General features: G+C 47.5%; 8 protein-coding genes across 15 annotated transcripts; 2 read left to right on the top strand and 6 right to left on the bottom strand.

Moving 5' to 3' along the window:
* Positions 1–8294: 8294 nt before the first annotated feature.
* On the bottom strand, positions 8295–11951 carry LOC136750562 (rho GTPase-activating protein 11A). Its single transcript, XM_066705704.1, has 9 exons — positions 11379–11951; positions 10815–10900; positions 10490–10586; positions 10055–10323; positions 9767–9930; positions 9485–9622; positions 9240–9320; positions 8970–9077; positions 8295–8419 (listed from the first exon to the last, which is right to left on the bottom strand). Exons 1-9 carry the CDS (start codon positions 11490–11492, stop codon positions 8295–8297), a joined length of 1182 nt encoding a protein of 393 aa, XP_066561801.1. The 5' UTR covers positions 11493–11951.
* Positions 11952–16476: 4525 nt separating this feature from the next.
* On the top strand, positions 16477–29024 carry rasgrp4 (RAS guanyl releasing protein 4). 2 transcript variants are annotated; one of them, XM_066703766.1, is made up of 17 exons: positions 16477–17072; positions 22066–22253; positions 22750–22852; positions 23168–23230; positions 23341–23472; positions 23850–24003; positions 24397–24570; positions 24704–24820; positions 24925–25200; positions 25426–25506; positions 25617–25721; positions 25945–26054; positions 26135–26279; positions 26572–26608; positions 26944–27102; positions 27288–27576; positions 27704–29024. In XM_066703766.1, exons 1-17 carry the CDS (start codon positions 17050–17052, stop codon positions 27813–27815), a joined length of 2268 nt encoding a protein of 755 aa, XP_066559863.1. In that variant the 5' UTR covers positions 16477–17049; the 3' UTR covers positions 27816–29024. The 2 variants fall into 2 exon arrangements, with proteins under 2 accessions (XP_066559863.1, XP_066559864.1); XM_066703767.1 differs by having other exon boundaries at positions 16635–17072; positions 27368–27576.
* Positions 29025–29139: 115 nt separating this feature from the next.
* LOC136749459 (protein FAM98C) lies at positions 29140–33726 on the bottom strand. 2 transcript variants are annotated; one of them, XM_066703770.1, is made up of 9 exons: positions 33582–33726; positions 33159–33286; positions 32822–32941; positions 32198–32541; positions 30748–30828; positions 30477–30599; positions 30139–30294; positions 29812–30043; positions 29140–29343 (listed from the first exon to the last, which is right to left on the bottom strand). In XM_066703770.1, the coding sequence occupies exons 1-8, from the start codon at positions 33623–33625 to the stop codon at positions 29891–29893; spliced, it is 1149 nt and encodes a 382-aa protein (XP_066559867.1). In that variant the 5' UTR covers positions 33626–33726; the 3' UTR covers positions 29140–29343; positions 29812–29890. The 2 variants fall into 2 exon arrangements, with proteins under 2 accessions (XP_066559867.1, XP_066559865.1); XM_066703768.1 differs by having other exon boundaries at positions 29895–30043.
* A 1111-nt stretch (positions 33727–34837) lies between these two features.
* On the bottom strand, positions 34838–49590 carry hnrnpul1 (heterogeneous nuclear ribonucleoprotein U-like 1). The gene is made up of 16 exons (XM_066703765.1): positions 49521–49590; positions 48737–49034; positions 47665–47907; positions 45410–45605; positions 45060–45133; positions 44364–44503; positions 44103–44202; positions 43810–43922; positions 43283–43549; positions 43008–43130; positions 42752–42880; positions 39877–40045; positions 37776–38054; positions 37453–37631; positions 36735–36935; positions 34838–36642 (listed from the first exon to the last, which is right to left on the bottom strand). The coding sequence occupies exons 2-16, from the start codon at positions 48957–48959 to the stop codon at positions 36526–36528; spliced, it is 2553 nt and encodes an 850-aa protein (XP_066559862.1). The 5' UTR covers positions 48960–49034; positions 49521–49590; the 3' UTR covers positions 34838–36525.
* Positions 49591–54946: 5356 nt separating this feature from the next.
* Positions 54947–57986, bottom strand: opa3 (outer mitochondrial membrane lipid metabolism regulator OPA3). Its single transcript, XM_066703764.1, has 2 exons — positions 57806–57986; positions 54947–56139 (listed from the first exon to the last, which is right to left on the bottom strand). Exons 1-2 carry the CDS (start codon positions 57945–57947, stop codon positions 55808–55810), a joined length of 474 nt encoding a protein of 157 aa, XP_066559861.1. The 5' UTR covers positions 57948–57986; the 3' UTR covers positions 54947–55807.
* A 16-nt stretch (positions 57987–58002) lies between these two features.
* On the top strand, positions 58003–74398 carry ppp1r13l (protein phosphatase 1, regulatory subunit 13 like). 2 transcript variants are annotated; one of them, XM_066703763.1, is made up of 13 exons: positions 58003–58081; positions 67535–67629; positions 67776–67888; positions 68006–68804; positions 69062–69154; positions 69263–69345; positions 69612–69957; positions 71008–71465; positions 71581–71721; positions 72368–72501; positions 72636–72802; positions 73017–73210; positions 73340–74398. In XM_066703763.1, the coding sequence occupies exons 2-13, from the start codon at positions 67593–67595 to the stop codon at positions 73373–73375; spliced, it is 2601 nt and encodes an 866-aa protein (XP_066559860.1). In that variant the 5' UTR covers positions 58003–58081; positions 67535–67592; the 3' UTR covers positions 73376–74398. The 2 variants fall into 2 exon arrangements, with proteins under 2 accessions (XP_066559860.1, XP_066559859.1); XM_066703762.1 differs by lacking the exon at positions 58003–58081 and adding an exon at positions 58640–58855.
* Positions 74399–80311: 5913 nt separating this feature from the next.
* Positions 80312–90892, bottom strand: ehd2b (EH-domain containing 2b). 3 transcript variants are annotated; one of them, XM_066703761.1, is made up of 9 exons: positions 90792–90888; positions 90534–90681; positions 89214–89777; positions 88874–89050; positions 85396–85493; positions 84544–84767; positions 84162–84350; positions 83142–83306; positions 80312–83036 (listed from the first exon to the last, which is right to left on the bottom strand). In XM_066703761.1, the coding sequence occupies exons 3-9, from the start codon at positions 89438–89440 to the stop codon at positions 82455–82457; spliced, it is 1662 nt and encodes a 553-aa protein (XP_066559858.1). In that variant the 5' UTR covers positions 89441–89777; positions 90534–90681; positions 90792–90888; the 3' UTR covers positions 80312–82454. The 3 variants fall into 3 exon arrangements, with proteins under 3 accessions (XP_066559858.1, XP_066559857.1, XP_066559856.1); XM_066703760.1 differs by having other exon boundaries at positions 89214–89780; positions 90534–90892; XM_066703759.1 differs by having other exon boundaries at positions 90534–90891.
* A 1853-nt stretch (positions 90893–92745) lies between these two features.
* On the bottom strand, positions 92746–109319 carry bicra (BRD4 interacting chromatin remodeling complex associated protein). Of its 3 annotated transcripts, XM_066703755.1 has the most exons (15): positions 109267–109319; positions 106702–106747; positions 106425–106470; positions 105823–105888; positions 103184–105508; positions 102711–102893; positions 100555–101265; positions 100157–100349; positions 99917–100014; positions 99671–99799; positions 97871–97920; positions 97576–97724; positions 97370–97464; positions 97151–97253; positions 92746–96936 (listed from the first exon to the last, which is right to left on the bottom strand). In XM_066703755.1, the coding sequence occupies exons 2-15, from the start codon at positions 106740–106742 to the stop codon at positions 94922–94924; spliced, it is 6204 nt and encodes a 2067-aa protein (XP_066559852.1). In that variant the 5' UTR covers positions 106743–106747; positions 109267–109319; the 3' UTR covers positions 92746–94921. The 3 variants fall into 3 exon arrangements, with proteins under 3 accessions (XP_066559852.1, XP_066559855.1, XP_066559854.1); XM_066703758.1 differs by lacking the exon at positions 102711–102893; XM_066703757.1 differs by lacking the exon at positions 105823–105888.
* Positions 109320–112670: the final 3351 nt, after the last annotated feature.

The following is a 112670-nucleotide window of genomic DNA, read 5'->3' as shown; positions in this document are numbered from 1 at the left end:
TCCAGTGCAGGCTGAAGCTCCAGCAGGGGTGTCCTCTCTGAGCATGCCCGGGAAAGCACTGGAGGAGGAAATGTCAAGGGGAGGGGCAGTGTTGCAAAGTATGATGGGGGTTGTAGTTCGGTAACTAACAAAATAAAACACCAAACCAGGTCTCTCTCTCTCTCTCTCAGCCCATCTTTTACCACAATCGCCCATCTCTTAACATCTCCCTTCATTTTTTCTTTTGCTTCTCTCTTCCTTTCCCTCTATTCCCTATTCTTTCCCTCTTTTTATCGTCCTTCCCCCCCGCTGTGTACCTCAGCTGTAGAGGTGTGCACAGTAACCTGAAGAAAAAGATTAATTCAGGTTGATAAATACTGTTAATTAAATTGGACCTATCTGCTGTATCTTTACAACAGTGAAAAATAATTATAATTCTGTTTAAGGGTGAAGTGATGTCACCCTAAATCCTCCTGCAGTGACTGAACCATCCCAGGAGAATTAAATATAGTTCCCCTTCCTCTCCACACAGGGGAGACAAAAGATATCATAAAGCCCAGTAAGCACTGAAAAGTAATTGGACACTGATGGATTCCAATCAATGTATTTTGCAACTTGTGGTGATATTTAGGACTGTTATTAGGAGTGTTATTGGTAAGGGGTCAATACTTATCCATTATAGATTTTTAGGGGGTTATCTTTAATACATTTCTTCAGCTCCAAACTTCAAACACATAGAGCAGGGGTGTCAGACTTGTCCTAGAGGCCTGCAGTGTCTGATGGGTTTGGTTCCAGCCCAGCTCTAGCAGACTGATATCTAGCTTATATTTAGCAGTTGTGCCCAATCATAAATTGACAGTATCTCTCCCAAACTGGTGTTTTGAAACTGATAAAATTAGATTAAATAACTAATCCTTACTAACACATGTAACAATATTGATAATGAGAGTAAGCTTCCTCTTATATAAGATATTGTCACTGTTATAATCATTTTCTATAGTAACGTGTATTCCTTTATTACACGATATATCTAACTGCCAATGTACTCCATTCTTATAATAATTCAGCATATTCTTTGTTTTATAATAAAGAGTGATGTCATTTGAACTTGTGTTTGTGTCTGATCTATTCGATAGAATCGAGCTGTACCGGTCAAAAGTCTTACAAGAGTTATTTAACTATAACAAAATACTCTTATTATCTACATCTGCACTACACTAAGTGGAAGGGGTAAAATACTTACTTCCCTCATTAACATGCAAATCAATTTATAACTTTTTTGAAATGCGTTTTTCTGGATTTTTATGTTGTTATTCTGTCTCTCATTGTTAAAATACACCTACCATTAAAATTATAGACTGATCATTTCTTTGTCAGTGGGCAAACGTACAAAATCAGCAGGGGATCAAATACTTTTTTCCCTCACTGTATGTGCTAAATAACTGTAAAATGGTGATTGGGCTTATTTAGGCCAATGCTAAATGTTAATACCTAAGCTATGATTTTTATATATCAAAAAGATCAGTTTCATATTAATATTACAAAATGATGACAAAGAAAATCTGTTATTTATTAATAATCTGGCACTATATTTCCATGTATAGTACTGTGCAAACGTTTTAGGGAGGTGTGAAAAAATGCTGTAAAGTAAGAATGCTTTCAATAATAGACATGTTAATAGATTATATTTATCAATTAACTAAATGCAAAGTGAGTGAACAGAAGAAAAATCTAAATCAAATCCATATTTGGTGTGACCACCCTTTGCCTTTAAAAAAGCATCAATTCTTCTAGGTATTTTGTAGGCATATAGTCAGGTGTATGATTAAACAATTATACCAAACAGGTGCTAATGATCATCAATTCAATATGTAGTTTGAAACACAATCATTAACTGAAACAGAAACAGCTGTGTAGGAGGAATAAAACTGGGTGAGGAACAGCCAAACTCAGCTAACAAGGTGAGGTTGCTGAAGACAGTTTACTGTCAAAAGTCATACAACATGGCAAGACTGAGCACAGCAACAAGACACAAGGTAGTTATACTGCATCAGCAAGGTCTCTCCCAGGCAGACATTTCAAGGCAGATGGGGGTTTCCAGATGTGCTGTCCAAACTCTTTTGAAGAAGCACAAACAAATGGAAAATGCTGAGGACCATAGACGCAGTGGTTGACCAAGGAAACTTACTGCAGCAGATGAAAGACACATCATGCTTACTTCCCTTCACAATCAGAAGATGTCCAGCAGTGCCATCAGCTCAGAATTGGCAGAAAACAGTGGGACCCTGGTACACCCATCTACTGTCCGGAGAAGTCTGGTCAGAAGTGGCCTTCATGGAAGACTTGCAGTCAAAAAGCCATACCTCTGACATGGCAACAAGGCCAAGCGACTCAACTATGCATGAAAACACAAGAACTGCGGTGCAGAATAATGGCAGCAGGTGCTCTGGACTGATGAGTCAAAATTTGAAATATTTGGCTGTAGCAGAAGGCAGTTTGTTTGCCGAAGGGCTGGAGAGCGGTACACGAATGAGTGTCTGCAGACAACAGTGAAGCATGGTGGAGGTTCATTGCAAGTTTGGGGCTGCATTTCTGCAAATGGAGTTGGGGATTTGGTCAGAATTAATGGTCTCCTCAATGCTGAGAAGTACAGGCAGATACTTATTCATCATGCAATACCATCAGGGAGGCATCTGATTGGCCCCAAATGTATTCTACAGCATGACAACGACCCCAAACATACAGCACAAGACATTAAGAACTATCTTCAGCGTAAAGAAGAACAAGGAGTCCTGGAAGTGATGGTGTGGCCCCCACAGAGCCCTGATCTCAACATCATTGAGTCTGTCTGGGATTACATGAAGAGAGAGAAGCAACTGAGGCTGCCTAAATCCACAGAAGAACTGTGGTTAGTTCTCCAAGATGTTTGGGCCAACCTACCTGCTGAGTTCTTTCAAAAACTGTGTGCAAGTGTACCTAGAAGAACTGAGGCTGTTTTGAGGCAGAGGGTGGTCACAGCAAATATTGATTTGATGTATGTTTTTCTTCTGTTCACTCACTTTGCATTTAGTTAATTGATAAATATAATCTTATGTATTTTTGAAAGCATTCTTACAGCATTTTTTCACACCTACCTAAAACTTTTGCACAGTACTGTACCTGTCCCTTTGAAAACCAGCTCCACCCCTTTTGCATGTTATACTTTTGTATTACAATTCACTTATTTTGGACATGATGCATTATTTGACGGCATTCGTTCTTCCTGCTCCATTCACACAGACCCGTTGCCGGAAATTTGCTGGATTAGACTAGGTCCGAGGTGGAAAATTGCTGGTGTCAAAATGCAGGCATAAACACCTTAATACAGATATTGCCGGCAACAAAATGCCACCAAAAAGACAGCATTTGTTTCAATGTGAATGGGGCATTAGACGGACTCAAGCCACTCAATCACACAGCCACTGCAGGCCTATGAAGCCTAGCTGTGGCCAAATCTAGAACAGCTGTTTTTGTATTAAAGAACTGTGTTTTGTCATCATCCTGTGTCTTCATTGCATTCATTCTGTTCTCTGAATTCCCCCTACTAGTACAGACCAACTGCTGCATCCAGTACACACAAACTCCAGCTGCTTGCTCCCATCCTACATCATTCCAGACTCTCACTGATGCATTACAAAGTACAGTAAATCCATACATCAGACACAATAGAGCAAATAAGACCTTATCTATCTGTCCATGGTCAATGAGTCCACCCAGATAACAGCAGGTGAAGCACAACCAAAAGGACATCCATACTGAATAGGTACAACAGAGATAAAATAACAACTCTCTGTAATTGGAGCTGCAGGAGTAAATCTTGTTAATTAAAAAATAAAGCCAAGTTGTTTTCTGCTCTGCAGTTTAAGCAGTAACATTAAGCACTTCTACATTCTGAACCGTGATAATGCAAAAAATGGCCAAAGACTAGACACTCAACACCGTTGACATACCATCCCCATGCATGGCTTCCAAAAATGGGTGGAAACAACACAAGCCGAGACCACATTTGAAGAACTACACCCCTGCAATTCCACTGAAATTCTTCTGCTTGGCTCTTCCTGGAATGAAGTCACTGTATCCCACACCAAAAAGATTGAGAAGCTCTGCTCTAGACAGACTCAGTGAGGATGTTAAACACACTCTCGGCAGCCAAAAGTCTCAATACCCGAAATGGTTGGTACTGACTTTCACCTACACTGTATTATTGCAATTTGTATTGCTCTTATATTTTGTAAGTTGCCCTGTACAAGGGAGTCTGCTAATAAATAAATAATACACTCCCTGCTATCTGGAGGGGGCTGACATGAACCAATCCCCACAAAAGGATGAGGGAATGAGGATGGTAACTCAATGGTTTCAACTGGAAGAGGTTGGTGTACCATTTGGCTTATTATAAAAGCATGGGTTTTTATTTCTTTGTCATTAGTTGTATTGCTTTCCTCCTGCCACTATCATATCACTCTGATCCACTAGATGGCATGAGTTCAGGTGAGAGACAAAACCCCTCAAAACCTTTCCGTTTCATCTCCCTACATCAATTTCGAAAGACTGGAGATTGACAAATAGTAATAGACGTTGGCTCCCAACTACTGAATTTGTGGAACACTTTTGGAACCCGAAAGACATGAGAAACTTGGTTCCTTGGTTCCCTCTCACCTGTCTCCCTGCCTCCCACCAGTCTCTGTCCCAATCTTCTGCCAATATCCCATCCTTCTCTCCAGATCTCCCTTCGTCCCCTCTCCTTCCTCCACCCTCCATCTCTGAGAGCAGCACTGCAGAGGATACTGCACAATAACAGCTCCCGTCTCCCATAGAAAACCTGTTGCTAAACCCAGGGAAAATGTACTGCAGCTCAGACACACAGCAGGTAAAACGGTACCAAATGTTTTATTCTGAAAAATCTCAACAACATTGTTTTTTAAAAATATATGATCATCATAATTATTACAATACTTATTGCACATATATATGTAGTGAATGAACAGCGGTACACAACAGAACATAGACATCACAGCACATCCACATGATCAAAAATAAATCATCATAATCATAACAAGGAAGAGAAGACAGTTCTGAAATAATACAGACCAAGAATTGGCCATTAGCACTTCAGAGCACACCTCAATTCCTCAGCATGGGAAAGTCAACAGTAAATCTACAAAGCTGTGCTCCGTATGGTCTCTGCACTTCTGACTTCGCTTCCCTTTCTCTCAGTCTTCCTCCATCTCGGTCAGCAGTCCACGTTTTTGTGTTGTTGTGTGGGTTGTGTGGTCGTGTGTGTTGGGGAAGTCTGTCCAAGGTCCATGGAGCCGTCGTGACTTAGAGAGCGTCCGAAACGTCGCCGCCCCCCCCCTTTCACCACCGCCCTGCCCCCGCCGAACTGCTGGGCCACCCGCAGCACTGAGTTCCTCTGGAGGAGCAGGAGGGCTGGGGTGGGGAGGCGGGGGAGGCGGGGGAGGCCAGAGGGTGGCAGCAGGGTGGGGTCCCAGGCCCGGGCAGAGAGGGTGTTAAAATTGCGAACACGGTCAGCCACTGACACTCCCTTGCCTAAGCCTGGCTCCAGCACTGACCTCCTCCGCTCTCTCTCCTCCTTCACCCTCTTTCCACACCTCCACAGCACTGACCCTCTCCTCCCTTTCTCTTTGTCCTCCTCCCTCTCTCCACTGCTCTGGGGCACTGACCCTCTCTCTTTCTTCATCTCTTCTCCCCTGCTCTCTTCCTCCTCCTCCCTCTCTCCCTGGCTACTGAATGACACCAACAGTCCCACAAGGGACCCCCTCCTCCTTCTAACTTTCCCCAGCTTCCTCCCACTCTCTCTAATTTCTTCTCCTTCCAACTTTTGGCCACTCTCCTCCTCTCCCCTCATCTCTCCATCCTCCTCCTCCTTCTCCTCTACATTCTTCTCTTGCTCTGCCCCAGCCTCCTCCCTCTCTCCATCTCTTTCTCCAACCCTCTCTCCAACCAGTTCCTCCTCCTCCTCTCTTTCATGCCTTCCTTGCTCGCTCTGGTTGAACCCTGATGCTACAGAACCAGTCAACTCTCCTTCCCTCCGATTCTCTCTTCCCTCTTTCCTCTGTTCCCCCTCACTTTCCCTCTTCTCCTCCCACTCCCTCATGACCGCTCTTCCCTCCGTCTCCTCTATTTCCTTCTCTCTTGCCTCCTCCGTCTCCCTCCCATTCTTATCCCTCTTCTCCCACTCTTCCTCTCTCCCCTCCTTCCTCTCCTCTTCCTCCTCTCTTTCCTTCTCTTTCTCTTCCTCTCTCTCCTCTTCACTCTCTGCCTGGATTGAGAGGCCCTCAGGCAGACTGTATGAGCGTCGGGGAGGTCTCATCCTCTCACCATCTCTCCGGAAAACATCAATGTACAGCCACTCCTCCCCCAGCTCGGTCTCCCCCTTTGTCTCTCTCTCTTCTTCAATCACCTGGGTTGCTCTCCCCTTCTCTACCCCTGCAGCCTCCTCCTCCTCCTCCTCTTCCCCCTTTTCTGGCTCTCTCAATGACGGCTTCTCTCCATCCCCCTCGCTCTGCTCCTCCCCTTCCCCATCATTCTCTCCTTCAGTCTCGGTGAGGCTCCCTACTTCTCCTTCGCTCTCTTCCCTCTCCTCCTCTCCCACGTGCTGTCTTTCTCTCACCTCCTCTCCCAGGCGCTCTCCCTCCCTCTCCTCCTCTCCCACATGCTGTCCTTCTCTTTCCTCCTCTCTTTGGCACTCTCCCTCCCTCTCCTCCTCTCCCTGGCACTCTCCTTCTCTCTCCTCCTCTCCCTCACACTGTCCTACTCTCTCCTCCTCTCCCTCACGCTGTCCTACTCTCTCCTCCTCTCCCTCTCGCTCTCCGTCTCTCTCCTCCTCTCCCTCTCGCTCTCCGTCTCTCTCCTCCTCTCCCTCACGCTCTCCGTCTCTCTCCTCCTCTCCCTCACGCTCTCCGTCTCTCTCCTCCTCTCCATCTCTCTCCTCCCCTACCTCGCTCTCTACCTGTCCCTTGCTCTCTATTTTCTCCTCCTCACCCTGTTCCTCTACCTCTGCCTGGTATGGACTCTCCACTTCACTCGCTCTCCACTCCTCAGTCTCCCTCTCTTCTGCTGCCTCACTTTGCCCTCCTCTCTCCTCCTCCCTTTCACCTTCCCCTCCTCTCTTCTCCTCCCTCCCCCTGTCCCAATCTCTCTGTCCAGTCTCTCCTCCTCTCTGCATCTCCCCCTCTCTCTCCATCTCTAATCCTCCCTCCCTCTCTAGAACTACCTCCACTTCCCTTACCTCTCTCTCAGTCTGTCCCTCCCTCTCTACCTCCTCCTCATGCTCAGTCTCTGCTCCTCCCTCACTCTCTCCATCTCTCTCCTCTTCCCTCTCCCTCTGATCCCCCTCTCCCTCAGCTGTGACCATCAGTGGGGATAGAGTGGGAGTGGGTGGGGGGGCATCAGGGGGGTAGCTGTCCAGGAAACTGCAGGTCAAAAGGTCAGGGTCATCGTCTGCCTCGCAAACTATCAAAACTGGACAGAAAGAGAGAGGGGATTAACACAGTACATACATACACATATACTGTATATATAACACTTCAGTGCAGGGGAGTGAGAGAGAAAAAGAAAGTTTATCTTCTTCCACTGCCCACCCACCTCTCTCCGGCCCACCGATGGTGATGATGGGAATGTCAGCTGGCACTGCCCCCGCATCGCAGACTGGCCCACCCTGGTTGTCCGTCACTTTCTTCCTGCCCAGTGTCCAATTGGCAGGCTCAAAAATGAAGGGCGTGGCAAAGCTCTGGAGAGCAAAGAATTTCAAAACATAGACGAGAAGGAGGGGTAGAGAGAGAAAGAGGCAGGAAGACGACACAGAAAGGGAAGGATGTGAAGAAAGAAAGAGAGAGAGAGAGTTCTAAGACTGGGGAATAATGTTTGGACATACAGACAGCCAGAAAGACACAGAATATAAAATGATAAAATATTAAAATCAAATGACAGAAACAGGGAACCAAAGAGAGACTGGTATGACATGTACAGAGGGACACCGAGAGAGACACACACACACACGCACGGACACACACACAAGGTCAGTACCGGGGACTGGAGGGGGGTGGTTTGCCGTGTCCCCCGCCCCCCTCCCGTGAACAGGCGCAGGGACTTCCTCAGGCGCTCCCCCCTCTCCTGCTGCAGAGACAGGGGCCTGGGGCAAAACACACAGCAGGGTAGTTACACACTGGGGCAAACCCACACAGCGGGGTAGGACTATAGTAACGACCGTGATGGTAATGCACCCACTCCTGTCCCCAGTGCTGGCGAGTCCCCACTCACCTCTGCCCTCGTCTCTCTGCCATGGTCTTGTTCCTCCTGTTCTTGGAGACACTGTGTGGGAGAAGCGGGTGTGCGGGGGGGGATGTGAGGCTGGGCGTGGGGCTCTTCTGACTGTCCGAGTCTGAGAGAGAGCGTATTGAAATGATTAAATCCAGTTTAGTGAACAATATTTAAGAAACTAAATCAGTATTTCAAAGGAAGAAATACCTAGATGTATATTTACTGCATTTTCTGTTCACTATTGCCCTGTTCCTGAGCCCTGTCAATACTTTGGCAACACTGATATAACAGAACTGCCAATTTTATTTTTTATTTTAAGTGGAGAGAGCGGGGGAGAGAGGGAGACTCACCACTGGGGGGCGAAAGGGAGATGTTAGGATTTTCCTCCCTTAGGTCCTGTAATGAACGCCTGTACAACATGAGAGAGAGGGATTCAGTCTCTCTTCTCCCTCAGGTCCTATACACATCACCTGTACACAGTCAGTGAAGGGGGGAGGCATTTCCACACTGAGCCACAGGGGGGCAATAAGAGAACAGGCAGCGAGAGACCATGAGAGAGAGAGAGAGAGAGAGAGAGTCCTGTCAGACAGAGAGAAGCACTGAAAGACAGCCAGTCATTCCATCAGTCAGTTCAAAGAGACAGAGACGCAGGCAGGCAGAGTCAGACAGACAGAGACACCTCTTTTTGGCCGAGCCTTCGGTTGGGGGGGCAGTGTCTTCAGTGGCTTTGCGTTTGGAGGTGAAGGGGGAGCGTGGTGCAGGGCTCGCCCCCTGCTGGCCTGTAAGGAAACGGCAGGACAACTTAAGGAAACCCAACAGTGTCTCTCACTGTCTGTCAATCCCTCTGTCCCCCTCACTGTCTTTCTGTCCATCTCTGTATCCCTTACTCTGTATGAGAGCCTCTCAGCGTCAGTGTGTGGGGGGGGGGCGGCCAGACTCACCCAGTCTCCTGTAAGCAGGAAGGGGGGCACTGGTTGGGGTTCGAGTCGTCAGCAGCTTGTTGAATGCGTCGGCAAACATCTCTAACAGAACAAGAGAGAGAGAGAGAGGGGAGATCATACGGCGAGAGTAGGTAAGACACACAGTTACATAGACAGGCAGAGACTGAGAGACACACAAGAGAAGGACAGAGAGACAGAGAGGGGAAAACAAACCACAGACAGACAGAGAGACCCACACATCTCACCCCCGACACTGCGTCTCCGGTGTCGCCTCCGATACCTAGCCCCGCTCGGCTCCGCCCCCAAACCCGAGCCATTGGCACTGTCAGACTCCACCCCTGGCGTCAAGGACAGCGTCTCCATGATGTCCGGCGGTACCACACCTTGTGGGGATGAGATGGAAAAAGGTAGAGAGAAAGAGGGAGAGATGGCATTGTATTGATTTACTTATTTCCCTATCCTCCCTGCTTCAATCTCCCAGGTCCCTACCTTCTCCCTCCCTGCCCCTCTCCCTGTCCCTCTCTCACCGATGCAGTCCGCGTGGGTGATGAGGGTGGTCAGCGCTCTGGCCTGTCTGTCCAGCAGGACGGCGGTGTCAGTGTCCAGGCGGGCGCCCTGCCCCGGGCAGCACAGCAGGTTAGGACACATGACCAGAGCCAGGCTAGACACTGTCATCCGGCTTTCACTGCTCCTGAGAGGGGGAGAGAGGCAGAGGGAACAAGAGACAAACAGTTTATGATCTTCTATATAATATAATCTTTATGTCCTGTCTCTCCCTTCTCTCCCAGCCTCAGCTGTGGTAGCACTTCCCTCACCTCTGTGCAGCACGGTCAAGGAAGGCGCACAGGTAGCGCAGGGCTCGGGCGTGGGGGGGTTGCAGTAGGGCGGTGAGCAGCAGGGTGGCCCCCTCCCGGCAAGCCTCCCCCAGCGTCTGGGCCCGGCACAGCGCCCCCTGCAGGCCGCGGGGGATTAGGGGGCAGGGCAGCTCCCGTAGGAACTGCTTGAGCAGGGAGGCGGCGTCACAGGGCTGCAGGGAGGAGGACAGCGGGGGCAGGAACACCCGGTCCCCCCGCTCCAGACAACACTGGGGAGGGAGGGACAGAGAGAGGTTAGATTTTACAGTATTGATTGACTTGATAGAGTAGAGAGGTATCAATACTGTCTAACCTCCATCTGCCACCTCCACCTTCACTCACTCATTCCTCCCTCTCACACCCATCCCTCCCATGCCCCCTCACCCTCCCTCTCACTCTGAGGTGGCGAATGCGTGTCAGGGAGCCGGACTTTCTGAACAGCCCCTCTGTGTGCAGGTGGAGAGACAGGAAATCACACACCTCCACCAGGAACCTGGAGAGAGCGAGAGCGAGAGCGAGAGAGTGAGAGCGAGCGAGGGGGAGTATACTGTATCACAGGCAGATAAGTCAGTAACACAGAGACACACAGACAAATAAAGAGAGTCACACACACTATTATTAGACTCAGGCAGAAAACACACACTTAATTCCAGTCACACTGTCTCACTCTTACACAGAAAGACCAACAGACAAGTCAGCGGCACTGCCCCCGTGTACTCACTGCGGCACAGTGCCCCCTATCTCTGGCACCTCACACTGTGGCACGGAAACCAGGTCCCGACCAAATGCAAACGCACAACATCCTTTCTTCTCCTAACACAAAAAGAAAGCAGGGACACAGAGGGGAGAAATTGCACGAGAGCAGGATAGGGGGGTGGGGGGGGAGACAGAGAAAGGGGGTAATGAAAGGGAAAAGAGAGGAAAAGGAAGATGAAGATATATTTCCCCTATTTCTACCACCTCTCATCTCTTTCATTTCAATTAAACTCATCTCCCTGTCCACCTGTCAGTCCTAACTCAGTCAACTGGAATCTGTCCATCTCTCTCTGAGCAACACTGCTCAACAGAAGTTACTCATAAAGAAGTAGTAATATAGTGAAAAACATTAACAATATTAAATAATATTTAATTGCAGAATAGCATAGATCCAACTGAGGGTTGCAAATACATTTCACAGCTCTCTCTGGCTCTCTGTGCGCAGATCTTCATTGTCTACCTCTCCCTGTAGCTCAGTCTGCCTGTCGGCCAGGTGAGTGTGTGTGCAGGGGGTCGGGGGTTGGTGTACCTGGGCCTCCGGGTCTTCGCTCACAAACTCCTTCCAGTTTTTAACTCGAACCCCGGCGGCTTTCAGCGCCGTCACCACGGCCACTACTCGGACCCGGTCTTCGGACGGGGTCATGGCGGGGCCACAGGCCGGAGAGACGAGCACAACAGAGCAGTACGGTACAGAGCCCAACCGAGCCAAGGCCCGGCAGAGAGCAAGTGAGGACGTGCACAGACGGGCGGCAAGACACACAATGGAATAATAACGAAAATAAAATCACTTAAACGATAATAATAATAATAATAATAATAATAATAATAATAATAATAATAATAATAACAGAATAAACAATGTAACGTTTCTACACCTAATTACATAATTGTTTGCTTAATTAAATCAATGAATCACAATAAATAAACATTGCACTTGTGGAGTTCATGACACCGGAAAAACGAGCGACTATCGCGCTGAACAAACGCGCTACACACGTATAGAGCTGTACCGACCGCCCAGGCGCTCCGGGACTGCACACCAACACAACTTTACAAAGGGTGTCCGCGTACGCACCCACAACACACACACCGTGCGGCATGACGTCAGCTCCCCTCCACCATATCCGGTTCCGTTCTGGCCCGTGAGCCTGCCTCTGACGTCATGTCACGGCCTCTGTATTATGTATGTATGTATGTATGTATTTATTTATTATCAGACGCCCTTTACATTATATTGCATATGACAAGTAAGTTAATTAATTAAAAAGCACAGCATATGTCCTATTTAAACTTAACTTAAATCAGTACAAAATACTTTTATTATTATTATTATTATTATTATTATTATTATTATTATTATTATTATTATTATTATTAAACTCTATAAGCAGATGGCTTTTACCAAGGTGACATAACCGTGGTATTTCCAATATTAAACACATAACGTACTACAAATACACAACATTACAGGGGTAACAACAACCCAACCCACAATCACAGTGACACACACTAAAGAGAGCAGAGATTAGCATCCTCTACAGGTGTTGAAGTGGTGAGACACTGTACATTATTATTATTATTATTATTATTATTATTATTATTATTATTATTATTATTATTATTTCTAATTCACTCTTCTCCCTCTCCCCTCCCTTCCTATCCCTTCATCTCCCTCTCTCCATCAATCTTCTTCTTTTTCTTGATCACACACACATCCCTCTTTCCTCTCTGTCCCCCTCTTACCTTCCCCTCTCCCTCTCTCTTTCTCTTTCCCTCCCTCCCTCTCTATCTGTTTTTAACAAGGGTGTCTTTCAGTCAGGGTGCAGCTGCACTGAGAGGGGCCAGACCCCACAGACACTGACGCTACTGTGTGAGGATAAGGGGAGCAAGAGAGAGAGGGAGAGGGGTAGAGAGGGAGATGGTGGATGAGGGGGGCTAAAGATAGTGAGAGAGAGGGGGACATTGGGAGAGAGGAAGGTAGAGGGGGAGAGAGAGAGTGGGAAAAGGGGAGAGAAGGGGAAACCAGCAAGAGTGTAGGGGAAAAGAGAAGGGGAGACAGAGGGGGAAAGGGAGGATAGAAGCAGGGTGGGAGATACAGAGTGGGTCATACTGGAGCCAGCGCTGTGTGGACTATAGTATAGTACAGAGCCCAGACTGGAGCCAGCGCTGTGTGGACTATAGTATAGTATAGAGCCCAGACTGGAGCCAGCGCTGTGGGGACTATAGTATAGTATAGAGCCCAGACTGGAGCCAGGGCTGTGGGGACTATAGTATAGTATAGAGCCCAGACTAGTGCCAGCGCTGTGGGGACTATAGTATAGTATAGAGCCCAGACTGGAGCCAGCGCTGTGTGGACTATAGTATAGTATAGAGCCCAGACTGGAGCCAGCGCTGTGGGGACAATAGTATAGTATAGAGCCCAGACTGGAGCCAGCGCTGTGTGGACTATAGTATAGAGTCCAGACTGGAGCCAGCGCTGTGGGGACTATAGTATAGAGTCCAGACTGGAGCCAGCGCTGTGGGGACTATAGTATAGTATAGAGCCCAGACTGGAGCCAGCGCTGTGGGGACTATAGTATAGTATAGTATAGAGCCCAGACTGGAGCCAGCGCTGTGTGGACTATAGTATAGTATAGAGCCCAGACTGGAGCCAGCGCTGTGGGGATTATAGTATAGTATAGAGTCCAGACTGGAGCCAGTGCTGTGGGGACTATAGTATAGTATAGAGCCCAGACTGGAGCCAGCGCTGTGGGGACTATAGTATAGTATAGAGTCCAGACTGGAGCCAGCGCTGTGTGAACTATAGTATAGTATAGAGCCCAGACTGGAGCCAGCGCTGTGTGAACTATAGTATAGAGTCCAGACTGGAGCCAGCGCTGTGGGGACTATAGTATAGTATAGAGCCCAGACTGGAGCCAGCGCTGTGTGAACTATAGTATAGTATAGAGCCCAGACTGGAGCCAGCGCTGTGTGAACTATAGTATAGAGCCCAGACTGGAGCCAGCGCTGTGGGGACTATAGTATAGTATAGAGCCCAGACTGGAGCCAGGGCTGTGGGGACTATAGTATAGTATAGAGCCCAGACTGGAGCCAGCGCTGTGGGGACTATAGTATAGTATAGAGCCCAGACTGGAGCCAGCGCTGTGGGGACTATAGTATAGTATAGAGCCCAGACTGGAGCCAGCGCTGTGGGGACTATAGTATAGTATAGAGCCCAGACTAGTGCCAGCGCTGTGGGGACTATAGTATAGTATAGAGCCCAGACTGGAGCCAGCGCTGTGTGGACTATAGTATAGTATAGAGTCCAGACTGGAGCCAGCGCTGTGTGGACTATAGTATAGTATAGAGCCCAGACTGGAGCCAGCGCTGTGTGGACTATAGTACAGTATAGAGCCCAGACTGGAGCCAGCGCTGTGTGGACTATAGTATAGTATAGAGCCCAGACTGGAGCCAGCGCTGTGGGGACTATAGTATAGTATAGAGCCCAGACTGGAGCCAGGGCTGTGGGGACTATAGTATAGTATAGAGCCCAGACTGGAGCCAGCGCTGTGGGGACTATAGTATAGTATAGAGCCCAGACTGGAGCCAGCGCTGTGGGGACTATAGTATAGTATAGAGCCCAGACTGGAGCCAGCGCTGTGGGGACTATAGTATAGTATAGAGCCCAGACTAGTGCCAGCGCTGTGGGGACTATAGTATAGTATAGAGCCCAGACTGGAGCCAGCGCTGTGTGGACTATAGTATAGTATAGAGTCCAGACTGGAGCCAGCGCTGTGTGGACTATAGTATAGTATAGAGCCCAGACTGGAGCCAGCGCTGTGTGGACTATAGTATAGTATAGAGCCCAGACTGGTGCCAGCGCTGTGGGGACTATAGTATAGAGTCCAGACTGGAGCCAGCGCTGTGTGGACTATAGTATAGTATAGAGCCCAGACTGGAGCCAGCGCTGTGTGGACTATAGTATAGTATAGAGCCCAGACTGGAGCCAGCGCTGTGGGGACTATAGTATAGAGTACAGACTGGAGCCAGCGCTGTGGGGACTATAGTATAGTATAGTGCCCAGACTGGAGCCAGCGCTGCGGGGACTATAGTATAGTATAGAGTCCAGACTGGAGCCAGCGCTGTGTGGACTATAGTATAGTATAGAGCCCAGACTGGAGCCAGCGCTGCGGGGACTATAGTATAGTATAGAGCCCAGACTGGAGCCAGCGCTGTGGGGACTATAGTATAGTATAGAGCCCAGACTGGAGCCAGCGCTGTGGGGACTATAGTATAGTATAGTATAGAGCCCAGACTGGAGCCAGCGCTGTGTGGACTATAGTATAGTATAGAGCCCAGACTGGAGCCAGCGCTGTGGGGATTATAGTATAGTATAGAGTCCAGACTGGAGCCAGTGCTGTGGGGACTATAGTATAGTATAGAGCCCAGACTGGAGCCAGCGCTGTGGGGACTATAGTATAGTATAGAGTCCAGACTGGAGCCAGCGCTGTGTGAACTATAGTATAGTATAGAGCCCAGACTGGAGCCAGCGCTGTGTGAACTATAGTATAGAGTCCAGACTGGAGCCAGCGCTGTGGGGACTATAGTATAGTATAGAGCCCAGACTGGAGCCAGCGCTGTGTGAACTATAGTATAGTATAGAGCCCAGACTGGAGCCAGCGCTGCGGGGACTATAGTATAGTATAGAGCCCAGACTGGAGCCAGCGCTGCGGGGACTATAGTATAGAGCCCAGACTGGAGCCAGCGCTGTGGGGACTATAGTATAGTATAGAGCCCAGACTGGAGCCAGCGCTGTGTGAACTATAGTATAGTATAGAGCCCAGACTGGAGCCAGCGCTGTGTGAACTATAGTATAGAGCCCAGACTGGAGCCAGCGCTGTGGGGACTATAGTATAGTATAGAGCCCAGACTGGAGCCAGCGCTGTGTGGACTATAGGTTCCAAATTACAACCTTACACCTCCTCTTTCACTCTCCATCCATCTGTACCCCTCTCCCTCTCTCTCGTGCTCTTTCCCCTATTGCTAGCACTTCTCTTTTCTCTCTTCTCTCCCTCCTTCTCTCTTCTCTCATTTCAATTAAACTCACAATGTTTTATTGACATGCCAGTACAAGTATTGCCAATGCAAGTTGACTATAGCATATTTACTGTAACAAGATACATTTCTCTCTCTCTCTGTGTGTTGACAGTTGCCCTATTTCTCTCTCTCCCTATCTATGCTCTCATTCTCTATCTTTTTCTTTCTTTTCTTTCCTTCTAATACACTCTCTTTCTTAGTGTGTGATGACACTTCCCCTATCTCTGTTTCTCTCTCTCTCCCAGTGTCATGGCAGTTCCCCTATCTCCCTGCGTCTCTCTCAGTGTGATGAGTTCCCCTATCTCTGCCTCTCTTGCTCGCTCGCTCGCTCGCTCTGGCTCCAGTTCCTCTATTTTGAGTAGCACTGTTGTGAAGTTGTTTGGCTGGCTAGTTCAGTTTTTTTTCTTGTTGTTGTTAAGTTTCTTATTTGTTTTTACTTTTTTTATTTTCTCCAAGCCCCTTGTTCTGTTATTATTACAGTTATCATTATTATTATTTTCATTGTCTCTTGTTTCTTGTTTCTGTTTTGTTTTTTTCTTGTGTGTTTAAATATAATTTCAGTTATTTCAGTTATTATTATTATTGTTATTATTTTCCATAACAAATGTTTCCAACACTGTGGATTGCTATATATATTTTTGGTTTGTTGTTGGTTGCTGTTAATTTTGAAAGAGAGAGAGAGAAGGGGTGTCAGAGAAAGAGAGGGTCAGAAAGAGAGAGAGAGAGAGAGAGAGAGAGAGAGAGAGAGAGAGAGAGAGAGAGAGAAAAGAGCGACAGCAAGAGAGAGCGAGAGAGAGAGAGAGAAAGGTCTTGCATGCTAACAGGTTGTACTTTAGCAAATATTCTGCAGCAGCAGCTCAGGCACAGACACAGTCAGCCACTCCGGAACAGTTTTTCAAAGCAGTTTCACTTCAACACTGAACACAGTCCGGCCCCACGCCTGCCTGAGCGCACAGACACAAGACGAGAGAGGACAGGGACACCAAAACGTCGGGGAAGAGGACAGGACTATGTCAGTATGGAGCTGTGAGGGGGCTCTGGGTACCCACTGATGTCCCCCGGGACGAGAGGGGGAGAGGAGAGGAGGAGAGGAGAGGAGAGGAGAGAAAGGTGAAACTCAGAAAATGAACCGAAAAGACAGCAAGAGGTATGTTTGTGTATGTCTCAGAGTGTTTGTGTTTGTGTGTGAAAGTGTGTATGTGTCTGTTAGTCTGTGTGTGTCATTGTGTATCAGTGTGTGTCTCTGTGTAATAGTGCTAGTGTTGTGTCACTGTGTTAAGGTTCATAATCTGTGTCTCAGTATCTATCAGTGTGTGTGGCAGTGTTTTCAGTGTATCAGTCTCTATCAGTGTGTGTCTCAGTGTGTCATGGTGTGTCAAGTCTGCCAATGTGTGTCATTGTGTGTCAGTGTGACAGCCTGTGTTCGAGTATCAGTGTGTATAAGTATGTGTCCATGAATATCAATGTGTTTCAGTGTGTATCAGAATGTGTCACTCTTTATCAGTGTGTAGTAGTGTGTGAGTGTGTGAAAGTGTGTGTCAGTGTAAGTCTAATATAATGTGTGTCAGTGTCAGTGTGTATCAGTGAGAGAGTGCAGTCCAGTTTTATAGTGCAGTGAGTTCTCTTCTTCTCTCACTCGCTCTCTCGTTCTCTCTCTCTCTCTGCGGTTAGTAAACGGTGGTTTTCTGACTAGTTTCATCTTGAGAAAAAGCTTTTTTTTGTGTGTGCTTTCCGTTGTTAAGAGAACAGAGGGGAAGGAGGGGGGGCTCCTGCAACATGCAGTGACACACACACACTCACACACACACACTCACACTGACACAAATACACTCAAATCACATACACACTCTCTCTAATACACACACACACACACACACTGTGTTGTGTAGGGTGTGTCTCAGTGTGTATATATCTCACATGCAGGGTCTGACACAGACGCTGGCAGATAGAGAAAAGCTGCCCACTGTAATTTCCACACTGCAGGGGACTCAAAGTCAAATTTAAAAATGACATAACAATTTTTCCACTCAGCAAAGCTTTAGGGTGATGAGACACAAGACAAATAAATACACACAACAATAAATCAATTAATAAGTTGTAAATTAATTAATTAATTAATTAATTAATTAATAAGGTCCATAGGGAAAGTCAATCAGTGAGATAGTCAGACATTGAGAGTTAGTTCATCAGTCAGTCAGTCAGTGTATCAATCAGGTCAGTCAGTCAAAATTGTGTGTGCGTATGTGTGTGAGTGAGTTTGTGTATATGAGAGACTGAGTATGTGTGTATATGTGAGTGACAAAATGTGTATATATGTGTGAGAGTTAGTGTGTATATGTATGTGTGTGTGTAAGTGTGTATATTTGTGTCAGTGTGTATATATGTGAGTTACTGAGTGTATGTGTTTGTATATGTGTGTGAGTCAGTGTGTGTATGTGAGTTAGTGTGTGTATGTGAGTTAGTGTGTGTATATATGTGTGTGTATATGTGTGTCAGTCAGTGTGTGTAAATGTGTATGAGTGTGTGTGTGTATGTGAGTCAGTGTGTGTATATGTGTGTGTGTGTGTGTGTGTGTGTATATGTGTGTGAGTCAGTGTGTCTAAATGTGTGTGAGTTTATATATTCTGTGACAGACCAGCCCAGAAAGTGATTCAGCATCAATTAAACAATTATTAAAGAGAATGAAAAGAAAGACAGGCATTTGCATTGGCGCTAAACAAAACAGGGCTATCTTTAGCCAGAGAAAGAGAGGGAGAGATGGAGAAAGAGGGAGAGAGAGAGAGGGAGGGAGGGAGGGAGGGGCATGGACAGGAGGGGGGAAGGGGGGATTTCCAATGCAAATGACAAAAAGGAGAAGTTCTTTACTGAATTAAATCAAAAGAATAAGAGAGAGAAAACAGGCAGAGGTGAAGGGGGAGAGGAATATATATAGAGAACGTCTACAGCTTCTCCACACTATCCCTGTCCTGACTGTCCTGCACTGCACACACTGTGTCCCTGTGTCAGTATCTGTCTGTCTGTTGGCTGTCTGTGTGTGTGTCCATGGTGATGGTTGTTGCGCTATGAGCAGTGCAGAATATCGCTGTAGATAATATCTCAGCTGCTCAGCACAGAGAGCAGAGTCTCCATCACACAGCAGCTATAGGCAACACACTCCACCGCACTGTGTTATAGAACCCTCCTTATTAGTGCTCCATCCTTTGCCAAGAATAATTCAATCAAAAGTTGACTGATGTGCTGTTATCGAGGTCCAGGGCTTTAATTAATGCATTAAAAGGTTACATGGTGAGTCAGTCAGTCAGTCAGTCAGTCGTTGAGAGGGAGAGTCCGTGCTGTGGGATGCAAATCAGTCAGGATAGTATCACTGTGCTGCAGGACTATTGTGTTGCAATTTGCATGCGAGAGAGACTGACACAGACCTGCACTGTACTGTCAAACACACACACGACCTGCACTGTAGTGACAGACACACACACACACACCGACCTGGACTGTATTGACACACACACACACACACACACACACACCCCGGCCTGGACTGTAGTGACACACATACACATACACACACACTTAGGGCAATTGTATCCACTTTGCACCTGCTCAGGGCAGTGTTTGTGTGTTTGTGTGATGATGTGCTGGGCTGGGTGGTGTTTTGGGTACAACAGTCCGTGTGCAGGGCGTGCAGAGCCAGCGCACACACGCTCACTCTGTTGTCAACTGCAACACAGCCCAACTCTGACAGCTGACTGGAGACACAGCTGCTGCTGCTGCTACTGCTGGTGTTACAGCTATAACTGCTACTGCTACTAATGTTACACATACTGCTGCTACTGTTACACATACTACTGCTAGTGTTACACATACTACTGCTACACATACTACTTCTACTACTGTAACACATACTACTGCTACTGTTACACATACTATTACTACTGCTAGTGTTACACATACTACTGCTACTGTTATACATTATTCTACTAGTGTTACACATACTACTGCTACACATACTACTGCTACTGTTACACATACTATTACTATTGCTAGTGTTACACATACTACTGCTACTGTTATACATTATTCTACTAGTGTTACACATACTACTGCTAGTGTTACACATACTACTGCTACACATACTACTTCTACTACTGTAACACATACTACTGCTACTGTTACACATACTATTACTACTGCTAGTGTTACACATACTACTGCTACTGTTATACATTATTCTACTAGTGTTACACATACTACTGCTAGTGTTACACATACTATTACTACTGCTACTGTTACACATACTACTGCTACTAGTGCCTCTAATGCTATTGCTACTGTTATTCTTACAGCTGCTACTATCCCTGCTACTACTAATGCTGACCATACTATTTTTACTATCACTACACTCCTACTACAATTATTACTACTGCAGCTCCACCTCCACTATCTACACTGAATAAATTACTGAATCTATATTAGGGCTCTATATTAGTGGTTAGAGAGAGAAGGGAAGAGGAGGGCAGGGGGGGCAGAGAGATGGATGGGGGAAGGGAGATAGAAGGCTAGAGAGAGGGGGGACAGCGATGGGGAAAGAATGGAGAATAGAGCCTGAGAGCTGGAGAGGGAGTGAGAGAGAGAGCAAGGGAGGGAGGGGAGATGTGCTGTAAAATTCACGGCCCATTAGCTCCATTGATCAAAATAATGAGTCTTTGATGTCGCAGAGAGAGATGGGCTTACACAACACACACACACACACACACAAACATACACACTGTATATATGAATGTGTGTGAATTGGTGTGTGTGTGTGCGTGTGTGTGTCTGTCTGTGTCTGAGAGTGTGTGTTTACGGATGTGAAAGTTCAATGTGAGCAAAAACTTAAAGGAACTGAAAATACAACACTGGACTGACAGAGACAGACAAGACAGACAGACACAGAGAAAGTGAGACACAGGCAGACTGAGACAGACAGACAAACAGACAGAGACACAATGTCAGAGAGACACAGAGTGTTTGTGTGTCATTGTGATTCCGTTTGGCTGCATGTGTTTGTCAGTGTGTGTTTGTGTGTGTGAGAGTGTGTCATTTTTCTTCAGTGTCAGTGTGTGTGTATGTTGTGTCAGAGTGTCAGTTTGTCAGTGTCAGCATGTGTCAGTTTGTCAGTGTGGTCACACTATTCTAAGAACTGGCCCCACCCATTTCTCTGAACTGGTGTCTGGGACTTCCTGTCTCTGTCCTCAACTTGTTAATAGCCTCATTAGCAAGAAGCCACACAATCACCCCTGGTCCTAATAATAACCCCTCTGCTCCCTGCATTCCGAGAGCACTGTGTCTCCTCTCCTGTGTGTCCCTCTCTCCCTGACACTTTCTGGCACATAAATATCAGCATAAATAGAATAGAATATGTATATATTTACACTGTCAGAGCCAGCTCACTGGTGCCATTCAAAGATATACACCAGTTGCAGTGCCGTGTAAATGAGCATAATCTGCCAGCTGACTAAGAAAGAGGCTATCTGTGAGATCAGCTGACAGAGCAAACACAAGCAGAGTGATACACTGTATCACTTAATCAGCTTACTGACATACACACACGCTTACAAACACGCACTCCAGATACACACATACATACTGACACACACACAAACACAGACATTGACACAGATACATATACATTGACACAGATACACACACTCCACCCCCACTCTGCCTCTCTACTTGATGACAATCACAGTATAGCTATGACTCAGCACTGTCCCCTCCCCCAACACTCCCTCTCTCAATCTCTTCCTCCCTCCATCACTCCTTCTATCAATCTCTCCCTCCCTCCATCCCTCTCAATTTCTCCTTCCCTCCATCACTCCCTCCATCACTCCCTCTCAATCTCTTATTCCCACCAGTACTCTCTCAATCGCTCCCTCCCTCCATCACTCCCACTCATTCTCGCCCTCCATCACACCCTCTCAATTGTTTTTCTATTTTGTCAAATTAATTTGGAATCATTCATTTTTAGTTTTTCAGAGACTGTATCTTGTATGACCTACCAATTAAAAACATGTTCTCAAAAAAAACATGTCCCTCCCCCACCCTTCCATCTCGCCCCCTTCTCTCTTCCTTCTCCTCCTCCTCCCCTCCCATCTCTGCAGGAAGAGTCGTCAGGAGCTGAGTGGGGTGGCCCTGACGGGGGGTGGCGGGGGCGGGGGCATCCGGGGGGCAGGGGGCCGGGCGGTGCGAAGGAGAATGACCTGCCCCAGCCCCCAGGAGATCAGACATGCACTGAGCCCACATGGAGTGAGCCTGGACGAGCTCATCGAACGCTGTCTCAACTGCTTTGGTGAGAGAGAGAGAGAGAGAGAGAGAGAGAGAGAGAGAGAAGGGGTGGCAGAGGAGGGGAGTTGGGCAGGGGGAAAGTGGAGGGAATGTGTGGCAGGGGGAAAGAGGGAGAGAGAGAGGGGAGGGGAAGTAGGGGGAGAGAGGCCCAGAATTCACACAAATGTGTGTGTGAAAGAGAGAGAGAGAGGGAGAGAGGAGAAGGGGGAGAAGGAGAGAGTGGGTCAGGGGAAAGAGGGGGGATGAGAGAGATGGGACAGGGAGAAGGGGGTTATGTAAGAGTCTGGGAGCGAGGGATTGTGGATGTGCAGGATGGAGGGGAGAGAAACAAGCATGCTTTGTTGTGGTCAACAGACTCACTGGAGTGGACAGCAACACACTGATACAGCAGCACACTGACACACACTCTGCTCTAATGTACTGTGTTACTGGCTGATTGACTAACTGACTGCTGTGATGGGGTCAACTGTCGAATGTGTTAACTGTCCATTTGGTTTCAGACGGGGAGGGGCGGCTGCGCAGCAGTCAGCTGGTCAGCATGACTCTGATGATGCACTGCTGGGTGATGCCCTCGCACAATTTCGCACAGCACCTGCTCACGCTATATCCTACCTGGCAATGACAGCAAGGCAACAATGCCAACAATCACAAACACAGTCAAGTCTGTAGAGTGTGGTTGTGTGCTGGGAACATTGTTTTATACTATGTGGTGCCTTGCTGTGTTATATGTATATTTGTGTGTATATGAACTGTTCTACAAACAGTATTATATAAAGTTCCGCGGTCCTGTGCTAAACAGTGCTGTAATGTAGTGTGGTCATCTGCGTGTGTGTGTGATCCCATGGTCCCATGTGCAGCTGTAGCAGTGTGGTTGCGTAGGTGTGCAGTTGTACAGTTGTGCATCCTTGACTATGTCACCTATCGGGACTGTCCTGTGGACAAGAGGAACTACATAAGACCAAGAATCTGCTACTTTATCAGGTTAGTCTGCATCACTTGTCTGTCTGTCTCTGTATCTGTCATTCTATCCTTCTCTGTACGATGTAAAATAGTGTTCGGTGGGTTATACTGTCTTTCTTTCTCTCCCCCAGGCAGTGGATCAGGCAGTACCCTGCAGTGTTTAACGGGGATGCCCATTTGGAAGAGGTGATGGAGGAGCTGGGGGAGCTGGTGAAGAGAGAGGGGGACAAGGGCCACTACAGCCTCATAGACACCACCAACATGTGAGAGAGAGGGAGGGGGAGAAACAATCACAGACAGGCAAAGACAGAAGGAGGGAGGGAAAGAGAGAGAAAGCAGAAGAGAGAGGGAGGGAGGGAGGGGCACTGGCATCTGAAAGACATCTCCAGCGTGTCTCTGTGCTGCCTTTCCTTCCCTCCCTCTCTCTCTCACCTACTTTTCCTCACCCCCTTCCCTACCTATATTCCTCCCCCTAATCCTCTCTCGCCCGCTCTCTATCCTTCTCCCTTTTCCCTCTCACCCTCCCTCCACGGTCTCTCATTCCTCCTTCCCTCCCTACCTCCCTCTCATTCCCCTTCCCCAATGTCTCCCACCCCTCCCTCCCTGCCTCACCCTTTCTCTCACTCTCCCCATCCCGCAGAGAGCCCCAGTCTTGCTGCAGGCGGCTGACCCTGGGGGAGGGCAGCGGGGGATTGAAGAAGCGGAAGGTGTCCCTGCTGTTTGACCACATGGAGCCGTGCGAGCTGGCCGAGCACCTCAGCTACCTGGAGTTCAAGAACTTCTGCCGTGTCTCCGTGAGGCCAATTTACCAATTAAGCCGTCACTCAATTAACCAATTAGTGTTTGAGCAATTGATGAACTGGATTTAAGGCAATAGATACTAATATTAGATAAAAGCAAGTTTAAAGTTATTTTGCATGTTTTTCCTCTGAAGGCAATTGAGCAAGATGCCTATTAAGCAATTTGTTAATAGAAGCAATTAACTAATTATATATGATAAAAACTCAATTAACAGTTTAGGTAGTAAAATATATACTTCATTTTAGATATATTATGTAATGTATTTATAAATTCTCTCCCCTCTCTGTCCCTCCTCTTTTTACTCTGCCCCTCTTCCTCTTCTCCTCTCCAATCCCTCTCTCCCTTCTCTTCTTGCATCCCTTTGTTTCCATCCCCCTCCCCCTCAGTACCGGGATTACCAGAGCTATGTGCTGCGGGGCTCTGTGCGGGAGAACCCTGCGCTGGAGCGCTCAGTCACGCTGTGCAACGGTGTCTCTCAGTGGGTGCAGCTCATGATCCTGAGCCGACACACGCCCCAGCAGCGCGCACAGGTCTTCACCAAGTTCATACACGTGGCTCAGGTACAGACACACAGACACAGACTGAACACTCACTGACACACAGAAACAGGTACAGAGACACAGACACCCACTGACACACACATATCATACTCTCAACATCTTTCTCTCTCTCTCTCTCTCTCTCTCTCTCTAGAGGTTGCGCGCTCTGCAGAACTTCAGTACTCTGATGGCGGTGATCGGGGGCCTGTGTCACAGTGCCATCTCCCGACTCAAGGACACCGCCAACCTGCTGCCCCCAGAGGTCACCAAGGTCAGCTGGCCTCAGAAAGAAACACTCACACACACACCCACACAAATTTGCTTACACACACTCACTCTCCTCTCTCTCCCCCATCCCTCTGTCTCTCCTGGCAGACTCTGAGTGAGCTGACGGAGCTGCTCTCCTCCTGCAGCAACTACAGCACGTACCGGCGGGTGTACAACGAGTGCCCCGGGTTCAAGGTGCCCATCCTGGGGGTGCACCTGAAGGACCTGGTGTCCCTGAATGAGGCGCTGCCCGACTACCTGGCGGACGGCAACATCAACCTGGCCAAGCTGCAGAGCCTGTACAGCAGCGTCACCGAGCTGCTGGGGGTCCAGAACCAGACCCCGCCCTTCGAGGCCAACAAGGACCTGCTGCACCTCCTCACTGTGAGAGACGGGGGGAGGGGATGGAGGGAGAGAGAGGGAGAGACAAGAGAGAGAGAGAGAGAGAGAGAGAGAGAGAGAGAGGGAGAGGGGAGGAGGATGGGGTCGTTAGAAGGCCAAGACAGGGAGGGAGAGGTTGAGGGATGGGGGAGTGAGAGGGAGAGAGGGAGAGGGAGAAGGGGTGGGACACCTGACCTCTCATGACCCTGCCACCCTTGTGTGCCCCAGCTGTCTCTGGACCTGTTCTACACAGAGGATGAGATCTATGAGCTGTCCTATGCCAAGGAGCCCAGGAACCCCAAGATACAGGTGAGAGGAAACTGTGAACAGCAGAGCACAGCACAGCTCATATTCATAGCACAGTAAAGTAACACTGTTCCTGTATCCCTCTCCCTGTCCTCCTGTCCCTCTGTGTGTAGCCAGTGGCCCCAGTGAAAGCACCGGTGCTGGCAGACTGGGCGTCAGGTGTGCCCCCCCGCCTCGACCCCGCCACCATCTCCAGACACGTGCACCAGATGGTTGATGTAAGTCACTGACACCTCCCTCTCTATCACCCTCCCTCTGTTTCCATCTCCCTCTTAAATCTAAATTCAAATTCAGAACAAGCTTTATTGGCAGAACAAGTCTCTCTCTCCCCCCCTCTGTCTGTCTGTGTCACTGTGTGTGTGTGTGTGTGTGTCTCTCTCTCTCTCTCTCTTTTGTGTCTCTGGCCTATTCAACTCATGGTATCTTTGTCGCCTCCTGCAGTCCATTATGAAGAACTACGACCACAACCAGGACGGCTATATCTCCCAGGAGGACTTTAAGAAAATCGCAGACAGTTTCCCCTTCTACTACTGCACACAGCACAGCGACAGGTACAAAATGACACACAATGAATACTGATGGAAACTGACATTTCCCTGCCCCTATTACTCCCGGCTTTCTCTCTGTGCAGGGAGGGGGAGATGAGTCGAGAGGAGGTGCAGTCCTACTTCATGCGGGGGATGTCAGTGTGGGCCAAGCTGGGCTTCGACTTCCGCCACAGCTTCCACGAGACCACCTACAAGAAGCCCACCTTCTGTGACACCTGCGGCGGCTTTGTAAGTCCCTCCTTCCCTCCATCCCGTCCTGTGTCTGTCCATCTCTCTCTGTTTCTCCCCATCAATCACTCTCTCCTTCCATTGATCACTGCCTCCATCTTTCTCTCCATGCCAGTCACTCTCTCTCTCCATCTCTCACTCTGTTTAGTTCTGTCCTTCAGTTTCTGTCTGTCTCCCTTTCTCTCGTTCTGTAACTGTGTTGTTTATGTATGTGTAACTGTTGTGATGTATGTGTGTGTGTAACTGTTGTTTTGTTTATGTGTGTGTGTAACTGTGTTGTGTTGTGTTTCAGATGTGGGGTGTGATCAAACAGGGATACCGCTGCAGAGGTAAGACACACCTGCCATCTGTACTGACCACTGAACACACCTGCCACCTGTACTGACCTATCCAGGGTATATACTGTTGTCTTGCCTCTCCTCCTCATCCGCTTTACCTGTTACTCCCTCACCCTTACCCTCCCTCTTTCTCTCCCTCCTCTTCCCTCTCCCCCTTCTACCCTCCCTCCATCCCTCTCTATCTCTCTCAATTCAATTTAAAAATTTAGTGTTCACCAACATGTTCAGTGCTCAACAACAGTGCAATGGGAACAATAAATACAACCATAACACACTTTATATTTTACCTTCTGTTAACAGCCATCCCCCTCTCTCTCTCTCTGCAGACTGTGGCATGAACTGTCACCGTCACTGTAAGAGCCAGGTCTCCAAGGAGTGTCAGAAGCATTTGCAGGTGACCAGTGGAGCTGATGGCAACCCCCCCCCATCCTCTTCCTGCCCTTCCACCCCCGCCCCTGACTCTAGGGGCAAGGGCAACAGCTGCAGTAAGTCTGTACCTGTCTCTCTCTCTCTGTGTGTGTGTGTGTGTGCGTGTGCGTGTGCGTGTGTGTGTGTGTGTGTGTGATGACAGTTCCCCTGTCTCTCTCTCTCTCTCTCTCTCTCTCTCTAACAGTTCCTGTCTTTCTCTCTCTCTCATTCTCCCTCCCCCTCTCTCTCTCTGTGGTGACAGTTCCCCTGTCTTTCTCTCTCTCTCTCTCCCTCTGTCTCTCTCTCTCCCGCTGCTGTCTGACTGTCTGTGTGTCTGCTCAGGCTCTGAGGAGGACAGCTTTGTGTTCCCACATGGCAACGAGGGGGCGGAGCTTGGTGAGGACACCAGCTTGGATGACCGGCTTTCGGACCGGTCCACTCAGACAGACCCAGGGGTGTGGACTCCGGGTCTGCATGACCGGGGGGGTGGTGGTATCCTCAGTCCTTATAGTCCAGGGTCTCCCCTCATCCTGCAGAGGACACACAAGAAGGTAGGAAATCCCAGAATCATATCGTTTATAATATTTGTATGTGTAAAAACAATGGTAGTCTAAAGTACTTACACCCTTCACTTATTTTGTATAATAATTAACTGTACTGTACTCTCCTCTATATTAGGCACAAGCTCGCCCCCAGCAGGACAAACCAAGCCACTGCACTGTTGAGCTGTGTCAGGGGTCACCTGCGACACCAAGGTCACGGAGGTCAGCACCAGTGTCCTCCCTCATAGGCAAGATGGAAGAACTTCAGCTTCAGCACAGCACCAAGAGCTGAGACACACAGTCACAGAGACGGACAGAAAAACACAAAAGCAGACAGACACACTGACAGAAAAATAGATAGACAGACAGACAGACAGACAGACACACACACATACAGAAACAGACAGACATGGAAACACACACACAGACAGGGGAAAAAACAGATAAAAGACAGACGCCTGCCTTAGTCCAGTTCCCTGTAGCAGCTGGTGGTGCCCATGGACCAGAACCTCTCCAGAACTTCCATAACCTGCAGACAGAGGTGGAGGCCGCCCTACTTTCCCAACTCCAGAACCTCTGCTCTTCTGGAACATACCGGGAAAGGTTCTGGAACAACGGTGTGATCCAGCCATGCTCCGAGGGTGGGGTGGGGGGGGGTACTGCATCAGAGCCATTACATAAGTAGAACCCCCCCGACCCAGGTTCCGCAGGGCCCAGAAATGTCTTTGCCGGGCCCAAGCTCAAGTCTTCCAACGAGAACACAAATGTTACAAAACACACCACCTTGGGTCCCCCTGGGCCACCCTCGGGCACCTGGGCCATGGGGTGAACTGGACTTGGAGCAGAACCAAGCCGAATCACGGATCAGCAGCGTCCAGGAGCTGAGGGGAGAGGAGCAGGGCAGTTCCTCAGTCAGCCTCCAGGAGGCAGTGTTTGGTGTGTTTCAGAACTGGGTCTCAGCAGGCCGCGGGTCCAGGATGGCACTTTTCCAGATCCTCCGGGGCTGCCAGTACCGGTGCCAACAGCCTTCCCTCCCTCTCTTTCTCTTTATTCCTCCCTTCCCTAGTCACTCTCTGACTTTACCTCTCTTCCTATTCACTTCCTCTACCCCCTCCCTCCATCTCTCTCCCTTCCTTAGATGTTCTTTCAATCTCTCCACCTCTACCTCTTCTAATCCACTCTATCCCCACCTCTCCCATCTCTCCCTCTCCATCCTCCTCTTTAAACAGCACTGCCAGACAAACTTTTTTAAATATTTAATAAATAAACAAATGGATTTATGTGTACAAAAACACAAATACCTAAACTGAGTTTTATTTATTGAAACTTTGCATTAATAAGAGGAGGAAACAGCAGAGTCTCTTGGAGGTGAAACATTCAGTTAAGCTCTGTCTACTTGTTTCTCTTTGAAAATACCCAGCAAGCCTCTGACTTTTAATAAAATGGTATCAACTGTAGTTGTCTGTAGTGTCACTGCTTTTCATTGTACTTGTAGCAGGAGCAGCGCATGTTTTATCACACACACTCATACACACACACTCACACAGACATCAACCAACCCATTAAAAGATATATTCTTTTACTTTTTATTATTATTATTTTATTTACAGCATGTTTGAGTAACAGAGGGAAAGAGAGAGAGGTCAAATTAAACATTATCCAGCTCCAACTGAAGGCTGCAGTGAACCGGAAGGATCTGTGAGAGTGAGTGTGTGTGTGTGTATGTGTGTGTGTAGTTGTGTTATCAGTGCAGGTTTTTCTTGACACTGCCAGACTCTGCCCAAGATAGGAGCCACAGGACACAGACACACAGGGGAGACAGCAGAACAATGCATTACATACACACACACACATATATATATATGTATGAGAAAGTGAAAGAGAGAGAGAGTGAGAGAGAAAATATAAATTAAAATCAATTAAACTTCAATGCCCCACACCTGCACAGAAAATATAAACATATCTGCCAAACTGTTTCTCACAACAAAGACGGACATTTAAAAATAAAACCAATATGCAGTTTAATCTATATAACTAATCTATATGCTGCACACCTGGTGTATATACTCTACACAGCGTTGTACACGTAGTGTATACACTGCACACAGCACACACCTGGTGTATATACTGTACACACCAGACACCTGACCATGTGTATTGGTAACCTTGTGTCTGACCTTGTCTCTCTCTCTTTGCCTCACTCTATTGCGGACTCTCCTCTCTCCCCCTTTTCTCTCCGTTTACCTGTGTCTGCAGGTCAGCCGCAGATGTCAAAAAGGACACACCCCTCTCCCCCTCTCTCTCCCTCCTGCTCCTCCTGTCCTCACTCTTTCTTCTTGTTCCTCCTCTTCTTGCCGGACTGCCCCCCGCCTGGCCGCCCTCGCCCCCCACCTTCTCTGCGCCCCCCCCAGGAGGGCATGGGTCGCTCCATCTCCCAGGGCCGCCCGCCCCGGTCAGGAACACTGCCCATCATAATCTGGGGGAAGTAGAGGAGATAGCCAGTGTTAATGTACAGTAGTGTTCAGTCACTCAAATCAAACCCTCTCTCCTCTCCCTCCATCCCTCCCTCACCTTGGCAATGGCACAAGGGGTGGCAGGCTGGGTGGCTTGGACAGTGAGAGGCCTGTCCTCTCTGGCAGCCAGCAGAAGTGGGAGGGAGACGGACGACTCCGTTTGGAAAGAGGGCCACAACTCGGCCAATGCTGAGTCCATGCGCTCACTGAGCTCCTGAGAGAGAGAAAGAGGGGCACACAGAAAGAAACGGAGGACACTTTCAGTTTTATTTACCCATTTTCATCTGTACTGGATCTGAAAATCCTTTGGCAACACCTGTGTGAACTCATCATGCCAATAAAGCTGGTTTTGAATTAGAATTGGAATTAGACACACACACAGACAGATCAACCAACCTGGGCCTGGCCTCTGTCTCCCCAGTGGAAGGAGTGAACTGTGACCTGGAAGCGCTTGATCATCATCCTGCGGCGAATGGCGTACTCCTGAGAGAGACAATCGCTGAGCTGCTGCACGGCACTCTGAGAGAGAGAGTTAGGCATTCATTTACACACATGCTGGACAACACTAGGCATGAACACTGCCCTGATAGATAGGGAGGGGGGGAGAAAGAAAGTACAACAAATGTAGTGGGAGTTTTGCCCACACTAAACCCTGCCCCCTTCGTACCCACTGCCGTCTGTCCGGTGTTGTCCTCAGCAGTGGTCCTGGAAGAGCGCCCCCTGGCAATGCCTCCAGGCATGACACCACCTGCACAGCAACAACATTACACATCACTTGTATGTGTACCTGTTCAGAATGGCCTCTTTATGTGTGTTTAGCCTCACCTGTTTGTGTCCGTGTTTAGGCTCACCTGTGTGTGTGTGTGTGTGTGTGTGTGTGTTTAGGCTCACCTGTTTGCATGTATGTGTATGTGTGTGTGTGTTTAGGCTCACCTGTGTGTGGGTGTTTAGGCTCACCTGTTTGCATGTATGTGTATGTGTGTGTGTGTGTGTGTGTTTAGGCTCACCTGTTTGCATGTATGTGTATGTGTGTGTGTGTGTGTTTAGGCTCACCTGTGTGTGTGGGTGTTTAGGCTCACCTGTTTGTGTGTATGTGTGTGTGTGTGTGTGTGTTTAGGCTCACCTGTTTGCGTGTGTGTGTTTAGGATCACCTGTTTGCGTGTGTGTGTGTGTTTAGGATCACCTGTTTGCGTGTGTGTGTGTGTGTTTAGGCTCACCTGTTTGCATGTGTGTGTGTGTGTGTGTGTTTAGGCTCACCTGTTTGCGTGTGTGTGTGTGTGTGTTTAGGCTCACCTGTTTGCGTGTGTGTGTGTGTGTGTGTGTGTGTGTGTGTGTGTGTGTTTAGGCTCACCTGTTTGCGTGTGTGTGTGTGTGTGTGTTTAGGCTCACCTGTTTGCGTGTGTGTGTGTGTTTAGGCTCACCTGTTTGCGTGTGTGTGTGTGTGTGTGTGTTTAGGCTCACCTGTTTGCGTGTGTGTGTGTGTGTGTGTGTGTGTGTGTGTGTTTAGGCTCACCTGTTTGCGTGTGTGTGTGTGTGTGTGTGTTTAGGCTCACCTGTTTGCGTGTGTGTGTGTGTGTTTAGGCTCACCTGTTTGCGTGTGTGAGTGTGTAAACTGAACAACAGCACCTTCAGTGCTACCCCTCCCTACAGAGGGACTACAGCCTGGCACCGTACCTGGTGAAAGTAAAGGACCCCAAACAGAGACAAACCCTGAGCCAGTACAGACTCAGTGCCCACAGCCTGGAAATAGAAACAGGGCGACACAGGCAGACCTGGAAGCCCAGAGATGAGAGACTGTGTGGACAGTGTGAGCAGGGGGAGGTAGAGACAGTGTAAAAGACACCGTATATTATATATACATATATAGAGTACCAATTCATGCAGAATTGTTTTGTAAATGTTGTGTTCCATGTATATTAATGTATATAAACTTGTATGTATTGTATGTATTCAGTATTATTGTACACTGCACTGTTCTATGTTTTGCAGTGGAACCCCCTGTACTTGCTTTAGCAAAACGGCTGTAACCTTGTCATGCCAATAAAGCTCTTTTTGAATGTGTGTGTGTGTTTAGACTCACCTGTTTGCGTTTGCGTGTGTGTGTGTTCAAGGCTCACCTGTTTGTGTGCTGCAGCGAGCAGGGTGCTGGGGGGGCTCTCCTGGGTTGCAGGTTCAAGATCTAGTGCCTGGAGCAGCAGTTCCAACTCCTTCTCCACCTCTCTCTCTTCCTCCCTGTCCATCCCTGCTTCTTGCACCTCTCGCTCCACCTCCCCTTTCTCTCCATCACTCTCATTTTGCTCTTTGTCCACCTCTCTTCCTCTATCACTCTCTCCTCCCTCTGTATCCCCTCTTCTCTGCAATATCTTAATCCCTCCCCCTGCTTCAGTCTCCACTCCTCCTCCTTTATCTCTCTCTCTGGTCTGCAGCATCCGTGCTGCCTGAAGCTCAGACACAAGAAACCCTGTGGAGGGAGAGACAGACAGAAAGTGAGTTATTATATTTTTTCTGTTCTCTTTCCTGTGTGTGTAAATACTTTGGCACCACTTGTGTAAACCTGTCCTGCCAATGAAGTTTATTTTGAATTTGAATTTGAATATTGTGGGACACATAGAGACAGACAGGGAAGAAATGGGGAAGCACAGAGACAAAAAAAAAGGACAGACGCACAGGTCGTCAAATTAAAATTGTTCTCGCTCATTGCACACACTGTACAGGCTGTAAACACACAACCCCCGACTCACCAATGAGAGTGTTGTGTCTGTGGGCGCAATCCGGTGATAGTGTCAGCCCAGGGTGAGGGCAGTGCAGCTCCTGCAGAGCCCCCTGGAGGTGCTCCTCCAGTACTGCAGCCTGATCAACCCCTGTAACACACACACTATCAATTTACAGCACTCAGATGCACTATCAACACACTTTTTACAATACATGCACTGTACACACACATTACAGTTTAGTGCGTGTCAGAGCAGTGTAGTAGTGTGTGGCTGTCAGTGTGCGTCCGAACAGTTCAATGTGTCGGTGCAATAGAGTCAGCACAGTACAGAGTGCGTGTGTTGGTGTGTCAGTGCAGTACAGTACCTGGGCTGCTGTCTGTCTGTGGCAGTGCAGAGGCATCTCTCAACTGGGAGAGGAGCCAGTGACAGAGGGTGGGGGTGGATGCACACTGTCCTGCCCCACTCCCACTCCCACTCGGCCTGCCTGAGTAGCTGAGAGAGAGAGGTGGATGTTACAAAGGGAAATCTTTGACAAAGGCATCTATACTACACCTACTTATAATAATCACATAACTGGTTGGTGGATCTTCTACAGCACAGAGAAGCTGCTGTGTGTGTCAGTAGTGAAAGACAGTCAAACTAAACTTTCCTTTAAACTTGACACTCTCTATAATAGACTATACAGACTGCGCACGTTTGTATCAATTGCCTACTTCCGTTTTTTAACAATAGTACCTGTACAGTAATAATAAGATCATCTTATTATAATATGAACCTTGACACTCACCCGAGATTGCGCAGCGCCGCCCCGGTGGCCCCGTCCATTGCCATCGCTGCCCGGGCCCGGTAACAGCAGGTCCTCCCAACACACGGCGACAGCCTAGACCCCGAACTCACACTTCCGGGTTTTGACGAGCACCGATGTCGTCGATGGGAGAGACTCAGACAGACACAGTCGATCGCCGACAGCACTGTTTAACTGCGCAGTCGGTCCGCCATCTTTAATGATATTGACCCTGCTTCCGCATGTAACCTGGCACTTTTTCGAAATGTAATTTATTTATTTCGATATTTAGCTTCGAAAAGCACAAATCAAGACTAACACCTGCTCTTGTCTTTCTGTTCAATGTGGAAACGAATTGTACTATACAGTTAAACTATAAAATGATATAATTACATTATATTACTCAAATACGAGTTTTTTTTTATAATCATACACTAATTGAGTGTACACAGATTCCGACTGCAACTGCTTATTATTAAGGTTAATTTACTTAAATGCTTTGAATATATTTGGAAGGTACTATGTTCTGTTAAGTTTTATTACAAATGAATCCATTAAAATACAATAAATGCAAGTGTCATATTTATTTTAAAATGTAGGCCCTAATAATTTAGCAGTCAGGTTTACAATTTTGTTTTCTTCTGAAAACACAATGTGTATATCATATGGCATTGTATTGTAGTTTAATGCAGTTCCATTTGCTTCTTTGTCCTTCAGTCATATAAACATGATTCTCCATATCATTGTATAATGTTTAAGTTGTTACCATTGTAAAGCACTTTGAGACACTTGGTAATGAAACCCTCAATGAGCTCCTAACCTAGTGGCTCCAAACCCTGGCCCTGGGGCCCTTCTGCCTTGCACATTTTTGCTCCAAGGCAGCTGAGAGTTTCTCAATTGAAATGTTAACTAATAACTTGATAAATATCACTTTCATAATGGTTGCACTTGGTAAAGGTTTGAGTATTTCAACTGCTTAGTATGTATTTAGATTTCCACAACTGCTTAATTAAAAACAGCTCCAATTAGCCAAATGATTACCACAGTTTAGGATTATATTTAGTAATTGATAGCTGGAACACAAACAAGGACCAGAGATTAATAATTAAGTGTGATGTGATGTTGAATGAACAATAAAGACCAAAGATCGTTTACTTTACCTCCCCCCTACCCCCCATTTAACTGTAAGACTGTATTGCGATTTAACTAGCGAGACAGTGAAGCAGCAGCCAAATGAAGACAGAGGCAGACAAGGGAGGCTGGATTAATCTGATTATATTCTCAAATACAAAAAAAGTGTCTGAAATTTCGACTGAACACAGAACAACGTGCAGTTACACAAGGGTTAACAGATCAGGTATAAAAAAGTTGAACACACACTCACAAACCTAGCAGGGCCCAGGAAACCCAGCAAAGAAGGGAAAAAAAAAAATAATAATAATAATAATAAAAAAAAAGGAGGAGTATTATCCTGACAAGATTTTAAAATTGTAATGAGAAAAAAAACCTCCTCAAAATTGTAATTTTACAATCACCAAAAGACAAAAATAAAATACATCATACACAACTGCAGACAAAAATGCCTTAATTTCCATTTAAAAATAAAAATAAACTGGAAAATAAAATATTTTTACACTAGGATGCTGATGCATTACAACCAAATAGCCACGAAGATACAACAGCTCCCAGTGTACAGAACCTCCCCGGCAGATGTCCGCTCCCACTCTGATCTGACTGTTACACATGAGATCGCTGCTGTTAAACACGCTGGCTGCGGGAATGCAGCTCCTCTCTGTTAAATGAAGGCAGCAGAAATGTGAATTACTCTAAACCTGCTCTTATCTGCCCGTCTTGTTCATCACACACACACACACCTCCCAGGGTGGGTGCTCTGGCTGGCGCTGGTTGATGACATCACTGTGACACTGGGGTTACAGTGATGTTAATCACCTGTCCGTGTCCTTCACAGTTGCCCCTCATATTCTACAGGCGTGTTCAGGCTTGTCTGAGGACACCCAGTCAAACACGCACAATCATGATTATTTCAGTATCAATGGGAGCGGTGGTCAGTCTGGGCAGTGGTGTAAGCTGGGAGCTGGTGTGTCCTACACGGTCACCGGGTTTAATCTTACATCCCCCTGCGCAGGAGAGAAACGCGAGACAACGCATGTAACTCGGTAAAACAGGAATTTACTCTGCAGTCTCTAACTTTAAAACTATTAAAAATAAAGAGAAAAATGGGGAAGCGAAGGAAAACGGATTAAAATAAGGGACTCCCATTGTATAGCGTCACCACCCACTGCATTCAATTCAATGTAATTATTGTGTTTAGGATTGAAGCAAAAACACCACTTAACTGTCTGCACTCATGTGAGACAGGAGTGTGTCGGTTTGAGCGTGTTCATTGTATTGACCACTGTTCCAAGGCAGCCTCTACAAACCCCGACCTCGATGCCCATACTGCGCGTGGGACCTTTAATCCACACACACAATCCCCCTGACAATCTACAGACAGGCTTCGATGAAGTCCAGTCTCTCTCACAGGGTGAACAGTGGGCTCAATTACAGTAAATATAAAATGGAGCTGCTGAGTTCTGTGGGGGGGGCAGCTTGTCCCTGTAGCTGTATGGCTGCTCTGTGGATTACCAATTTAAATTAACAAAATAATCATAAAATATACACCCGGCTATCAAGGTAAAAATGATGGGAGGGAACAAGTTAGGGTCATCTATCCCTCGCTCTGGGGCATGAGAGCAGAAGAGGGGTGGATGAGGAGGGAGGAAGAGAAAATAATGCAGGGTACAAGAGATAGAGAGAGGAGTTTGAGAAAGAAAGAGGCGCTAAGTGTGTGTAACTGTGGGACAGAGCAGGCCTCTTCCATGTTTGAAGGGGGTCTGTCTGTCCGTCTGTCGGTGTTTCCATCCGGGGGGAGTCGAGTCGCCGCCGGTTACTGGGTTCCCGAGCCCTGGGTGCTGCCCGAGTAGTTGCCGTAGTTTCCGTAGTTGCCGTAGTACTGGTTCCACTGGCTCTGGTTCTGGTAATACTGACTCCACTGCTGCGCATACTGAGAGAGAGAGCGTACACAGTTACAGTGCAGTGCAGACCAACAGAACCACAATCCAACCCCAGCCCAGTCCGACCCCAGTCTCTGCTCACCTGCTGGTACTGCTGGTTGTAGCCCTGCTGCGTTTGCTGCTGCTGCTGCTGCTGCTGCTGGGTGCTGTAGGGCTGGGCGGTGGTGGTCTGGCTGTAGCCTTGGCTGTACCCTGGGTACTGGCTGTACCCAGCATAGTTGTAGTTCTGACTGTTGTAGCCCTGCCCGTAGCCCTGCCCGTATCCCTGCCCGTAGCTCTGGGCCTGCAGGAGAGAAAGAGAAGTGCATTTCAATTATGCAAATGTTCTTGATGGGCAGCACAGTGGCACGGTGGTTGGCGCAGCGGTCTCACAGCTCCCGGGTTCGAGTCCCAGCTCGGGGGGCCTGTCTATGTGGAGTTTGCATGTTCTCCCCGTGTCCGTGTGGGTTTCCTCCCACCGACCAAAGACATGCGGGTCAGGTTGACTGGTCTCTCTAAATTGCCCTGTGTATGTGTGTGTTGCCCATCGATGGCCTGGCGTCCCGTCCTGGGTGTTTTCCTGCCCTGCGCCCTTCACCTGCCGGGATCGTCTCCAGCTTCCCCGCGACCCTCGCCAGGATAAGCAGTTTTGGAAATGGATGGATGAAATGTTCTTGATTTTACAATGTTAAAGCAGGGATTTCTAAGGCGCATAAGTGCAGCTGAACGACACCCAGACAGACCCAGAGGCCCCGCTCACAGACCACCCACCCCCCATCTGAGCTGACCCAGTGCAGGCATTTCACGCCCCCGCTTCATACCTGAGCCTGGCTGTAGCCCGCCCCGCTGCCGCCCTTGTTGTAGGGGGTGCTGCGGTTGTGGTTGTAGCCGCCTCCTGACTGCTGGCTGCGGTTGTAGCCTCCACGGCCCCCGGAGCTGCTGTCACGGTTACCGCCTCCGCCACCCCAGCGGTTCTGGTTGTAGCCTCCACGGTTATAGCCTGAGAGGGAGTGGAGAAGGTGGGTTAATAAACACAGACACACAAAATCTAATAATATAGTACAGGCACACAATTTAAAGTGATCCACACACAAACTAAAACATACAACCATACAAAACTTCCCCCATACAGAGCTCTCCTCACCTCCTCTGAATCCACCTCCACCGGACCCTCCTCGGCCCTGGTAGCCCCCCCTGCCACCCTGAGGGCCGCCACGGTTGTCAAAACGCTGGAACCCGCCGCCGCTGCCCCCACGGTTGCGGAATCCTCCGGATCGGCTATCGAAGCGCTTGTCTGGGGGGGGCCCGGCCTTGCGCCCTTCCTCGTTGTATTGTTTCACAAGCTTCTCGGCCTCCTCCTTCTGTTGCTCTACAAGCTCCACTGAGTCCAGGAACTCCCCCGCCTCGGGCAGGGTGAAATTAGCTAGGAGTGGGAGCGCAAGGAAGGAGTGAGATGGGAGGGGGAGAAGAAGGGATAAGGGAGGAGGGCAAGAGGGTGAGGGGTGGGTGTCGATTCCAGGACACGTTGCAGAGGAGCGAGGTTGAAGACACCGAAGGCAACGGGATGGACGCAGACGGACGAGGCGAGAGGAAGCCGAGTGTTCAGCCAGCCAGGCGGGTCACCCACATGGTCCGGTCCAAGAGGAGAGAGGGACAGAGAGAGCGCAAGAGGTAGAGGTAGAGTGAGAGAAAGAAGGTGGGGGGAGAGGGGAGGGGGATGCAAGTGGACCGGAGAGACAGGCCAATCCACAAGGAGACAAAGAGAGAGATGCAGTTAGTATCATACAGGAGCAGCTTTCCTCCAGAAAGAGACAGAGAGAAAGAGAGCTAGAGAGAGAGAGAGAGAGAGGTGGAGAGTGGGGGGCACTAGAAAGAGAGGAGTGAGGGTGTGTCTTTATGGAAGGGGTAATTTAAATCAAGTATGTGTATACAGTTTAAATTACAATTTGCTTTTTTTTTTTTTTAAAGTTAGCTGGGGCAGAAGGAACAGAACCAGGAGAAAACCTGCCCCAGTAAAAAGGGAGGAGTATAAGATCACCACACCAAGAGGCAGGAAGAGACCGAATGACAGAAAGAGTGCAGTTAAATCAATAAGGGAGTCTAGAGTGGCTGCAAACCCAGTCTTGCATGTGTCTGAGTGTGTGTATGTGCTCCAGCGAGCGTCAGACGTAAGATTCAAATATATGCTCACACACAAATATTTCAAAAAGAAATGGTGAGTAGTGCTGTAGAATCTGTGAAAACTGCTGAAAAGTCTTTGACAGAACTGTGAAGAGTTCACTCACACTTAAGTGGTGAGGTGAACAGTTTTGAGCTGGTGTGTGTATTTGTGCACCTGAGGACTCCGTGTGGACAGATCACCAGTGTGCTCGTGTTGTCCACCCCACCCACTCTCAATCCCTAGAAGGCATTAGTCAAAATCTCCAGCTATTTAAAAACTGTGTAATGCCTTGGGAGTCTGGATCGGTGTTAATGTCCAGCTTTTTAAAAAGACCAGAATCTACAGCAAAGCAATCTCTAACCTTTAACCCTTTTGTGGCAGGGTGGTGCATGTTCGGTGTGTCCGATTGTGTGCTAGCATGTACATGTTAGGGAGTGATTATTATTTGAGAGTATGGACATCACCATATGCTTAACTTCAGAGTGGCTATTAGGTCAGTAAATCCATTTCAGTGTGTGACAAGCATTAGATAACATTTTACATTTGTAACCCACCATAAAATTAATTATCTTATCCATCTTATTTCCTATTGGTGTGTACCGGTGTGTGTTTGGCAATATGGCTAATGAGTCGGGCCAAAATAGCATTTTGAGTAACTGAATCGTGAGTCAACTACTAGAGTGACATCTGGGTTGGCAGTGCTTATAAGCAAAGAGTGGGAAGAGGTAGAAGGATTGTGAGGGGAAAATGAAGTGGTGTAGGGGTGAGAGGAGAAACGAATGAATTAATAAAACAAAGGAAGGATGTATAGGTGTGGGGTGGAGGGAGGGAGAGAAGCCAGAGACTATTTTCATTGGACTTTATAGACTAGTGTACACAGACAGGGGCAGTGTTTAAGGAGGAGAGAGAAAGAAAGAGGAGGAGGAAGGAGGGGAAGAAAGAAGAGAGGAAGAGAAGAATCTTCCAAGTAGGATTAACAAAATTTTAAAACAATCTTAAACAGATTTTAAAAAATGTATAGAAATAAAAGCTGTAGTATTTGTTTGTGGTTTTTTTTTTTGGTTTTTACCAAAAGCACTCCTACCTTTCATTTCTAACACAGCATGATCAGGTACATCTTTCCCCTCCTCATCAGTGCGTTTTAACGTGCGTTCTTTTAAGTCCTCGTCCGTGGGACAAATAACAATAGCCTTGCGTTGAAACCCTTCAAAAGGACGCATTTTTCGTCTCTGGGCTGATCCATAAACATTTGTCTAGCAGTGGTGACAAGAAAGAGGTAGAAGCTGTTCGTTAAGGATTCTGTGTATATTGTTATGGCTCTGCCTGTCAACAGGATGAGGGGGGGTAGTGGACAGCCTGCAAATGATGAGAGTGAGAAAGGTTTGGTCTCGGTTGTTTCCCCCCCTCCCTTCGTCGCTCTCGTTACTCGCTCGTTTGTTTTGCGCTATATGCTTTTCTCTTTCTTTTGCTCGCTGGCTCGTTTAAGGTTGTTCTCACAACCCCTCTGCCCTCCCTGCAGCCGTACTTACCTGCCAACTCAGCACAGTAATACACACGTCCCGGAGGTGCCAAGGGGGAGAGAAGGAAAAGAAGGGAGGGACAAACTGGAGATGGGAGAGAGGGGAAAAAGAAAGAACAGGGAGGTGGGAGAAGAAAGGTTAGGAAGGGGAAGACTATTGAAGAGAGGGGACCCCATGCCCTCAGGTCCTGTGCCCGACTACTAATTCTCAAAAGTCAGATTTTAAAAATAAACTGCTTCCTAAAGTTCTAATGAGTCTCATTCCCAAACCTGCAGCAGTATTAGAGTACAGATTATCTTCCTGCTGCAGGAGGAATGTATTACCGCTCATGAGCACTGACACTGACCAACTACCTGACCAATGGACCAAGGCACCAATACACGACCCACACGCTGCCGTAATGACGGACACACGGATACGCTGACTAACGCACTGATTCTCTGGGATCCTTAAACATCTAGATGGTATTCTAGAAGGAGTGAGGAGCTGCTATAAACCAATCCACCAACACAAAGCCAAGAGAGGTGGAGTCACCATGTGTGGTTGGCTGTGCTAAAAAACTATTTTAAACTGACTGTTTAAAACCCTTCACAATCTTAAATACATTCTTACTGCTTAAGATGCCTACGGTTTATTTTCTTACTTCATTTTGGACAATGCTGTTTCGGATGGAAGTTTCAGTGGGACCTCGAAGTCCACTGTGCCGGCTGTTTTAGACAGCACGCCACAGACTGTACATTACCATTACAAACACTAAACACTGTATGCTGTTATAGTTCAAGTACTACTGCTGGGTTGGTTGCATGTTTGCTGGTGCTATGTTAGCAATACCAGGGAGACTCCTGATCCTGCAGCAAACACCTTTTTACTCCCTACCACACATACAATTGAGACAACCTCAAACAACCAGTTACAAGTAAATATAAATTATACTGGGCATTTAAGTTCATTCCACACCTAAAATAATTTCTCCCACTGCTTAGCTGTAGTGTGCGCTCTCCAGATGAACCACAAGAAAGCCACCTAATGCTCACATTCAGACTGCTCAGTGTTGCAATGCGTGTAGTTATTTGCCAAGTAACACAATTAGCTACACGAGTACCATTCAATACTCCCAGTCAATGGGTCAACACTTGTGTTGTAATTAATCCACTTTGAACCCAGTCACACAATTAACCATTAGTGTTCCAAGTGTAACAAGCAAGGAAGAGGTGTGTACCAAGGACTACCGCACAATAACATTCAGCGTCAACTTAAACAAATTCAACATCGCCCAGCTAAGCAATGTCCAACAGTGACACAAACCCACCTTTAAGCATTTGATGCCAGCTCCTGCACTGACACCAATGTTTCACCTGCACAGGTAAGGAAGTCTCGCTAACCAGCTGACGCATAACGGTGACAAAACAAACTCACTCTCTTACTGAATTTACTGCACACAGGCCACCATTTCTGCTGGTTCGCTTGTGCCAATTAGACAATACATGCCTGAACGCCACCATAAAGATGACAATTCTCATCAGACATCAGATAGTTGGGGTCTTAACAACGTACCCTTCTATGATTAATTAAATCCAACCGACACGCACTATAGATACTAAAAAGAGAGAGAGTCCAGAGTGTGCTACCTGCGATGCAGAGAGAGGGGGCCCCTCCCACACTCACCTGTACTCACCTGGTCTTCTCACGACACATCTGTGCCCCTGACGCAGACACACATTCATTACCTACCTGCGGGTACTCACTGTGACCTGGGCAAAGCCCGGGATACGTCCCCGCGACCCTACCTACCTGGACACACACCTTGACATCCCAGGACTAGAAAGTTCAAAAGGGGTTAATTTTTTTGTCCACTTACCTTGTTTAATTTTTTTTTTTTGTTTGTTTTTTTGTTTTTGTTTTTAACACAAAATTCAACAGTTCCATATGCTAGTTATAAAAATATACTCTTAATTTTATAAAAATAAAAAAAAGTCTAGATATAGGTATGTTTACTTTTAACATTAGCAACAGAAGGTGTCAGTCTTTACTCACCAGGTAGATTACTTGTTTTTCAACATCTTAATAGATGGATAATTTGTACAGTGTACTCTCAACAAGACAGACAATGTGTATATTTATAAATGCCTTATAAATGCTCAAAAAAGCAAAGAATGAGAGCAATACTTTTTTTCTCCTACTAGTCTATCGTAACATAAGCAAATGAAATAAAAGCATTGATTAATCAGGAGTCGTTGCAAACAAGTTCAACACAGGTTTCAAATGTAAAATATATTTTATATATATATATAAAAAAAAAAACAAGTTAGTTTTTTCTATGCTACACAACATACAGAGTGCAGAGGAGGTTCTGTCACAGAGAGAATACAAGTGTGTTCAGGAGAGTGGGAGAGGAATGGGGGGGGAGGCAGAGGAAGAGAGAGGGAGGAAGTGCAGTACCTGGTCCAGGATGTAGTTGCGTTTCTTGCGCGCTGCGATCTGGATGAGCCGGTTCAGACACTGGGTGGCCTGCTGGATGAGCACATCCCAGCGGCCTGCATAGTTACGCTGCCGACGAAGACCCATCACCTGGAGGGAGGGTAAAAGAAACTTAAGTGCTAAAAACATGAGGAATCATTTTACTTGGTGGGGCAGCGAGGGACACAGCAAGGGAGAAAGAGACGCACACACAGCGAGGGAGGTGGCCCCTTGGTACCTTCATCTTCTCCATGATGGCGTTGGTTCCCAGGATGTTGAACTTCTTTTCAGGGTTCTCCTCTGCGTGCTTCATGGCCCAGGTGGTCTTACCTGCCGCAGGTAGACCCACCATCATCAGGATCTGAGAGAGTGGAGAGATGGCATTTAGCCGCTGTGTAAACGGTAACCCTTCTTGCTTCCCCAACATCAAATCAACATCCTCTCCTCCCTCACCTACCTCCCCTTTCCCCCCCTCCACTTCTCGATCACCTTGCACCCTCTCCTCTCTCTCACCTCGCAGTCTGCCTTGCTAGTGGGCCCCAGTGTGCCCCGCACCCTGTCCTCCAATGGGACATCCTGGATCAGGGTGTAGCCCTCAGGCAGGGGGTAGAAGGGCTCCCCCCGCTGGCCGAAGTTGAACTCAATGGCACAATTCTTGACGAGGACGTGGGGGAACAGTGCGCGGCCTTCTAGCTCCTCCCGCCGCACGCGGAAGCACTCACCCAGCCACTGGCCGTTCTTCGAGAACGCCATCTCCACCTCCTCACCAGCCTCGAAGTCCTGGGAGAGGGTGGTGGAGCGAGATGGTGGAAAAGGAAGATCAAGGAAGAGGGAGAGAGAGAGAGAGAGTGGGGGGTGGAGAGAAAAAAGATGGGCGAGTGAAGAGGTAGGGAAGGGAGAAAACGATAAGGAGGAGATTAGAAAGAGAGGAAAGCATAGAACAGGGATAGAAGAAAAAGAAAAGCAGAGGTGAGAAGCAAATCCAGTACGTCTCAACCTTAGGCTCTGCCCACCCCTCCTCCCTGGTCTGAGGCACTCACAATGTAGCAGCCCATGATGTCATTCTCCCCGAACTTCTCTCCGTAATCCTCAAACTGGCAGTTGGTGGATTTCTTCCCCGTGCCTCCAAAGCCAAAGGAAAACTTCTCCTCTCCTGGCAAACGCAAAGAAAACAGCAGGTCAGACAACACAGCTCAATTACATTACAACTACACAAGTCCACGTCAATCAAAACACAGTTATGTTACACAACGAAAACATCCTGCCTGGCTCAGTATACCAGTTATAATGTGCGTCTGAGCCTGTGTATGTGCGTGTGTATGTGCATGCTCACCGAGCTGTGTGCTGCAAGAGTCCAGAGACCAACCCACCCTCACCACATGGGGGTCAGGCTCACTGGAGGGCAGGTGCTTCACAGAGATCTCCTCGTTTATCTGGAGAGAGGGAGCGAGAATGTTACTACAGCCAACTGAATGCATACAGAGAGAGAGAGAAGGAAACAAACACAGAAAATTTAAGAACTGAACAGAGGGAGAGAAAGACTAATGATAAAACTGAACAGAGAGAATGGGAGGGAAAGGGGTTGGCCGGAGACCTTTAGCTCATAGCAGACACGGCCCTTGTTGATTCCGTAGGAGGCACGCGCACCAGACCACAGGTAGGCAAAGCCCTCAATGGTAAGAGGATATCCACTGAACCGGTCACGAGACACCTTGAAGTGCAGGTCACAGTTATCTACAGAAGGGGAGGGACGGTGAGAAGGGCAGGAGAGAGGGGTAGAGAAAAGGGATAGGGTTGGGCATGAGGGTATGAGAGATGAGATACAGGAGGAAAGATGGATGGGTGAGGGGTACATTGGGGGAAGGGAAAGAGTAGAGGTTAGCCTGCTAAATTCAATCACGAAATGTAAACTACAATGGTTAGAGAAGTGTACAGTACATACACATTTATTTCTTAGAAGGTGCCCTTATACAGGACATTTCCATAATGGTCTCATTGCAATGCAACCAAGTTACTGCAGTGAAATAAGTTAACTGAAAGACACATGAGCAGCAGAACAGAAAACTCTGAAATAGAAAGACGGCTCACGACAATGCACTTTCAAACATCCCCTGCAATTTGTCCAAAAGATGCCTTCATGTACACATACGCATGCTAAGTCAGTTGGGATCCCCTTCCACGATTTGCATTTAACCCAAAAATGTCCCATAGGATTTCATAAATGTCTGAATTCCACCGAAAAATATCTGTTGAGGTAGCTGGTTAATTAATTAACGAGGTCCAGACTCACAGGTATCAATGGCCACAAGGCTGTCATCAAAATCCTCTTCCTCTTCCTCAGCAGGGGGCTGCGGGGAGCGAGACCTGCAAGGAGAGAGGGAGAAAATGTCAGAGAGAGAGAGAGAGAGAGAGAGAGAGATGGGTATGACAAGAGAGTCTCACAGAGAGGGGGTGGGAAGGCAGAGAGAAAGGAGGGGAGATTAGAAAATAGGAGGGGGAGAAAGTGAGCATCACAGTGGATAGAGAACATGAGAGGTGATCAAACATAGAATGACAACAGGAGCAAAAAAAGGGAAATTAAAGAATATGGGCAGTGAGTGGAAAGGACAGATCAATGGTTGTGGTGAGGGTGTCAATGACCTCTTATCCTCGCGGTGCTCATAGTAGCCATGGCCGCGGCCCTCATCGTAGGGGCGCTTGCGACTGTGGTGGTGTGAGTGACGCTCTTCCTCCTCTGCTTTGGGCTGGACGGGCTGTGCCTCCTCCTGGGCCGGGTCAGAGCCGGAATCCTGCTCCTGTTCCTCTTGCTTCACCTCTGCCTCCTCTGTCTTCACCTCTGAGCACGAGAGTCAGACAAACCATTCAGTTGCTAGTTGCTAGTGGCTAGTAATACCATATGTCAATATCTATAGGTGACTGCAGAAAAAAAAAAAAACTGCAGTATAACAAAACTGATTTAGCACAGCACAATAAAAATTGTTAAGCACACAATCATACAAAATAATGCATGGAATAAAGTAAAGCAATAGTAGTACTTGCCATAGTAGGGTAATGTACAGTGTGCAAAGACCCCAAATCAAATTCCCATCTTTTAACAGATTTCAAATTAAATCTTTTAAATTATTAGTTTAAACATTTAAAAGCTCAAACTTGAAAATGTTACTTTATACATGGTAAACATAAGAAAGTTTACAAAAGAGAGGAGGTCATTCAACCCATCGTGCTCGTTTGGTGTCCATTAATAACTAAGTGATCCAAGGATCCTATTCAGTCTATTTTTAAATGTTCCCAAATTTTCAGCTTCAACCACATCGCCTTGGGAGTTTGTTCAGATTGTGACTCCTCTCTGTGTGAAGAAGTGTCTCCTGTTTTCCGTCTTGAATGCCTTGAAGCCCAATTTCCATTTGTGTCCCCGGGTGCGTGTGTCCCTGCTGATCTGGAAAAGCTCCTCTGGTTTGATGTGGTCGATGCCCTTTATGATTTGAAGACTTGAATGAAGTCCCCACAAAGTCTCCTCTGTTCCAGAGTGAAAAGGTTCAGTTCCCTCAGTCTCTCAGTAGGACTTTCCCTTCAGACCTGGAATAAGTCTGGTTGCTCTCCTCTGAACCGCCTCTAGAGCAGCGATATCTTTCTTGAAGTGTGGAGCCCAGAACTGTCCACAGTATCCAGATGAGCTCTAACTAGCGCATTGTACAGTCTGAACATCACTGCCCTTGTTCGCAATTCTACACTTTTGACAATATACCCTAGCATTCTGTTTGCCTTTTTTATTGCTTCCCCACATTGCTTGGATGGAGAAAGTGAGGAGTCCACATAGACTCCTAGGTCTTTCTCATGCATTACTTCATCTAGTTCTATTCCTCCCATAGTGTAATTATAGTGGACATTTTTGTTACCTGCATGTAATACCTTGCACTTGTCCACATTGAATTTCATCTGCCAGGTGTCAGTCCACAACTTAATATTATTAATTATTAATATTATTCAAAGTCCCTTTGAATAGCCTGTGCTGCCGAGATTGTATCTGCTGATCCACCTATTTTAGTATCATCTGTAAATCTGACAAGTTTGCTAACTATCCCAGAGTCCAGATCATTAATATAGATTAGAAAAAGCAAAGGCCCTAATACTGATCCCTGTGGAACTCCACTAACAACCTCACTCCAGTTAGAAGCAACTCCTTTAATCAACCAGTTTATAATCTACTTACATTACCCTGAATGTAAAAACCTCAGTGAAATAATCATTTAGAACATTTGCCACATATTGTTCGTTTTCCAAGATACTTCAATGTTTGCCCTTTACCTGTTTCATTTCCTCCTTGAAAAAAAACTTTCCATTAGTTTTAGAGCTATGTTTCTTTATATTTCCCTATTTGCTTTCCTCATCCATTTCTTAAGATCTCTTTGCAGTTCAACATATTCTTTGTATTTTGTTTAGTCTATCCCTTTTGTATGCGCTATACAACATTTTCTCTTGATATTTTTTTCCATACTTCTAATGTTTTTTGGTCCTCAATTTGCTAAGTTTGGTACAAATTTCTCCTGAGCCTCAAGTAGTATATTTTTAAAATATAACCATCAATTTTCAGCTGACTCTGTATCCAATGGGCTTCAGTCTAACTCTTCTAAGTGCCACCTCATACCTTCAAGGTTTGCTTTTCTAAAATTGTAGACCATTGTTTTAGACTTGGTCCTTGTTTTTTGAAAGAATGCCTCAAAGCTAACCATATTGTGATCATAGTTACAGTTACTTGTAGTCTGCCTTGGAATGCAGTGGAGAAATGGGGGGTTCATGTCTGGAGCTCTAGAACAGGACTGTAGGTCTAGATCAGCAAAACTGAACTGGGACAGAAGGGAGTGTTGGTGGTGGTGGTGGGGGGGGGGGGTCCTGACCTGGTGCGGGGGGGTCCGGACCTGGCTTGTCCTCATCAGCAGGCTCCTCCTCCTGGGCCTCGCTCTCCTCCTTCAGGTCTGGTTCCTTAACTCCCTCGTCATTCACTCCATCCTCAGACAACTGGCTTAAGTCCTTCTCGGGGATATTCTCTTGTTCCATTACATTATATGCATCTCCCCCTCCCTCTCCATCCAGTGCTCCGTCCTCCAGCTGCTCTGCCTCCTCCTCCTCTTCCTCTTCATCTGGGGGAAGAAAAGAACACATACATTAATCTACTTCCCCAACTGACTCGCACTACAGCAGAATGTTACAACAGTGGTCTGTGTTGTAGTACTATTCTGTAGTACTGTTACTATCAAAATAGGTGATAGTTCTGCATTGTATAACTTAATTTGTATTGTAATGCATTATATTTATCTACACTGGAGTGTGGCTGTAGGAATTGACTGTAGAGGCCACAGATCCACATTGTGTACTCAGATCAGTCACTTTCACTTCGGAATAAATACATTGTGGATGTAATAGAAAACTGATTATCGATACGCAACGTAGTATACCGTGCAGTACAGTAAGTTACAGTAACTCGCTCAGGTATGCGTCAGAAAGAAGAGTTTAACCGGGAACATCCTGTAAACGAGGCCTTCTTCGGACCTGCTGAGCTAAACACAGGTACCTACTTTCGATTTACGGTTTAAAAATGTTTAAGTCCACTGAAATGATGTTGTTTCCAAATTAACGGCGTGAGAATTTCAATATACAACTTGATATCAGTTTGTGCAGCCCGCGAATTGCGACTCATCTCACAGGACCCGCTGAAGCACAGGCTGCCCGGATCTACTGGTCTCCGGGGAGTCTTTCGATATTCAAGCGATATAACCTTCTCATCTCTCCCTCCCTCTCCAGACTCTTGCCCAGAAACTCGTGCATTTGCATGTCCTACTGCGTTGATAAATCAGTCCTTATCCTGTAACTTCCCTCTCGTGATTCCTACAAGTGTAATGCGATTGCGATTGTTATTGCATGCATTGGGGGAAAAAACATCATAACACGGACGTCGGACACGAACAGTACCTTCGTCTGGGTAGTCTTCACCGTCTCCCGAGCCGCCTAAAGCGGTGTACCCTTCTGATAAGACGGCCGGCGGCCCGCCCCCTTCCCCCGAGGCCTCGGCCTCGAGTGCCTCCTGCAGCCGCTCGGCGAGCTCCGCTTTCAGGCCACGAGTGTCGAGACCCCGGCGCTGCAGCTCCTCCTTCAGTTCGTTTACTTTCAGTTTCTTCACGTCCACCGCACTCATTTTGTGTGTGTATGTGTTTAATGTATATGTGTATATATACGTTTCGCTTATTTAAAAAAAAATCCAAACGTGTAGCTGTTAATAGAAGAAAAAAAACAATCAAGAAGGAGTTTTAGTTACAGGTGGACAAGATCAGTCTGAACATTGTGCCTAGCGGCCTACTTAACTGTAACAGCCGACTGGACAACTTACAATGTAAACAACACTGCCTAACGCCAACACTACAGCTACGGTAACCGCACAGTACGGCCACTGATCGCATACATACACCCACTGATCGGGGCCTGGCTGTTTTTTTTTTACCTTATTTTGTTTTGCTGTAGCCATGCACGCACCAAACAAACCCACTGGCAGTTTAAACCCGTTTGAATGAAGACGAGAGATTACAGGGCTTTTTAAAAACAACTCTCTCACACAAATAACCGCCATTGCACACTGCTCTCGCCCTTTAGCCACCAAACTGCCACTCTCTCTCAGTTAAACGAGGCTAAAATCTGTGTTTACATGCTTTCCCTGAGCATAAACATCTATTTTAGATGGAAAGAAAACACATCACCGTACCTCTCTCCTCGGCTAGTCTGTCCCCCAGCGGTAAAGCTCTCTTCCCCTACCAGCTTCACAAAATGGCCGACACTCCCCTCCATCTCCCCCGCCTGCACACTACAAACCCGCCTCCACCTCGCTGGCCTCACCGATTGGACAACGGCGCTGTCGATCAGACACAATTGCAACTAGGTGCGACCAATCATGTGCACTATCCAATGGGCTGCCCGGCGTCCATGTCGCGTCCAGCATCTGCGAATATAATTGGTGGATTCGAATTGATTGACGGAACAAGTAGGCGGGAAGAAACTACTGTATTTCCTACTTTCTGTACTGTATTGCATTATACAATACATTGAAGGATGCCCAACTGCCTTGGATATTTTCACTGAGCTGTATAAGAGATACAAAAAACGTTACACAGTGTAGAGTGCAGTGGGTTCACAAATTATTCAGTGCAGGCTTACAGTGCAATAAAGCACAGTACTTTATTGGCAGGTAATGTAGTAGTTCTGGGAAGTAAACAGCAGGTGTTGTGTTGCAGATTTAGTCATTTCTCTTCACTAGGTATTGTATGGCAGTGGCAGCAAATGTCAGTATAATAAATCAGACTGATGTGTCCTGTATCGGCAGGTATGGAACAACGTCCAATCTGTCAGGAACCTTTATTAATATACAGCTCTGGAAAAAATTAATAGACCACTTAACATTGATTTCTGAACTTGGAGTGGTCTCTTAATTTTTTCCAGAGCTGTATATATATACACTCACCTAAAGGATTATTAGGAACACCTGTTCAATTTCTCATTAATGCAATTATCTAACCAACCAATCACATGGCAGTTGCTTCAATGCATTTAGGGGTGTGGTCCTGGTCAAGACAATCTCCTGAACTCCAAACTGAATGTCTGAATGGGAAAGAAAGGTGATTTAAGCAATTTTGAGCGTGGCATGGTTGTTGGTGCCAGACGGGCCGGTCTGAGTATTTCACAATCTGCTCAGTTACTGGGATTTTCACGCACAACCATTTCTAGGGTTTACAAAGAATGGTGTGAAAAGGGAAAAACATCCAGTATGCGGCAGTCCTGTGGGCGAAAATGCCTTGTTGATGCTAGAGGTCAGAGGAGAATGGGCCGACTGATTCAAGCTGATAGAAGAGCAACTTTGACTGAAATAACCACTCGTTACAACCGAGGTATGCAGCAAAGCATTTGTGAAGCCACAACATGTACAACCTTGAGGCGGATGGGCTACAACAGCAGAAGACCCCACCGGGTACCACTCATCTCCACTACGAATAGGAAAAAGAGGCTACAATTTGCACAAGCTCACCAAAATTGGACAGTTGAAGACTGGAAAAATGTTGCCTGGTCTGATGAGTCTCGATTTCTGTTGAGACATTCAGATGGTAGAGTCAGAATTTGGCGTAAACAGAATGAGAACATGGATCCATCATGCCTTGTTACCACTGTGCAGGCTGGTGGTGGTGGTGTAATGGTGTGGGGGATGTTTTCTTGGCACGCTTTAGGGCCCTTAGTGCCAATTGGGCATCGTTTAAATGCCACGGCCTACCTGAGCATTGTTTCTGACCATGTCCATCCCTTTATGACCACCATGTACCCATCCTCTGATGGCTACTTCCAGCAGGATAATGCACCATGTCACAAAGGTCGAATCATTTCAAATTGGTTTCTTGAACATGACAATGTGTTCACTGTACTAAACTGGCCCCCACAGTTACCAGATCTCAACCCAATAGAGCATCTTTGGGATGTGGTGGAACGGGAGCTTCGTGCCCTGGATGTGCATCCCACAAATCTCCATCAACTGCAAGATGCTATCCTATCAATATGGGCCAACATTTCTAAAGAATGCTTTCAGCACCTTGTTGAATCAATGCCACGTAGAATTAAGGCAGTTCTGAAGGCGAAAGGGGGTCAAACACAGTATTAGTATGGTGTTCCTAATAATCCTTTAGGTGAGTGTATATATATATATATATATATATATATATATACACAGATCAGCCATAACATTATGACCACCTGCCTAATATTGTGTAGGTCCCCCTTTTGCCACCAAAACAGCCCTGACCCGTCGAGGCATGGACTCCACTAGACCTCTGAAGGTGTGCTGTGCTATCTGGCACCAAGACGTTAGCAGCAGAACCTTTAAGTCCTGTAAGTTGTGAGGTGGGGCCTCCATGGATCGGACTTGTTTGTCCAGCACATCCCACAGATGCTCGATTGGATTGAGATCTGGGGAATTTGGAGGCCAAGTCAACACCTTGAACTCATTGTTGTGTTCCTCAAACCATTCCTGAACCATTTTTGCTTTGTGGCAGGGCGCATTATCCTGCTGAAAGAGGCCAATGCCATCAGGGAATACCGTTTCCATTAAAGGGTGTACATGGTCTGCAACAATGCTTACGTAGGTGGTACGTGTCAAAGTAACATCCACATGAATGGCAGGACCCAAGGTTTCCTAGCAGAACATTGCCCAAAGCATCACACTGCCTCTGCCGGCTTGCCTTCTTCCCATAGTGCATCCTGGTACCATGTGTTCTCCAGGTAAGCAAAGCACACGCACCCGGCCATCCACGTGATGTAAAAGAAAAGGTGATTCATCAGACCAGGCCACCTTCTTCCATTGCTCCGTGGTCCAATTCTGATGCTCACGTGTCCATTGTAGGCGCTTTCGGCAGTGGACAGGGGTCAGCATGGGCACCCTGACTGGTCTGCGGCTACGCAGCCCCATACGCAACAAACTGCGATGCAATGTATGTTCTGACACCTTTCTATCAGAACCAGCATTCACTTTTTCAGCAATTTGAACTACAGTGGCTCATCTGTTGGATCGGACCACACGGGCCAGCCTTCGCTCCCCACGTGCATCAATGAGCCTTGGGCGCCCATGACCCTGTCGCCAGTTCACCGCTTTTCCTTCCTTGGACCACTTTTGATAGGTACTGACCACTGCAGACTGGGAACACCCCACAAGAGCTGCAGTTTTGGAGATGCTCTGATCCTGTTGTCTATCCATCACAATTTGGCCCTTGTCAAAGTCGCTCAGATCCTTACGCTTGTCCATTTTTCCTGCTTCTAACACATCAACTTTGAGGACAAAATGTTCACTTGCTGCCTAATATATCCCACCCACTGACAGGTGCCATGATAAGGAGATTATCAGTGTTATTAACTTCACCTGTCAGTGGTCATAATGTTATGGCTGATCGGTGTATATATATGAGGATAATAAATAAGAATACATTAGAATATATAAAACATAAAAAATTAAACTCAATTTAAGACCGTCAGAAGGTAGTAAAATGATTAAGTTTTAAGAAAATCTGCTTTATAGTAGTACATTTTCAAAGGGGTTTTAAAAGAGGACATCAATTTAGCAGCCTTAATCTCATCCAGAGTTCCAGAGTCTTGGGGCCTTAACTGAGAAAGCAAGTTCCCCCTTAGATCTAAATTTCGACTCCGGAACAGTCAAGAGATCTTTATTTGCAGATCTTAGATTTCTATTTGGAGAGTAAGGGGTTAAAAGTTTTGCATTAAAAGTAATTAATAAAATCTTAAATTCAATACTGTAAGTGCAGCGAGGCCAATATTGGGGTTATGTGAAATATTTTGCCTGATTTTGTTAAAAGTCTAGCTGCTGAATTCTGTACTAATTGCAGATTGGATATGTTATGCTTACTCAAGCAGGTAAAAAGGGAGTTACAGTAATTCAGTCGAGAGGAAATAAAAGCATGAATTACCTTTTCAACATCAGCAAGAGATAAAAATGACCTAATTTTAGCAATGTTATATATATATATATATAGACATGGAAATGTGTAGGTTTGCATCATGTATACTTGGAATGTCATAGAATAAAGCAAAGAAGCTGTGAAAATAGATGAATTATTGCTCATTCTACAAAGATATTCTAAAATGGCCTGGACACATTTGTTGGTACCTCTTAGAAAAGTTAATAAATAATTGGATTATAGTCATATTCCAAACTACTTAGTTTCTTCAATTAGTATTACAAGTCTCCGATCTTGCAATCAGTCATTCAGCCTATTTAAATGGACGAAAGTTGTCACTGTACCATTTGGTATCATTGTGTGCACCACACTGAACATGGACCAGAGAAACCAAAGGAGCGAGTTGTCTGAGGGGATCAGAAGGAAAATAATAGACAAGCATGGTAAGATACAAGCTGATACAAGCTGAACTCCAAGGTGAAGGTACGTCAGTTTGTGATCGCACCATCCGTCTCTTTTTGAGTAAAAGTGGCCTCTATGTGAGAAGACCCAGGAGGACTCCACTTTTGAAAGAAAACATAAAAAAGCCAGACTGGAATTTGCTAAAATCTACATTGAAAAGCCACAATCCTTCTGGGAGAATGTCCTTTGGACAGATGAGTCAAAACTGGAGCTTTTTGGCAAGTCACATCAGCTCTATGTTCGCAGATGAAAAAATTAAGCTTTCAAAGAAAAGAACACCATACCTACAGTGAAACATGGAGGAGGCTCGGTTATGTTTTGGGGCTGCTTTGCTGCGTCTGGCACAGGGTGCCTTGAATCTGTGCAGGGCACAATGAAATCTCAAGACTATCAAGGCATTCTGGAACGAAACGTCCTGCCTAGTGTCAGAAAGCTCTGTCTCAGTCGCAGGTCATGGGTCCTCCAACAGGATAATGACCCAAAACACACAGCTAAAAGCACCCAAGAATGGATAACAAAACATTGAACTGTTCTGAAGTTGCCTTCTATGAGTCTTGATCTGAATCCTATGGAACATCTATGGAAAGAGCTGAAACTTGCAGTCTGGGAAAGGCACCCATCAAACCCGAAACAGCTGGAGCAGTTTCCTCAGTAACAGTGGGCCAAACTACCTGTTAACAGGGGCAGAAGTCTCATTGAGAGCTACAGAAAACGTCTGATTGCAGTGATTACCTCTAAAGGTTGTGCAACAAAGTTTGAGGGTCCCATCATTTTTGTCCATGCCATTTTAATTTATTTTATTATTTACAATATTATGTTGAAAAACAAAATCAAAAGTAAAGTCTGATTTCTATTAAATATGTTATAAACAATGGTGGATGCCAATCACTTTAGTCAGTTTCAAGTTATTTCAGAGGAAATTGTGTATTATTCTTTTTGTGGAGGGGTACCAACAAATTTGAGTACGTCTGTATACACATGTATGTAATTTTGCATGTTTTGTATAACTGTCCATATATTAATCACTGCCTTATCCCACATCCCTGTGTTAAGGAATGTCCATAGTGTGTATAAAGGTTATATTTATATTTACTTTGATCTGTCTATATATGTAATTGCTTTGTTAATACTACAAATGTTAGTCATGCCAATAAAGTACCATTTGAAATTGAGAGACACCCCCCATCACTCACTCACACACACACACAAAAACTCTGAGCAAGTGTTACAAAATTACAACATGTTTTTATTTTACAAGTTTACATTTGTGTGCCGCTCATGTTCCAGCATCATCCACCCATTACATCACAAATCACGCAAGGATCAAGGGGCTATAACACTCTCATCATCCATCATATTAGGCTTAATATCATCATAATCAAGATTATGACAAATAATGACGCTGCAAAACATGGGGTGTGCACATCCCTGCAGCTGCTCCCACTGCTCTGTGGCAACACAGGAGGTAGTGGGCAGTGGGGCGCCATGTCTGTGTGTCTGTCTGCACTGTCTTCTGGGTCTGGGCTTGTTGCTGCATAACTGCACTGTATTACCAAGAGCAGGGCTGCACAGCTCTGGTAGGGTCATGGCACTGCACGGCACAGCACAGTAAAGTGACATACAATGCAGTACAGTACAGTGCTATACAATGCAGTGCAGTACAAACCTATAAAATAGACACTTCTGGACTGGACTAGACTGCACTAGACTGAAATGGACAGATATTGGGTACCACCAAGACAGGAGCTGTGTAGCCTCGACTAGATCTGGATGAACAAAAAACAGGGTGCAAAACAGTGCAGTGCAGTAATATAGAGTTAGGGCCCTGCATTTTGTATGACTCGGCTATGTTGGTTTGCAAAATGCAGGGTTCTAAGTAAAGTATATTAAAGTCCAGTACAGTACAACACAAATCACAATAACCCAAACCAGCCCACTGCACAATAAACTAGTCCGGTGCAGTCCAGCAGAGAATAACAGTCCAGCCAGTCAAGTCGGGCACATCCCAGTGCAGTGTGATCCATTCCAGCTCATCCCTGCAGACACTACCCCAGCCCTGCCCTGCCCAGTCAATTTTGCACCAGGGTCACTTGCTAGGTGGCGTGGCAGGTAGCGAGTGCAGTAGGCGGTTGACCTCTCTGAGCTGGGTGTCCAGGATCTCGGTGGTCAGGTTGAGCTCGGCTACCTGCCCACGCAGCTCGTCCAGCGTCGCCTGCAGCTCTTCCTCTTTGCGCCGAGAGTTGGCACTCTGCCGGGCATACTCCAGCACCATGCAGGCCCCGCCTACCACAAAGATCACCGCCTCACCTAGCAGCTCTGCCCCCAGCTCAGCTGCAGCCTCCTCGTTAAGGGGCTTGATCGCCGCCCCCCGGAATCCCATCATCCTCATCTTAGTGCGCATCTCAATCCAGTGATACACTGTGGAGAGAGACAGGGGAGGGTTTGCATTTGATCCAGTGGGACACTGTGTGGAGTTGTAATAAAATCACTGTCAAACATATTTGTATGCATATGAAACATATTGGTATGTGTCATAAGACTACAACTCCAAAATAACAAAATCCAGAGTTTTGGTATGTGTCGTAAGAGTACGAATGACAGACAACATGCATTCATAAGACAGATCCAATAAACTGTATTTATGACACATACACATATTTTACATGCAAATTAATATTTGTGTCAGGGATTTGACTCCATAGTGGAGAAATTGAGGGTCATAGAGACCAGCAGTCTATTTTAAATGTTATTCCCAGTTTCTACCACCAGATGGAACTGTCACCCACTGTTTTTTTTTTTTTTTTTTTTTTTTAATTTCACAGAATAATTAAAACAGATTAAGGTGAAGGGGGTATTTTTGATTTATATACATACACACACACAAATAAGAACTGCTTGCCACAAACTGAAAGAGTCTGATCACACAACACAATGTCACTGACATGACATTGTACAGCTAATCGTACATTGTAAACATTTACTGTTGCATTGTATGGTATACACCTGTGGTTCTCATCCCAGGTCCTGTAAGACCTCCTACCCTGCTGATTTTTGTTCCAACCAAGCTCTCAATTACTTAATTGAACACTTAATTGAAGTAATCATTTGCTTACATTTGACATTTTAAGTTGTATCACTGATAAAAAGTTGCTTCCTGAATAAGATTATTCCGAAACAATAATTTAAAGGTTCTGATTTAGGAAATGATTAGATGAATTAAGGGTGCAATTAAGTTATTAAACAGCAGGGATGGGGTTCCTCTCTACACTAAAGGCCCGGAAGTACACTGCTCTACTACAAGTGTAGCCTTTTCCATGCACAAAAGTCTTCATATTATTCTTATTATTAGTATGTCATTTTAATAACACTCAGTTTTTTAGCAGCGTTGAGAGTTGTAGAATGTTGTATACGTTTAATTAAAAGGCGCATTTAAAATAAAGCATTTCGTGGTTTATTAATAACGTAATAACTAGAGCTAAGGTCATAACTGTTACATACTATTGCCACTACACGTCCATGTACAGTACAAAACAGAATAATATATAGAAACACATACACTATCGCTACTATTTGCTCTTTTAACTATTTCTACTAAGATGGTGTGACATTCTGTATGTATGAATTATTTGTATTTTATATAACCTAACAGCAGAAGGACACTATTTGATTATTTGACATCATCATTCTTTTACGGACATTTTGGGAACACACAAAACATTAGAAAAATGCCAAGCATAACGAAAACCAAAACTTTCATTTTATATTATTTGACAAAATACACGATCAATGACAAAGGGGTTGACGCCCACAGCTGACCTACCATTGGAGGAGTGCAGGACACAAGCGCCCGCCCTTCCCCCCAAACCTGACGCCATGATTGAGCTCAACAGGAGTCAATCAAAACTCCCAGAGCCAATAAACGCAAGAGAAGGAACGCTGTGTTCGGGGATTGGGCGAGCGGAACAATCGACCCACAACGATTGGCTCCTGTGCCTTGTCTGTTAGTCACCCTGCTCTAAGAAGAACCGCCTCCTCCGCTGCAGGGTGTGATAGAGACAATGGCCGGTCGTGTCGCAGTACTCACGTTGTGCGGGCGGCAGACAGACGTAGTTCTTGAAGAATTCACTCCGCCGGGCCCCGGCCTTAATCCGGTTAGCCACGGGTTTACTCATCTGCCTGACACCCAGGTAGAGTAACTTTGCGATGGGAAAGGCGCCGACCACCATCTTGGCGGAAACACGTTACAGGCAGGAAGTGAGGAAAGCGGAAGAACGTTGTCGCCTCCAGCTCATGAATATTAATGTTATTAATGAGTTCTTACACAGCTATATATCATGTCGTGCACAGCTTCAGTATGTCAGTAAGTTAATACTTAAATAAGTATACTGTTATTGGGAGTGAAACTGCGTCTTATTCCATCGCTCTTACTGTTCTCTGTCTTCTATGATTATGTGTTTAAATTGATCTCTTCTGCCAAAGGAACCAGCTAAGAAATATATGAGTACATAAATTAAAGTTGTTTACTCGCTTCGGTAATACATATAACGAAAAAATAAAATAAAAGACAGATAAAAACATTAGAAGAGCATTAAATTAAGAAACGGTAAAACTATTTCTCAGATAGATTTATAGTGAATACATATATAGTTTATACTGCACACAATCTCTGTCTCCCTCTCCACCTATCTCTTCATACAGCTGTCTGATTTAGTTTAATCTCTCAATCTAATTCTCTCTCCCTCGCGTACTCAAACAAAACTACACAGGGCACAAAACACTACATTTCCCAGCACGCATCGGGGCGGCATGGGAGGGCACACCTGTCCAGCTGTGCACTGTTTTCAAACACCTGGCTCGGGTTACAGCAGGGGGGGGATAGGGGGGCTGGTTAGGGGCTGGACTCGCATTCCTGCAACACTGTCTGAGCAAGGAGAGAGAGAGAGAGAGAGAGACTCACTCATAAAGAAAGAAAGAAAGAAAGAAAGAAAGAAAGAAAGAAAGAAAGAAAGAAAGAGAGAGAGAGAGAGTGAGTGAGAGAGTGAGAGTGAGTGAGTGAGTGAGTGAGTGAGTTGCAGGATCTGTAAATCAGTCGTTAGCAGCCGTGGATTGAGAAAGAAGACTCGGCGACATCTCGGTGAGTAATGCGATTTTTATACTCTCATAACTTTGCTGTTTTCAATCGGGTGAGCCCGGTGTCCTGTCGCGATTGGGTTTGTTCCGATAATTGCAATGTAACTCGCTGTACAGTTACTACTGCGCTGTCAGGCATTACTGCGCTGCACACACCTGAACAACTGGACCTGCAGTGAAAACAGCTGTTTTAACTTTATTATTGTAGTTTTAGTCCATCGTCTTCACGAGAGAGAGGGACAGAGAGGGAACTTCTTCTTCTTCTTCTTCTTCTTCTTCTTCTTCTTCTTCTTCTTCCTTTGAAGGAGCTAAAGTTTCTGTCCGTCTTGGTGGATTTGGAGCATAACAGTGGAGGAGGAGGGAGAGGGGTGGGTGCTTTTAATGGGAATCATATGTTTCACAGACTCTTAAGAAAAGAGAGAGAGGAAAGAGAGAGAGACTAGTGATTTGCAATAGAACATAAATCAGTGCTTGCCATCGCAGTCAAAGATAAAAACAATAAAAAAACAACCATTGCTGCAAACCCAGCACAAAAAAGCAGTACACCATACAGCAAAACGGTACAGCAAACCACAGATCAGCTCAGAACCACAGGCTGCATATCTGTTAATTTCTGTGAATTATACAGCTAGTGAGACGTGTGCATGACAACTGGGTTATTTTATATTCACACACTGCATGGTTTATTTAGGTTTTGGCACTTGCAGCAATTGCTCAGACACGGGTTGATAAGATAAGTTTCCAGAAGTGGGGGAGACAGGATGCTCGTTATTTTTGTTCATGACACATCAAGTGGAAATATAGGAGGGAGACACTTCAAGGAAAGCAGTTTATGGAACTGACCTGGGTCACAGTGATGGGTTTTAGAGGGTACTTGGCAATCCTATTAGAAAATCACGCTGATACTGACTATGAACTAATCCTACCGGCTATCTATCTATCTATCTATCTATCTGCCTATATATGTGTATATTTTTCAATTTACAACACACACTTATTATGATTAGTAGTAGGCATTGGCTGACCAGATTCAGATTCCACAAAAAATACATATTTTTAAAGAAAACAATAATACACACAAATATATGTAGTCAAAATACCATATGTATACTGACTTTTATATAAATACTGTGCTTCTCGCCACACTTCGAACTCTCAGCAATGATGGTGACCCAGGTGACCAATCACAGCCCTGTAGCCTGGCTGCTTCCTCACCCAGGTCATATCTGATAACAGTACAGGACAATACAGCTCAATATAATACATTGCAGTGCACTACAGTACATAACAACATGCAAAGAGTTCCCCAGAGACCCAGACAGCAGAAAGGGTGCAGCAGGGCAGTGAGAGAGGAGCAGCATTACAGCACAGGACAGTTAAAACTAGGTGTGTGTGTGTAAACTTTAGACTGTCACTGCCACTGATTTCTGTGGTGGAACTATACACAGACACACTGACCCACTGTATTAACTACAGATCAATTGATTGATTAGCGGGGTTTGTGATTGTGCTACTAAAGCAGCGCCTTCAAAATCAGTCTGAGGCTACTGTGTAAATCCTGTTTATGTGTGCATTTGTACAGAGCCCAGACTGGAGCCAGCGCTGTGGGGACTATAGTATAGTACAGAGCCCAGACTGGAGCCAGCGCTGTGGGGACTATAGTATAGTATAGAGCCCAGACTGGAGCCAGCGCTGTGGGGACTATAGTATAGTATAGAGCCCAGACTGGTGCCAGCGCTGTGTGGACTATAGTATAGTATAGAGCCCAGACTGGAGCCAGCGCTGTGTGGACTATAGTATAGTATAGAGCCCAGACTGGAGCCAGCGCTGTGGGGACTATAGTATAGTATAGAGCCCAGACTGGAGCCAGCGCTGCGGGGACTATAGTATAGTATAGAGTCCAGACTGGAGCCAGCGCTGTGGGGACTATAGTATAGTATAGAGCCCAGACTGGAGCCAGCGCTGTGGGGACTATAGTATAGTATAGAGTCCAGACTGGAGCCAGCGCTGTGTGGACTATAGTATAGTATAGAGCCCAGACTGGAGCCAGCGCTGTGTGGACTATAGTATAGAGTCCAGACTGGTGCCAGCGCTGTGGGGACTATAGTATAGTATAGAGCCCAGACTGGAGCCAGCGCTGTGGGGACTATAGTATAGTATAGAGCCCAGACTGGAGCCAGCGCTGCGGGGACTATAGTATAGTATAGAGTCCAGACTGGAGCCAGCGCTGTGGGGATTATAGTATAGTATAGAGCCCAGACTGGAGCCAGCTCTGTGGGGACTATAGTATAGTATAGAGCCCAGACTGGAGCCAGCGCTGTGGGGATTATAGTATAGTATAGAGTCCAGACTGGAGCCAGCGCTGTGTGGACTATAGTATAGTATAGAGCCCAGACTGGAGCCAGCGCTGCGGGGACTATAGTATAGTATAGTATAGAGCCCAGACTGGAGCCAGCGCTGTGGGGACTATAGTATAGTATAGAGCCCAGACTGGTGCCAGCGCTGTGTGGACTATAGTATAGTATAGAGCCCAGACTGGTGCCAGCGCTGTGTATAGTATAGTTGGCCCCTGTTGGCTCCTGTGCCCAGGGCAACAAACCTGTCTGTCTGCATTGCAGCATACCATACCTGCCCTACTCCTACCTGCACACAGACAGCACCCGGGAGAGAAAGGATAAGGGGGAGTGAACTACACTACACTACACTGCACAACATTTACAACACTGAACAACACTGCACTGACTGTGTGCAGAGCCTGGGTCTCAGTCTCAGAGACAGTCAGGCCCAGACATCAGGGTCAGAGTCTCTCTCTCTCTCACACACACACACACACACACACACACACACACTCCTAATCTCACTCACTAACACACATAACTGTTATTTATTTCTTGGCAGACGCTTTTTTCCAGGGCGACTTACAGTTTACACAAGCATTAGTAGTAAGTACAGTAATACAAATCAATACAAGAATCTCTCCCACTCACACACACCTAGCTGAGAAGCTGCTGAGCATGCTACTACACGAAAACCTTTCACATCAGTCAGTGTATTCAATTAAAGTAAAGGGCAGTATACTACGGTACAGAACTAGGTTGTGAGCTGTTGTCACTACAGTAGAGTAGCGTGTGTGTGTGTGTGTGATTGCATTACAGCCTTCACCTTTTTACTGAGTTCTGCAGCTCAGCTTTCATGGCCTTCACAGTCTGAGCAGCACAGCGCAGTGCAAACACACACTATTACTATACTGCTGCATTGTACTGTACCTCACTGTAGTGTACAATACTGCACTTTACTGTGTATTGTGCTTAACCTGTAGTTTGCTGAACATTACTGTGCTGTTCAACAGCAGACTGCACTGTTCTGTACTGTACACACATATGTCTGTTTACAGTGTGCTTTGGAGTCTGCAGAGAACCAACTCAGATAGACATACACATGTCCTTAAACAAACACACACACAGAAATAAACACTGATAAACACAGTTAGCACCTGTAATCATGTCACCAGTGTTGAAATGCTGCCAGTGATGTGTGTGTCATTGTGTCTCTCCATGGATGTTTGCTGAAGGACAGGCCAGATTGCATACCCCAGTGTCTGGCATCCTGTGTGTCAGCCCTGAGTAACTGACACTAGGGCACTAGTGCTCTCACACCTGCCACTGCGGTGTCTGCTCACGCTGACTCACTGACTGGGTTGGACTGCAGTGAACTGTACTGCAGTGTGTTGTGCAGTGCAGATCTGTGTTGTGTTGTCGTGTGTTGTGCAGTGCAGGTCTGTGCTGTATTATTGCACTTTGTATTGCTCTTATTTTGTAAGTCGCCCTGGACAAGGGCCTCTGGTGAGAAATAAATATTATTATTATTATTAATAATAATAATAATAATATTATTATTATTATTATTATTATTATTATTATTATTATTATGATGTATGGTGCTGTGTTCTACTGTGAGCGAGACAGAGGGAGTCAGAGAGACTGTGAGTCAGTGTAGCAGTGTGCCCCGTGTCCAGGTGATGTAATGGTTACACAGTCAGACCCACAGCTGGTGCCACAGGTACAGCTCAACTGAAAACAGATGTCGGTGGGGGGCGGTGGTTGTGGGACAAAGCTGCTACTGAAATGAACTACATAGTAATGAAATAGATATAGCAGTGCACTGCATTGTACTACACTGTACTTTTGTGATTGTTGTACTGTATTGTACTGTAGTGCATTGGATTGCACTAAAAAATAAAGTAACATTGTACTGTTATGTAAATTTTTGAATTTGTAATGTTTTATGCCTTGAACTACACTGTGTGTTTGCACTTTGTATTGCACTTATATTTTGTAAGTCTCCCTGGATAAGGGCATCTGCCAAGAAATAAATAATAATACTGTACATTACTGTACTGTATTGTATTATGCCATACTATACTGTATTAAATTGAACAGTGCCATACTCTACTGTACAGTACTGTATTATGCTGTACTGTACTGGTCTGCCACATTCCAGATTGGTGTAACATCAAGAATAGAACACTTATCTTTCAGAGTGATGCAACATAAATGTCAACCTCCCCCCAGTCTCCGCATCAGAATACTGAGAAATATGCAAATACCGAAAGCTTGTGTGTGCAGTGGTTGTGTCACTGTGTCAGGTTGTGTATACCTGCGTGTGTGCAGAATTGTTCAGTGTGTGTGTCGGTGTATGCGCAGTCTAACTGCTTTCTGTCTAATTTAGAGAAGGTGTCGTGATTGCAGTGGTGGGAGAGAGGGAGACAGTGATCTGGGACAGAGTGTTCTTCCCCTGCCCAGCTGATAACATTCCTGTCCTGCCTGTTAACTGTCTGCCCTCCCCCCTCCCCTCACCACTCCCTCTGCCTCCCACTCACTCACACCTCTGAATTATCTGCACTGCTACTGCTATTAATACACACTCGGACAAAATATACATACAGTCTACAGCAAAGATAAAGACACAGTAGAGGGTCTCCAGACACAGTAAGGTCTCCAGCTCTGGTACCGGAGAGCTACAGTACAGTACAGTACAGTATAGCAGGAGTCTGCCATTTTTTTGTTTGAGAGAGAGAGAGAGAGGGAGAGGGGTGATTTTGTAATGCCATAAAATGTTTGTTTGTCCTCTTGTTTTTCTGCAAGAGAAAAGGGAGAGAGAGGGCGGGTAGAGGAGGGCGGAGGGCGGAGGCTGCGGGGAGGAAGCACAGATTTACTGAATTACGGTTTCAAAAGAAAGACTACAGGGAGTACTCTTTCTCCCCCTCTCCCTTGCAAATTGTGCGTCAAACCACAACCATCTCCCCTCCCTCCCTCCCTCATTCACAAAGGTTCAGTACTGGTGACTTCATTGGCAGCATTACTAAAGCTTTGCCTCCCTCTCCTATGCTCCCTCTTTTGGTTTCTGTGACTTTAGCCAGTATCATATTAACCTCCACCCTCCTCCTCCTCCATATGTCTCTCCCTCTCCCTCTCTTTTACTCCCAAAGTCTGTCCTCCTCTCAAACTCAATCTTCTGGTCTCTCCCTCCCTCATTCCCACCCTCTGTCTCACTAATTCCTTTTCCATCTTTCTCTCTCTGTCCCCATCCCTGATTCTCTCACTCCCTTCTCCCTCCCTCCTGTTCCAAATATCTGGCTTGTCCAGTCCCTCTGCTCTCTGTCTTTCACTTTCTCTTGCATTCCATGCCCTCTTCCTCACTCACAAAACATTCTCTCTCAAATCCTTTTCTCCCACTCAACTCTCTCTGCCCCCTTCCCTAAATTACATCCCTCCCTCCCTCCCTCCCTCCCTCTCTCTCTCTCTCTACATTCCACACCTTGTCATGATAGGAATATAATATATGGCTGCAGTGTGAAATACCCACCCACCCACCCTCCATTTGAATCAATGCTCTTCTGTGATTCATTTAGTTTAATAAGTACCATTCACTAAACTATTATTATTAATTGTGTAACAGTAACTTCTGTTCAACTGCTTGATTAATTGCTGATTCACACCCAGAGAGGGAATTGTGCCCATATACACATATATATAATTCTATAAAAATATACAGTACTGTGCAAAAGTTTTAGGCAGGTGTGAAAAAATGCTGTAAAGTAGGAATGCTTTCAAAAATAGACATGTTAATAAATTAGATAAATGCAAAGTGAGTGAACAGAAGAAAAATCTAAATCAAATCAATATTTGGTGTGACCACCCTTTGACTTCAAAACAGCATCAATTCTTTTAGGTACACTTGCACAAAGTCAGGTATTTTGTAGGCATATAGTTAGGTGTATGATTAAACAATTATACCAAACAGGTGCTAATGATCATCAATTCAATATGTAGTTTGAAACACAATCATTAACTGAAACAGAAACAGCTGTGTAGGAGGAATAAAACTGGGTGAGGAACAGCCAAACTCAGCTAACAAGGTGAGGTTGCTGAAGACAGTTTACTGTCAAAAGTCAGACACCATGGCAAGACTGAGCACAGCAACAAGACACAAGGTAGTTATTCTGCATCAGGCAGAAATTTTGAGGCAGACAGGGGTTTCCAGATGTGTTGTCCAAGCTCTTATGAAGAAGCACAAACAAACGGACAATGCTGAGGACCATAGACGCAGTGGTTGACCAAGGAAACTTACTGCAGCAGATGAAAGACGCATCATACTTGCTTCCCTTCACAATCGGAAGATGTCCAGCAGTGCCATCAGCTCAGAATTGGCAGAAAACAGTGGGACCCTGGTACACCCATCTACTGTCTGGAGAAGTCTGGTCAGAAGTGGCCTTCATGGAAGACTTGTGGCCAAAAAGCCATACCTCCGACGTGGCAACAAGGCCAAGCGACTCAACTATTCATGAAAACACAGGAACTGGCGTGCAGAAAAATGGCAGCAGGTGCTCTGGACTGATGAGTCAAAATTTGAAATATCTGGCTGTAGCAGAAGGCAGTTTGTTTGCCGAAGGGCTGGAGAGCGGTACACGAATGAGTGTCTGCAGGCAACAGTGAAGCATGGTGGAGGTTCATTGCAAGTTTGGGGCTGCATTTCTGCAAATGGAGTTGGGGATTTGGTCAGAATTAATGGTCTCCTCAATGCTGAGAAGTACAGGTAGATACTTATCCATCATGCAATACCATCAGGGAAGCATCTGATTGGCCCCAAATGTATTCTACAGCATGACAACGACCCCAAACACACAGCGACAGTCATTAAGAACTATCTTCAGCGTAAAGAAGAACAAGGAGTCCTGGAAGTGATGGTATGGCCCCCACAGAGCCCTGATCTCAACATCATCAAGTCTGTCTGGGATTACATGGAGAGAGAGAAGCAACTGAGGCTGCCTAAATCCACAGAAGAACTGTGTTTAGTTCTCCAAGATGTTCAAAAACCGTGTGCAAGTGTACCTAGAAGAACTGATGCTGTTTCGAAGGCAAAGGGTGGTCACACCAAATATTGATTTGATGTACGTTTTTCTTCTGTTCACTCACTTTGCATTTAGTTAATTGATAAATCTAATCTATTAACATTTATCTATGAAAGTATTCTTACTTTAGAGCATTTTTTCACACCTGCTTAAAAATTTTGCACAGTACTGTATATAATATTGTATATAATTAAATACTGTAATGTTAAATTTAGCATCCCTTTTTGATTAACAAAAAATATAAAATGCAAATTATTATTATTGGTTAAGAAGTGTTTAGTGGATGTGTTTGGGTGTGTGTGTTTGTGGGTTCTGTGGTTCTATTGTTTCACTTAAGCTGGTACACAAAGAGGAACCGAGACAGTAGTACAGAGTTACACACTAGATGTAAGGGGATAATGTAAACTAATGTCATAGATCTGGGTGTGTGTGTGTGCGTGTGAGAGAGAGGAGTGTGTTTTAGTATGGGCAGGGCTGGGACATTTGGCATGTTTAGGCCTGAGAACGAAAGAGAGAATTCCTGTTTACCTGCGGGAGAGTCGCCGGGCGGGAGGGGCAGGGTGAGGCAGACTCACAAGACCTTTAACCCTGTAACCGCTCAGGTGTCACCTCAGGTCAGAACGGTCTGCACTCGGAAAAACACACGGACCAGCACAGTGAGCACACAGGAACACAATACAACAGCACAGCACAAAGCAACAGCACAATAGGAGCATTTGATTTATACTGCCATTTCTGGCAGTGTGGATGCTTGACTGGCTCAAATTCCAGCATGTATTGCGGCGTTGTTTGTTTTAAAGGCAGGTAGCAGGCAAATACCATTATTATAGATAAAATATTGATACAATGAACACTAAATGGCTTGTTATTTTATGTTGGCATTAAAAATATAATTGTATTTTTATTTAAAATGCTTCAGTTGCGAAAAAACATGCAAGTGTATTGGTTTTACTTGTTAGAATAATTTGTAATTTGATTTTGATACAGCCCTGTGTTCTAAAGGACTAATTTAATAAATGCGTATAATTAAGTCTGGACTTACGTGCCAGTGTGCATGTGAAGACCCCTGTGGCAACTGAAAGTCAATCCTGATCAAATGGCAGTGTAGACACAACACCACTGTTCCTGATCAAATGTACCGATGCTTTTGATTCGAATCAGAAATGGCAGTGTAAAAGCACCACCTAACTGCTTAACTGATGCAGTATGATGAGTACAGGTGGCGATGCATTGTTGATCAGCTGTAATGTAATTTTCCTCCCTTTGCTGCAGGTCCCTACACACAGACACACACACGCCTGGTTAGGGATCGTCAGACAGAAACACAGCCATGAACCCAGTCCCCACAATGGACAGCAGCATGTTCCGTGAGTACCCTTTGGGGACGATCCCTAACTCTTGCAGCTCATCCGTTTGTGTCCATCTGTAGCTGTATGTGACTGTCTGTGTGTCTGGCTGTCCGTTTGTGTGATTGCGAGTTTCAGTGACAGTGCATGTGTGTGTCTGTCTGCAGTTCAGAGTCTCAGCAGTGAACTGGATGCCTCTCTGGCCACGGCAGACGAGCTGTCCAGGGAATTCAACAGCTTGTTTCAGCAGGCCTCCCCCATCAGCCAGCCCACTGGGCAGGTACGTGCTCACCTGCACTCTGCACTGCTCACTGCACTGCACACCACACTGCACACTGACCTTCAATTCTGTTTTTATTTCTCTTCCACTCTGTACCTCCATCCCTCCTCCACACAGACCTGGGCCTCTTCTACCAATGCTTCCACCACCTCCGGCTCCGTCTACAGCTCTGGCTCTGCCTCCAGCTGGCAGTCCAACCCAGCCACCTCCCAGACTTTCTCCAGCCTGCCCAGCAGCAATGGGGATAGAGGCAAGGGCGGATCTGGCAGCAGCAGCAGCAGCAGCTATGAGACGGGCTCCCAGTCGCTGCCCTACATCTCCAGCTCTGACGGAGGTGGAGGGGGAGGGGGAGGGGGGGGCAACTCTCTCCGGTCTCAGGACAAGTACGCCCCCATTACCCCATCCCACCTTTACTCCCCCCATCAGCTCACACCCCCCCAGGCCAGGAGAGAGAGGATCTCCCCGTCCCTGACCCCCACCGCTGACTCCACCTACTCCTATGGTCAGCTGACCTCTCCCAACCAATCCCCTCGCTCCCAGAGACGCCCTTTTGCACCCAGCTCCCCCTCCCCGCACCTCTCCCAGGGCTCAGATTTCGACCAATCCCTGCGTCTGAAGCTTCAGAACCCCTCCTCCTCACTGAAGTCGGCTGTTCAATCCGGACACGGTTCCCCGGAGCTGGAGAGGATGTTCTCACCCCGGCCAATGAGGAACGAAGTGGACTCCACCTTTGACTACTCATCTCTCCCAATAAGGCGCCATGCCCCCACACCTTCCAAGGCTGCACAGTATGAGGTCAGTCAATTGTGGCATGGCGGGGGTGGGACCCTGGACAGGAACCCCTTCCCCAGGCCAATCGGCAGCAACCAGACCGCTTCCAACACCCTGCCAAGGAACTTTGGCTTCAGATCAGCTGGTAATTCAAAACAAACACCAACACCCTGAGACTCTTGCTTTTGTACACCCTGACACTGATACACACACCAATACGTTGATACACCCATGGCACACTCACACAAATTTCACTCACCCACTTCCACTCACTCACACTATGTTCTGCAGGGGGGCTCTAAATGAAGTGTGTCATTCTCTCCCTCCTTCCCTCCTGTTCCCTCCCTGCCTCTCCCCTCTCCCCTCTCCCTCCCTCTCTCTCTCTCTCTCTCTCTGATTCAGACGACACTATGAAGAGACCCAAGATCCCTGTTCAGTGGAATGAGTCTAACCTGGACGTATCCTATGAACGCCGGCCTCAGCACAGCTACGACAGTGAGTACTACTATAGCACTGCACACATGCTAATACAGCATTACACACTATTACAGTCCCATATTGGCATACACAGTCCCTCACTGTTGCTCTGGGTTGTTGTTTCAGAGTCGGAGTGGCACAGGCCCTCTGTGGCCCCTGCCAACTGGAGAGAATCCAACCTGGACAGCCCTACCCCAGCCCGGAGCAAGGTGTGGCCCTTTCCCTCTGTCTGACTGTATGTGTCTGTTTCTCTCTGTCTGTCAACCTCTCTTGCTCTGTGAAATACATAACTGTCAGTCCCAGATATCCATTTCAATTGTATCAACTTCATTATAAAATCTGGAATGTCATTCCTCTTTTGTCTCCCAGCTGCAGATATGTTAAGTTGTACTGATACCTCTCTCTCCCTCAAACCCTTTATCCCTACCTCTCCACCCCTCTCTCTCTCTCTCTCTCTCTCTCTCTCTCCCTGTAGGAGGTGCAGTCTCGGGTGCTTCACACATTGCCCTCCTCCTCCCACTCCATCCCCAGGAACACACACATCTCCCTGGTTCCCTCCCCATCCCCCTCCCTGTCCTCCTCCCCCTACCCGCCCATCTCTCGCATCTCCATCCCCCCCTCCACCCCCTGGAAGCCCCTGAGACGCCCCATCCCTCTCTCCGTCATCATGCGGCTCCAGGGCCCGAGCTGGGCTGCAGCCAACACGGTTTACCCCCACGCCCCCCAGCTCTCCTGGAACAACCCCCCCCACCCTCCACTCCTCCAGGACAACCGCCCACCCCCCAGCCCTGAGCAGCAGCCCCCGGAGCTCAGTACGGAAGGTGAGCCCAGCCCCTCCCTGAGGGTGGCGAGTGTGGTCTGGTACACAGTGCTGTAACTGCCACTGCCATGGCCACAGTAACTAGAATAAACCATTACAGTTATAGCAGGCCAGAGGTCATAGATACAATGTCACTAGAGTGTCTTGATCACTAGAAGTATGTCTAGCAGTACACTATAATGTGAAAGGTGTAATTAATACTCTGTGATGAAGAATGCTATAGGCCTTTGCAGTTGCAGCTCATGGCTATTAATATTGGTGGAGCGGTCCCTAAATCACTAACCACACCCACCTTTGAAATCATTATTTGAATAATTAAGTGAAAATTAAATGGAATTCAGGCAAGCAGAGAGTCAGCTGTGACTGTATTTTATTCTGTAAGAGAATAGACAGTAAATAGCCTACTTGAGACCATTGCACACAACGCTGTGGTTGTCTACATACGTTAAAAGATGGATTTCCTTTATCCTATAACAACCCAAGTGACCAGACAAAAACAGAACGAGAATAAACTAAAGTCTAAAAATAGCGTATTTATACCTATTTTCACAACAATGAGGATATGTTCGTTTTTAAATTGACAAGAAATAGGATCAGCATTCAGGAGATAGAGGGTTCCGTCTGCCCCATATTTCAGCGCAAGGCACCATAATAAACCTGCCTGCTGCAGTGGGGCGCTGAGATACCCTGCCACAATGCTGTGCAACAGTGGGATTCAGACCAAATTGCTGAAATTTGTGATTTTAACTTTGAAATATCGCCATTTGTTGTCTAATTTGATTGATTGATTGTACAAAAACTGGGTAATATTTATTACAATGTAATTTATGATGTATTGATGTGGATAATAAATTTATGAGGAAGAACTATGTTTTGGGGTGGATGAATTTTTTTGTAAGAAAAAGAAAAAGATGAATATGAATGAACCACACCTGCTATCATAAATCCTGCTAGACCTTTGTGTAACTGACTGAAGGACTGCTGAGAGAGGTTAACTCATTTGCCTTTTCTTTGTTTCTCTCCGTCTCTCTGTGTGTCTCTGGATCTGCAGTGTTGAGCCAGGGAGACAAGGTGGAGGCCGAATCGGTCAGAGACGGGGAGGGAGAGGCCGTAGAGGCGGTTCCTCGGCCCCTCAGCCCAACCCGTCTGCAGCCAGTTCTGGTTCCTATCAGTGAGGAGCTGCCGGACCGCCAGGAGCTGTTACGGATCCGGTCCGAGATCCCGCGGGCGTTGAAGAAGAGGGGCTCGGTGGACCAGTCGGGACCCCCCCAGAAGATGCCCCTGGTGTACCCAGAGCAGTACAAGCAGATCATCAGCAAGCTGTTCCGCAGGAATAAGACCCCCAAGAAGGAGGCCCCGGGCCGCGACGGCAAGTTGGAGCCCAGCTGTGACAGCAACAGCTCCTCCGAGAGCGAGGACATCCCACAGCAGGCCCCCACTTATGCCCCCGCAGCCCAAACGCTGCTGCCAGGACAGTCCCCCACTGCGCAGCTCGCACAGGAGGGCAAGGTGAGCAGAGGGAGGGGTGAGAGAGTGTTCTGTACGGTTTGTCTGTGTTGTGTGACTGATGTTTAATTATAATGCTCTCCCCCCCCCCCCCCCCCCCCCACTCCCTCTATCCCAGGCTATGCGCTCTATTCTGAAGCGCAGTGGGGGTCGGTCCGGTTCCAGTCCAGAGAGGAAGGCCCGGCTCAGCCCGCTGGTACTGCTGCTGGACGGGGCACTGGTGGGGGAGCTGGACACGGTGCAGAGGGCAGTGCAAGAGGTACCCTGCCCTGGCCCGGCCTGGCATTGTTTCTGTACTTGCTAAAAGTGATGCATTGTTGAGCTGTTATTGTGTCGTTATTGTGAGGGCTGTTACTGTAATGTTCCTGTGAGTGTCACAGTGTTGCGTTGTGTTGTTGTGAGAGTGTGTTACTGAAGAGTCGCAGAAATCCAGAGAGAGATGCACCGCCAATCAAAAGGTTTTTATTACACGCAGCTGCAAGGAAGAGGTTCAAGAGGCAATCTCAAGAACAGTCTCTGAGAAGTTACAAACTACAGGCACTTTTATGCAGACCAGACAGGAGAGAAAGATATCGGGCCCACATGTCTGTCCCGTGATGAGTGCAAGTTCGATTTCTGCCTGACAACTGCTCAGGAAGACCCATATATAGTCAAACCAGGGAAAATTAAGGCATATTAAGGCATGTGCGTTTGTATGATGTATCAAGCCCAAATTGCTGGTGAAAACTGGTTCTTATCAGACCCTGTTCTTCGAGGTATCAGGGTTGAATTATAGCACAGTACTGTAGCACAGTGAGACAGTGACCTTGTTCACACTGACACACAGGGAAAGAAATGCAGTTCTTCAGTTACAATGCTGTTTTGTGTTGTTGTGAGAGTGTAATTTTGTTGTTGTTATTGTGTAGATGAGCGACCCCAGCCAGCCCAATGACGAGGGCATCACGGCGCTACACAATGCCATCTGCGGGGGGCACTACCCAGTCGTTGAATTCCTGGTGCGAATTGGAGCCAACACCAGCGCCCCCGACAGCCATAACTGGTGAGGCCCCTCTCACTCTCCCACGCCCCCTTCCTCTCCATCACTCACTCTGTCCTCCTCCTAGCCCTTGCTCTTTCTCCCCCAGTCTGTATTAACCCCTCCATTCTCTGTATGTCTGTGCTGCCCCCCTGCAGGACCCCGCTACACTGCGCCGCCTCCTGTAATGACCGCACCCTGTGCGAGTTCCTGGTGCGTAGCGGGGCGGCGGTGCTGGCCGTGACCCAGAGCGACGGTGCCACTGCAGCCCAGAAGTGCGACCCCTTCGCCCAGGGGTTCGAGGAATGCGAGAGCTTCCTCAGAGGTCAGCCCCCCACTCCCCCGCCACCTCAATAATCAATTAACACTGTACTGGAGTGATTATTACTATTATGAGAATTGCAATTAACATTATTCTTATTGTATATACGGTCTCCCATGTGTTGCTCTCTTACACTCTTCATCTGTGTGTGGGGTTACTGTACAGGATTGTATTAACCCTTCCTCTCTCTCGCTCGCTCTCTCTCTCACTCTGTCAGGTGCGGAGGAGGCCATGGGGGTGGAGAACAGTGGGGTGGTGTACGCGCTGTGGGGGTACTCCGCCCAGGCCCCCGATGAGCTGAGCTTCAAAGAGGGGGACATGGTGACCATACTGCACAAAGTGGAGGGAGAGGGCTGGTGGTGGGCCTCCTTGTGCGGCAGGGAGGGATACGTCCCCAACAACTACTTTGGGGTAAGAGAGAGAGAGGGATGGAGGAGAGTCGGAGGGAGGATAGGGGATGGACAGGAAAAAGGGGGTCCCCCCTCCCCACTGTTCTGTTTATATATGTACTAAATGTAATCTCTCTTTCGCTCTCTGCAGCTCTTTCCGAAGGTTCGACCCAAATCCCTGTGCTAAAATAGAACCAGGAGCAGAACCAACCCACATCATCCCTGGACCTGTCAGAGCCGACCCGAACAGCACTGTGGCACTGGGACCATCACCAAACCAGAACGTTTCCACACTGATTACCAACGCACACTCATTCACACTTGCACACACTGACAGTAAGACTCCGACACGGTCACACGCATCCACACTGACAAACACACCCAGACACAGACAGACGCATACACACTCTCTCTCACACACACTCACTCAGACACCCAACTGTATATATGTATATATAAGAATTATTTTCAGTAAATACAGAGGTCCCGCTGTCCCTTACCCCTGCAGACAGAGCCCTAAATGCACACACATGTATCCCCTTTTGCAAACTGAGCTCCCCCCATCCCTCAACACTGAGAGGCAGTATGGTCTACGGACACAACACCAGGCAGGCGACAGGAGCATGCTGTTTCACCCGCTGATACTCTCACAGATGGTTGGCATGTTTCCATTCCTTTCACTGGGAGGGAGGGGGACACTGTTCAGGAAAGGAACAAATTAAGTTCTGTAAATACTCGCAAAAAGTCGTACATTTTTTTTTTCTTGAATGTTGTTATTTTTATTTTATGATCTTGATTGAGACTGACACTTGGTGATGCCTTTTGCTGTTGTTTCTTTTTCATTACTAATAATTATTTCTGTGTTTGTTACAGAGAAGTGACTAGTTTAGCAGTGCTAAGGGTGGGGGTGTGTGTCTGTGAGTGTGTGAGTCCATGTGTGTGTCCACATTTGTGTATATATGTGTGTGTGTGTGTGTGTGTGTGTGTGTGTGTGTATATATATATATATATATATATATATATATATATATATAAAGTGGGTGGATGTTAAGCTACAGTTGTTTAGATTGCAAGGGGAAAAAATGAATTGTAAACAGCTGAGTTTTCTTCTGCTGTAAATTGTTTTAAACTGTCATTGTGACCAGCGCCCAGATGCTCTCTTTATTTCACATGGACTAATAAATTAATGAATAAATGCATACCTAAATAACTGTAATTACAGCCTCTCATTCTTGCTTCAACTCCTCCTTACACCCTCTCTGCACACTGAACACAGTGTGTCATTCTTGCTCACACCCTCTCTGCGCACTGAACACAGTGTGTCATTCTGAGTTGCAGTTGCTACTACTGCTGCTACTACTATGAAGAAGATTCTTCCAAGACTATGACTACAAGATTAACTCTTACACAAACCAATTTCTCTGGTTTTGTTTCCTAGCATGACATGAATAAATGTACATATTGACCTGCAGACCTGTTCTGTTGCACAGCCCCTCATTGTAACAGAACTATTGTACTGTATTGTTACTGTCTCAGACTGCAAAATAGTTCTGGCCCAGTACTGTTCCAAATGCGTCCGGAGAGCTGGCTCAGATCCGTATACCAGTTCTGGGCCGGTGTCAATTTGCACAACGGGCCAAAACCGTCCCACATCTTCTGACCCAAATGTGGCTACTAGATTTGAGCCAGAACACAAACATGTGGGACAGTGCTGGTCCAGTCCTGACAGGCTCATAAATAATTACAGGTCCAGTACTGGCCTAATTCCATTACGTTTTTATATTTGCTCCTTTTATATACCCCTATCTTATTTATCTGACCCATTGTCCATGTGTATTATCTTGTAGCATTGGAGTGTAAACAGTACTAATGAATCATTTAACAGACATTCCATGATTAAGGGAATTTTCTGAATGTTGCCTCATAATAATGAATTTAATAATTTGTGTAGTTTTCAAAAACAAATAATTGTGTGTTCAAGAATATTACCCATTACAGAGTGAAATCCCACATTATGGTTATACAGTAGGCAAATCTGGTGAAAGAACCATGAATGTGATTTCAAATAACTAATTTCAATTTTGTGTGAGCCGAGAGAGAGAGAGAGAGAGAGAGAGAGCGCACCGGTTACAGGGCTTGTCATTGTTGGCATCTGGTGGTAGCTAATTCACTAAGGCAAGACTTGAGTTGAAGGGTGGCTATGGATATAAGAAACTTTTTCAAAAAGAAAAAGGATCATGAAGGCAAGGAGGCGCAGGCGAGGCTAGACCAGGTGAAGGATGAGGATGAGTTATCTCCTGTAGCTGTAGCAGCAGATGAGTCAGGACGTGAGAGTGCCACTGCCTCATCTAACATTAAATGCTCAGGTTGGTGAAGAAGAGGGCTCTTTAGATAGCTAGCTAGTCATATCATCTATGAAAACAAGTATTTCCAAGGCACACCTTTACATATGATTATAGCTATGTAAATCATCATAAATAAAACTAATTCTAACACACAAGAGTGTTTGACGACACACAGTTTGAGAACCACTGGTCTAGCTAGCCTGTACTCATTGTGATATTGTGGAACATGGGCTAAGCATAGAAAGAAAGACTGGATAAAACTGGATAAGGGTGTCTGGCAACAAATAATAATAATAATAATAATAATAATAATAATAATAATAATAATAATATAAAGAAAGTGGGATGACCTTACTTTTCCTATGTAGAATCCAACTGATAAGTCTTCAAGCCATAATTTGTTTGCCCTGAAGCATATGTATGACTCATATGCATCTCTGCCACTGATTTTATTTATTACCTCAGCACTGCCGGCGGTGGTGAGACTGCCTATGCCAGCTAACGACGCTGAATGTGGCGAGGTAGCCAGCTACCTAGCCAATTATTTTTCTAAGCATCAAGATGAATCCAGCAAAGAGACATAAGGTAGACATTAGGGCGTTTTTTTTCCACACAATGTGAGTGCTTATAGCCAAGCTAGATATTTATGATTTAATGAAAATATTCCAAGAACAATATCAGAAGTACAGCTAAAGAGTTGATGTCTAATTGACAATGAATAAGTCTAGCTAACGTTACTGCTGGCTGGAGATTTTTTTCAGATCAGTTTTTCTTTCCTTTTTTCATGCAAAATCTTAGTTCATCTTTTTTATTAATACTCATTAAAAAGTGCACCAGATTAATACATTTAGCTGTTCAAAATCATTGTTTTTCTTCTGGGGAGAATGCCCCCGGACCCCCCACTTTGGGTCTGGACTCTGGGCTAAGCCCCGAATGTATTGTAATCCTAGCAACGCCTCTGGTAAAGAGTCATACAATACTTGTCATGATTGAACAAGTCGCATAGCACTAAAATTCAGTTGTAATTCATAGTTGTTTTAGCTGCAGATTATAAATATAGCAACACAGTTTAAACAATAGCTTATAGTCAGACATAATCATCATGAATTGAATCAATGAAATGTGGCTGTGCCTGTTAAGGTCTGAGTCATGTAAATAGTAGGGATTCAAATTAACATTTACCTGTTGAATGTAATGTAAAAAGCAGATATCCCCCTAAATAGACATATTCAAAAGTAATTCTATATCACGAGAGGGCCATACACAATCACTATAATGGTGCATAGTACAATAAATATTAAAATCTAACCTTTCTGGTAAAAATAGCTTTTAATTGCTCAGGTGTACTGCACTTACTTTAGAGGACACAAGCTCAAGCACATAGTAAAAGTATGATGAAAATATGAAATATAATTGGTGTAGTTCCTATTCAACAAATGTTAAGGAATAGGGCTTGAAATGACTGACTGGCTGGCATGGACATTAATCAACAAACTGGCTGGCATCATCTTACTGGTACAGATAGTTATTCAGTATTCAGTATTTATTTATTTATTAAGTCCCAAAGGGCAAATGATTTGCTGCATGGTACAAAAAACAACACAACAGGAAAAAGCAACAACATACTGCACACACATTTAACACAAAAAGCAAACAAAGCAGACTCAAGATGTACTACGTGAGTTACCCATGATTTTTAAGGAAAAAATAAAAGTTTAAGAGAAAATAAACATGTATCAATTTGTTAACTGTATACTATTAACAGTTCCCCATTACCTACTGTTTCGGTTGCAGCCGCCGTCTCCTTCTTCCGATTCCTCCAGTTTGAACCGCTGGCATAGCTGCACTACTAACGAATCAGTCGGTGAGCCTCCTACATGTTGCTGCATCTCACTTTTAGAGACTTGACTTTTTTCCCCCTTAACTTTTCAGCCCCACCTTTCATTTTGTATTGTGTTGTTTTTCCATGATTTTTTACAACATTTGAATCGTCTCGTTGCTGTGTCACTGTCAGCGTGTGTGTAGATGAACGTCTGAATGCCGTGTATACACCAGATCTTCAAACAACTGTTATGGAAGTCCTTTGTGGCCCACCATACAGGGTGCTAGTCTCCAAAATGGCAAGTCTTGAGTTTGAATCTTTGTGGATCATTTGTCTTCTGAAGATCTGTTGCTTGTGCCAAGTTCAATTTAAAGTTAAAGATAAGTGGCCTCTTATGAAATACTACAGCATTCATGGCGACAGACCTCCACAGCTACCACATTTCTGATAGTGCTTTTGTAGGTTATATGTGAGGTTGTATAGATGGTTCAACTGGTACACAACATGGAAATGTCGCACTGTAATAAAAATTGAATTTAGATTGTTTTTACGCCCCGTACATATTTTTTCCATTGGCCGAGTATGTACATGTTGAAGGAATTACAATGTAAAAACTGCTTTGATCGCCTTGGAGAATATTTCCACTGTGTGGTCAGTTCAGATGTAGGCAGAATTGCCTTCGCAGAGTTAAAAAATAAAGACAAATAAATTGGAATCAGTGAAAACGTTATGCAGTGATTGTTCCATACAGCACGCCCAATGTTATAAATTGTAATTGTAAGACCATGAATCCCTGCCACTTGTCTGATGTGTAAAGTTATTTGTTAGATAATCTCTATAGCGACAGTAGTTAGACAGACTACAGCGATTCTGTTGCAAAAAGAAGGGAAATCCTTTGCTGTAGTTAGTACTATACATCACAATGACGTCAAGTGTCCGCCAGGGGGAGCCCGTGTATAGCGTGTTGCGGGTCTGCGCTGTGAGTGATGGAGGAACTTGGAAAGCCAGGGGTGATTCCAGACCATTAAGAGCCTCCACCCTGAGGAATTCCCTCTTCTTGGGCCGTGACGTCACAAACCAGGGGAGCCTCGCTTTTTTTGTTCGGCTGGACACAGCAGTGACCAGGAGAGAGAGTGAGGGGAATCCCTGCCTGTCATGATTTTATTATTATTACCACAATTATTATTTTCCAGCTGGAGGAGGAAGACACATTCCCTCACTGCCACGTGTGCAGAACACAAAAACTGTTTGTGTGTATGAGAGGGAGTGAGGGAGGGAGCAAAGGAGACAGACAGAAGAGGGATAGACAGAGGGAGGGAGGGAGTCGAAGAGACGGATCAAGCAAAGGAGAAAGGGGGGATTGGAAGACAGAGAGAAAGAGAGGGAGGACTTTCCAGATGACATCTTTACTATCATTGAAGTTCTCTCTCTCTTGCTCCCTTTCGCTTGCTCCCTCTCTCTCTCAGACAGGGTCTGCCCCAGTCAACCACAAACATCCTCTCCTCCAGTGCTAATGCAGCAGTGGGTCAGTGGTCAAGCTAGGGTTGGCTGAGCAGAGCTGTGTAATGGAGAGGAGAGGGGAGACAGTGTCCTAGTGTGCATTTTCCAGACTCATTACAACACTGCAACGTTTCAACACTGCAATACAGCACTCCAGCCATCAGACACCAAGCCCTCTGCCACAGAGAGAGAGAGAGAGGGAGGTAGAATACAGTGCAGTACACCAGAGGTTCTCAACCCTGATCCCAGAGGAACCCCTTCCCTGCTGGTTTTTGTTGCAAACAAGCTCTCATTTACTAAATTTAACACTTAATTGAACTAATAATTTGCTTACATTTGACTTTTTAAACTGTCACTGATAAAAAGTTGGTTCCTTAATAAGATATTAAGCCCCTTATACACATTTATACTTAACGACCCCTACTGTTCAAAATAATTTAGGAAATGATTAGTTACATTAAGGGTTAAATTTAGTAATTGAGAGCTCAGTGGGAACAATAACAGCAGGATAGAGGGTCCTCCAGGACGAGGGTTGACAACCCCTGCAGTACACTACATTGCAGTATAGCAGCAGGGTAAGGGGGTTAAGTTTTCTTGTGGAATTTATAATGCAAAAAGTGTGTGTGCGTGTGTGTGAGAGAGAGAGTGTGTGAGTGTGAGTGTGTGGGTGTGTTAGTGTTAGAGAGCAGGGTGGGGGGGATGTACTGCCTGTAGTTCCTAATAGGGGGATGTTGTGAGATTGTGTGCTGCCGTTTTTCTTTTCTACAGTGAAAAAGAGCGAGAGAGCGAGAGCTGGGATATTAATATCTACAGCCCAGCTCTCCCTCCCTCCTTCCCTCTCTGTGCATTCCTGCAGCCTGACTCAGAGAGCTCTCCACTGCTCTCTTTCCCTTCTCTCTCTCTCTCTTTCTCCACTGCCATCTGGAACAGTGTTTCTCTCTCCATTTCTCATTGCCCATTCTTTCCATACAGGGAGGGGAGGAAATACATACACACACACAGTCACATACACACTCAAACACTGACAGACACAACATACACAATCACAGAATGACAGGAATGTGTGTGTGTGTATTATATAGCAGTGTGTGTGAATTGTATGACAGTGTATGGGTTTTGTATTGCAGCAGTGTGTGTTTTGTATTGCAGTGTGTATAACATTAATTTACAGTCTGGAGAGGAAAAGAGTGTTGGGTTTGGCAACAGAGGGTCTGACTCACTGTTTATCTGAACGAACAGAGAGGGGGAGAGAGTGCTTTTGATTGTGCATAATCCGCATATTGGAGTTTCTGCTTTTGTGAACTTTCAACAGTTATTGTGCACCAGTCTGATCCAATAATATACCGGCTTTCCTCCTAGACCAGGCCGATCGAGTTGCTGCACGGACCAGCTTTATTCTCCTCCCAGTGAAACCGGGAGAGGATCATTCCCATAAGACACCACCAGGAATTCTGTGTTGTTAGAAACAGTAAATTTTATTAGGTATTAATAATAACTGTGAACAAGCACAAACAAATACACACAAACACACACACACACGTGACTGTGATTCTATACAAGAGAGAAAGAGAGATACAGACAGACACAAATGCACGCACGCCACACACAGACACAAACACACAAACGTAACTGTGACTCTATATGAGAGAGAGAGAGAGAGAGAGAGATGCAGACAGACACAAATGCGCGCACGCACGAGACATACACACGCACAGACACACACAGACACACACAGACAGAGCGCAGCGCAGCACAGTAGTCAGTGACGTGTTTAGCAGATGTGTTTAGCACTTTGTTTCGTCTTATTCCAAACCGGAGTCCTACAGAGTTTCTACAGATCCCTCTGTAAGTCCTCTCTTTGCATTCACCCTCCCGTAGGTTACAACAGTCCCCAGTGTACAGAACCGCCCCGGCTGACTTCCGCTCCCACTCTGATCTGACTGTTATACATGAGATCGCTGCTATTAGACACGCTGGCTGTGGGAATGCAGCTCCTCCTTATTTCTCTGTTAAACGAAGGCAGCGAAAGTGTTTAAAAGGTCCTAAACCTGCTCTTATCTGCCCGTCTTGTTCGCTGCAAACACACACAACTCCCCAGGGTGGGCAGTTCGGCTGACGCTGGTTGATGACATCACTGTGGCGCTGGCATTAAAGTGATGTTAATCACCTGCCGGTGTCGTTCACAGTTGTCCATCATACAAGCAGAAGCCAGCCTGGGCAGTTGTGCACACTGGGATCTGCTCTGGGAATTGTTGTATCCTACAGCTGAGAAAGGAAAAGGTGCCATTTGTTGGGTTAATTGAATAATGAGCTCAATCAAGCAATTAAGCCCAGGGCAGGTCAGGTAAACAGGATCCTGAGCAAGGTGTGGAGAGCGCAGTGCGACAGTGAACAGAAGGCAACCACGCCGTGTCCTAAACATGTTTCCCTGGGCGTGGAAAGCCCCCCAGCCAGTCAACATTATATCTCACCCCCCTCTAAAACCTCCATACACTAGTTCAGTGTAGTTCAGTCTTGTCTTGTGTTGTCTAGCCTAGTCCAGTCATGTTCAGTCCAATCCAGTCCAGTCTTGTCTAGCCTAGGTCAGTCAAGTCTGGTAAAGAAGTCCAATAAACAGGTGACTTTTTGAAGGCGTGGCCTATAGGAACCAGCTGACCTGGTAAAAAAAGTTTAAGAAGTTTTATATGTATATTTCTGTGACTGTGGTGTGCATCAGGACAAGGTGTGTGTCTCTTAGATGTTAAATAGTAATAGCAGAGTGAGAGTAAACAGAGGGTATTATCTTAGGGCAGTGAGAGTGGTAATATGAGGATGTCTCAGATTAAAAATGGCCTTCTGAATATAATGTTAACAGACAAAACAGACAATAATAATTCATATATTTTGTAAAAATTATATACTTTCATTATGGAGCTGATAAAGGGAAGGGGGTGGGGTGCTGGTGAAGATAACCTGCCAATCATAGGCCAGCTGTTGAGTTTTTGGTTTCTGTGCTTTGGTTGGCATTACGGTTTTCAGCTCTGCCAACTGAAAGCCGACCATAGCTCTCATAGGGTGTTCAGAGAGGATTTTATTTTTTTCTGGCGTTGAGAGATATGTATCGGTGTTATTGATCAGTGATCAGGTTATTGATTAACGAGAAGCTTAGCAAGCTGACTATAACCCCACAGCCAGGATCATTCTGGCAGTCTCCTCAGATATGGCCAGGTTCAGGCCATAGGTTCGACAGGTTATCTGCAGTACTGGCTGTGGCAGATGGGAGTTTGGAGGGATAACAGGTTAGTATCCTGGGGTGTTGATGTTAGTCATAAAGAGATAGAGCAAGGGAGGTTTTTAAGATCTCTAGACAGAGAGAGAGAGAGAGAGAGAAACACAAAGAAACAGACAAGAGATATGGAGACGGAGTGAGAGAGAGAGAAACGGACACAGAGCGACAGTTAAAGTGAGACACTTATAGAGAGAGACATGAAGACAGACAGAAAGAGGGGGGAGACTGCCACACACTCAGACACAGAGACAAACACCCCCCTCCCCCTGACCTCAAGGACCCTCCAGCCTCTTCACCCCCACTACACCCTTTCCACCCCATCTGCACACCCCTAGGCATCAGAGCCCTTGTGGCGGCGCTTGGAGGGGGGCACCAGGTGGGGGGGCAGCTCGGGGGGCAGCCCGTGACCATCCAGCTTGGCCTCGATCAGGTGGCTGGCCAGCGCGAACTCCTCGTCGTCCAGGTAGCCATCACGGTCCACATCCGAGAGCTTCCAGATGCGCCCCAGCACAGAGTTGGGCAGCTTGGTGCCCACCATCCAGCCTTTGGCCTTGGTGCCGCTCAGTTTGCCCTCACTGGGTGCCAGGTTGTAGAAAATCTCGTCGTACTTGGGCTTGTCTTTGGTGACCACCCAGTCCAGGTTGCAGCCGCCGCTGCCGCTTCCCTCCTCGTCTTCCTCTCCATCCTCTTCCACATCCATGGGGGCGAAGGGATCCCCTTCAATGAAGGGCCCCCCCCTCGTGCCCAGGAATGCACCACCCTGCACCCCCGGCTGCCCCCCACCCTCCAGCTCCTCCTGGCGCAGCAGGGGCATCAGCTTGGCAATGTCAGAGGTCAGGAACTCATCCAGCGCCGCCATCAGGGCCGGCTTCAGGGGCTTGAACTTGGAGAAGTCGTGGGCTAGTAACTGCTCCTATAGAGAGAGAGAGATAGAGGTCATACAGAGGGAGAACAACACGCAGACACAGACGCATAGAGACACACACTCAGTGACACTCTCTCTCTCTCTCTGGCGGACCTGCATCTTGCTGCAGTCGGGGAAGTCTCCGGGGGAGATGTGGTGCTGCAGCTGGATCTTGGAAAAGATGACAGGCAGCTGGTAGATCAGGTTCTTCTTCTTGTTGTCCTTCCTGAACACTGATGGCATCTCCTGCTTTAGGTAGCTGATGATGTGAGCGTGCACCTGAGGGGGGGAGGGAGGGAGAGAGAGAGAGAGGGGAATCAATACACAGTCACTATAGGTTAACCCACACACACTCTCAAACTCTCTCTCTCTCTCTGTTTACAGCTGGTCTCCATGAAGACTACGGCCTGGGGCTCCTAAGCGGTGGAGAGTACGGGGAGAGAGTGGAAAACCATAGTGGAGGAATGTGTGACAAATCCCTCTCTCTCCCTCTCACAAGGCCATAACCTGGTGAGTTCCTTCTCTCCCTCAGTCTGTTTGCAATACAGCAAATCCCTCTCTCTCTGTCTCTCCCTCATTCACGCACACTCTACATGCTCCACAGCTTTATCCCTCTCTGAGAGCACCTAATGAAGGACTGAGTGTCAGTGTTAATTAACTGTAACGATGCAGAGACTGTGGGGCTGTCACTCTCTTGTAAAGCCTGGAATTAAGTGAGCTATAAAGGTGATTGTCAATTTGTTATTTTAACATGGGGTGCTAATTACCCGATGCCAAATTGTTTGACCAGCTCGGTGACTCTCTAATTAGTTAATGAGAAAATAGACTTGGCTAATTAATTGTAGTCATGAGAGGGGTTTTTGATAATTAGTAAACAAGTTCGTGGGTTCCGAATTAGTTAAGGTCTCTAATTAGTTAATGAGATTCTGGCTCTTATTCATTAACAATAATCTAAGGTCTCCAATTAGTTAAGGAAGTGACAACTCACTAATTAGTTGTTTTCTGGGTCTTGAATTAATTAACAATGGTCTGGTTCTGGGATGAGTGAAGGAGTTTACCGCAGTCTGTGTGTCTAATTAATCAGCAAACCAGGGCAGGGGGATGGAGGGCAGGGTGAGAGTGTTAATTGTTCACCTTGACGAGCCGCGCCCGTTTGACGAGGTCGTTGAGCTTGCGCAGGGCGGCATTGCGCGGAAGGTTCTGAATGTCCGAGAACAGGTCCTCCTCCTCCAGCTCAAACAGGCGCCGGTTGTCTGCGACCAGCAGTGGCTCGGCCCAGAACGACCCGATATACACACGCACCACCTCTGGGGTACCGAACACCTGGGGACAGGGGGGAGAGGGAGAATGAATGTGCCATAGAGAGAAACAACACCACACACAAATAAAAAACACACAATCAAGGACATGCATACAGACAAACAGTACAGGCAACAAAAGACCAACACAGACTTAGACGGACTGCAACAAGAAAACCGACAAAACATTAACAATGATAAGGAAGCCTCAACCGCACCTTTCCCAGTGACCACATGAGGGCGCCGTAGACACGCATGAGCTGCTGGGTGCCCACCATGTCGGCTTTGTTGAGGACCACGCGCAGCTTGTCCTCGTTGCCTCGCAGCGCCCCGATGGCCTCTGAGAACTCGTCCGAGATCTCCAGCTTGTGGGCGTCGAACAGCAGGATGATGCGGTCCACCCGCTCCGCGAACCAGTGCAGCACTGCGGCAAAGTCATAGCCTGGAGAGGGGCAGAGATGGGGGTAAGAACACAGAAGAAAGAGGGATGAATTGGTGGGGGGACAATGGACAGGGATGGGGAGAGAGGGGTTAATACAGACGCACATTCCCTCGCCTTCCCTCTCTCCGCTCTGACCTCCATCGATCTCTCTCTCTCCCCCATGTCTTGCATTCCGACCCTTCCTAACATTCCTCCTTCCCGCTCTCTCGCTCTCTCAGTCACACCCTGCCTTACCCTCCCTCCTTCTCAAAGAATAACGGAGTTGAACTCAGAGAGAAAAGAGAGACAGAGAGGCCGTTAGTGTGTGGGGGAGCAGCCTCGGTCTCTCAGTACACTGCCTAGTACACACTGCACCGATCATGTGCCATACTGGTGGGTACCCTCTATATCTCAACTCCTACCTGGCAAATGGATCAGTTTATTATAGAGCTGGGGTGAGAGAGAGGGAGAGGTCAAACAAAGTGTTTGTGTGAACCATGATATCCTCCCCTCCTTTCTCCCTCTCCCGCTCTCTCTCTAACTCTACATTCCAGATGTGTTGTAAGAATTTAAAGAACTCCCCAACAGCTCTCTGTCTCTCTCCCTCCAGCTCTCTCTTTCCATTTCTCCCTCCCTCTCTTTCTCTCACCTCTGCTCACTCTCTGTTTGGCTCCTGACAGGATTCCAGGAGTATCGATGATACTAATGCTCTCCAGCACCTGATTGGACATCTGGGCACACTGGAACCTACACACAGATACAGAGAGAAGTCCCCAAATGAGCGAAACACAATCTCACAACAAAACACTAGACTATAGTATAGTATAGAGCCCAGACTGGAGCCAGCGCTGTGTGGACTATAGTATAGTATAGAGCCCAGACTGGAGCCAGCGCTGTGGGGACTATAGTATAGTACAGAGCCCAGACTGGAGCCAGCGCTGTGGGGACTATAGTATAGTATAGAGCCCAGACTGGAGCCAGCGCTGTGGGGACTATAGTATAGAGTCCAGACTGGAGCCAGCGCTGTGGGGACTATAGTATAGTATAGTATAGAGCCCAGACTGGAGCCAGCGCTGCGTGGACTATAGTATAGTATAGAGCCCAGACTGGAGCCAGCGCTGTGGGGACTATAGTATAGTATAGAGTCCAGACTGGAGCCAGCGCTGTGTGGACTATAGTATAGTATAGAGCCCAGACTGGAGCCAGCGCTGTGGGGACTATAGTATAGTATAGAGCCCAGACTGGAGCCAGCGCTGTGTGGACTATAGTATAGTATAGAGCCCAGACTGGAGCCAGCGCTGTGTGGACTATAGTATAGTATAGAGCCCAGACTGGAGCCAGCGCTGTGGGGACTATAGTATAGTATAGAGCCCAGACTGGAGCCAGCGCTGTGTGGACTATAGTATAGTATAGTATAGTATAGTATAGTATAGAGCCCAGACTGGAGCCAGCGCTGTGGGGACTATAGTATAGTATAGAGCCCAGACTGGAGCCAGCGCTGTGGGGACTATAGTATAGTATAGAGCCCAGACTGAAGCCAGCGCTGTGGGGACTATAGTATAGTATAGAGCCCAGACTGGAGCCAGCGCTGTGGGGACTATAGTATAGTATAGAGTCCAGACTGGAGCCAGCGCTGTGTGGACTATAGTATAGTATAGAGTCCAGACTGGAGCCAGCGCTGTGGGGACTATAGTATAGTATAGAGCCCAGACTGGTGCCAGCGCTGTGGGGACTATAGTATAGAGCCCAGACTGGAGCCAGCGCTGTGGGGACTATAGTATAGTATAGAGTCCAGACTGGAGCCAGCGCTGTGGGGACTATAGTATAGTATAGAGCCCAGACTGGAGCCAGCGCTGTGGGGACTATAGTATAGTATAGAGCCCAGACTGGAGCCAGCGCTGTGGGGACTATAGTATAGTATAGAGCCCAGACTGGAGCCAGCGCTGTGGGGACTATAGTATAGTATAGAGCCCAGACTGGATCCAGTGCTGTGGGGACTATAGTATAGTATAGAGCCCAGACTGGAGCCAGCGCTGTGGGGACTATAGTATAGTATAGAGCCCAGACTGGAGCCAGCGCTGTGTGGACTATAGTATAGTATAGAGTCCAGACTGGAGCCAACGCTGTGGGGATTATAGTATAGTATAGAGTCCAGACTGGAGCCAGCGCTGTGGGGATTATAGTATAGTATAGAGTCCAGACTGGAGCCAGCGCTGTGGGGATTATAGTATAGTATAGAGTCCAGACTGGAGCCAGCGCTGTGGGGATTATAGTATAGTATAGAGTCCAGACTGGAGCCAGCGCTGTGTGGACTATAGTATAGAGCCCAGACTGGAGCCAGCGCTGTGTGGACTATAGTATAGAGCCCAGACTGGAGCCAGCGCTGTGGGGATTATAGTATAGTATAGAGTCCAGACTGGAGCCAGCGCTGTGGGGATTATAGTATAGTATAGAGCCCAGACTGGATCCAGTGCTGTGGGGACTATAGTATAGTATAGAGCCCAGACTGGAGCCAGCGCTGTGGGGACTATAGTATAGTATAGAGCCCAGACTGGAGCCAGCGCTGTGTGGACTATAGTATAGTATAGAGTCCAGACTGGAGCCAGCGCTGTGGGGACTATAGCAGGGGTTTTCATACCAGTCCTGGAGTACCCCCTGCCCTGATGGTTTTTGTTCCAACTGAGGTCTGAATTGCTTAATTGAATCCTCAATTGCCCAAACACAGCAATATACCATTCAATTAAGTAATTTAGACCTAGGTTGGAACAAAAACCAGCAGGGCAGGGGGTACTCCAGGACCGGTATGAAAACCCCTGGACTATAGTATAGTATAGAGTCCAGACTGGAGCCAGCACTGTGGAGACTATAGGAACTATTCTAATTTGCAGTATACTGTTCTGAAATGAGGGTGCAGTGATTTAGTTCAGTGAGTTAATGTGAAGTCCAGAGTGGGTCCACACCCCCTGACCGCCCCTCCCCAGACCCCCTCCATTGTTATAAAGGCTCTCAATGCTCTCAGCTTCCTGAAGGAAAATCAAAGTTGGTGCCAGACAGTAACAATACAGTGCACTAATCAGCGCCCAGCTTAAAACAACACAGGGACTTCCTGCTCCCCTTTTAACGAGCTTAATGATCTCACAGCATTCCCAGGATGGAAAAAAAAAACAATAACAAAAGGTAAACAAATGTGCGCGCGCACATACACACACACACAGTGAAAATGACAGAGACATCCAGAGAAAGACAGATACAGAGACACACAGAAATGTGAAAACACAAATACACACAAACACACACTCCCAAATACCCCCAGACAGTCACACAGCAGCTATCCCCAATATCACTACAACCAGCTTCCATTTTCCCTCTCCATCCTCTCTCTCTCCCAGTCCCCCTCTAAACCACTGCTTGCCCTACACTTCTCACTCTCTCTTTTTCCACCCCCCTCCCTCTTTTCTGTACAGAGGTTAAAATCACCATAGCGCCAGTTCACAGCCTCCATAGAGAGAAACAGCAGCTCATAACAACACAATAAGTCACACAGCTTTAAACTGTGCCCCTCCCTCCCTCCATCTCACCCTCCCTTCTCCGTTTCTCAGTTTTTTCCACATATAAGGTAACCTCCTCCTCCTCCTCGTTTCGGAGTTCTGGCACAGAGACATGAAATCCCCACTGACGCGTTTCTCACCCTCTCCCTCTCCCTCTCTCCTTCTCTTTTTCCTGTTCCTCCTCCCTCTCTTTCTTTCTCTCTCTCCTGCTTTCTGCCTCTTTCTCCTTTTCACTTGTCCTTGGAAGTTGTACTTTTCTTTTCTCCCACCATTTCTCCTCCTCTTTCTCCCTCCCTCTTTCTTTCTGTCGTTCAGAAGAGTCAGTGATAGTCCCTTATCTCCTCCCGTCCATGACATCTCCCCGCTGCTCAGATTTTAAGCAGCTATTTAAGCACAGACTATCCTCCAGCTGTTGCCTTAACCACACATACACACACACAGTATTAGACAGTCAGTCAGTCTGTCAGTCAGTGTATCAGACAGTCAAATAGTCAATTAGTTGGTCTGCATTTCAGTCAGTCCCACAGTACTTCAGTCAACCAGTCCCTCTCATCTCCTCTCCCTCTCCCTCTCTCTGACCTGTTGAGGAAGGTGTTTCCGAAGGGGTTGAGTTTGCGGAAAGGCTTGTTAGGGTCGACAATGAGGGCATTGCCGGGGATGATGGACTCTACGTCTCCGTGCATGATGGCAGTGAACGAGTCGGTGGTGGGCTCGGGGCCCACACGGCTGCCCGGCACGTCCTGCTCCAGGAGATACCTGCGGGGTGGTGAGTGGGGGGTCAGGTCATTCACACAATACACCATAGACTACAGCACATGGTATGGCATGGTAGTGTTATGGAGCTCAGTACAGCACAGAGCATCACACAACCAACCAACAACCAACAACCAACAACCAACACTCCGCCTCCCTCCCTCACCGTATGAAGGTGGTCTTGCCGGTGGAGTACTGCCCCACCACCAGCACCATGGGCTTGTTGTCGAAGTCGGCGTCCTCCAGGCTGGGTGAGTGGAAGTCCTGGAAGTAGTAGTGCTGCTCGAGAGGCAGCAGCTTGCGGCGGTACAGCGACTTCAGCCCCTCGGTCACCGTGCGGATCACCTCGGGGGCCTTCCGCCCGCGGTCGCCACGCCGGCCCCAGCGTGACATGGCTGCCACTGAGGGGGAGGAGAGGATGGGAGCGATGGGATCTGGAGTGGAGTGGGATGGGGTGGGGTTATGTCAAATGGAAGAGGGAGGGTGGGTGTGGGTGTTGGAAGAGTCTAGGAGGTTATGGGAGTGGAGCTGGGAATTGGACTGCAGTTATGATTGGGAATGGGGTTAAGATGTGGAGGGACAAGGTGGATGATGTTTTTGTCTGTCTGTCCGTCAGTATGTGTCTGTCAGTGAGTGTGTCAGTGTGCACCTCTCCTTCCCCCCTCAGGCAGCAGCCTTGTCTCTGTTGAGAGAGTGGGATCTGTAACCTGACAGGTTTTTCGTTCCAAAGCTGCTGAAAATGAAATGAAAATGAAAATCAGGTTACAGAGAATGAGCTGTGGGAAAATGCAGAGATGGAAAGAGAGAGAGGAATATTGGACAGAGAAAGAAGAGGGAGCGAGAGAGAGAGAGAGAGAGAGAGAGAGAGAGAGAAGGAGGACAGAGAGTGAGAGACTTTCTGGGCACAGGCTCTTTTGCGTGACAGTGTAACATTCCCTAGAAGAGTCCAACAAGCAGACAGATAGACAGGGGAATGGACAGACTGACAGACAACAGCTACTGGAACTCTGGAACTACTGGTTCTGTCAGAACAGAGGGAATAAAACAGGAAGACTGGAAAAAAGAAAGAACAAAAAATAAAAAGTAAATGTAAAGGGAGGGGGAGAGAGAGAGATACTGAAATAGGGAGAGAGAATCCGTGATTTATTTCTTTGACAGGCTAGCAACTCTAATGGGCATCAGCTGATCACTGTGTCTGTGTGTGTGTAAGTCTCAGTGTGTGAGTGAATGTGCCAGTGAGGGAGTGTGTCTCAGTGTATGCGAGTGTGTCAGTGAGTGTGTCTCAGTGCGTGTCCCTCTGTTCCAGCTGGCACACTTGCAAGAAAACTGCACTAACAGCCTGCAGCCTCATTTTACTTAACAACCCCCTCAAACACACGCCTCACTCTCCCCCCTACACACAACACGCAGGCTCCCTTCTCTGGCTGAAGAAAAATAATACATCACTAAACACTAACAAACAAATAAACAACTGAAGCAGACTCACTGTGCCAGTCTGTACTTTTTCTTTCTTCCTCTCTTCTGCACAATCCCTTGTTCCGTCCTCTCAGGTCACCAAATACAGAAAAATAACATAAAAACTAATCCAACGCAATTCTCTCTCTTTCTCTGGGAAATCCCTGGCTTGTTCACTTCTGAAGCACAAAAAGCAAAGAAAATGAAGATTCAGTTGTACTCCCAACTCTCTCTGACTCTGTGCACAATCCCTCACTCCTTTCTCTGCTTAAAGAGGAAAAAAACTCACTCTCTTTCTGCCTCGTCTCGTTCAAAGAGGAAAAAAAAACTTTTCTTCTCTCCTCTCTCCCCTTCGCTCTCCTCAGGCGGTCTATCTCAGGACAGTGGAGCTGGGTAGGTATGCGAGTCTGGAAGGGGTGTGGTGAGGGGAGATGGGGGAGGTGGAGGGATGGACCGATGGAAAGGGGGGGTCAGGCTACACCATCAAAGAGGAGGAGTGTGATTTTTTTTTCATCTTTTTTTCTCAATTGTGTAGTTTTAAGTTTTAAGTGTGTGACACGCGTGTTTTAAGAATGCAGAGTGCATGTGGTCGGACACTGAGCAGGGGGCTCTGTCTCTGCGGATGCCCAGTAGAAAGACATGCTGGTTTTAAATACACTACTGGGATAAAACTTTCTTTTTTTTTCCAGTCAACATCATTTGCCAAAACACCCCCCCCACCATGAGTACATACACACACACTCCCTTTTTCCCTCTTTATCCCTTTCTCTCAGTGAATTGATTAACAGATAAACAGGTCAGATAAAGAGTTATTATATAGGGGTTCTCTTCACCTCCCTCTCTTCCTCCAACCCCCCATCCCACACAGCCCTCTTTCACCTATCCTCACGGAAAATATTAAGCAAGGAATAACTTTTTTTCTCATCTCCATTTCTATAGACGTCTTGTGCTTTCTCTGCCCCTCCCTCCCTGCGCAGCATGCCCCACCCCAGGACAAAACTGTAAGACAGTACTATGAATCATTGACTGTGCACTGCCATCTGGTGGTGGTGGTGGGTAGAATTACAGGATGTGCTATACCCCATTAAACCATACTGTTTAGATCAGGGTTTCCCAATGTCTGATGATGGAGGGCCAATTTCTGGAGGTTGCATGGGATGGGGGGCCACAGTAGAAAATTAACCACCGTTGAAAACAAAATTTATGCCAAATCATACCTTTTTATTTCCTATACATTTCTGTTAGGGAACATTTATATCTGTTGTATTATTATTTCCCCCCAAATTACATGTGGAATTTGTAATAGAACATCTTAAAGTGTAAAAATATAGTAAAGGTTCAGACAAGCAGGGGTTGAATTTTGACTTATGGGGGGCTGCACCAAACATCCATGAGGGACGCATTTGGCCCCCAGGCCGCACTTTGGGAACCCCTGGTTTAGATAGTGTTATGCTTTAGGACAGTGGGGCTGACTGCAGACACCGGAATATACTTGTTTACGACACCATGTTGTTTGTTTCTTGCTGCCGTTATTGTGCTCTTACGGTTCGAGTTGTGGTGCTGCGGTCAAACCAGCTGCGATAGTGGTACTGGGTGCTGGTATGTTGTTGTGGTGCAGTACTGTTTTTTCCGCACTGGGCTGTGGCAGCATTGTGTTACTTTGTGCAGTATCCTTAAACCCCAGCAGGAATTTGAGCAAGAAAATGAAGATGGAGCACATGGACCTTTGACCCTAAACCAGCAAAACACGTGTCACATTAGCAATCAGCATTACAATCTGCAAAGCTGAGTGCATCCATACTTTACCGTAGCGCTACAATCTCACTTAAACAGCAGGACAGGGAGTAGTTTTCACATGCACAGTGGTAATGCAGTTTAAACCCAGTACACCCCATGACAATTGTGTGTGATCTCTCGACACCGAGCAGAGCAGTGTTACCTGACCAGACCTTAACCCCCAGACAAGACTGTTACCTGAGCTGTTTCAATGGTTACACCTGCTGGTGACCTTTGACTCCACAGAGGACACCCGTATGCCAGCATGGCAACATTACTGTATTGACATGAACACAGTCGAAATACAAACCACAGAAAAAACTCAATAATATTGATACCACCACTGCTATGAATACTAGTATTATTTTTGGAATATTCATAATAATGCAACTCTATTTCCAATGATTGTAAGAACAACACAAAACAGATTTTACTACTTCTAAAACTGCAATGCAATGAAATACACATTTTTTTTCTTAAAAGAAGCAAGGTTTAATTTACAGTTTTACTAAATGTACAGTTCTTTAAAAAAAAGAGGTTGTCATTATACACAATAAATACAGTACAAAATTAATCTGGAGTACTATATTTCAAATTCTCTTACATTTTTTTTCTCTTTTCATTTATTTATGTTTATTTATTTTGTATTTAAAGTCATTGCATGTGTTTCCACTGTGTATGTTGTGTTGGATTTAAATCGTCAGGAGAGTTTTAGTGGAGGTACAGGAAGAAGGGAGGGAGAGAGAGCGAGAGAGAGAGGGGCTTAGCTGTCACAGTTTGTTCTCATCTCTCACTGTGTCACTTCTGATAAGTTGTCCCTATGTAGGTATAGAGATGTACAGTTCAATAAGGTATACTGGACAAACAACAGGTATAAGGTGTACACAGCCCATATACACCTTGTGTAATGTACACACTGTATACACTAAGTAAACCAGGTGTACAGTGTATAGTACATATAGATGTATGTGTGTAAGACAGTACACCCATATACATCTGAACCCAGGCAAACTGCTGTGTGTGCGCGCGCTATTCAGGGTTGAGTGTGCAACATCTGTGTGTAGTTGTAGTGTGTGTGTCTATAAGTGCCTCTGCTCACATACTGCCTACACAACTGTAGAAAAAACATTACTACAGAGTCAGGAAGAGTGAGAAAGAAAGAGCGAACATAGGTGTAGGTAGCAATTTGTGGGAGAGAGAGAGAGACTAAATGAGAGAAGGTGTGGGGGGGATTTGTAAACTCTCAGTACCTCTGTCAGTCCTTCGGATCCCCTTCTCCAGCTGTCTGTCTTGACTGTCCTTAAAAGAGGGGACAGTTTCTACTGCTCTCCTGCCTCAGGCACATGGGCCCTGACTCTCTCCTGTCTGCCTCCTAGTGACTGAAACTGGGACAGTTTAAAATTTGAAACACTTTGTTTGTCTGTCTGTATTTTTAGAGAAAGAAAGACAGCACATGAATAAAGGCAAGGAAGAGGGAGAAGGAAAAGAGAGCATTTCACACACACACACAGACAGAAAGAGAGACAGACAGAAACACGGACACAGACAGAGACTCGGGTGTCAGTCAGACTGGCTGTGTGAGTTGCCCCTACCCCTTTGGTCCGACCCACCACAGACATGGCTCTCCTGGAAAAATAATGAAATCATGAACTTGTGTATAGCAGTGACTGCCTGCATTACTGGAGTGGACATTAAACCTTTACTACACACTGTACTATACTGCACTGCAGTATAAAGTATACTGTACTGAATCGCACTGTTCATTACTACCCTGTAATACAATTAAGTGCTGTATGTACAATACTGCAGTGACTGGCACTGCACTACGCTGTCTTCAACTGAACTGTACTGCAAGCTCCTGTGCTCACCCTGACTGTACTCTGTTACTGTGCTGTACTACACAGCACAGCATTGTTCTACACCATGCTGCATTGCACTGGACACTGCTCTCCTGCTCTGGGCCACTCGGGACGACAGAAGTAGGTACAGCTGTGTCTGAAATTCATTTGCTTAAATTTGCATAGTTTGAAACAACCAAAAACAAACGTACAAAACAAAAGAACTATTGAAGTAAACTTGGGGCGATGTCTGGCAGCGAGGCGGCGACCAGGCCGGGATTCCAGGGGTTCTGTGGGAATGACCCGGAGCTCTGGAGAGCATGACCGGAGCTGGGAACAGTACACCTCCCTCTCCTGCCCACCTCCTCCTCTCACCATTCACAGTCGTCCACACGCATATACAAACACAAAAATAGCTGTTACACGCACTGTCACTCTCTCACCCACATTAACTCTCACTCACACACACATTAACGTCCTCTCACAAACACTGTCACACAATCTCAGACTCTCTGTCCAGCGAGATAAGGAGGAAGGGATTGAGACAGTGGGACATTTATAATCCACATGCTGCCCTGATCCCCACAGCCAGTCACTGTCTGTCACCACGAGTCTCTGCAGGGTATCCTTTAAATTCTTCATCTTTACCATCTTTTTTGTTTGTCCTTTAGTGACACAAGGTGAGAGAGAGAGAGCGACAGAGAGAGAGAGAGAGAGAGAGAGAGAGAGAACAGACCCTCTCTCCTTTTGTTCCTCCCTGCCTGTACATTCCCTTCTCCAGACTGGGGAGGAGTAGGGGGGGATGTTATCTGCTGTATGTCCTGGACACCAAATTTCCGTTCTGTCCCCGAGAGGCTGTGAAATCCCCTCCCCCTCCTACTCCACCCCCCCCGCCGACACCACCACCGCCGCCGCCTATGTGTGGGCGCTGGGAGAGCAGGGGGGAGGAGGAGGAGGAGGAAGAGGAGGAGGAGGGAGGTCTGTAGGAAGAGGAGGAGGCGGGGTGATGAGGAGGAGGGAGAGGCGGCGGGGCAGAGGAGGGGTGGGCGTGGGGGTGAGCTCCTCTGGACACTTGGCTCCTGCCCACCCCGGGCACGGTTCCTTGCTGCAAGTTCAGAATGCTGTCTATGGCGCTCTGCAGGTGCTCGGTCAGGGAGTCGTCGTGGGGGGGGCTGCCGCTAGAAAAGCTGGCATTGTCCATTTCGGGGGAGTCCGACTTGCGCCTTTTGGCGGGGAGGGAGGAGTCCCAGGGGAGGGGGCTGTGGCTGGCAGGCGGTGGAGCATGGTGAGGCAGGGGAGGAGGCGTGAGTGGAGGCGGGGTGAGTGCAGAGGGCAGGGAGGCCAGAGCCGGTCCCCTCTCCCTCTCTTGGTCTCTGTCTCGCTGCCTCTCTCCATGCTTGTGCCGCTCCCTCTCTCGGTCGTCGCGGGGAGGGCGCTGCAGCTGCTGTCTGTGCCGACTCTTCACCACCCCCCTGTAGAACGCCTCCTCTACCTCCTCCAGCTCCTGTATTAGCACCCCTCCCCCCCCAGGACCCCGGGCGTTATTACTCATCCCCCCTCTTCGTCCACCTCCTATTCCGCCTACTGCGTCTCCCAGCTCGGAGGGGTGGGAGTGGGGATGTGGGTTCGGAGAATGCGAGGCCCCCCGGCTGCCACCCCCTCGTTTCTCCAGTTTCACGCTGGCGATCACAGTCCTGCCGGGGGGAGGTGAGCAGCTGCCTGGCCTGGGAGGGGAGAAGGAAGAGGAAGAGGAGGAGAAGTTGGGGGAGATGGAAAAAGAGGAGGAGGTATGGATGGAGGCGGTGGAGGAAGGAGGAGGGGCCAAGTGCGCAGGATTCACCGCACCACCGCCCCCCACCACGCCCGGCCTGGTGGGGGGGCTCACGTTCTCCCTGTAAGTCTTGCGTAGAGGGAGGCGGCAGGAAGTTGTCTGTGAAGAGGAGGAAGGGGGAGGGATGGAGGCGGGATGCTGCGGCCGTCTGGGTCCCCCGACCCCGGACTCTTGGTGATCCAGGGTCCCGTTCATTTGGGCCGCAGAGGACGAGGAGGATGACGAAAACGAAGAGGACGAGGACGACGAAGGGGGAGGAGCCGCTGTGGACGATGACACGACGGATGCTGTGGTGGTGGAGGCAGCTGCTGGGTGATGGTGGGGGTGGAGGTGTAGGCGGGAGGAGCCTGCTACTGTGGTTGCCACGCCAGCTGTGGCTGAGGAGGAGGAGCTGCAGGAGGACGGGGGTGGAGTTCTAATGACGGTGGTGGTGGCGGCTGTGGGAACAGCGAGCCTGGATTGCTGTGCTTGTGTTTGTTGTTGTGGTGGTGGTGGTTGCTGTGTGTGGACAGGGTCCAGCGCAGTATTGTGTACCACCTTGCTAAGCCCCGCCTCCTGCTTGATCTTCAGCTTCAGTCCGATTCGCCGCCGCGCCTCATACGTCTTGATTGGGGGCTTGCTGCGCTGGGGGAGAGCGTCTTCGTCATTGTCCGTAGCACCAGCGTGGCTGTTGGTGCCCGCAGCGACCTGGGCTGGGCGGCAGGAGGATGAAGAGGAGATGGGCGGGGCTAGGGATGACGGCTGACCTCCGGATGACCCCAACGACGGAGGAGGGGGCCCGGAGCCCATTGCCCAGGAGACGGAGGCCCCGCCCCCCCCCTGCTTAATGACCAGCTTGGTGGGGGTATAGAGAGGAGGCCCCTGAGTGGCCCCTGGCACCCCCTGCTCCCCGGTCACGGCTGGGCGCGCACCACTGACTTCCGTAGGCAGGGGGTGCTGTGTGGATGATATCACATTCTGCAGAGATCGGGAATTAGCCACGTACTCATCTGAGAGAGGGGGAGAGAGGGGACAGGGGGGTGAGCTGGTTTTATATCCCTTCAGTGTGTAGTGTACTGTAAACAATGTCAGTACATTATGTAAAGCTTTTGGTATATAGTGAGTAGTGTACGGTGTGAAGTGTTTAGTGTGCGGAGGCTACAGTGCAGTGTATGGTTTACAGTGTGCAGACTACAGTGTGCAGTGTGCAGTGTATATACAGACCTGGTCTCTCCTTGGCCAGTATCCTATCTTGGCTCAGGGCCGTCTTCTCCTCCTGGATAAACATCCTGTCAATCATTACCATCTCCGCAGAGGGGCCCAGACGCTGCAGAGAGGGAGAGAGGGAGAGACTGAGTGTGGCAGACAGACAGAGTTTCAGAGTCATGACAGACACAGAGCAACCGAGACAGACAGAGACAGACCGACAGACACTCTCCTTACTTTGGATTCCTCAAACAGCAGCAGGCGGTACTTGTTCAGCATGGCCTGTGTCCTCTTGAGCAGCTGACTGGACACACTCTGGAATTCCTCATCCACTGGGGACACAGGGGAGGGGTTAGATTTAGGCAACAGGTATTGTGTGGATACAGCACTTAGGTGCAGTTTCCGGCAGGACAGTTTTTCGAAGGCGTAGTATTTCAGGGTACCTCTCTGGTAGTCGTGGCTGGAGGAGGCGGTGCCCTGGTACAGGTGGTAGGGCAGCAGGCGGGTCAGCGTGTCTTGGAAGGAGCGGAATGGAGACTGGTAGTCAGGGTGTAGCACTGAGCCCTGCTGCTTCCTCAATTGCTCTAGCATCCTGAGAGAGAGGGAGGGAGGGAGGGAGTGAGTGAGTGAGGGGCAGGAGGAAGAGGAAGTGAGAGGAGAAGATGAGAATCAGAGAGGTGAGGAATAAGTTGATCACAGCACACAACTACACACAATTGCACACACTCAGACCCTCACCTGGCCTCCTTGCTGGGCTGCATGCTGAAGGGTCTCTTCAGAGAGGCCGGCTGTCAGGGCAGAAACACAGAGGTGTCAGACAACAACCAGAGGAGCACAACAACACACCGACAACAAGCTACAAAACTACCTGCACGGCCACAGGACAATCATACCCCGTTTCCACTAGCCACGTTTAGCTGCACCTCAGACTGGCCGTGCCATGCCGGGGGTTTCCACTAGGGCTCAGCTGCACCTCCGCCTGTGCCCGAACTAGTTTCAGGAGCACAGTTTCATATATCGTATCGGCTGAGTCCCAAACTGGTCCGGGTCAGTACTGTGACGTCCGCATTCTGACATTGTAACTGCAGTAATGGCGGACGCTCTCGATGCGGTAGAAACTTTTCCAAAGAAGGACTGTGTGTGTTTACCTTGGGAAAGCAATTAATCTGGAGCAGTTATTAATGCACGGTGGAAAAGTGCCACACAGGGTTAATTGCTTGGCACAGAAAGACATTTAAGAGTGTTTGAAAAGATCGCGAAATCTGTCGGAGAAAGGACTGCATCAGACTGCAATACAATGTGCCGTGTCGAAATACGTTGCTTTTTTTGTTATAAATACACGCAAACATGAAATATTCGTCCTGGATTTAAATTAAATGTCCCGATGTCTTGTAAATTCTCTCTAAATTATTTAAATGGCACGGTTTTTAGCTTCCCCCTGTTTACACTTAAAACTATTAACTATTAACTATTAACGGAGGCAAATTTTTATGTGATCAATCACATGAAGAATCGTATATATTTTAATTATTTGTAATCCCTCATTATCGCTATAACTATATGTTAATGGTAATCCAAATATAGACGCTTTACCGACTGCAGAAATACAAACCCTACAACCTTACAAAACTTAGCAATTAATACAACTGATCCATTCATTACGGTGTCAAAGGTATTTTTTAAAGGAATCCCATTCTCATTAAAAGCTGATGCCCCGCGATGTTATTGATGTGTGACTCTAATTTTGTGACATTGATAAAGCTGCAGCACGCTGTATTTAATAATGCAACGCAGTTCATTCTCCCACAAACAAATAATAAGGGAGAATATCTAGGATACTTAAATTAAGCTATATTGTCAATGTTAATCGGATCATGATACAGGGAGAAGTAACACGGTTATTTACGTGCTGGTAAACAAAATAGATGAAATTTTAAGTGATGTAATTTGTTTTATATATTGTTTCAATGTGTCCCAGTTTGTATTTTTGAATATCTTGTATAACTTGTACTATAAGACTGTGTTAGATATCATAAAAACATTTCAGCTCAAAGTTTATTGCACTTTTATGTTAGCGGTATTTCAGCCTCCAGTTTAAAACACTAAATCCCAGAGTGCCAAGTGTCCCAGATGCATTTTGACCTTTCTTGTCTCACAGTCACTTCCTAGGGCAGCTGTACCTCACGACAATGAGTGGAAACGCTGCCGGGTATAGTTTAGGTGCACAGTTACGGCACGGCCACGCTGAGGTGCAGCTGAACTTGGCCAGTGCAAACAGGGTATCACACAACTACGGGACCAACGTCAGCCATTTACTACTCAAATACAGTTACACAAAATGTCCAGACCATGCTGCTTTACAACAAACCACTAAGTGCAGTCTCACACATCTACAACCTGTCAAATCCACAACTACAACAGCAATCCTGCCACATAACTATGGGTGTCACAATTGTGTTGTTACAACACTTTTATAAGACAAGAACAACTACTGTTAATGCTACACAACCACAGTAACACAAGCTTGCCCCTGCTCACCTGCGTCTGTGTGGGGACAGGGGGCTGGGGTGTCACAATTTGTGGGAGCCCGCCACCCAGCACCTGGATCTGTAACCCCACCTTTCCCAGGGACAGCATCCCCCCTGCACTGATCACACCCTGCTTAGACTGCACAGAGAGAGACAGACACAAACATTAACCTATGTGACCATGCGACTATGCATTTGTGTGAGCCAATCAGCATAACACTCTCAGTTGGTGTATCAATTAGTAAGTTTATCACACCTGTACAGTTTGTGTGAGGGGGGCCGGTTGGGGGATCTGTTTGACCGTGGCCCCCAATGACACTGGAGTCCCTGACAGTACCTTCATCTCACTGGGCACTGCAGAGAGAGAGACAGACAGAGAGAGAGAGGGGAAGAGGCAGAGATTACAATACTTTTCACTTTGTAATATTGGGTGTTGTAACAATGGCTGGGTGTGTCTTTGCTCAGAGTCTTATTCAATTGGGGGTGGGTGTCTGACCTGTGGGCGGAGTTTTGACCAGGACTGAAGTCTGCTGGAGCAGGGAAGCCAGCTGGGCAGGAGCTACAGCAGTCGCTGATGATGTCACAGGCTGAGCAGGGGACGGATCCTGCTGGGGGCTGAACTGATTGGACAAGGAGAGCGGCTGGGGAGGACCCTGTTGCTTGGCTTGCAGGATAATACTGTTCTGTATCTGTCAGGGAGGGAGAGGAAGCAGGAATGAGAGAAAGTGGCACACAGACACACACACACGCACGCACATGCACAGAAGCACCCACCTAGCCTACACACACACACACACACTGACCCTCCCTCCCTTTCTGACACATACAGACAGATGCACACAAACGCAAACCTTCCCTCCACCCATCCACACACACACTCATCATGTGACGTACCTTGTGCAGTTTGTCCAGTAGCTCTCTTTGCTGAGGGGAGGGCTGGGGGATGGCCGACAGGGTCTGCAGCTGAGCACCCACTCGCTGCAGGGTCTGCTGCTGCTCCGTGGACAGGGTGGGGAGGGCCGTAGGGGGGGGCGCCACAAACTGGTACTGCATGGGTGGAGGAGGGGGCTTGGGGGAGGAGGCAGAGGTGGCGGAGGGAGAGGGGGAGGGTGAGGAGGAGGAGGCTGGGGTGGGGGTGGAGGAGAGGGGTGGCTGGGGGGGGTTGTGCTGGAAGGGAGGGGGCTGGGAGGGGGGTCGAGCCTGGGCCTGGATTTGGAGGGAAGGGGGCGGCTGGAGCTGCTGTTGCTGCTGGATCTGCTGTTGCTGCTGGATCTGCTGCTGCTGCTGCTGGAGCTGCTGCAGTTGCTGTGGCTGCTGGGGGGTGTGCTGGGGGGAGCCCCCGATTTGGTTGTGGATGATGAAGAGGGAGGGCATCGAGGAAGGGGTGCAGGAGCGCGATGGGGGGCGGGACAGGGGCTGTGGCTGGGAAGGAGGCCGTGACTGGGAGAGCTGCTGCTGCTGCTGGGGGTGCTGGGGGGACTGGATCTGTTGTGGGCCCAGGAGGAGCGGGGAGGGCTGCGGGCTGTCGGAGAGGGGATGGCCCAGGGGGTGCTGTGGGGATGCACCCAAAATCTTTGCCTGCTGCTGGTGTCCTGCTGAGGGGATCTGAGGAGGGAGAGAAGGAAAGAAATACAAAATGCACTAACTGTGGCACTTACTCATCCACCCCTGCAGGGGGTGCTGCTGTGCAGAAACTAACATTGTCAGAGCTGCATTCTGCCATCCCCACAGCTCTCAAACACACTGTAAGACATACCCACGCATGTACCCTCTCAGACAGACACACGCAAAGCAGAAAAAAAAACAAGCCCACCACCCCCACAAGCAAGAGCACAGTGTTACTGCTGTGTTGGAGCCTGCTCCACTTTGTGCTTGGCATTGTGTTACCAGGTCACATTTCAACATTGGAGTACAGTATCTTTCCACCATACACCTAAGGCTGTTCCTCTGTATGGTAAGAGATTATACATTCTCCTGGGAAGGGGTGGGAGGGGGGTTAGCGGGCAAGAGTGGTGCCAGGGGACCTTGGGTGGGATATTCTTAGTGGGGGAGTGGACAGTGGGGGGGTAATTTAGGGATGGAGGGACCAAAACCAGCAACTGCAAGGAGAGAGAAAAAGAGTGTGGGTAATATAGAAAGAGGGATAGATGGAAAAGCTGGGTTACAGAAGGAGGGAAAAGGAAGGGGGGGGTGCTGGGGTTGAGGCAGAGACACGTATAGAGAGCGGGCAGTATTTAAGAGACAGAGGAGGAGATGGAGGAAGTGAGAAGAACAAAACAGATGTAGGGGGAGAGAAAGAAGATGAAAGTGATAGAGGGAGGGAGAGAGGAATGGAGGGTGGGGTATATTGTGTATAATGCGTAGATTCTGTATTGATGAACATCGTGGCACAGCAGCTACAATAATTTCTCTATATCTCTCTCTTTCTAGGACTCCAAAGCCACGCTTCCTCCTGGAGGGAAAGGTCCTTGTCAGAGCCTGTTACATTTTGTGGCTGGTGTCATGTACTCATCATTATTATCATCTTCATGGCAAGGAAGTTCCACCTTGCTCTCCAGATTTCCTTATATATAAATATACATACACAAAAAGACTATAGATCTCTTTTGGATTTTAACACCGAGACTCCAGCAGCCATAATATGAAAACCACAATGTTTCACTCACACACACACCGCAGTATGGACAGAAGATGTGAGTTACAGCTGGGTGCATCGGTGCGCACACACACATGAAAGATGCACTGACAGGCAGGCAGATGCAGAGAGAGTAGGATGTGGCAAAGAAAAGGAGAGAGGGATGAAGAGTGGAATAGGGAGTGTATAGCACTACTATTTATTACAGGGAGGGAAGGAAAGAGTGGTGTACAGCACGGTCAGGAAGAGGAACAGGAACTATTGATAGACAACTTCTGCCAGAAGTGTGTGTGTGTGTGTGTGTGTGTGTGGGGGGGGGGGGGTTGAGAGAGAAAGAGAGCACTGCTAGGAGCAGCATTGTTAGCAGCAGTTGCAGTAGCAGGTGGGAGGGGCTTAAGGGAGGGGGCATGTCTACCTGGTACACCACTGATGCATTGTGGGTGGGGCCGAGGGAGGGAGTGGAGCTCTGTCCTGTCCTGGCCTCCGCTGATAGGCTGTCACGGCCCGTGGGGGCAGGACCAGCAGAACTGCTGACGATGACAGATGCAGGGACACACCCAGAAGGGGGCAGGGCATTCTCTGATTGGTGCTGCTGTTCCTGATGGGGAGGGTGGGGTTTAGTCCAATAAGGGAGTAGAAGTTGGGGGGGCGGGGTAAAATAGTTACAGAACAGATCAGGTTTTTTAAATGACTGAGATCCCTGTGCAAAAAATGGTAGTCATGATTTACAATTTAAATCTCATTCACATGCACATAGACTCATACATAGACACAAGACACACCCACAGTCTTGCACTGCCCAGACCTCTCAGCAAAAGCTGGGGAGGATTTCCAACAGGCCGAGACAGACACAACAACAGAAATAAACAGAGAGAGAAAGAGACTGACCTGCTGTAGGAACATCTGCAGAGACTCAGGGGTGAGCAGCATGCCGTGGGGCTGGGAGGAGAGCACCAGCTTCCCTGGGCTGTGGTGGGGGGCCACATGGGAGGGCAGTGCAGAGATAGAGGAGGAGGACAGGACAGAGGAGACAGTGGTGGCGGAAGAGGAGGAGGAAGGAGCCAGGAGGGTGACTGGAGAAGGGGAGGAGGAGGAGAGGGACACGGCGATGGAGACGGAGGGGGCAGTCTGGACTGTGAGGATGGAAGGAGGAGGAGGAAGTGGTGGGGGCGGAGCAGGAGGGGCGGGAGGGACGTGGGAGGTGGGGTCTGCGCTGCTGCCCCCCAGGACAGCTATAGAGTCCACCTGCTGGCAGTGAGCAACTACTGCACCCCCCACACTGTTGCTGCCACTATTGTTACTGGGCAGGCCTCCAGTCTGCTGTGGAGGGGCCTGAAGACTAATGGAAGTCCCCAGCCCTTCAACCTGGCTCAGCATGGTGAGAGAGTTGGGGATCATGCCCTGGATGACAGTCTGGGCATGGGTATGGCCGTGGGCGGGGCCATGGGCATGGTGGGTCTGCGTCGACTGCGCCTGCGCCAGGGAGACGGGCATCTGGAACAGGGTGTGGTGCCCAACCTGGTGCCCAGCCTGGTGCAGCTGGATAGGGCCGGACAGGATGTGGGCAGTGCCTGAGGAACCCTGGGAGGCGAGCACCTGGCCCAAGTTGAGGTTGTGGTTGGCGGTGAGTATTTGGTTGGCAATTAGCTGGCCGCCTGGACCCTGGCTGGTGATGATGTGGCCACCAGGGTGCTGGGTCAGGATCTGCCCCCCAGTCTGCAAGTGGGGCAGCTGGCCAGGCAGCAGGAACTGGTGGTTCTGCCCCCCCAGCATGGCCTGCGAGGCAGGGATCACAATGCTGCCCCCCTGGTTCAACAGGTGCACACTCAGTGGCTTTCCCGTGGCCCCCCCCGCTGTCCCGGCCCCAGCCCCACTGTGGTGCCCCACTTGCTGCTTCAGGAAGGGGGAGAAGTGTGCCGCCACACCCCCTGCCCCTGGTTTGCCCGTCATGAAGGCCAGACTCTGAGCTGACGACACTGGCACCTGCCCCGCCAGCGCTGCCTTCTGCTCCACCCCCTGCAGGACATGCTGCTGCTGGAGTTGCTGGGACTGCAGCTGTTGTTGCTGCTGCTGTTGCTGTTGCTGCGGTGTGGTGCTGTACTGGGGCTTGGGGGAGATCTGATATAGCTTCTGCTGGATGACCCCCCCCATGCCCATGCCCACTCCAATCCCCAGCCCCACCCCCCCTCCCTGCGCTGGCTTGGGTTGTATGGGGGTGGGAGTGCGCTGGATGATGACGTTCTGCATGATGTGTCCCTGCTGGGGGGCCGCAATGCCAGCACTGAGGGCAGAGGCCCCAAACCCTACCAACCCCCCCGAACTGGTGCCCCCCACATTCCCACTGCTACTCGTGCTACTGCTGCTACTACTGCTGCCCCCATTCAGCGCAGGAGACCCCAGAGTCTTGCCCTGTATCAACAGCCCAGCTGTCCCCGGGCCACCCGGCCCTCCCTGCCCGCCACCGCTTCCTGTGTCTGGGGCAGCCTGGTGCAACTGATACCCCCCGACAGCCTTGGCAAGGATGGGCTGACCAGAGGGGTTGATAGTCATGACGGTAGCAGGCTGGCTAACTACCTGGATCTGCCCGATGGCACCCAGGTGCCCCCCCTGGGCCCCATTGGACAGCGCCTGGAGCCCAGAGAGAGGCTGCAGAGTGACATTGCCAAGACCGACCTGCTGCATGAAGGGCTGAACACTGATGGTTTTGTTGAGCTGCAGGCCGGGGTGAGTCAGAACTGGCCCGATCAGGTCCTGGGCAGAGGTGGCAGTACCCTGGGTGGGTGTCTGTTGCTGCTGTTGTGCAGGGTTGATAGGCGGGGCTGTGGAGCTGCCAGGGTAGATCTGACCTCCTACCCCTACCCCTGTCACCAGTGTGGGGTCGGGCAAGGTTTGTACCACCTGTGTGAGCGTTGGAAGGCCAAAGGCACCCAGGTCCAGCTCCTCAGACTCCTGCAGGCTCTGCTCGGTGATGTTAGCCTCAGCCAGGCTCTGCTGCAATATATCGCACGGCTGCTCGTGATTGGATGTCGCCATGGTGCCATTACTGCCATTGGCCCCTGTTCCGCCTCCTGCCCCGCCCCCTCCAGCTCCACTTGGCGACCCACCCAGGATGTCATCATCTTCCAGGAAGTCCAGGTCCACACTGCCGCTGGCCACCCCGGGCGGCTCGCTGACTGACAGCTGAGTGGTTGCCTGGGGCTCAGGGACATGGCCCTGAGAGAGATAGGGAGGGAGAGGGCAGAGATGGGGAAGGAAAGGGAAAGGGAGGGGAAGAGGGTGAGAAGGAGGGACAAAACAGGAAGGGAGGGAAAGGGACAAAGTTAATCCAGAAATTGCCTGGACGCTGCAGTACATTAACACTGCTCTGAGACAATGACACTTACTGAAAGAGAGAGAGAGAGAGAGAGGAGGGGTGAGTGGGAAGGCATGGGAGGAAGAGGAGGATGACAGATGATGGAGGGGATGTGATCAATTAAAATCTTGAAAGGAGAGGAGCTAGCGTTCACACTTATAGCGTTCACACTCACCCCAGAGCTGGAGAAGAAGGAGCTGGAGGGGTCAGCGGAGCCATCCAACAGGTCATCACTGTCCAGCTACAGACAGACAGACATACATACACCCATGCATGCACACACACACACGGGACAGATAGACGGAGGGACAGGCAAAGAGAGATCCAGGGAGTGATAGAAACAGACAGATAGATAAGGAGAAGAGACATGCACACAAAGACAGACCGACAGCAGAACAGACAGACAGAGACACACACAGGGACAGAGAGAGAGGGCGAAGAAAACACACGCAAGAAAGTATAAGAAGAGTACGGAGATGGGGGGGTATTAGCACAGACAGACAGAGAAAAGAAAGACAGCAAATACTAAATTAGTGCTTTGTGATTGATTCAAGATCAAGAACAAATCAAAACAAAAATATTAATCAGGAATCACAAGATACTGAGTAATCCCCACAGAACCAAAGGGAGGGAGGGAGAGGGAGAGATGAGGGAGGGAGAGAGAGAGAGAGGGAGTGGACCAGTGAGTGGGAGAGAGAATAGATGAGTAAAAGAAGAGAAAAGACTATCTGTTTGTCTGTGTCTCTGTCTGTCTTCTCCCCCCTTCCCTCTACTCACATGTGTTTCTGATCCGTGTAGAAAATCATTGAGTGCCTCTGGGTCGCTGTGGAAGTGAGAGATAGACTGAGTGAGTGAGGGATGATTATTCGGGGTAACAACAAATAAACTTTTTATAATGAGGGTCTAACAGTAATCCTTGACTAAACGGGCCTGTTTCAGGGGACATGGGTCAGCTGTGTCTTTAATAACTGTGTTCACCTGGGTAGGTCCCTGCTGGATGACATTTGCTTAGGACATCTGTGGGAAAGAGGTGAAGAGAATGCAAGAAACTCACCAAATTACATCTAGCAAGCACCTGCCATCTTCATCATCCATGTCAACTGTAAACAACATCAGAAGAGCACAGGTCAGGAAGGAGGTATGGCAGGTAGAGCACATATGTGGCAGGTACAGCACAGGTCACAATTCAGGCAGAACATCAGGTAAAGGGCCCAACAAACTCCCTTCTGCTTCAGCACTGCAGGTGAAGCTCAGTTTAGCCTGACACCCCCAGTGGAACGAGGGAGATGATGGTCTAGAGCAGGGGTTGCTAACCTTGGTTCTGGAGAGCCGCAGGGTCTACAGGCTTTTGTTCTATCCAGATCGTTAACTGCTTAAATGAACCAATTGTGGGTCTTAATTATGCAAAATGTCCCTGTGTTCAGGGTATCCATTCATTGGTAATTTAGAGAGACCTGGAAATCCTGCAGGATTGCGGCTCTCCAGGACCAGGGTTAGCCACCCCTGGTCTTGAGACTGACACCATCCCATCAGATCTGCACTGAACTACAGCAGGGTCTCCAGCCCTGGTCCTGAAGAGCTACAGTACAGTACAGCAGGGGTCTCTGGCTCCTGGTTCTGGAGAGACGCAGGACAGTACAGTAGAGTCTCCAGCCTTGGTCCTGGACAGCTACAGTCTTACATGTTTTCTAAGTGGCTAAAGATCATGTCAGTCTAACTAAGCCAATAATTGCTTCCCTTAAGTAACTGAGATGCTGGTCTCCAGCTTGGGTCCTGTACTGATTGTCTTTGAAGCTCCTGCTTCTATTGCCCATTATGTAATTAAGTCATTATTCAATGAACTGTCCAGCAGCATAATGTACAGCTTTATTATAGGGAGAAGGATGGAGAGAAAGAGAGAAATCAAAAATAAAATAATTAAAACCAAAAATGAATTATAATAAACAACAGCTGTGAAGCATTCAGCCTCACAAAAAACAAAATCAACCAATTAACCAATTAACCAGTGTGTGACAGGCACCTCTAAGGAGTGCCTCGGTTAACACACACAAGCTCTCAGCAAATCGCAGACTCCGAAATAATGACACCCTGCAGGGGAAAGTGCGTGCAGATCTCGTCTCTGTGAGTCTCTCGCTCCGCACATCTCTGTGTGTGAAATCCACCCAAACCTTTGATAAACACTTGCAGTTCCTGGGCTTCATTGCTCAATATTACATCTCTTGCAGTGTTTATTCCAGCAGCTTTTTACCCATTCAAGACTGACAAGAGAGCGAAGAATCCTACAGCGCCTCCAGCACCACAGACCAAGACCAGAACACTCAGCCCACACAACCAGCTGGACTGGACTGGACTGGACAATACGTGGAAAACCAAGAGCCCCTCACACACGCACAGCTGCTGTTCACCACAGTATATATACTGTGGGGGTGGCACCATAAGCAATGAATGAACACCAAGGGTGGCCCATAGTAAACACAGTAACACTGACAAAAAAGTAACACGCTACAGACTTCAGCGTACGTCTCCACAACTTCAACAACAACAAAGTTACCAAGATGAAAACACACACTCAGGGTACCACGACAATGCTCAATGTATACAGTGGCACAGGCAACCTCAGAGCCCACTGATACCACTACACTACCCTGTTTTTCTACACTTGTCTTTTAAATCCCAAAGAGATGTCCTATAGTAGGGGATCCACCTCCCCACCCACACACCCACAACAACAACAACAACAACAACAAACTTCCTGCCGTTGCCGCCTCCCAAGCTCCCCCAGACCGCAGCCCTTCGCCTGTGTCTGTTAGCTAATTGAATTCTGTTTAACTTAATTCTGAGCGGCCGAAGGAGGGAGAAAGAAAGAGAGGGGAAGAGTGAGTGTGTGTGTGTTTGGGTTGGGTTGGGAGACAGAGGGAGAGGAGGGGATTCAACAAAGGAGGGGGGGGGGATCAAAACAACAAGCAGCAGCGGCGGCAACAACAGCACTATACACAACCCGACATTTGTACTGGGGCAAACTCCTGTCTGGTCTCTTCCACCCTCCCTCCGGTTTCGCCTGCTCTCTCTGAACGCGGTGACATTTCCTCAGTGCGGGAACAGACACCCACACCGACAGGGAGGACACAGTGGCACGGACCTGTGCATGGATGTACATGTATATAAACCCGTATTACACACTTGGCAATACACAACACTGCAAACCAGCACTGAGCAGCCGGCCAGGCAACAGACGACAACGCTGAAGTTCGAGCCTCGCACACATGAGCACACCTTTCAAATAAACCTGCGAACTTGTTTGTTATTCTCATTTTGTACTCTGGATCTGGCTCCTCCAATGCAAACTGCGTCCAAATACTGAGTTAATGTTGGAATACTCTGGGACCGGGGCTGGAGAAGAGAGAGAGAGAGAGCGAGAGAGAGAGAGAGAAGGGGGGGTGGGGGTTATGTTTGGGAATTTCGCAGTTAATTCTCCCCCCCGGTTCCGCCTTGCGGGGCCCTTGGTATTTTGCGGACAGTGAGGTGCGGGGTTTGCGGTACGCGGGCGGCGTGGCGATGTTGCGGCTGTATTCGAGTTATAGAGATTTATAGAGAAATCGCTACATTGTAACAAACTCACCCGAGACGGTAGAGGTGCAGGCAGCGCGGGGTCTCCGGCACAGCCCCGCACGGGCTCGCATACAGGACCCGGCAGAGCAACACTCAGGCAGAGCAGGGAGGGTCGCTGCGTTCGCCTGAAAAAAATACACTCAGACTCATACTCGATATGTTTTGCCACACAAGTGCATCACATTGCGCATGGTTTAGAGTGTATGTGTTTATTCATTCCAATGCATATAAATGCCTTCATATCTAAATCTGATTTTTTTAATGAGCCCAGGCAATTAATGCAATTTTTTGGGGGGGGAATAATAATACCGTATTTATATAGTGACTTTCATGTAAGAAATCCTGTCTGATTCAGTGAGCAGGAGCACTTGTTTTCCCCAGATGTGTTCACACTCACGCAGTGTTACAGTAAGGCAGACTCACATGTTCAGCTCTCAATGTCAGTGCACTCTTGATTTGTGTGTCAATACTAATATCTGTCAGTGTAACGGGGTGTCGGTCGGCCAGTGTATCACGCTAATGTCAAATACTGGCGCTTCTTTGCAACGTTAAGAAATCAGGCATATCGAAGGCTGGTCCTGATAGGGGCCCTCACGCTGCCTATGACAAAACTGGTTGTTCGGAATGAGAAGGCGCCACCGCTGATTGGCCGACGCTCAAAAACATCACAAAGAAAGGGGCGGCGCCGGCCAGGGGGCTTCGCGCTCGTCGATTGGCGGCGCGCAGGATGATTGGCACAGGGGGCCTAGCGTTAATGAGGGGGCGTGGCCCCGGCGGTTGTTTATAGTCCCTGATTGGCCGGATTTGAATTAGAGCTTAGAATTAGTGTTTACGATTTGGGTGGGGCTAGAGACGAGTTTATTTTGGGGACAGTGATATAGAAGAAAATATTCGGTACCGACAGACAGAGACAGTAAGGGTGGGAGAGACACAGTAACGCCGGCAGGAAAAGGCGATTTTTATATATTTTATTGTGTTTTTTTTCTCATCCGCCGCTGGCCTGTGATGTGGCGCCGTGCAGCGATGGCGGCTGGTAGACATCTTTAAATGTATTGGACGGGACGTAAGCCGTCTCGTCTGTGCACAGCTCATAGATAGAGGGATACGCGAGTGGATAGAGAGATAGATACAGTAGTAGGAGAAGAATAAGCGGAGGGATGTAGGCTTTATTAAAGGCAGTATTGTGTTGTAGTGTTTCGTCACAGCGACAGAGACACCCGGCTGACACAATAAAGGAAGTCGTATGTGCTGTGTTTTGTTGTTGTTTTGCGGCGCTTTCCCAAGCGACCTTTTCCCCTGATTATGCTGTCATTCCCCAAGTACACCACCCGAGGGCGGCAAAGCAAAACCTCTCCCTCTTTAAATGAACAGGTGCTGATTTACTAATGCTATCAGGTATTGGTCTGCTTGAACATGCCAGTCATTTGCACTCTACATCTAGAACTGTAACGTCAGTACATGCTTTATTTTAATATTATAATTAATAATAGATTGCTGCTAAAATGATGAGTTATCTGTTCAGAGTTTGTCTGACACTCATTTATCCCCAGAGAAAAATAATAAACGAATCACCGAATAGCCCAGTGGCTTCTAGCAATGAAAGTGGGGATACAAAACGTGGTGATATTAATGTTATTATTAATAGGTTAATACAATGATTGACATAATCAGGTTCATTAATCAAGGATTAAGTAATACAGAGAAGATCGTGGCAATACACACGAACACTCATAGCGATACATCCCATTCTTCTACCCCTGTGGTTTTCAAACCGGTCCTGCCCTGCTGGTTTTCGTGCCAACCGAGGTTTTAATTGCTTAATTGAATCCTTAATTGACCCAAGAAAGTAATATACCATTCAATTAAGTAATTAAGACCTAGGTTGGAACAAAAACCAGTAGGGCAGGGGGTACTCCAGGACCGGTTATAAAAACCCCTGTTCTACCCTGTATCCTTGTATAATGATGTCCTTTTCCTGTTCAGCGTATGTCTTCCACAAAAGCTTTACACGACAGAAGTGTGTTTTATATTCGGTTCCCGCCGGATTGATTACCGTGCACATCACTCAGCCACCATCTTCATCCTCATTGGTGCAAAATCCCCGGGAAAGTCTCCGACACGCCCACAGCAGCTTTTCCGTTATTCGTTCCCGTCCGAAGCGAATGGTTTCTCTGTTAAAAAACTGTAAGCCTTTAATTGTGCATAAAACCTTTCAAACAGCCGTCTATAGCGATCTAAATATATACTTAAGTTTCCATCAGGTTTTTTTTTTCCCCCAAAGAGTCGATCCGTGTTATTAGCCGAGATCATCTACTGAAGTACTGCGTTAAGGCGAGAGGTGAGTCTTTACGATATAAAACCGTAGTCCTCGTTTTATCTTTTGCTACTAGCTGCTTTATATAAATATCAATAGCCTGCCGCTGTATTGTTTTGTATTTCTTTGAATAATAACACCCTATCCCAAGTCACCCCCTCATTATGCAGTGACGTAGCAGCAGGCCTGTGAGTGAAGTGCTCTGGTCAGTATGGCGAAACAGTGTTGAGTTACCGGACTCACTGTGCATTGCCAATACTGAGTACTATCAGTTACCATCGCTGTCACTTCTGTCTCTTTTACTACAGAGCTCTTGTAACAGGACTGCTGTAGCATTACTGAGCTGTAGATCTTGTCTTCTGCAGCCCCCTGTTGTAATGGGTAGACTACACTGTGGGTCACTGTGTGTGTGTGTGTGTCAGGGCGCTGTGATGGAGGAGCAGAAGCAGCAGGGGGCGCTGCAGGCTGAGGGGTGCCCAGGGAAGTGGCCGGAGGGCGAGGCCTCAGTGCTGTATCTGCCCTCTCCTCCCACCGAGCAACACCTCCCCACCACCCCGCCGCTGCCCCCCAGCTCCTCACACACCGAGCAGTCAGAGGGGGTGGAGATGGAGGCATCAGGTGATCAAGGTGAGTGTGTGTGTTTACATGAATACTGCTATAGGTAAGGCCCTACCTAAATTGCAGGATGTACACTCACCTAAAGGATTATTAGGAACACCATACTAATACTGTGTTTGACCCCTTTTCGCCTTCAGAACTGCCTTAATTCTACGTGGCATTGATTCAACAAGGTGCTGAAAGCATTCTTTAGAAATGTTGGCCCATATTGATAGGATAGCATCTTGCAGTTGATGGAGATTTGTGGGATGCACATCCAGGGCACGAAGCTCCCGTTCCACCACATCCCAAAGATGCTCTATTGGGTTGAGATCTGGTGACTGTGGGGGCCAGTTTAGTACAGTGAACTCATTGTCATGTTCAAGAAACCAATTTGAAATGATTCGACCTTTGTGACATGGTGCATTATCCTGCTGGAAGTAGCCATCAGAGGATGGGTACATGGTGGTCATAAAGGGATGGACATGGTCAGAAACAATGCT

Source organism: Amia ocellicauda, chromosome 5 (genome assembly GCF_036373705.1).
Source record: "Amia ocellicauda isolate fAmiCal2 chromosome 5, fAmiCal2.hap1, whole genome shotgun sequence".
In the NCBI taxonomy this organism is placed as follows: domain Eukaryota; kingdom Metazoa; phylum Chordata; class Actinopteri; order Amiiformes; family Amiidae; genus Amia; species Amia ocellicauda.
This window is presented reverse-complemented; position numbering and strand designations above follow the sequence as displayed.

Coding starts and splice junctions, on each gene's coding strand:
- LOC136750562 (XM_066705704.1), bottom strand. CDS start 11,492: ATGACCCCGTCCGAAGACCGGGTCCGAGTAGTGGCCGTGGTGACGGCG. Junction 10,587..10,814: donor ATAGGGGGCACTGTGCCGCA/GTGAGTACACGG, acceptor CGCTCTCTCCAG/GTTCCTGGTGGAGGTGTGTG. Junction 9,623..9,766: donor CACCCACGCGGACTGCATCG/GTGAGAGAGGGA, acceptor CATCCCCACAAG/GTGTGGTACCGCCGGACATC.
- rasgrp4 (XM_066703766.1), top strand. CDS start 17,050: ATGAACCGAAAAGACAGCAAGAG. Junction 22,853..23,167: donor GCACAGCACCTGCTCACGCT/ATATCCTACCTG, acceptor TGACTATGTCAC/CTATCGGGACTGTCCTGTGG. Junction 27,103..27,287: donor GGGCAAGGGCAACAGCTGCA/GTAAGTCTGTAC, acceptor CTGTGGTGACAG/TTCCCCTGTCTTTCTCTCTC.
- LOC136749459 (XM_066703768.1), bottom strand. CDS start 33,625: ATGGCAATGGACGGGGCCACCGGGGCGGCGCTGCGCAATCTCGG. Junction 30,600..30,747: donor CACCGGACAGACGGCAGTGG/GTACGAAGGGGG, acceptor TCTCTCTCTCAG/AGTGCCGTGCAGCAGCTCAG. Junction 30,044..30,138: donor CCCCTTGTGCCATTGCCAAG/GTGAGGGAGGGA, acceptor TACTTCCCCCAG/ATTATGATGGGCAGTGTTCC.
- hnrnpul1 (XM_066703765.1), bottom strand. CDS start 48,959: ATGAGTGCGGTGGACGTGAAGAAACTGAAAGTAAACGAACTGAAGGAG. Junction 45,606..47,664: donor TCCGGACCCCCCCGCACCAG/GTCAGGACCCCC, acceptor TCTCGTGCTCAG/AGGTGAAGACAGAGGAGGCA. Junction 38,055..39,876: donor TGCTGTGTTAGAAATGAAAG/GTAGGAGTGCTT, acceptor TCCCACTCCTAG/CTAATTTCACCCTGCCCGAG.
- opa3 (XM_066703764.1), bottom strand. CDS start 57,947: ATGGTGGTCGGCGCCTTTCCCATCGCAAAGTTACTCTACCTGGGTGTC. Junction 56,140..57,805: donor CTGTCTGCCGCCCGCACAAC/GTGAGTACTGCG, acceptor CTCTCTCCACAG/TGTATCACTGGATTGAGATG.
- ppp1r13l (XM_066703763.1), top strand. CDS start 67,593: ATGAACCCAGTCCCCACAATGGACAGCAGCATGTTCC. Junction 69,958..71,007: donor CCCGGAGCTCAGTACGGAAG/GTGAGCCCAGCC, acceptor CTGGATCTGCAG/TGTTGAGCCAGGGAGACAAG. Junction 71,722..72,367: donor TGCAGAGGGCAGTGCAAGAG/GTACCCTGCCCT, acceptor GTTATTGTGTAG/ATGAGCGACCCCAGCCAGCC.
- ehd2b (XM_066703760.1), bottom strand. CDS start 89,440: ATGTCACGCTGGGGCCGGCGTGGCGACCGCGGGCGGAAGGCCCCCGAG. Junction 84,351..84,543: donor TCATGTGGTCACTGGGAAAG/GTGCGGTTGAGG, acceptor CCCTGTCCCCAG/GTGTTCGGTACCCCAGAGGT. Junction 83,037..83,141: donor CCGACTGCAGCAAGATGCAG/GTCCGCCAGAGA, acceptor CTCTCTCTATAG/GAGCAGTTACTAGCCCACGA.
- bicra (XM_066703755.1), bottom strand. CDS start 106,742: ATGGATGATGAAGATGGCAGGTGCTTGCTAGATGTAATTTG. Junction 105,889..106,424: donor TACACGGATCAGAAACACAT/GTGAGTAGAGGG, acceptor GTCTGTCTGTAG/CTGGACAGTGATGACCTGTT. Junction 100,350..100,554: donor TACTGGACAAACTGCACAAG/GTACGTCACATG, acceptor CCTCCCTGACAG/ATACAGAACAGTATTATCCT.